Source organism: Ochotona curzoniae, unplaced genomic scaffold (assembly GCF_017591425.1).
Source record: "Ochotona curzoniae isolate NIBS_2020 unplaced genomic scaffold, NIBS_Ocur_1.0 contig_3037, whole genome shotgun sequence".
Taxonomy (NCBI): Eukaryota; Metazoa; Chordata; class Mammalia; order Lagomorpha; family Ochotonidae; genus Ochotona; species Ochotona curzoniae.
This window is the reverse complement of record NW_024465699.1, coordinates 4,932,863-5,074,110: the sequence shown is the minus strand read 5'-3', so window position 1 is coordinate 5,074,110 and position 141,248 is coordinate 4,932,863. Positions and strand designations below refer to the sequence as shown.

The 141,248-nt window shown below is 53.5% G+C and overlaps 4 protein-coding genes and 1 non-coding gene across 8 annotated transcripts; 2 read left to right on the top strand and 3 right to left on the bottom strand.

Moving 5' to 3' along the window:
- Nucleotides 1–35,599: 35,599 nt before the first annotated feature.
- Nucleotides 35,600–39,517, bottom strand: INHBB (inhibin subunit beta B). The gene is made up of 2 exons (XM_040979177.1): nucleotides 39,040–39,517; nucleotides 35,600–36,375 (listed from the first exon to the last, which is right to left on the bottom strand). Exons 1-2 carry the CDS (start codon nucleotides 39,515–39,517, stop codon nucleotides 35,600–35,602), a joined length of 1,254 nt encoding a protein of 417 aa, XP_040835111.1.
- Nucleotides 39,518–40,233: 716 nt separating this feature from the next.
- On the bottom strand, nucleotides 40,234–80,430 carry LOC121155699 (POU domain, class 5, transcription factor 1-like). Its single transcript, XM_040979159.1, is given in 3 exon segments — nucleotides 40,234–40,541; nucleotides 79,158–80,003; nucleotides 80,006–80,430. Coding segments are annotated over 3 exon segments (1,422 nt in total). The 5' UTR covers nucleotides 80,274–80,430.
- A 7,880-nt stretch (nucleotides 80,431–88,310) lies between these two features.
- RALB (RAS like proto-oncogene B) lies at nucleotides 88,311–120,248 on the bottom strand. Of its 2 annotated transcripts, XM_040979133.1 has the most exons (6): nucleotides 120,107–120,248; nucleotides 119,497–119,598; nucleotides 99,993–100,123; nucleotides 95,144–95,352; nucleotides 92,180–92,357; nucleotides 88,311–89,838 (listed from the first exon to the last, which is right to left on the bottom strand). In XM_040979133.1, the coding sequence occupies exons 3-6, from the start codon at nucleotides 100,104–100,106 to the stop codon at nucleotides 89,719–89,721; spliced, it is 621 nt and encodes a 206-aa protein (XP_040835067.1). In that variant the 5' UTR covers nucleotides 100,107–100,123; nucleotides 119,497–119,598; nucleotides 120,107–120,248; the 3' UTR covers nucleotides 88,311–89,718. The 2 variants fall into 2 exon arrangements, with proteins under 2 accessions (XP_040835067.1, XP_040835068.1); XM_040979134.1 differs by lacking the exon at nucleotides 120,107–120,248 and having other exon boundaries at nucleotides 119,486–120,099.
- A 9,904-nt stretch (nucleotides 120,249–130,152) lies between these two features.
- On the top strand, nucleotides 130,153–130,259 carry LOC121155723. Its single transcript, XR_005883710.1, has one exon. It is a non-coding gene; the product is annotated as a U6 spliceosomal RNA (small nuclear RNA).
- Nucleotides 130,260–137,269: 7,010 nt separating this feature from the next.
- On the top strand, nucleotides 137,270–139,487 carry TMEM185B (transmembrane protein 185B). Of its 3 annotated transcripts, none has more exons than XM_040979131.1 (2): nucleotides 137,270–138,094; nucleotides 138,179–139,487. In XM_040979131.1, the coding sequence occupies exons 1-2, from the start codon at nucleotides 137,672–137,674 to the stop codon at nucleotides 138,722–138,724; spliced, it is 969 nt and encodes a 322-aa protein (XP_040835065.1). In that variant the 5' UTR covers nucleotides 137,270–137,671; the 3' UTR covers nucleotides 138,725–139,487. The 3 variants fall into 3 exon arrangements, with proteins under 3 accessions (XP_040835065.1, XP_040835064.1, XP_040835066.1); XM_040979132.1 differs by having other exon boundaries at nucleotides 137,657–137,706; nucleotides 137,884–139,487; XM_040979130.1 differs by having other exon boundaries at nucleotides 137,273–139,487.
- Nucleotides 139,488–141,248: the final 1,761 nt, after the last annotated feature.

The window sequence follows — 141,248 nt, the reverse complement described above, 5'->3', positions numbered from 1 at the left end:
TCATGTCCATGGTCCCACATCTGAGCCCTCACCCTCCTGCCCAAGGTTAGCAGCACTGAGGGGCTCAGTTAGATAGCATAGGTACAATTGAGGGGGCACAGTGGCGGGTGGCTCTCAGGTGGCAGGCTCTGAGTGCTGGGAAGAAAGACCAGCCAATCTCATCCAATGGCTAGATGTGTATGGGGCAAGCTTCAGCAATCGCAACACAATGGGGCTTTATTGGGGGGACTCTATGCTGAGGAAGGAGGTGGCAGTGGGGCACTGCACTCAGAAAGAGACGTAGACACCAAACAAAGGCAGCCTGAGGCCAGGAGACAGAATACAGGGGATGAGCCGGGGAATGGTGGGTGCCACAACAGCCACTTTGGCCCAGGAGGCCCACCCAGCCCACTTGCCTATTCCATTACTCGCCATGAATGTGTGCCTCTGTCCTCACAACCAAACCAAAGCAGCCCTGCCAGCGTACACCTGCCACAACCCTGACACCACTGATGCATTCTGCATTTAAGGAGTCCCTGCCCCCCTCCACAACATACACACACACCTGTCCCTTGGACCAGACGGCAAGGTCATGCATCCAACTTGCATCACTCGCAGTGCTTTTGCAGAGGCAGCCCTGAGGTGAGCGAATCTCGATGCTGGGGTCTGAATGCTGCCAGGGATGGGAGTCTCATTTGCAGGGATATCCAGAAGGCTCAGCTCTTACAGGAATAAACAAACGAATGAATGAATGCTGCAGAGAGCGATATTCACTAACTACCCCAGAGACTGCTTCACCTGTTTGAACTGTATTAACTCAGCTAACTCACAGCAACCTCCTTGGTAGGCACTGCTATGAGGCCAGGTAACAAATGAGAAGCTGGGACCCCCAACAGGCTAAATGGTGGGGCTGCCACCGTAGCACAGCAGTAACTGGCATCCCATTCGGCCACAATGGCCAAAGCTGAGCCAATCTGGAGCCAGGAGCCAGGAGCCTCTTCTAGGTTTCCCACGCGGGTGCAGGGTCCCAAGGCTTTGGGCCGTCCTCAACGTTTCTATCAGGCCACAAGCAGGGAGCTGGATGGGAAATGGGGTTGCCGGGACACAACCCGGCAAACCCATTTGGGATCCTGGTGTGCGAAAGGCAGGACTTGAGCTTCTAGGTTACCGCCCCGGGCCCTCCAGCTCCCTTTTCATGGTCTGGGAAAGCAATAGAAGATGGAGCAAGTGTTTTGGGTGCCTGTAACCATGTGGGAGACTCAGAAGAAACTCCTGGCTCTGATTTGGCCCAGCCCCAGCCATTGCAGCCATTTGGGGAGCAAATCAACAGATGGAAGATCTCTTTGTCTCTCTCCTCTCTCTCTCCCTGTGTAATTCTTCCTTTCGAATAAATAAATCTGTAGCTGTTATCAGAGCTGTCTCCACACAGCTCAGGCGGGGCTGGGAACACCCCCAGCCCCAAGCTGGGTGTTTGGACCTGGAGGGTGGGGGAGCCCTGGGAGCTGCCTGCCCCGGCCTGCTGGTGCTGCCTGCATGCTAAGCCCCAGATGGACTAAGAAGTGGAACTTCCTCCCCGCCCCCCCGCGTCCAGAATGGCTCTCCTGCGTGGTCTGGGGTGTCCCCCCTGCAGCACCCTTCAACGGACGCTCAGGTGTGCTGTCCCTAGCGGGTGGCTGTCCAGGTGCCAGCTTTAGCTCAGTCTCCTGCAGAGGAACAAGCCTCCCACCCGAGCGTGAGCACCCCTGGAGATGCAGGCTGCCAAGGAGAGGCAGTGCTGGCCCCCTGGCCAGAGAGGATGCTGAAGCGGCCTTGAGGACGACTGAGCCAATGGTTGATGACTCTGCCGGGAAACTGGATCGCCATCACACGCCCCTCCAGTGCGGGGGGCGGGCTCTTGGCGAGGACACGCCCTTCCGCCGGCAGCTCAGCCCCCACCCCTACCCCTGGCTCTCCATCAGAGCCCCACCTCCTCCTGACATGCGGAGGGACCCACTAGATGGGACCTGGGGGCAGGCTGCCTCTGACTGCCTCCCCTGAGGCCACCTGCATTGCGTGGACAGCTTCCGGCCTGCCCAATCGCTGTGTGGCTGTGGGACCAGCGTTCTCAGAGCCAGGGCCTCCCTCGGGATCACAGCCAGCTCCCCTGGCCGAGGCAGCCACTTCCCACGGTCCTGTTCTAAGGACTGTATGTGAGGCCAGCACCTGAACTGTCGTTCCCACTGGGGAAACTGAGGCAGGCGTTCCCACCACCAAGGCTGGTTTTGAAGCCAAGGGAAGCATTAGGAATTCCTGGACAAGGACAGAGGCTGGCTAGGCAGCAGGGCCCTGAGGTCTTTGGGGGCCCCATAGTGGGCGGAGCCCCTCCAAGGTTGCCATTAAGAAGTCCTGGACCCCTAGAGACAGGTTTGGTTACCAAGCAGCAGGATGAGCTTATATTAGCTGGCTAAGATTTCAGTGCACAGGTGTAAGCACAAATACACACACACACACGTATGTACATAGGGATCCCTGGGTGCCCTGTGCAAGGAAGCCTGCGAGGGGGGGCACCGTGCAGCCTACAGCTCACTGGCCCCCTGCCTTGGCTCGGTGTCAGCCCAAGCCTTATGCACAGACAGCTGCTGCTGAGGAAGGCTCCCAAAGCAACCCACACACCCCCACCACAACGCCCCCGCCTGCCCCCTGAATGCTGCTTGCCAGGCCTCCCTGAGATCCAATCTGGCACCGAGGACAGAGGTGCAGGAGCAGACAAGGAATGAGAGGTTGTGCTGAGGGGTCCCCCTACCCCAACACTGAGGATACTGCAAGGCAAGTGGGGATTCCCTCCTGGGTCCCAGGCTCTGGGTGCAAGACAAGGAAGCCCAGGCCAGGTGCAGTCAGGCCCCACAAGCAGATGCAGAGCCAGTGTCCATTCTCAAGTAGCCTGAGCCTTCTCACCTCCTCGGGCCCAGAGGAGAGCCCGGGAGGCCAGAGTGGAGCCGCAGGAGTTGGGGGGCGGATGACGGAGGGTGCACCCAAAGGAAGCTTCCAGACTGTGCCTTTGGCTGGGGTGTGCATGGTGAGGTTTTAACGCAGTGGGGCCCACATGCAGAGAGAGCAGTGCTGTCCCCAGGTGTGCACACACATTCATACACACATACACACGCTCACATTCACGCACACACATGCGGATATGCCCACCACAAGCGTGACCCTGAGAGAAAGGAAAGGCCTAAAAGCCAGGGCTATGGGGAGGCACATCTCAACTGGGGCAGGAGCACAGGTGACGCCTGGGAGGACAGAGTGGACCCTGAGCCCATGCCCCAGGCATGTCCCACTTCGCAGCCTCCACTACAGACTCCTCAACCAGCCAGCCAGCCCTCCAGGGGTCTCATCTGCAGCCAAACCCTGGGCCCACGACTTGAGGGCTTGCAGGTGGAATTGGGGCAGGAGGCAGGGTGGAGAAGCCCTGGAAGCACTAGTGAAGCAAGCCCATGGCCCAGGAAGGCACAGAACAAGCGCCCCAGCTCCTGCCCAGGGAGGTGTGATAGCTCCCAGCTGTAATCCTTCGTCTTACAGCACCAGCACCCCATGTGGGCACCAGTTCGTGTCCTGGCTGCTTCACTCCCATTCAGCTCTGTTTGTGGCCTGAGAAAGCAGTGCAAGATGACGCAAAGCCTTAGGACCCTGCACTTGTGTGGGAGACCCAGAGAAGGTTCCTGGCTCCTGGCTTCAGACTGGAGGATCTTTGTCTCTCCTTCTCTCTGTAAATCTGCCTTTCCAATAAAAAATAAACAAATGATTTTTTAAAAATATAAAAAATAGGGCCCGGCGCGGTGGCGCAAGTGGTTAAGGTCCTCACCTTGCACGCCCGGGATCCCATATGGACGCCGGTTCTATCCCAGCAGCCCCGCTTCCCTTCCATCTCCCTGCCTGTGGCCCGGGAAAGCAGTCGAGGACGGCCCAAAGCTTTGGGACCCTGCACCCGCGTGGGAGACCCAGAAGAGGCTCCTGGCTTCGGATCAGCATAGCATCGGCCGGTGTGCTCACTTGGGGAGTGAATCATCGGACGGAAGATCTTCCTCTCTGTCTCTCCTCTCTGTATATCCGCCTTTCCAATTAAAAAAAAATAAATAAATCTTTAAAAAAAAAAGATAAAAAATAAAAGAATGTCCTTGCCAAAGCAGCTCCCAGAGAAAAGAGCTCAGGTGGACAGACCCATGCAAGGGCTGGTGCTCCTTGGGTGGGGAGCCAGGGTCTGGGGCATGCTGAAGTCTGCAGAAGCTGGGGCTGGGACTTGACATGAGTTCAGAGGGCACACAGCAGTCCTCGAAAGGCTGGATTGAACCCTCACATCTGTTTGCTCTGGGCCAATACAAATACGACCTAAGCATATTTTAAAACATCAAATGAGTTAAATGATCTTTGGTAACTAAAAGAATTTAAAAAAAAAAAAAACATCAAATGAGTCGCCTGTGCGCGTATGCCAGAACGCAGCCAAAGATGCAGCATTTTTTTTTTTTTAATTGGAAAGGTGGATATACAGAGAGAAGAGACAGAGAGGAAGATCTTCCGTCCGATGATTCACTCCTCAAGTGAGCACAACAGCCAATGCTATGCCAATCTGAAGCCAGAAGCCTCTTCCGGGTCTCCCACGCGGGTGCAGGGTCCCAAAGCTTTGGGCCATCCTCAACTGCTTTCCCAGGCCACAGGTAGGGAGCTGGATGGGAAGCGGGGTTGTCAGGATTAGAACCGGCGTCCATATGGGATCCCAGGGCACGCAAGGTTATCGCGCCGGGCCCAAGATGCATTTATACAAGATGTCAGTCCCCACTGGACCAGCACCAACTGCAATCCCCTGACCCCTCCACTGCCTGATCCTGGCTCCTGGGCATGTCTCATTTCCTGCCACCTCCTGAGACGCATTGAGCAGGCCAGTTTCAGCAGCAACCCCTCCACTGCCCAAGCCTCACCAACCCCACATGGGCCTGCCAGGACCCCAAAGCAAGGCTGATGCCAGAACGCAGCACAGTAAAACCTGGAACACAGGCAAAACTGCTCAGGTACCACTCCAGCTCCTGCAGATGAATTCATCCAAAGAAAGAGCTTTCAGGCAAGACCCCATACTGGCAAAAGCATACAAGAGTCAGATCTGGGATCCCCTTTGGGGCTCCTCCCCCGCTACTGAACCACTAGGCTCAGAACTCCAACCATGGGAGGAAGGACAGGATCTATGGACTGACCACAGAGTGCGTGTGTCAGGGAGGACATGGCAGCCCTCTGGGACCTGCACAGAACATCTGGTGAAGTAGCAGAGGAAGAAGGGCGAACAAATTGGACAACTACCCCAGCCAAGCAAATATCTGGGTGAATGGAGACTCTAAGGTGGACTATGTCAGGCAATGGGCCTTGGAACGGTTTCCTCATCCTTGGAATGGGGGAGATCAACAACATTTCAGAACCATCAGATTCACTTAAGCAGAACCCTTGGAGCATGCTCCACACTGGGGACCCTGGCATGACATCTATTGGCCGTTCCCCAACCCTAGGTGCCAGGGCGGTTAGGAGGCTGAGTACAACTCCTCCCGTTATCTTTCCCTCCTTTCCCCCAGATACAGGAAAAAGAAAAAGAAAATCTGGAAACAGCGGTCTTACCCACTTGTCCCTAACCCTTGATCCTTCCTACCTTGATCAACTATATAAACATCATCAAAAGTTTTTAAAAAGGAAGAAAGAGAAATAGGGGGGGAGATAGAGAGAAACAAAGAAAGAAGAGTAGGTTTCCCTGCTGTGCAGGCCTGAATGAATGAGTGGTGGGCAGCCCTGTGCTGGGTTAAAGTTACTCCCTAAGTGGCTCCCACCAAGAGACTGTGCCCGCATGAGCAGGCACCAGTGAAGACAGGGCCAGCCATCCTCCTTTCCATCACCGCTGGAGGGGAAAGACAGGTGCATTAAGAGCTAGGAGGGCATCAAGGTCAGACCCTGCACCCACGCTGCACCTGTCACCTAGGATGCTCTCAGCCTCTTTCCCACCACAACCCAGATTTCTATACCCGTCTCCTACCCCTCTGTCCCCTCCCGATGTGCGCTGACCTAGCCCCAGACCCAGGGTGGATCCAGCCGAAGTCCTCACAGAGAATTTAGCCCACGGCTCTCTTCCAAAAATCAGAACCCTGTTGCTCCTCCTCCTCAGGCCATCATCCTGCTGAAATAAAAGGCGGAGCTGGTGGGCCCAACGCGATAGTTTAGTGGCTAAAGCCTTGCCTTGCATGCACTGGGATCCCATATGGGCACTGGGTCATGTCCCAGCTGTTCCATATGCACTGCCTGTGGTCTGGGAGGGCAGTGGGGGGTTGGCCCAAGGCCTTGGGACCCTGAAGCAAGGGAGACCCTGAAAAAGCTCCTGGCTCCTGTTCAGATTGACTTAGCTCCAGCCGTTGTGGCCACCTGGAGAATGAACCAGTGGAAAGAAGATCTCTCTGTATCTCCTTCTCTGTAAATCTGTCTTTCCAGTGTAAATAAATAAATCAATAAATTTCAAAAGCTAGAGCTGGGGCTAGCATGATGGCACTCTGGCTAACACTCCACCCTTCAGCACTGGCATCCCTTCTGGGTACCGGTTCATGTCTGGCTGCTCCACTCCCCATCCAGCTCCCTGCTTGTGGCCTGGGAAAGCAGTGGAGAACAGTCCAAAGCCTTGGGACCCTGCACCCATATAAGAGACCCAGAAGAAGCTTCTGGCTGCAGATCAGCTCAGTTCTGGTCATTGTGGCCATTTGGGGAGTGAACCTGCAGCTGGAGGATCTTTCTCTGTCTCTCCTTTTCTCTGTGTAAAATATGCATATCAAATGAAAATAAATTTAGACAATTTTTAAACTTGGAGGTGCTATGCGGTTTCCCCACACACACCTAGAGGGGGTACAGACTGCCAGGTCAGTGTGGCAGAGTCAGGGACTAGGGGCAGTCCATGCCAAATCACCCCAAAGTCCCCCAGCTCTGGGAGACCAGAGTACCCACTGCTTTCCCATGGCACTGGGACTTCCTGCTCTTGAAGATGAACCATGCAGCCTGTGGCTAGGGGCTGGGTAGAAGGACAGTGGGCTGCCTGGAGGAGGAGGCCTGGGACAGTCTCAAGAAGCCAGTGTGAGATCTGCAGAAACTTGAGGTGGTGATCGTTGGTGCGTGTGGTCGCACCGGGGATGGCCAGTCCATGGCAGGCTCTTTGGGAGGACGAAGCTCATTAGGTTGCCAGGGCAGCCTATAAGGACAGGCACATAGGGTAATTAACTCAGTCCCCGCAGGGAGACAGGGGTACAGGGCAGGGAGGTAGCTTCCCCAGGGGCACACAGTGGGTGTGCAACTACAACCACATCCACCACATCCGGGCTCCCTGTCCAGCCTGTGGCCCCAGGATGACAGCCGCATGTCACCCGGGCGAGGTGCTTCACCCTCCAGGCTTGTGTTCTATGGATGCCTAATGATAGACCTGAGCAACAGGTGTTGACATATTTGGTTTGTCACTAATTGGGGCCTCCTGTCCTTTCGCCCTGAGGGACGCTGTCCCAGAGGAGGAGGAGGGACAGAAATATGCAAGTGCACGGGCCTGAGTGTTTTCCTAAGTGGCTTTGGGAGGGTGCTTTCATCAGAGGAAACCTCAGTTGACTCATCTGTGAAATGGAACCCATGCCACCTGGCCAGCGCTCTATTGACCAAGCATGGGACTCAGAGGCGGTGATGGGGTATGTATCAGGAGGTGACTGCAGAAGCTGTGGGAGGATGGAGCCTGGGTTTCCGAACAGCCTACACAGCCTCAGCTTGGGACCACCACACGGAGCCAAGGAAGCCCAGCCGGGGTGGAAAGCTAATGGCGCCAAGGAGCCAGCACCAGCCAAGGAGACAGGCCGGCAAGGTCAGCTTGTCATATGCCACAGAGAGGGCAGTGGCGATAAGAGCCCCCCAAGTGCCAATCGAATCCGGCCCCTAGGAGGTCATCGCTGACCTTGGCAGTGGCCGTCAGAGCGGTGGGAGGGCAGGAGGCGAGGATTGGGCCAAGAGGCTGTGGAAGCTAGCGAGGCGGCCCCGGGAGGAGCCCTCCCACGGGAGCAGATAATTCAGTAACACCAAACAGCGGCGATAAGGCAGCCTGCGGGTTCTCAGGCAGCCCTCCCATGGTGGATAAGGGCAGCAGGAGCCTGGGGGTGGGGAGGAAGAGGAGCCACAGCAGCTGAGTCCAAGGACACGGGGCTTACCGCCTTTCCAGTGCATGGGACTCTCTCTGGGGCTGGCTCCAGCTCCCACGGCTGGGGACACTTGGGGAGTGGACTAAGCACAAGTTGCAAAGGCGTGGGTGCACGGAACAAGTTCTGGCAATGAGTGTAATGTGAGAGGGGTGTGTGTGTGTGTATTTGCAGGCTCCACTGGGTTGGTGGCCACTGGGAGAAGACAATGGATTTGCCTCTGCTCAGCATCCCCTTGCCCTAGGTGGCTCCTGGAGAGAAGAAAGCGCTTGGCACTTCTTCAGCCAATCCGTGGAAGGGAGGAAGGACACCGGGCCACCTGGTCAGCGAAACGAGGCACAGGATGCACACTGCGCATGCTCAGGGACGGGGTGCCTGTAACTCCTATCCCTGCCCTCAGCTCTCAGGTTCAGCCTAGCCTCCCACGAACCACGTGCTCAGGTCCAGGTAGGGCCATGGGCCTCCCAGCCCGCAGAGTGAACCCAAACCACCCACAGGCTCCCCAGAACAAGCAGTGACTCTGAGCCCTCAGTCAGAGAGGGCTGGGGTGGCGTGAGATGGGTGTGCAGAACCTGCAGAGGGTAAGGAGAAAGCTCTGGAAGGAGCTGACACGTTTTCAGAAGACATTGGTGTAGAGGGGGCATGCCCCTGTGCCCTGCCTTCACCACCCGATTGGCTTTGCTTTGGTCACTCAGTGAGTGCCTGCTGGGGTAAAGCACTTTACTGGAGCTTAGAAAAAGGTCCCTGCACCTGCCTGTGCACAGGCAGAACACTTAACTGTTATGAGAAGGTGTTCTCAGTTTGAGAATGCCTGGATGTGGAATGAGAAAAGCAAGTGCATCCACAATGCACCTTACACCCCACCCCCAGCTTCCCACCTTGACTGCAGCTTCCTTCTGAGCCCTCATCACCACCTGGCCTTTGGTCTACAGCTCATCTCCCACACCAGAGAGAAGTCCCCAAAAGGCAGAATCTTGTCTGTTTTGTTCACCTTAGCAGTGCCTGGCACATCGTAGGCATTCAATTTCAGGCCAGGGTGGACAGGTGGGTAGATGGATGAATTTACTGATACAATGGACAGGTGAGTGTTCAGTGGGTGGATGGACAGATAGATATGTGAGTGGATAAGTGGATGGAGGGATGGATGGAGGGATGGATGAGTGGACAAATGAATGGACTGCCTAGCAGATGAACAGGTGACTGGATGGATTTGGAAACAGTAGAGTGACCACTCAGATTCTCACAATATTTTCATGCAAACCAGCAACCCTCAAGCACAGTACACTGGCCTATGCACACCTAAGCTCCTCCATCACAGTTCTCTAACTCAGTCATTGGTATCTTATCTACAAAAGCCAAGACTGCCTTCCCAATGGAGTCTGGGAACAAGATTGCTCGCCACGCTCCCCTGTCCCCTTTGCACATCCTCCTGCCAGGACCTTTACGTGAGAGCAGTGGAGTTAGCCTCTCCTAGCACATGGCCTGCACAGCATTGCTCCAGATTGGAGTGGAGAATGGGTATAAGCGAACACATGCACCTGTAGGCCAGGCGGGGCTGCGGCCACCCTCTGCGGTGCAGTGGACACAGTACACAGGATGCAGTAGCTGCTCAGCTAATCCTGACTCCTGGTTTTCTTCTTGGTTTAACTCAACACTCATTTCCAGGAGTACTGAATGTTAAATTCTTAGTTCGGGTCCCAAAGGGTCTGGAGGAGGGCCTCAAGTAGCCTCCGCTTCTGGGCCCTGTTCTTTCAGTCTGTGAAATGGGAATAGTAATAACCCTGGGATTCAAAGATGCTGTGAGGACAACATGGAAAAGAGCCACTGGGGGAGCGTATTTAGCCTAGAGCTTGAGACATTATCTCCCATATCAAAATGCCAGGGTCGCACTCCAGTTCCAGCTCCTGGCTCCAGCATCCTGGGTGACAGTGGTGATGGCACACGTAGCTGGGGGCCCATCTAGTTCTGCCTTCAGAGTGAACAATTCCCTAAAGAATACATATAGCCATAAAGAATGACTGATGCCAGTCTACAACAATCATCCTTCCAGGTTCAAGTTGTGCAAATTAATTGGTCCTCATAGTCATGATGGAAACGGGCTGACATGCCCATCTCAGTTATGTCCAAAGGAAAGGGGCTGATCAGAAAGGGTGACAGACCAACCTGAGGTCACACAGCAAAGAAGCAACATCAGGAAGAAGCCTCCAACTCCCATCCAGGCACCTGCTCAGGGCCCCTCCCAGTACCAATAGAAGACCCCCTTTTCCTGCTCCACCGGCCCCCTCCCCTTTCCAGCCAGGGCCAGGCCCTGCTCATCTTTGTCCTGCCATCCCCTCCCCCCTTCCCCAGGCAAACATGATTTCATTCAGCCCCAAATGTGTGAGAAGCCCGGGCTGATGCATAATTCATGATGCCAATTTGCATTCCCTCCGCCAGGCCTGCAGCCTCCTCCCCCACCGCCCCCAGCTTGGCCCAGTCGCTCCTCCCAGATCCGAGCATCTGCGTTCCCAGCGACATTTTTTTTTTCCCTAGCAGCAGTGGCGCTGGAAGCCCGGCCCAGGAACGGCATCTCACCGAACTGGAAAGATTTGGGAAGCAAAGGGCGCTCCCTGCCTTCCCGTTCACAGCCTCCTTGGCGCCCATTCTGCAGGAGCTGTGTGCAGAAGGTGGCCAATGAGCCAAGGGCACTGGGTGTGCAAGGCTCCTGAACTTCTCCCTCTTCCCCAGATCCCTTGCAAGGTGCACCTAACTTCCCATTCTGGCCTGTGCCCCCAAAGGTGCCCAAGGTCAGGTCTGTTGACTTCTAACTCTTCAGATAAGAACTTGGCTCAGGGCGACAGCCTCCTTCCCTCCCTCATTCCTTGCCATGTCCCAGGGACTCCCAAGCTTCTACAGAAGATGTCACAGAAGCCAGAAGGGTAGGGGATTTGGGGAGGACATGGCTTTGACCCTGCCAGGTCATCTGTTGGCCTGCCTCCTGGCCCCAGCCTTTGCCCCAGGGATGGTGGAGCTTACATCTCCTCTCTCCACAGCACCTGTCCCTTTGGGAGACCCCAGAATGTCCCAATGAAGGCAGTGTTGTCAGAGGGTTTTTGCCAGGGAGGGTCTTGTCACCCAAGCCTCAACACTCCTGTTACAACATAAAGCAGGTGCCCAAGCCTTACTCTGTGCACTGTCAACTGCATGCCTGGCAGAGGACCTTAGACCCAGCTTCAATGGAATAGACAGAGGCCAGATTGGAAGCAGGGTTGGAGGCTGGGGGTTGGAGAAGAAAGAGGGGGGTGGCCTCAGGGTAGTAGAAGAGAGACCTGCCCCCCGTGCCCCATCCCAAGGCTGCTCACAGGGGCATGGGGCAAGGGAAGGAGATATCCCACTGTCAGCTTCAGCTGGCTCTTATCGGCCACGGCCACGGTGAGGTCAGCAGGGGGCCGTGTGCCCCTCACCCCAGCCCTAGCCTGCCCGGAACTTATGTTGTGTCTCCCAGAAGCATAGACTCAACTCGGCCTCTGCCCATCTCACGGTCACAGGGCTGCTGGAGGCCCTCACTGTGGCGTCATTGTCCCCCCTGCCTCCATCACCCACCAACTCACGCCTCTGGGTTGCCCAGCCACCCTCAAGACCCCCAAAGCACCAAGGAAGTGCAGGTTGGTCTACACTGTGATGCAATCAATGAACCCCTTTTTCAGATGGAGAGCCTGAGGCCGAGATCCTGGCCTGGCAGTTCTGTCTGCAAAGGCTCAAGTGTCAAAGGGAAGGACAAGCAGCACAGACAGAGCCTGAAGACTGCACCTGCCAGCTTGCACCCAAGAGGTTTAGCTCAGCCCTGCTGGAAGACCTGGGCTCAGCCCCTTTATACGGATGAGGAAACAGGGACCAGAGAGGCTTAGCAACCTGCCCAAAACCACACAGAGAAAACAGCACCTACCCTATTGCTTGGCTCGGCCATAGTGCCTGCGTGCGCCATGGCCCCACCTCTGCCCGCGTCACAGTGATTCCCTATCCCAGGCGTCATGTGGAGTGCAGGCAACTGCTGACTTATGGGCCTAGAACCCTGGGGTGGCTCTTAGCCAGGTCTCTTCTTCATCGTCCCCAGGGCATCACCATGTTCCCAGACAGTGGATCCAAGATGGTGGCTCCCCTCAGGAAGTACCTGCTCTTCCCTCTGCCCCTGTCACCACCCTGACCCTCGCCTGTTTCTGCCACAGCCCTGAGTACCGGGTCCCTCAGATTTGACACCAAGTTCTCAGAGCTGGGACCAATGACTGGCATGTGGTAGGTGCTCTCTAAGGACTGGCTGTGGGAATGAATAGATGGAGCCACAGGGGCTCCCAGCCCAGGCTCCTGTTGTTTCTTCAGCATCTTTTCAGGTGGGCTCTGGCATACCCTGAAACCTTCCTGCCTAGGCAAGGCCCGAGATGCATGCACATCTGGCCACACCTTCAGGATCTAGCAGGCATGCAGGTAGACCAGCTGCCCAAGCTGGCTCAGGACAGGAAGCTGGCCTAGAGTGTAGAATTTCTGCTGAAATGATTCCCAACAAAATGAAATGACGAGCTACCCTGCAAGAATGGAACATGGGCATTGTAACTCCTTACCCTGAAGGACAGAGCACTCCTAACTCTGTCTAGCCAATTCTAGAGGTAAAATCAACCAGGGTTTCCTGCCTGCAGGGTCTGTCCACCTGGCTGCACACCTGCCTGAGACAAGGCTGGGAGGCCTCCTCTATACCTCACTCACTGCCTCACCTGCCCTTCGGCCTCAAGCATTTTCCTCCTTCAGGCACGATCAAGTTCAAAACAAATATCACAACCCAATCCAGAGGGCAGGTCCTGGGTGCAGCCAGCGTGCCACAGGAAGTAGAAGACAAAAGCGGGCACCCCTGGCCCCGAGGCAAGAGGGACGCACACCCAGCCTGTGGACACTGCAGGGCGTTGTCACCCAGTAGCCAAGCAGCCGGCCTCGTCAAAGGGACGGCTCCCCAGCACAGGAAGAGGCAACTGACCAGAAGCTGAAGTTTTCTGGGGCTCTACTCCCTGTCAGTGAGTGTCCCAGCATCTGCAAACCTCCATGTCCATACCAGCCCATCCTCCCCCGGACAGCCCTCGCTGTGTCCAGCACCGTACACAGGCAATTCACTTCACCCTCACTGTGACCACATTAAGGAGGCCACCAGGGCCATTGATCAATGCTGAGAAACAGACAACTGTGGCCAGCCCGTGAGCAGTAACACACCAAGGATCTTATTTGTTCTCATCTTATTCGAAAAGCAGAGAGGCTGAGAGAGGGATCTTCTATCTGACAGTTCACTCCCCTCACCACTCCTCATAAGGCCCACATCAGCCAGCCAGGACCTGGCCCGGTCAAAGCCAGGAGCCAAGAACTCAATCCAGGCCTCCTGCATGGGATGGGACTCAAGCACTTGAGTCAGGCAGGTACTAGCAGGAAGCTGGGAGCACAAGTGGAGCTGGGACTTAGACGCACGCCCTCCCACGCGGGACTCCACACTGAAACCCCAGTGCTGAGGCAAACACAGGCATCTCTGAAGCTCTCTGTGCATTTTTTAGCTGTGCATATTTATGTATTTGTGCATTTTTATCTCCTGGAAGCAATTGCAGCAAATAGGAACACACTGCTTGAGGTGGGGTTGGCACAATGGCTCAACTGGCTAATCCTCCACCGGCAAGTGCTGGATCCCATGGCCACCAGTTTGTGTCCTGGCTGCCCCTGCTTCTCATCCAGGTCCTTACTTATGGCCTGAGAAAGCAGTGTAGGGTGGTCTCCATCCTTGGAATTCTGCACCCACGTGGGAGACCCAGAAGAAGCTCCTGGCTTCAGATCAGCTCAGCTCTGGTCACTGAGGCCATTTAGAGAGTGAACCAGAGGGAAAAAAATAAAAGATCTTTCTCTCTCTGTCTCCCCTTCTTTCTGTAAATCTGCCTTTCCAATAAAATAAAATAACTCTTCAGGAGAGAGAGAGAGGCTTGGCCCTGCAGGGCTCAGTGGGGCCTGCATGTCCCCTTGTCAGTATCTAGATGTCTAGAAGCATCAAGGGTCTTCCAGCGTGGGGAGCCTCCAGCACAGGGTCAGGCCTACCACATGCTAGAGGTAGCTCCACGGTGGGGGTTGGCCACCTGTCCTAGCCCCTCTGCTGATCAGGCCCCCGGAATGACAAGGGAGGAGGTGGCAGTCCAGGCCCCTGCCTTTGCTCTGAATTGCCAGCTCCCTGCCGGCATGCATGCTACCCCACCCCATTCTTGCCAGCCACTTGCTTTCTGAGATCTGTGCTGTGGACCAGTTAGCAGAGCAACCACCAGTGTGGCCTCCCTCTTTTATGTACAGCAACCACTGGGTGGAGTTCAGTAAGCCCCTGGCCTTCCAAGGTAGAGACCACCACTGAAGGGCAGGCTTGGTGGGAAGGGCGGGGCAGGGAGCAGAGGGGAGAGGCGGTGGTAAGCTTGGTGTGTGTGTTGGGAAGGGGTGTCTTTGGGGCTTCTGTCAGGTGCACACACAAACACACACTCTCCGGGTGCAGCCTGCAACAGAAGCCATTGTCATACCTCCAGGTCAGGCCCGCCTCAGCAGGCGGCTTGAAAGCAGAACCAAGAACCCTGGCTACATCCCAGCATCAGCCCAGACCCCCACACCCCCACCCCGGCTCTCCTTTCTCAGGCAGAGAGGAGAACATCCAAGTGCCAGCCGCAGTGTCGGGCTGGGGGCATACAAAAGCCGGTCCATCCTCTCCCATACTTGCCCCTCTCCTCTGCCCTGCGCTGGTACCCAAGCCCCCCACTTCCCGAAGGGAGCCTTCCTGTCCCAGGCTCCGGGAGCGTTCTGCATATTCTGTCCCAAGCTGGCAGCCTGTCCTTGCCAGTTCTCTGTCACTTTCTGGATGTCACCTGGAGCCCAGAAGTTGAGCTGTTGATCTTGGGCCAGTCACTTGCCTTGGCTTCCTCTCCTGGAAGTGGAATGAAAGCCGCCACGGGGCTGCTGCTCCCTTCCTCTCCCTCCTGTCCTGCCCTGCCCGGTGGTTGATGCCTAGAGGCCAGCACCATCCAGGCCAGCCTCACCTTCCACTTCTCCCCACCGTGCGACCTGGACTCCTATCCAGTTTACCTCCTGACTCCTCCTTGCCACATCCTAAACCCTGCCAGGCTCGGGCCTTGGGAACATCTCTCCCCCTTCTGCTTCCTGCCCTCCATCCTGCCCAGAACTGCGGCTCTCCCCAACACCGCTGCTGACCAAACCCCAGCCTCAATCTCCAGTGGGGGTGGGGCAGGGCGGAGCAGGGCACCCCCAGCTGACCAAGGGCTCCCGTAATCACATGGAGGATGGTTCCCGCTTGCCTGTGGCTGTGAGTCAGGCATTTGACAAATGCTGACTCATTAAGTCACTCCACCCTATCCCCTGCATTGTGGGCAGGAACATAATGACCCATTTTACAGACAAGGAAACTGAGGCTTGGAGAGCTCAGGTAATGGATCGGGAGTGCCCAGGGTCAGCCATGACCCCAGGCCTGTCCTTGCCCTTAGAGTCTCTCACAGCTGGCCCTGGCCCGAGAGCTGCACGTAGACAACCTTGGGGTACCCGTCAGAGAGCTCAATGGGGAGTGGGAGGTAAGACTGTTATCAGGCTTGAGGCTCCACTCGATGCTGACCACTGGGGGCTCCCAGAAGCCTGGTGAATAGAACCCCACCTGCTGGACTGGTGTGAGGGGTGGGGGACTGCAGAAGGACTGGTGGGATGTGGCTGCATCCTGCTGAGAAAGGCAGCCATGTGTGGCCCAGGGAGAAGAGAGGCGAGAAGCGATGGATAGAGTAGGCAGTGAGGAGGCCACAGTGAGTGAGAGGGGAGATTAGACCCCACGAAGGATGGAATGCCAAAACCACCCAGGTGGCCCCAGATATCTGCTGGGAGAATATCAGTCCTGGATAAAGTGTCCCTTCCATGGCTTGGCCAATGCCCTGACACCACAGTGAGGTGCCTGGGTACAACTCTGATCATTTGGTTCCACCCATGGCCGCCACATCCCTGTTGCCAGAGGCCAGACCTCACCCCAACCCCCAAGCAGCCCACTGTCAGCCAAAGCATAGGCGCAGGAGACACGGGGACGATGCTTATTTCTCAGAAGGCAAGGTGGGACCGGGCTGGGGCTGGAGCATCCCACCTCACCTGCTGGTCATACAGCCAGACTGGCCCTGCCTGTCCCTGGGAGCTGCTGGCAGGATCCGCAGTCCCCAAGCCCTGGTGAGCAAGCCAGGAGGATGCCCAGAGCCACACCCCAGCACTGGAATGGGCAAACCTGAGGGAGAGATGGGAGGCCCTGGTAAAAGGCAAGGCCTGTGGCTTCCTCCATTGGCACCCTCAAAGATGCCCCCTCATTCACACATCCCATGCCGTGTTACCAGGAGGCAGTGGCTGGGTTACCCCAGTCTCAGGCTGTGGGCACTTAGGTCCATGCTTCACATCCTAGATGTGGGGAGTGGGTGCTAAGGCTCACCTGGGGATCCTGGCCTGCCTTGGTAGCCCCCAGCAGCAACTGGAGATCACAAAGCCCCTGGCAGTCGGCCGATGGAGAGACACAACAGCGATAAGGGGCTATCGGCCGGCTTTGGGTTGAGATCCGGCAGGCAGCCAGGCTCTGGGCTGAGGGCGGGTCGGTCTCCTCGAGAAGGCTGACCATGAGAGGCCTATCTAAAGGTCATCCCCACAAGAAGTAGATGCCCCCCAAAGTTGTGGGGGGAGGCAGAAATGACCAGGACACTGTCTGTCCTTGTCTCAATTCTGGGCTCCTGGGTAGCTGGAGGAGCACGGAAAGGGGAGGGGGGGCTCCGGGTGGGAGGGGGGTGCCTCAAGCCATGGCCTCAGCCTCAGAGGCGCCCCCAGATGGGACGGAGGAGATGTGCTGTTACAGCCAGAAAGCATCCAGCTCTCCCGCCCCATGTCAGGGACTTGGAGGACCCAGGGGGACAAGGGAGCTCTTGGGGGCTGGAGTTCCTTGCCAGCCCAGCAGGACAATAGAGACACCAGGCTGTGGTCCCCATTCCACTGCTGGGCGAGTAGACCCCATGGGTCTCATCCAGTGACTGCCCTCACAGTGCCCCCAGTCTGGTTACCTCCTGAACTCCCCTCTACCCGCTCCAACCCTCAGGCCTCCCCCCCTGGCCTCATCCCTGCTCCCTTTCCCCACTAGCTGCTTTCTACTGGAAACAGACTGGTGTCGGGACTTGGGGTTTCCGGGGACCCTCCTTCCAGACTCCATGGTTGTGCCTCTGCGCCCTTCTCCCCACTGTAACCCCACTTGGGACTCCTGGTAACTACTGAGGCTATAGCTCTCCCCCTGCCTCTCATCCAGGACCCCCCGGCACTCCTACAGGAAGCATGGAGATCAAGAGTTAAACGGCAGGGCGGAGAGGGGAGGAAGGAGATGCCTGCTGTGTGACTTCAGACAAGTCACTGAGTCACTCTGGGCTCCATTCACCTCCTCTGCCAATTCAGGACTAGACAGGCCCTACCTATCCCACCAAGGGTCGATAAAGAAGTTGGTGAACCATGCATGAGACAAAATACCTTCCGTTTGGATCTTAAGACATAATACCATAAGCTCACCTTCGGATGGCATTGTCTCCGCCCTCTTGGGGAAGGCCCTAGGCATTGCCAGGAAGCCAGGAGACGTGCTGGGAGTAGTATATGCACCTGCTAGCTTTTTTTTTTTTTTTTTTTCTTCAGTAACCTCTGCTAACTCTCTGCCTTGCAAAGTCCTTCCCTCCTTTGAATCCCAACATCCACCCCCAGTCCCCACGACTCTTTTGAAGCTGTCACTAACTCCCCCACAGAACTGTCCCCTCAAACGCAGCTGTCACTTCCCCTCCCCTCCACCTGGGCAGCTGAGGGTCGCTGTCAGTTTCTGTGCAGACCTTCCTGCGGCCATGGCAGTGCAGAGGGCAGGACTCGTCCTCCTGAGCACACGCTTGTCACACACTAATTCCACTGCCAGGCTCCGGTGGCACGCTCTGAACCTCCCTGGGGTAGGATCGTGCCTCCTGTGGCCACATCATGAACACCCTTCCTTTTCAAGAAAACCTATTTGTCTCTCATTGTTCATGTCATCTTACAGGAAACTTCCTGACCACCTGGTTCTTCGGGAAAGAAACGAAGCACTCACAGGAGGAATCTCTTCCTGGACATCAAACCCAGCAGGGCACCTGCTTTACTCCCTGCAGACACACTGGAGGCAGCACAGAGGTGGCCCTCCCTGTCACTTCCCATCTTTGCCTCCAAGCACATCACAGGAAGCATGCACCTTCCCCATGAGCGCCGGCTCTCACACGCACGCACGTGCACACAGATAGCCTCACGTGCCCCCAGGCTTCCAATCTATGGGCTCCCTGCTCTCTCCCCGGCCCTTACAGGTCCCACACGCCCCTGTGGCTTCTCCCAGGCAGAGCCCAGCGCTGCTACAGGGTGAGCAGCTGCGGGCCTTGGAGAAGCTCCAGAAGAAACAGTCTCCTTTAGGGCCACTCTTCTCCACCTCCCCTGGCCCTGGGCTCCACCAAAAGCCAATGAGATCTGTGGTGGCTTTAGCGGCCCCCAGACAAGGTGTGCAGGGTAGGCTCTAAGGCACTACAGTTCTTTCCACACCTGTTGGGGCACTGTAGCCTCTGATTTGCATGAGAAGCACTAAATTTAAATCAACTCCCTGTTCCCCTCACCATGACAGTTTCTCCCAGCCAGCTGAACCCCTGGGCTGCTGGTTCCCAGAGCCACTTCCGACCTGGCACCATTTATGCTTCCTCTCCTGGGTCACCTCACTCTCTCCTGCCTTTTGCCAAAACATCCCACAGCCGCTGAGGATTGGCATTGGTCAAGCGCTACCAGGCATCTCTTCCCCAACACCAGGACCCCCTGGAGTCCACATGTGCCTGTGACTGCCTTGACCCTGCCACCCTCTGCCCCTCCCATGCCCTCTTTGTGACCTGCTTGCTCCCTGCCAACATGACCTTCACGATGACCACAACAGCACCCAAGGCCCCCAGGACACCAGAGGAGGAAACGCTTGTGCTACAGGGCACAGCCAGAAGGAAGGGTACAGGAAGTGGGATGACTCAAGATGAGGGGGGATTTCTGGAAGCCCGAGGAAGCAGAGTGAGGGACAGAGGACAGTGTGTAGGCCAATGAGGAAAAGTGAGAAGATGGGGTAAAGGAAGGTGGCAATGAAGATCAGAGAATGTGGGTGTGGAGAGACCTACCCTGGGCAGGTGTACCAGCCTGTGAGCAAGGCATTCCAGAACTCTGCGGACACATGGAATGTGAAGTCTCTACAAAAAAAGGAGAGGTCTAGCTAGGATGCTTAGACCAGAGAATGAAATAAAGACGTCTAGATGGAAAAGGAAGAAAGAAAACTGTTTGCAAATTTTAAAGGGATCATAGAAAATCCTCAGGACACCACTAGAAAACAAACTTTGTAAACTCGATGATCAAGATGACAGAATGTGAAATCAGCACACAAAAATCAATTCTATTCTGTGGATTCATTCAGAATCTGAAGTTAATACAACACTTCTGACTACAATAGAATATAAGCAAGTGTGTATACATTAAACCCCAAACCCAAAACGTTACACTCTAAAAACTATAAAAGTTGGTTGAAAGAACTAGAGGAAGATTTAAAGATGTCCCATGTTCATGGAATCAAACGACTTAACATTGTTACAATACATTACTCCCCAGATTGTATGACAGAAGTCAATATAATTTCCATCAAAATTTCTCCTGGTATCTTGGCTGAAAAATGACAGATTAATTCTGAAATGCACGTGGATATCCATGAGAACAACCAAAGCCAAGCTAGAAGACTCATGTTTCCCAATAACAAAGCTTACTATGAAGCTACCATAAAACAACTTGCTCATGGCACAGGACTACAGACACACAGAGCAGTGGAATGGAGTCAACTGTCCAGAAATAAACTCTCACATTTCTGGTCAACTGGCTTTGGATGTTTGCCAAGGCAATTCACCAGGAGAAGAATAGCTTTGCTAACAAATGGCACTGGAGCAACCCGGTATCCACACAAGACAAAAACAAAGTAGGATCCCAACCTCACACCCTAGAGGAAAACCAACCTCAAACCGAATTCTTGTAAGAAAACATACTTGCAAATATTTGTAACCTGGAAGTAAACAATGGATCCTTAGGTGTGACAAAAGAAAATGCAGACAGATTGGACTTTATCTAAGAATATCATCCAAAAATTGGAAAAACGGACGTCGAAATTCCTGTGTCCCAACATGGCTGTACCTGGCAAGTGAGACATTTATCTGTCTCTACCTACCTGTTTCTATCTCTTGGTCATTCTCTCTCTGGGCTCTCAAACAAACACAATTAGAAAAATATACATATAAGTTGGCCAAGAGCCAAACAGACATTTTTCAGAAGCCAATATCCAATACCAACTAAGGCACAAGAGACTGGACAGCACTCAAATCAAAGTCACGGTGAGAGACCCCTCCGGGATAACGATCATCAAGAAGAGACCAGAAGGGACGAGAAGGTGGAGGAACTGGAGTCAGGGTGCTTTGCTGGCCTCTTGGGAAAACAGCTTCATAGTTTTCCAAAAAGTGAAGCCTGTGAGTGTGCTTCCAAAACTTCAGGGGAGAAAAAAATAAAATAAAAATAAAAAGGCAACTTCATTTTGATGCAAAAAAAAAAAAAAACCCATGGTTTTGTTTTGTTTTGTTTTGTTTTCTTCATCATATAAATGTTGCAGAAACTTGAGGAAGATTCCCCTACACAGAGTTACAATATGACTCAGCAGTTCTACTCCTGGGTGTAGAGCCAAGAGAACTCAAAACACGTGTCCACACGGAAGTTTGTCTATGAATACTCACAGCAAACATTCTTTAACGCAGCCCAACATGGAAACAGCCCACGCATCCGGCAACAGATGAGTGTATAGATAAGGCATGGAATATCCATGCAATGGAACACTATTCAGCCATTAAAAAAACAAATGAGTACAGGCCCGTTACCTGCTACAGCACGTAGGACCCTTACAAATGGGATGGTGCATGAATAAAGCCAAGGACACAGTGTTCCAGTCCGTCCCTCTAGGCGGAACTCTGCCCTGACCTATGTCCATCCTCTGATGACAACGATGGTGACAGTGATGACAGTGGTGCATGCCAATCCATCCTGGGCGTCTATTACGCACCACTCACTTTATATGCGTTATCTCGTTGTGTGCTTCCCATCACCTGGTGAGGCTAACATTATTATTATTATTATTAGCCCCATTTCTAAGACGAGGAAACTGAGACAAGGCCATGGGGAACAGTGGTGGATCTGGGGCTCAAGCTCCGCCTCATCAGTGCAGCCCTCGCGGGCCCTCACTCTGGCCCCTTTGGAGCTTGATAGCCTGCAAGCTTCGAGGTGTGCAGATGCGCAGGAGCTGGCCCCATCAGGCCCTAGGGTGCTTCCTGGCTTCCTGGACTAGGCGGGTCCCAGATGGCAAAAGTGACTCAGGTCCACCTCTGAGGCTCCGCTCTGCTCCAGGAAGAGGACAGGAGCAACAGAATCTTCGGGATGAGGTGACTCAGGGGCTGGATGAGTAACACCGATGGACAGACAGGCAGACCAGCAGCTGGCATGTACAGTCCGCAGCCTGCAAAGCTGCCTCTGGTTCTCCCTGGGACCTGCCTGAACTTACTTTCCCAGGAGTTAGGCACCTGCAGTCCGGGATGTCAGGAAGCCACCCGCCCCATGCCTGTTACTGCTGCTGCAGAAATTCACTCTTTTCTGTGCCAGCCCCAGCCCTCCCCCAGGGCTTGGTGATCTAGTTCTGCTTTTCCACCTCGGAACTAGCTCATCACCACAGCCTACCCCGCAGCCCCTGCGACAGCCCAGGGGGCCCCTGGCCCCCACGAGGACACTGTCATGAGCTAGGAATTTCTGAGGGCACAGCAGGCCTTGGGTGATATTCAAACACATTTTTCTCGAGTGACAAAAGAAAGGCAGGAGAGGGGAGAGAGAGGGAGGGACGAGAGAGATTCCAACAGCCCCCCAGGCCATGGCGTGGCCTTGAGGCTGTTGGCCGAGATTATCCAGGCTCCTGGCACAGGGGCTGTGTGACCTTGGTGAGGTCAGCCAGTGACTCTGAGCCTCCCCAGGGAAGAGGTTCAGTTGGGTCCTTACGTGCCTCCAGGGACCCAAGCGCAGGGTCTTTGCAAGACCTTCTACACAAGCGTTCAGGGTGCACCCCCAGGAGCCATCTCCCTCACCCCACCTCTACCCACTCCTGCAGTGGCCAGTCGTCTGCTTGGGCAGCATTTTTGGGAGGACCCCTGCCCTTTGCACAATCAGAGTAACAGGGTTGGAACCTGCCCCGATACATACACGGCATCCAAAATTCCCATTTCCATGCACACACACATGATGCATGTGTGCACACATACATCCAGCCTGCCGTCCAGGGTCTCCTGTGCATCTTTACAGGGCCAGCCCAGCCTAGCTTCAGCCACCTCCAGTCTGGGTCCTGCACACACCCCTGGCTTTGCTGGATTCAGGTCCCCTTCTTGCTGTGCCAAGATAACTGTCAGCCAAATGGCAGGCACAGGTGAATCCCAGGAGCTGGAAGGCTGGCCCAGGTCAGATGCTGTCAGCTTGCCACACTCCACAGCAGCTCAGAGTTAGGAACCACTTGGTAATGCCAATAGGGAGGGCAGGGCGGGGGGCAGGGCAGAGGATACTAGCAGCAAATTGCCAGGGCACCCCCCCGCCCAACTCCACAGGAAAGCCCAAAGAGTGGAGGAAGGCCTGATCAGCTGAAGCTTGTCCAGTCTGACGAGGGGACTTGGTGGGGATGGGGCACTTTTCAAACGAGCTGTGGTTCTCCTCTCTGTGTCAGCCCCACCTGGGAGCTGAGTGGAAGTGCAGGCTCCCCAGTACCTCACCCACGCATGATGCCTTCATCTCTAGCCCTGGGGGTTCTGTGTCACACGTGTGTTTGCAAAGCTCTGTTCACAGGCACTCCCAGGGCCTGCCCAGTGGGGTGTCTCCCTTCACCATTACTGCAGCATTCTTGATGCTGAGCAAACACACCTGGTCAATAACGCCATCACAGGAGATGTTCATCACAGCATTGTTTATGTAGGCTACAACTGCCTTAAAATACCCCAAAGTAGAAAAAGGGTCCTCAATGAAGAGACAGCTCTTTTTTAAAAAGTTATTTATTTATTTGGGAGGTAGAGTTATAGAGAGGGACAGAAATTTTCCATCTGCTAATGCACTCCCCAGGGCTGAAGTAACCCAAAGCCAAGATCCTAGAACTGCATCTGGGTCTCCCACATGGGTTCATGGGCCCAAGCATCTGACCCGCCCTCCTCTGCTGCTTTCCCCACAATTTAGCAGCGAGCTGGATCAGCAGTAGAGCAGCCAGGACTTGGACCAGCACCCCTATGGGATGCCCATGCTGCAGCTGGCAGCTTAACTTGCAATGCTACAGTGCCAGCCCCTAAAATGCTCCTTTCAAAGAATCCCAGGTGGGTGGCTTGGTGGGGGAGATGCCTACCTGTGTTGTCACATGAACAGGTAAGCTCAGCTCTGCATGAACCATCATGTATGATAGCACTGCAAAGACTCATAGGAAATGAAGTGAAAAGACAAGGAAGTATGCTTCCTGCAACCTTTTCAAGGGTCCTCCTTTCATACAGTTATTCTGTGTGCAAGTCCATCAACAGGTGAACTCAGCATCCTTGGGTTCCTGCAATTACAGGTGAGTTTTTGTTTACTGTTCTTTTTTCTATGTGTCCCTGATTCTCATCGTGTAAACACCTTAGATCAATGATAATAAAACCACCTGCAAAGAATTTATTTTCTCAATATGAGAGATAGAGTGCCCCCACCCACCAACTCACTCCCCAAATCCTCACCATGACTGGGGCTGGCCAAAGCCCAGAGCTGGGAACTCAGTTCATGTTTCCCACATGGGTGACAGTGGGCCCAACTACTTGAACCATCACCTGCTGCCTCCCAGGGTCCCCATGAGCAGGGAGCTGGGATTGGGTATGGAACTGACACATGAACCCAGGAACTCATACACTGCTTGCAGGGGCCCTTACTGCCAGGCCACACATTTGATTAAGTCAGTGTGGGTGTCCATGTGAAGCACACTCTGACATCAGCATTCTGCAAGAGAGCTAGATGAGGCAGCATGGGGCCAGTCCTCCAGACCTTGAAGAGGGAATGTGGGACCCAAGCATGGAACCCAAGCATGGACACGAAGGAGTGTCGGGGGCCTCTTCCTGAGCAGGCTGGCCTTCTGGGACATCTGGGGAGCAAAAGGGGGCACTAGAGATCCAAGTCACCTGCTAGGGGACTTTGCTGAATCCCCATCCTAAAACATTGTTCCCTAGTGCCCTTTCCTGGCTGACTCTCCCATCTGTCCTATAAGTTTGAGCTCAGGGACAACCTCCTACAGAAGGCCTCCCTGATAGCCCCCTCTCGGGCCTGTGGCTTCCCACAACAGCCTCTTGAGTGCCAGATAATGAAGTGTGAGAGTGCGATGAGTGCCATGGCCAGGAGTGGCACACCAGTGAGCAGGCACCCGGAGTTCCCTCCTCTTCGTGGCTAATATTCCTTCCTGTGGACATTCATGTGTCTGGCAGTGAACACTCAGGTTGCTTTTGGCTGCTATTGAACATGGGTGTGCAAATATGTGTGCAGACACTGCTTTCAATCCCCCTGGGAATGTCTACCCACAAGCAGAATTTGCTGGATCAGATAGTGACTCTATTTCCCGTCTTTTCATTCCCTCTAATGGTGCCCAGGGAACCCCATCTCTCCCACATTCCAGCCAACAGTGGCTCTTTTCCAGGTTTGCTAATCTGCTTCCCATGATTGAGTCCATCCTGCCCCAAGCTGGGGTGTCAGGAGGACCCCAGGGGCCATGCCCACCTCTGCAGACACCAGGTGGCTGGGACAGACTGGCTCACAGCACCTCTCAATACTCAGGTGACTGCTGTGGTCTTGGTCAGGTTCCGCTGTGGCAGGCTCATGGAAGTCAGGGGTGGTCTCCCAGACGCAGGCTAGAGGGAGGGAGCTACAAGCGGTCTGCTAAGACTCCCGGCCAGCCAAGAAAGGCTCAGTCAGCAAATATCCTAGACTTCGTAGACCACACCAGTCTCTGTCCCAATTAATATGTGCATGAGGGTCTGGTGTTGTGATGGAGCAGATTAAGCCACCACTTGCTATGCCCATGTCCCATATGGGAAAGATGATTCAAGCCTCAGCTGTCCTGCTTCCTGCCAAAGTGCCCTGGAAAGCAGTGCAAGACAGCCAGAGTGCTTGGTCCCCTGTCACCCATGCTAGAGACTCCAGTGGAGCTCCTGGCTCCTGATTTCAGCCTGACCCAGTCCAGGTTGTTGTGGCCATTTAGGGAAGTAAACTAGCAGATAGAAGATTCTCTCTCACTCCGTTTCTCTTTGCCACTCTGCCTTTCAAGTCAATCAACCAATCAATGCATTTTTTTAAGTACCTAGAAGAACATGGTAACTGGATTCTAATAAAAGCTGACTTACAGACAATGAATGAAGGCCAGGTATAACTTTGGTGTCATGTGCTAGAACTCCTCTGTCAAGATGTGCAATGAAAAGCAGCACAGCTCATGGGTCAGGCCTGCTGGCTCTGATTCATTCAGCCCTGTTCTAGACCGGACAATGGTGGCACCATGAGGCCACAGGGTATGCTTCCAGGACTCTGTTTAGCCTGGTCACCTCAATGGAACTGGGCATCCCTGGAGGAGGAGACCTTAGCTACAAGAGAACATGAATGCCTTTGACCATGAAGCCAAGAGGGCATTGGACCTGGGTACCGAGGAGCTTAGTTCACCACTCTATCAGTAAGTACCTGTTCAAAGAGAAGACTTGCAGGACATGGTAGAGCATGCCAAATTTGGAGCACCCTGGATCTACTTCCCAGAACAAGTCCAGAGCCAGGTCTCTGCTTTGCCCTGAAGGATGGCCATGGTCACCCCGGAGGCCCTGGTAGGACCAGCAGGAGTCTGCAACCCTGAGACAGAAAGTGCTAGCTCTCACCCTAGAGGACTGGGAGAATGCATGCGTAAAAATCACAATGCAGGTGAGGATGACACCTTGGGGACCCAACCTCTCTGCACCTGGGTGACCTGCTCTCCACTTTCTCCCGCAAGCAAGGATCCAGGCCACTAGGTGAGTTTGCACTAGCCTTAAGGCCTCAGTGGTCCCATTTGTTAGATGGGCTTCTTTCTCTATGGCTCTTAGATCTTAACCGTGCGCAGCCGTGGCCATCCCCATCCACACTGCCACATCCACGGCATTCCCAGGGGCTTGCTTCTGACTGCTCCTGGAGCCCTAGGAAAACCCCACCCACAAATGCAGAGACACTCTGCAATCCACTCACTTTTCTTTTTATTCATAGAGACATAGACCAACAGTTCCCACCCACTGACTCACTGCCCAGGCCTGATAGGGGAGCCAGGAACTCAAGTCTCAGTCACCTAAGTGGATGGCAGGGACTCAACTCCTGGGGCCACCACCTGCTGCCTCCCAGGCTGGACAGCAACTCAGAAGCGGGGCTGGCATTCAAACTCTGGCCCTGTACTATGGGCACAGATGGCACCCAAGTCCACTCACTTTTAAGTGAGAAATCTGTAAGTAACAGAAGGTGGAGAGCTTGCCTGAGGTCATGTGGCAGCTGATTGGCAAGGCCGGGATGAGATTGTTGCTCAATAAGTATTGGGCACCTCCTGCATGCCAGGCAGCGTTGCCGATAAGAGCAGCATCCAAGATGACATAGCACTACCCTATTTCGGCTCGTGGTTTCCCTCTTACTGGAATGCACTCTGACCCCCAGTTCCAGGCAGCCTGGGAGCCCCACGGGAATAAATGAACCCCCTGCCCCAGGCGTCCCTCCTCACACCCTAGGGGACCAGCCGGAAACAGCTTCAGGTGACTGGTGAGCTTGGGGACCTTCCACCCCTCTGTCCCCTGCTAGAGATGAATTATTCATGCAGAAATAATTGGCACTCATTAATGTGCCAGTCATCCACCAGGCACCAGGGCCCCATATGAGCCAATCCGCCTCTCAGTGACTAGTTCATTAAAGCGGAGCTTTCCCGAGACACCCTCAGGTGACAAGCCACACACGCTCCCAGTGGGGGGAGAGGGGGTGGAACACAGGGTAGCCTGGGCGGAGCCATGCCCTGGAGTGCTACCCATGTGGCTGACTTGGCATGGCCCATGCCCACAGCAGCAGGGTGTATGAGGCTCTCATTGTCCTTTCCATGAATCACAGTAGCGCATGGGGGCTCTCCCAAGTGAGAAAAGTCAGTCACAGAGCTTTTCCCCATGGATTCAACAGGTGTATACGGACCGGCAACCATGCAGGCAAGAGCAGGGGAAGCATAATCCATGCCTCAAGACTCACAGTTCTTTCCCAGAGCCCCGAAGGGTGACTCACAGTTGACTAGACGGGTAGAAAAGAGGATGCTTGGAAGGCACAGAAGCGAGAGCAGTGGGACTGCTGCTGTGGCATTGCTAATTAAGCCTCCACCTGTGGTGCTGGCAGCCCATAGGGTACTTGTTCAAGTCCTGGTTACTCCATTTTCAATCCCGTTCCCCATTCATGTACCTGGAAAGGCAACAGAAGATGACCTAAACAGAAAATGTTTAGGCTCCTGCACCCACATGGGAGACCCAGTTGGACCTCCTGGCTCTTGGTCCCTGGCTTTGGGATAACTCAACACTGACAGAGCTGGGCCACCTTGGATATGGGGCCTAGATTCCCTACTCCCCATCCCCTCACTGAGAGAATAGAAGAGTCCCTAGAGCTCTAGGAGCCAGGTTGGGGCCCATGGAGGCCCCAGTGCTGCTTCCAGCAGTCCTGAACTCCCTGCAAGTGGACAGGGGAGGCATGATGTCCCACGGATTCATACACGGGTATTTCCCACAGTGCATGCCTCTCTGACCTCAGCCTCCTGGGGCCCCTGAAGCCTCACTTGTTCTCCCAACTCACAGGCCCCACATTTACATGGGATTGAAGTGTATGGAGGGGGCAACTCCAAGCATAATAAACCTAGCTCCCACAAAGAGCCCTCCCTCCACACCAGGCCTGGAATTGGCCCCACGTGGTCTCTGGAGCTGACCAGAGCAGGCAAAGTTTGGGTAGGAAGGCAGAGGGTAGAACAGGAGCTCTGGGAAGGGAGATGTGGCAGTCTGGCACAGCCCAAGGGAGAGAACTATGAGCTGGCCAAGGATCCCTTCCTACTAACATCCCCACCAGCTTCTGTCTCTCTACTTCTGCATCCTTTCCACTAGAGGAGAGAAAGAACGTGGTCGGGCCCGGCGCGGTGGCGCAAGTGGTTAAGTCCTCGCCTTGCACGCCCGGGATCCCATATGGGCGCCGGTTCTAGTCCCGGCAGCCCCGCTTCCCTTCCAGCTCCCTGCCTGTGGCCTGGGAAAGCAGTCGAGGACGGCCCAAAAAGCTTTGGGAACCTGCACCCGCGTGGGAGACCCGGAAGAGGCTCCTGGCTTCGGATCGGCATAGTATCGGCCCGTTGCGCTCACTTGGGGAGTGAATCATCGGATGGAAGATCTTCCTCTCTGTCTCTCCTCTCTGTATATCCGCCTTTCCAATGAAAAAATAATAAAAAATAAATCTTTAAAAAAAAAAGAACGTGGTCAAGGCTTGCTCCGGAAACCTCTCCCCCTCTGTTCCTCTCTGTCTCCTCTCTGCCTCTACATACTCCCAGGCCATGATTAAGCCCAAGGAGTTTAAATCCCACCCTCTCATGAAACCCCACTGGGTGCACACCACCAACCCCGGCCCTGTTCTGCCTCCAGGTGTAACAACTCCCAAAGTGGACCTGTAACCTGCTTCTGGAATTGACATCCCCAACCCCAGGAACCAAATGGGTCAGGGGAGAAGTGGCTTGACTGAGAGGCTCCCCAGCACATGGCCAGCGGCTCTCACTCCTACCTGCTCCTCTCATTCCCCTAGCCCTCTAGGGCTCAAGGCTACCCCCTCCTCCAGGCTCCTTTGGGAGCACTGAAGGGCAAGATAGGGAGGAGGAGGAGACCCTGAGCCCGGTCCCTCCTTTTGAATGGCCATGACACCTGCTGTGAGACACTCAGCTTCCTTCCCGGTTCAGTGGTCACAGGTCACCTGCCCAGCAGGTGGAGATTAGCCAGCTGTTGGGAAGCACGGTATCTGAGGCAGTTACCACCATCACTGTGGCCTCTGTGAATACTCCTTGCATGAATAACTGAGAATGCAAGACGCATGCTCTGGAAGAGAGCTCCCAGGGGAAGGGTGGGGCACCCAGTGCCTTTCCTGACACAGAGAACATACTGGAAAACAGCTACAGCAAACCCACCCTGGGGCCCGGCCCTGTTGCTCACAGCTCTCATGAACTTTTACAACACCCCTGCAGGCAAGCACTGTCATAGTCTGTTTTATAAATAGGAATACTAAGAAGTTGTCCAGGCTGGACTGATGTGGTGAGGCAACCTGCGGTTTTCCTGATCGAACGCAGTTCAGATCATCCCCTGCTTCTCCATGGGTGCCCAGGGGCCCAGCCGTAGCTTTCTGTCTCCTGTCTACTTACTTTCAGCAAACACCTGTCTTTCTGCTCTTGCACCATGGACCCAGAAGCCAGTGAATGACTGCGAGGGCATTGTCTTGCCCAGCAGAAAACCCCAGGTCTGCAACTTAGGAGCCATGCAAGTTTCTCAGGATATGTGGCTCCCTCACTCTTGGCCTCAGTTTTCTCATCCATGCAATGGGATCATGAAACCTGCTCCCATCTCCCATTGCCTGGTGGTTGGGAGAACTAAACTGATCCTTGGAACCTCAAGCATGTAACAGCAAACACCCAGGAAATGTTTGTTGAGTGACTGAAGGATTGACCAGATGGGAGAAGAAGAGAAAGAGCTATCTTCCACCTGTTGGTTTATTCTCCAAATGCCCACAATAACCAGAGCTGGACCAGGCTGAAGCCAGATGTTTAGAGCTCAGGTTTGGCCTCCCTCGTGGATAGCAAGGACCCAACTGGTTAGGCTATGACCTGTATAGACTGTGCAAGAGCAGGAGACTGGATCAGAAGCAGAGCTGGGGCTCCATCTCCAGGTCCTCAAATCTGGCTCATGCTGGAGTCCCCAGCAACAATGTATCCACTCCACTCTCCCCACCTCCACCCCATGCTAAATGCCCAATAGTCCTTTCCACTTTCAGAGCACTCTGGCCTTGAGGTTGCAGGGTGCCATGGTGAGTTCCTGGCATGGAGTGGTCAGTGCAGGACAGCAGGGGCTAGGAAAACCACACGAAGCGTACCTGCACCTGTACCCACCAGCCCAAGCTGCCTCGTAGCTGCTGGGGTGAGGGTGATCACAGACTCTGAGCGTACCAGGCCTGTCAGCACTGGTCCATGTTAAACACCAAGAGGGCACTTCAAAAAGCTCTAGGAAAACAATGGAATAAAAGGCTGATGTTTTTGTGGCACAGCTGGTTAAGCTGCCACTGCCAGCGTCTTGAATGAGTACTAGTTCAGGTCCTGGCTGCTCCACTTTCAGTCTAATTCCCTGCTAACATGCCTGGCAAAACAGCAGAAGATAGCCCAAATGCTTGAGTTTCCGCACCCAGATGGGAAATTGGGTTGGAGCTCCAGGATCCTACCTTTGGTCTTGACCCAGCCCAGCCATTGTATCCATTTTAGGAATGAACCAGCAGGTAGAAAATCTCTTTTTCTCCCTCTGTCTTTCCCTCTCTCTCTTTGTGACTCAGCCTTTCAAATACATAAAAAAGATTTTAAAATAAATAAAATAAAAGATAAGCTCGGAGCCAGCTTCTGGCCTAGAGGGAAGATGCCAGTTGAGACACCCACATCTCAGAGCGCTGGGTTCAAGTCCCCAGCTGTGCACCTGATCCCAACAGGCAGTGGGGATAAGCCAGGTACCTGGGTCCTTGCCACCCGTGTTGGACACCCAGGTGGAGCTCCCAGTGCCTGGCTTCAATCTGGCCCAGCTCTGGCTGGTGCAGGCAATAGGAGCTCTCTGCCTGTGTCTCTCTCTTTCAAATAAAAGAAAATGTGTGTTTCAAAAACTTATTTTATTTGAAAGCACAGAGACAGAGAGAAGGCAGGACTCGGTGGCAGGCACTCTGTTATGGAATGGAGGCAACCCAGGCACAAGTTCAACTCACTGGGACACATAGCTGTCCCCTAAAAAAAGTTTTCTAAAGTGATACAATTATCTTAGTGCACAAAATATGTTTTTGAAACCCAAGCACAGTGTTTTCATAATTTGCAGTTTCCACAAACTTTCTGAACATACCACAAGCCACTGCCCTGGTCACTAAGGGTAGGACCTCCAGGAGCAGCACCCCTGCTTGAGGACAGGAACGCCTGTGCCCTCTCACCCATACCATGCATGCCTGTACTGCCAGGACTGAGCCTTGCATGGCCCAGCACACACACACACACACACACACACACACACACACACACACACCCAGCAGACATTCACTCACACACACATACACCCCTACAGCCTGATGCCACACAGCCTAGCACACACACACATCTGCAGTGTGAGCCCCACACCCCACTCAGCCCAACGCATACATATACTGCAATCTGGTGCCACACAGCATGAAAACACACACACACACACACACCTGCAGTATCAGCCCCACATAGACCAGCACATACACAGAGCCCAGCAGACATTCACTCACACACACATACACCCCTGCAGCCTAGCACACACACACATCTGCAGTGTGAGCCCCACACCCCACTCAGCCCAATACATACATATACCTGCAACCTGGTGCCACACAACATCACACACACACTCACACACACACACACACACACACACACACACACACACACACACACACACACACACCTGCAGTGTAAGCCCCACATAGACCAGCACACACACAGAGCCCAGCATACTATTGTGCCTTACCCTGTCTACACTCCAAGCAGCTAGACTATGTTGTCCACCACCCTACCGTTAGGCCCCACCCTACTCAGCAGCCCCTGCAGAACCCGACAGATGCACTGGGACCTTGCTGAGGGCCCTTCACTGGCACAACACTGGGCCAGCCTGAGATGCAAGTGGATCAGGGGTTTGGCCCTACCTCTTTAAACAGCGTTCCCAGCCTATGGCTAGTACCGAGGCATCCCTTGCATGGCTAAATGGACATGGACCAGGACCTCTGATACCAGCTACTTCGTCTGCTGACTAGCAAATGGAAGAGAAGGAGAAGGGGAGGCAGGAGCAGGAGCTGCCTTCCCCCTTCCCCAGTGACTCCATCTAGGTCTCCAGTCCCATTGCTGGGTACTAGGCAGGTTTGTAGCTCATACAAGGATGACCCCTGCCTAGGGGGGCTTCAGGCATAGTAATGGGAGGATGAGGGTGGACTCAGGACTAGGTAGTGCTGAGAATGGAGTAACAGGGAGTGGCCTGGGTCCCGCGTCCCGTGCGTGCCCTCAGAGCGAGGTGGGATCCTCTCTCCTGGGCCCACTGGGGAGAGAGCAGTAGCAGAAGACAGAGCACAACTGCAGGTGACTTGGGAGGCTGCACCCTCCCCTCAGCAGGTGCCCCAAGGCAGCCAGACTCCAGCACGGGGCAGCTCGGCACCACTCAGGGACCACACCGACCCTGCCTTGCAGACCACAGCACTGCATGATATCCAGGCCCTCCCAGAGTCTGCACCCAGAGCAGACTGGATCCACTGGGGTACTGGGAGATCCACCCCACTCTCTTCTTGGCCTGTGCATTTTGATGCTGTTTTCATGACTTTGCAGACAAAAGCCCTGATTCAGACCAAAGCCCAGTGGTGTGCATTCAGAGTAGCTCTGGCACCTGCCTTGGAGGCCTCCCTCTGCAAGGCCAGAGCTGGGAAACCCTCTGGGGACACAGGTGGCCCCTGCATGCAAATACACTGGAACCTCGGGCAGGCCCTGGATTCACAGAGCACCTGATTCCCAGCTCTGGGCAAACAAGACTAGAAGAATTTGCAGCTGTTTTTACAACACCCCCCTGCCACCGCCAGCTTGATCTACCCCTGAGTAACCCCTATCTCCCCCTTATCTCCCCCCACCCCCCAGGAAGAAAGGACAAGTCTTGATCCCAAGAGATCCAAGTCCGTTTGGGGTGATGGTCGTCTCCCACCCACCCGCTAGAGGGAAGCCTGGAGGGAAGGGGGCCTCTAGCCTTCCACATCATTCATACACCCCCCAAGGGCTTAAAGGGAACTTTCCCAAGGTAACAGAGGCAACCTGGGTACAACATCATCATTGTCGGGACTGGAACAACGAATCCATGAATCTGCTCATCGTCCTGTGGTTCGTTCTCCTGCCCAGCTCACCAGACATTTCCAAGTGCCTCTCTCCCGGCTAGCCGGCCAGGAGCTGGGGACACCTGGCCATGCCCTCTACCCTCCACCTCACCCCACCCCACCTTTGAGTCATGCCCCCCACACAGCCCCAGACACCATCACACAAGGGAGAAAGCCCATGGCACTCTGTCTTTTATTTTCTTGAACTGTACACAGACATGAAATACTTTATCAGCCAAGTCTACGGGCACATCGTTTGGTTTTAAATTATTATGAAACAGAACCTACAGGGAGAAGCTTTATTAAATAAACATAAAGATGGGAACTAAGGATACACACCTGCCTTCTACCATCGCCCTTGTTCTTCTACCTTCTGGGTGTGTAAGAATGGAAAAGACACATCAAACTGAATAAACAAAATCTGCTTATACCCTGAAAACACAGGCAGGCCACTTAAGGGTTGTTTGTGACATCCACCTCACAGAAGATGGCCTTACCACCTAGTAAAAATTACAACTGATCTGTTGGCCTCTTTGGTTCCAAAATTATGTATAATACACTTAACTTGTATTCATTTGTGGGTTTTTTTTTTGCTGCTATAAAAATAATTTTTTTTTCAAATGGCAGTTTCTGACTAATCATGCAACTAAATCAGTGCAAACATTCAAAGCAATCATTCGCTTAAAAAAGAAGCAAAGGATTTCATTTCAAGTATAAAAAATATAAAAAAAAAAAAAAGTCATACGAGTCCAGTTTCGCCTAGTGTGTGGCTCAACCCTTGGAATTGCATAGTTCACGTGGCACTTGGAGGGCACGCGACCAAGCGTGCTGCCCTGCCAGCGGCCGCTCCTGAGCACACGTAAGTCAGCAAGGGCTCCACCACGGGCGACCAGGCAGGGCTGCACGCGGATGGACGGGCAAGTGGGCAGGTGGACAGGGACTACATCCACAATCAGTCCTTGGTGGTTGGGGCCCAAGCACGAACACCCCCACCTTTAAGTGGTGGCCCCTCCCCAGCCACACACCCCCTCCTAACACTGCCTTCCCCTGGGCTCACCCTCTGAGCCTGGGTAGCCATTCCCACCCTTTCCCCCCAAACAGCCCTAGAGGAATGTCCCCTGGTGAAGGGCATAGATTGCAACTTTTGTTTCTTCTCATATAGAATAATCAGATTATTTTTTTAACTTAAAAAGTCAATTAGCCAGTAGCAAAGTCCCCTTTGTGACTACACAGCTAGCATGGATGACCTGGTCAACCGGTTGGAGTTAAAGCATCAAATTAAGACCTTGCTTTCTCTCCCTCCCCACCCTTCTCACACACACACACACACACACACACACACACACACACACACCCCTCTCTAAGTCACAGCAGGGACCCAAGTGACAAATGTCAAATGGTCTCTAACAGGTTGCTGTGTCCTCCCTGGGCCCCTGGTGCAGCAGCCCTAAGGGTGCCAGGTGGAGTGCAAGCCTACACTAGGAGCCACCTCTGGCTGTAATAAAACAGGCCTCTCCTGGCACACTCCCAGGGAACCAGGCAGCCCCTTGCCTGCCTGTTAGCAGGCTCCCACGGTGCATATGCTTCTGCACTTTCTCCTCTCCCTCCGGGTCTCCATCTTTGTGCTTTCATGTGTGCTCTGAGGGGGCAGTTCCAGGCAGCCAGGTCAGCAGGTGGGGCTGGTGGTTGCCCACTACCATCCCCTCCATTCCTTCCAACCAAGAACCAGGGGTAGCTAGGCTGCCGTTTGTCACCGCATCTCCGTCCGGCTGGGCTGCAGGAGGCTGCGGCCGGCTGTGCGTGTCTGCATGTGCGTTGGCAAGTGTCTTGCAAGTCAGTTGAGGGCTGTTGGCTCCGCTTCCGGCTGCTTGCTCTTCAAAGCTGCGGGCTGGGGGTGGGGAGTGTTGGGGGAAGCTTTCAGGCCTCAGCACCCCCACCCTGCCAGTGGCTGGAAGCAGCAGCAGCAGCAGTGTACCCCACCCCAGGGGATCCCCATCCTCCATGCCCTCCCTGGGCCGGCAGCGGCATCAGGCACAGCCGCACTCTTCCACAATCATGTTGGGCACGTCACGCTTCACAATGTTGTACTCATCATCGAAATACAGCATGGACATGGAGCTCAGCTTGGTGGGGATACAACAAGAGTTCACAGGGCCAGGGTTCAAGCCCCGCATGCGGTACTGGTTCACCACAGCTGTGTGGAAGGAGGAGGCAGAGCCCGGCACCCCAGCCAGGTACGCTGGACAACTGCCCTCACAATAGTTCCCGTAGTAGCCGGTGGGCGCAATGATCCAGTCATGCCAGCCGATGAGCCGGAAGTCAATGAAGAACTGTTGCCTGCAACAGAGGTTGGTCCGCCCGTCGCACTCCAGGCCTCGCTTGCGGATACGGTGCCTGCTGTCACCCAGCCGCGCCTGCACCACCACGAAGGGCCGGTGCGACTCCTCACCGGGGTCCACGAACACAGGTACCACAGCCAGCTCTGGGCAGCCATCACACTGCACGTCCAGGTTGAGTCGTCGCTCACCGTGCTCAAACAGGGCCTGGATGGCGTCCGTGAGCGGAAAGGTGTGCCAGCCGCTGCGTTTCAGGTCCACCCGCTTCTCTACCACGCTCCAGCGGGCACCCCGGCCCTGCTCCTGAAAGTGCACCTTGAGGCGCACCTTGCGCCGGCTGCCCTTGTCCAGCACGCCCGGCAGCAGTTTCAGGTAGAGCCATAGGCTGGCCTGCACCACAAACAGGTTCTGGTTGCCTTCATTAGAGATGAAGAAGGACAGGCGGACCCGGGAGGAGGCCAGGCCATCTGTGGAGACAAGAGCAGAGCAGGCCTGGTTCGTCCTGGGTGCAGGGCGGGTAAAGGGCACACCAGGCCACAGGATTGGGAACCAGCAGGAGGAAGAAGGGGAAATGAACTCTCTCAGCTGCCTGACGCTACCCTGCGTATTTGCCACACAGCTGGGCAATGCTACTGACCGGTACAATTCCAGCTCCTGGCACCTGGGGAGGGCAGAGAAAACTGTTGCCCACTGAAAAACCTGGCCCAGGCTGCAGCTGCGGGGACTGGGCCTGTTTCAAAAATTAAAAAAAAAAAAAATCAAAACCCTGCCTCACCTCTCCTAGGCCAGGGCTCCCTGGAGACTGGCCCACCAAGCCTCAAAGCTCAACAGAGGAACTTGTCAGGAGGCCAAGGTCTTAACAAGTTGTTATGGGTATCTGTGAAATCTGGAAAACAAAAAAACCAGGATGGCAGGGAGGAGGGGGCGGGTGCTTTGCTAGGTGTCTCTCCTTCTGCTTAACTCGAGGCATTGCAAAACCGAGCTGAGCCACCTACTGCCTCTCTTCTGTGTTTACCTAAGCAGGATCTGCTTCTAACCCCTCCGCTGGAACTACCACTGCCAGCCAGCCAGCCAGCCGGCCGGTCCCCTTGCCACGCAGGCTGGGAACTTCACAGTCCTTGCTCTGAGCAGCTTGGGGAGGCGGTAGAAGTATGGGACATGCAAGCCTGGGCGTTCAGTTTGCTCTCACAAGACCCTGGCTGTCCCTGAACAGAGCTCGGTTGGCATCCTCCAGGCGAGGCAGGGACCTGGGCTATTAGCGTTCCTCAGTCACACGGCTCACTAGGAACTTGGGATGCACCAGCTGAGAACCGACTCCTGCAATTGAGAACCCTCCCATTCCACTCCCCCCACCCCCCCAAAAAAAACCCTCCACTTTCCTTTCTTCCCCTTCTGCAGGAGGAATCAACAAGGCCACTTGCTGGCCACCACTGGCTTCATCAAACCTGACACCAACACACTCCCACACCCATCCACCTGCCAGGTCCCAGTCCCCTCCTCAGGCCCGGCCTGACCCCTCCTAATAACACTACCATCTGACTTTGAAACCAGGGGGAAAAGCTTTAGTCTTTAGAAGCCGGTCTTGGGCGAGCTGCCTGTGACCTGAATCTGTTATTTTTATAAAGTCAAAGAGGCTGGCTCCGCCAATGGGACCCGAAATATAACAGCCCTGCTGGCATTCTGTGCCACAGACACCAAAAGGCCTCCTCGACCTTCCGGCGTCGCATTTGCAACCCCAGGGGCCAGGGGAGCACCTTTGAATCCAAACCTCCTCACTGTTCCACGGAGCTTCCCCCTGGGGCTGGGGGGTAGGGAGGGCGGAGGGGGAGACTGGGCGAAATGGCAATGCTGGTCTTTCTAAGCACAGCCTCGTCTCCAATTGTCTTTCTCTGCTTTTCTCCACATCCGGCCATGCAAAACTTTTCATCCTTTTTCATCAGCAAGTGGCATCAGTGCGGGTCTGACGCTGCCTGGAGGGGCACATTTGCAGCCAGGGGTACAGCCGCTCTCTTCCCCACCCCCACCTCCAACCCCCAGCTGCACGGGGCTTCCCCCTCTGCGACCTTCCTCTGCAGTTCCCTCGGCATAAATGGGGCCAAGCTCCAGGCACAAAAGCCAGCCTGGCTCATTCAAGTCCTGAAAAGGACAGCGAAGTCGAAGGCACTTGCAGCATTTCCACACAGACACATTTTCCTCTCTCTCTCTCTCTCTAAGTTCTAAAAGATGTCTTCTCCCTCCTGGCTTTCTATCTGGTAAAAATTTGCAGTCTAGGGCCGGGAGTGTGCATATGTATATGTGTTGAGGGAGGGTGGGCTCCAAGACTCAGTCCTGCCCTTTGTTAACTAGGGACTCTGTGGTTCTCTTTCGGACCCAGGGACTGTGCCCGCTGCCAGGCGAGGCCAGAGGCACGGGGCTGTCCCCGGAGCAGCGTCTTTTCTCCGTGTAAATGATGGACCTGTTGAGAAGCCTGCCTTCCGCCCGATTCTAATGCCCACACAATCGGAAGAGGTTGCCTAGCTCTCCCCAGCGAGGCTTCAGCAATCCTGGCAAAGCCCACGCTGCCGAGCACCCGCCCCGCTCAGCCGGTGGAAGCACCCCCGGGGGCCTCTCGGGTAGGCGCGCGCACACACCACACACACACACACACACACACACACACACACGCACACACGCTCCTCCGGCCCACGTATATCAACAAGCACACACATCTCCATCCACTCGCCTAAGCCTACACTCCGATCGTGGGAAACAAAAACATTAGGCAATCGCCAAGCGAGCGCCCGCAGAGCCAGGGCCGCGCGCATCTGCCGGGAGGGGGCCGCGCGTCCAGAGGCGCTGGGGCGACCTGGGGCGGAGGGCCCGCGCTCAGCGGTGGCTGTGGCCAGGCACCAGGAGCAGGAAAGGGGTCTGCAGCCTGGGAAAGGAGGAGGGAGGGTGGCGAGCCGGTGGAGCACGCGGAGCTACGGTGGAACCGGCCGGGCTGGGAGCCCAGGGCGCTCGTGGTGCGCTCGGGCTGCGGTTTCGGCGGCCAGAGCCCGCAAGCAGAAGAACGGGAGTGGGAAGGAGGAGGAGAAGGGGTGGCGGGTGGGGGGGGACAGGCAGTACCCGACCTCCCGGAGGGCAGGACCCACCTGTTTCGGCGAAGCTGATAATTTCCGAGACGCGCTCCTGGCCGTCGGCGCCCGGACTGGCGTGGCCGTCGAGGTGCGGGATCTCCACGCGACCGTCCTCGCGCACCTTGCCCGCGTGCAGCTTCCGTAGGGCCGTGACCATGGCGGCCTTGGGCACGGCGTGCGTGATGTTGGGTCGGCCCCGCAACTGCAGGCGGTTCAAGATGTGCCGCTTCACCGCCTCCAGGAAGTCGCCGTCCATCCGGCCCAGCTCCTCGGGCCGCCGGAAGCCACCGCCGCCACCGCCACCTCCGCCGCACGACGTACAGGTGTCCTGCGGCGCGCCGGGGGCTCCGGGCGGCGGGGGAGGCGGCGGGGGCGGCGCGGCGGGCGACGGTGGGGGCGTGGGGGAGCCCCAGGCCTCGGGCCCCAGCCAGCCGGCCGCCAGCAGCAGAAGGCAGGCGGCCCCCAACGCCCGACCGCCGGGCAGCCCGTCCATGGTGTGCCGCTGGGGGGACGAGGGCGCCCGCCGGCGAGGCGAGCCGAGCCGAGCCGAGCGCAGGGCCGGGCTCCGGGCTCCGGGCGCACCGCCCCGCCCCGCCCCCGCCCGGGCCTCCGCCCGCTCGCCGGGAGGGCTGCCGCCGGCTGGCAGGGGGAGGGGGCCGGCCGGGCCGCGGGGGTTCCCGCGCGGCGGAGAAGGGGCGCCGAGGCCGGCGGGACGCGCGGGGAGGACCCGGAGGGGCGCGCCCGCGAGCGAGGCGGAGCCGCGGCGGGTCACTGGCGCGCGGGCGTCTCGGGGCGCCTCGGCGTCTGCAGCCTGCCGCCCATCCTCGGCGCGTCCGAGCCCCGCGGTTTCCCTCCCCTCCCCGCTCTGGTGGAAGCGAAAGCAGCGGCTCGACCCCGCCGGCCGGCCCGGGCCGGGGAAGGTGGCGAGAGAGGCTTGGGCGACGACGCAACTTGGGCCGAGACCGCGAAGCGAAGGCGCCGGCCGCTCGGAGCCCCCACGGAGCGGAGCCGGGCGCGGCGCTGCGGAGGGGCTCCCCCCGCGCTCGCTCGCACCTGAGCGCCGGGGAAGGGCGGCTGGCTGCGGGCGGCCACGGGCGGGTCGTCCCCCCTCCGCGGGCGGGCCGGCGGGCGGCGGTGCGGAGCGAGCGCGGGCCCGCTTAGCAGCGGCGCCGAGCCCTCGGCCGCGGGCCCTGCAGTCCTCTCGGAGCGTCACGCGGCAAAGTTGTTCTCCAGGTTCCCGGAGCGCCGCATCCACGGGCGGGCCGACCGCTGCGCGCCTCCTCGGGGGGCCCTCTGCTCCGCCTGCCTCCTTCTCTTCTTGCCTGCGCGGGGCGCCGCGCGCGCGCCGAGGGCGAGGCGGAGGCAGGGCCCTTCTCGCCGGGGCTCCTCTGCCGACCGCGGCGATCGGAGCTCGAGCGCCCAAAAGTCTTGCAGCGGGCTCCGGGCTGGCGCTCGCACTGGCACAAACCTCAGGCAGGGAAGAGAGCGCGCGGGCGGCGGTGGCTGCGTCCCCGCGCCTGGCCGCGGCACGGAGTGCGGAGCGCGCTGAGGACGACTTCTTCACGGCGCCCTCGCTCCTCTTACTCTCCGCGGTTTTTCTCCCAAGGGATAAAAAAGCCGCACAGGCTCCGTCTGTGCGCGCGCGTGGAGATAGACGTTGGCAGAGGAAGGGGGAGGGAGCGGCGTCCTGGCCGTGCGGGAGGAGACGGTCCGTGCGCCTCCCCGCTCGCTTCTCGGGGGAGGGGGCGGAATCTGTTTGGGTCGGTGCTGCCCGCCCACCACCGCTCCCTACGGCCCCTTTCCCTTTCTGCCTGGGCAAAGAGGAGGAGGAGGGGCGAGCCTGCCCTCTCCCCTCCCCGTGTCCTCCCCGCCCCCCCCCCCAAGCAATGCCCAGACACTTCGGCTGACTCCAAACTTTATTACCACCACGTGGGTGCCCCGCATCCTCGCCCAGCTGGGCTGCGGGCGGCAAGGCTAGCTCCTGGCGTTCGCCTCGCTCCCCTCCCCTCCCTCGAGTGTGCCAGCCCCTGTCCCGTTCAGGAGAAGCGACTCCCGCACCGCCCCGGCCGGCCATCTCCAGCCAACCTAGGGCTCTCTCTCCCCGGAATGCCAGAAAAAGCGAGATGGGGAGCTGGTGGGGGGAGGAGGGGTGCTGTCTGGGTTTGCCACTCTGACGCGAGGTAGTCTTCGCAGGTGGATGTGGCTCCCGGCTACAGGACCTTCCCTCTCATCTCCCGGGCTTCCTGGCTCCCGGGCTGGAAGGTAGCAGAGGCAGCGGCCGCTGGAGGCTCGCCCAGCCTCAGATGGAGGAGGCTCCGAGGGACGCCCGGATCGCGCGGGGCAGAAGAGAGAAGTACTCGGCCTCAAGGCTCCAGCGCCTCCGGGCTCGCCAGCCCCAGCGGGGTCTCCAACATGTTGTTCCAGTCCAATCCTGACCCCAGCTGGGACTCACTTCTGCATGGGGTCACCTTAGACCGAGCCCTCCTCCTCGGTGGTCTCCACCGCCTCGCTCTGTGTGAAAGGGGCACAGCGAGCGACACCTGTGCCACCTGCATGGCAGAGGGAAGCCAGCAGTCGCTGATTCCAGGGCACTTTTCTTTCTAATCGCCATCCATGGGAACCTGACCTCTGTCCCCATCCAGACCCCAAATACCATTCGTGTCTTTGTTCCCTCCACAGCTCCCGACCTAACCCTGTTGAGTGGGGAGTAGGTGTGTTGTACAGGTGACTTCCAAGTCCCCTCCACTGGCCGGCCTGGCCCTGCAGCAGGCGGATTTATAATCGCAGAAGCAAAACAGGAACCGCAAGATCCTTCTGGGTTTCTTGCAATGTAGCGGGCACTCCCAGATAGAACGTGGCCTCCCGGCTGGAAGTCCTCCTTGCCTCCTTGTGGTAACGTCTCCCGGGACTAAGCACCGCAGTTAGGGAGCTCGGCAAGAGCTGAGCGGGCCGCTGAGACCCGCCAGCCTGGAGGCCGAGCGCCCCCTCCCTCCCAAGCAGAGGAAACGACCTGAAGTCTGCAGGGCAAAACTTGGGCGGGGTTTTGGAGTTGACCCATCCTCAAGGAGGAAGCTGGCCACCCCCTCCCGCGGGAGAGGCGATCTCGAGTTGGGCACCCTTCTGCCTCCTGCCCAGCTCCTGCGGCTCAGGGTGCGCCCCGAGCCTTGCAATCCTTTCCACACGGAGGGGGCAGTTCTGCTGTCTCTCCCAGCCTGGTCCCTCGCTTTGCTATGCCGTGATTCACAACGTGGGCTTGGCACCTGTCTACCTCCTGATGTAGGGACCAGGCTGCACATTATGCCAGACCCTCATCGATGACCACAGAGAGCTCGCAGAAGCTCTGGTTGCTGTCTGCAGGAACCAAAGCTACGCCTAAGCAGGCCCCGCCCCCCACTCCCCACCCCAAACCTCCTTCCCGGCACCCCCCTTGTAGTAATATTCCTGGCCAGCCATCCCCGCCCCTGCCAGGCAATGCTGGGCAAAAGGAGGGAGAGGGATGGCTCCCCACCTTCCAGAAGGCACGCCATCCTGCCTGCTGACCTGACACCAGGGAACAGCGAAAGCCAGCGTGTCCTTGCGTGAAGGAGGAGGGACAAGGAGGCTGGGAGGAGGGTCCGCGCTTTGCTCCCCTGGTGGCTAAACTGGTGGCCCTGCTGCCAGTCATCTGCTGGGAGGGAACTGGGTCAAGCGGTAGCCAGAAACCATCTGCTCGAGAAGCTGGGATTAGCCCGCCCTCCACTGATCCCCCAGCCCACAGGGGCCCGAGGGTGTAAATTGAGTTCTTCCCAGATCACCTCGGACTTTGGGGGCAGGGAAGGAGAAGGGGGAGAGGCTCTGCATCCCCCTCCTGAAGGGGCAGGGACCCCTTTCCCTTTTGCTTTTGGCCTCCTGCTCCACGTGACTTCAGGCTTTCTGGCTTGACCAGAAGTGTGACTGTCAGGTTTTGCATACAATAATGCACATGGAGGGTGGTTGCTAACAGTTTGGTGTTAAAGCTTGTTGAGGAAATAGGGCTGGTGGCCTATGACTGTAGCTGCATGTAGGGAACAGGAACACACACACACACACACACACACACACACACACACACACGGTGGTTAGCCAGGTGTACTGCGTAGCATTCACCAAAGCAGGTGTTGTCCCCAGTGCAGAGTGGAATATCTCCATTCTGGGGCACATCCTTGCTATGCCCACAGCAGATGGAAGGATGCAGGCAGCCACTGGACTCCTGCAGGTGTGGCCAGCGGTTCTGCCGTGTCACATGGGGCCATCTTATTCACAGCCCTTCCCTAAGGGAAGGTAACATTGTAACACAGGAGAGTCCGGTAACATTGTAACACGGGAGGCCCATAGGTGACATTATAAATTAGAAGGAGGCCCATGAGTGCTCCCTGGGGTCTCCAGGCATCTGAGCTTTTGCTAGAAAGGTGTCCTTGGAGATGGTCCCAACTGACTCCTTTCACCCCTGTCTGTCTCCTATATTTTGGGCTGCTGGTTGCATTGGGCAGGACACGGGGTCTGGCCCCACATCCGTGCAGCTCTCTTCTTGTTGCTGTCCTGGGCAGTGCCATGCCCATACCCAGTGGCAGGAATGCGGCCATGGCAGCACTTCTCCTTCTGGGCCAGAGAAGCCAGTTCCCTGAGCCCAACTGCCAAGTGACCTGTGCAAGGAGGGCTGTCTGCTCTATACCCCTGGTGTGGCCAAGAATTGCATCTGCACCTCACCTCGAAGGTCTACCTTGTGGGTGCTGGATTCTTCCCATGGCTCACAAAGGGACACTCAGGTAACTTGGGAGGACTGGCGAGAGAGCAAGTGCTCTGAGCTCCCTGAATGGGCATAGGGCGCGAGCCTCCTCCACCTTCGATGTGCCCATATCCATGGTGTCGTCACAGTACCTTCCTTTCTTCCTGTGTCCATCACCCGGCTGTTGGCAGGGAGCCAACTGTGTGTGTGTGTGTGTGTGTGTGTGTGTGTGTGTGTGTGTGTGTGTGTGTGTGTGTTGGGAGGCAGCTTGGTCTTACAGCCTGCATGGAGGGGTGGCTAATGATGCCAAACCCTTTGGGAAAGCTACTCACCCACTCTGTCACCCCCAAACTGGCTTCTCCCACATCTGACACACTCCAGTCTTACGACTTTTTGGCACAGAGTCACCGGAGGATCATGTGCTGCGTCCCGGTCTTGGTTAAAGACCATGAGGCCAGGAAGGAGCTAGCTTGAAAGGACCCTTCTTGCTTCCTCTAGTCAGGGCTGGAGGGTAGGGCTGCTGGCGGCTGTGGCAGAGGAAGATTTCGCACATTTGAACACTCAGGAAATATTTCAACAGCAGGCTCCATCAGGATGGCTGTCCAAGTCAGTATATTTTCTAGAAAAAAAAAATCCTAGAGGCGCTAAATACAGCAGTTGGTGAGTGGCCCACTTCAAATTGCTAATCACAGACTACTCCAAGCATAAGGATTCCTTCCCATTCATTCAATGAACACAGTTGAATTAGCTGCTGGAGTATACAGTTCACGCCGGACATAATCCCCCGCTCTTGTTCTCCACCCCGGGTCTACCAGGAAGACCAAGACATGAATGTACCTTGCTCAGGGAGATCACTGGGGTGAAGCAGGGGACCAGGCAACCCCAAGCCTGCCAGGAGGAGCTTCAGGGGAGAGGCAGGGTTGGCCCAGAGCCATAACACAGGTGAAGTCGTTTTCCAGGTAGACTTTGCTAGGAAAGCTGTGAGAAAGGATAAGTGATCAAGGATCAGCCAGGGTCCCCATGGTGAACCCTCTGAGATGAGATCCTTCGTGAGAATCTAGGGTGGCCAGGCTGGGGGAGGGGAGGGGCAGGCTGTAGATGGATGATAGGGACTAGAAGGCACAGGACCCTGGTAGGGTTAGCAGGGCCGAGTCCCCAGGAGAGGAGCTAACCAGAGGGGCATAGGTGGCAGTGAGAGCTAAAGGGAGGATGGTGTGGGCTGGATTTCCTGTGCCAGGACTACTAGTCTGGGCAGCTAGTGGGAAGTGGGAGGGATGGATGTGAAGCAGAGAGCATCAAGAGTGGCCCCTCACCATGCATGCTGCAGTGGAAGTTTCTAGAAGGCTCCCAGGTGCCTGTGGGTGCACCATCACAGCCCCATGACCCTGGTTGCTGGCCACTCAGGGGGAAAGAGGCACTTCTCGCCTGGACTTTCCAAACTTGACTGTGTCCAATTGGAGAGCTCGGTGGGAGTGGCTTCACAATGTGGGAGTGGCTTTCCTCTGTCCTCAGCTGGGGAACTCCACAGCTCACCGTGGCGACCATCCCACTGGAGGGAAGAGAGAAGTGGCCTGCAGGTCTGACAAATCAGAAAGTGCACCACCAGTCTAAGGGGACATTTCTAAAGTCCTCCCTAGTGGTCAGGATGAGGAAAGCACGTGTGCTTGCGGAGAAGACATCTTTTTCACTTTTTTTTTTTTTTATGCAGAGCTCATAAACCCTTCAGTCTAATTACATACATGAAAGCCAAGGTTCTGGGCCCAATGCAGTAGCCCAGTGCCCAAAGTTCTCGCATTGCATATGCCAGAATCCCATACGGGCACCAGTTCATATCCCAGCAGCCCTACTTCCCATCCAGCTCCCTGCTTTCACAAGCAGTCCAGGACAGCCCAAAGCCTTGGGACCCTGCACCAGCATGGAAAACCCAGAAGAAGCTCCAGGCTTCTGGCTTTGGATCAGCGCAGCTCCGGCCATTGCAGCCACTTGAAGAGTGAATCATTGCATGAAAGATCTTCCTCTCTGTCTCTCCTCCACTGTATATGAATTCCTAATAAAAATTTTAAAAAATAAATCTTTAAAAAAAAAAAAAAAGGAAAGGCAAGGTCCTCTAGTCCCAACACCCAGTACCCCCAGCTGCATACGCATACGCTGTCGTCACGTGACACAGCACCTGGGTACCGCCCACAGTAAAGAAGCTCAAACAGAGTTTAGCACAGGTAACCACAGGATAGCGGGGACCTCCCAGTGCTCACTGGTTACAAAAATGTTTGCACCAGAATCAACTTTTATTTATTTATTTATTTATTTATTTTGATTCATCCTATCTGAAAGGCTCAGCTACAGCAGGATCACTCCCACAAAGGACCGTAACAGCCAAAGCTGAGCCAGGCAGAGGCCAGGAGCTCCTTCTAGATCCCTCACATGGGACCAAGCACCTGCATCATCTCCCACTACTTTCCCAGGTGCATTGGCAGGGAGCTGGATCGGAAGTGGAACAGCCAGTGGGTTCAAGCCAGAACTTGAACCCACACTCCTGTGGTGCTGCAGGTGCGGTTTCAGGCATCATGCTGCAGCAACAACCTCCTCTCTGATGGTTTTGAAGTGCCCTCCTCTGGCTGACCCGGGTTTCACACAGCCTCTCCCCCTTCATCACCCAAGACCCTCGTTGAATTCTCCAAGTCTTTGAAATAGTCTCAGTCTGGCCACTGAAGGGGACCCCCTAAGCCATTCCCGCTTCCATCTCCCCAACCCCAGGCCCATGGGTTGCCTCTGAAAGCCATGCTTTAGTTTTAAATAGTCTCAAGTTCAGTCCTCATCCTAAGGCACCGCCCCCTGTGGGCTGCCTGGGCTTGGGCTGGGAGTTGGATGATCAGCCAAGAAAGGAACCATTTCTCACACACCTCCTTGGGCCTGAGTGCGTTCAATTCTTCCAGCACCTGCTGTTTCCCATACATTAGATTATGGGTTTAAAAAGCCATGGTGGGGGAGGGGAAAGTAGACGAAGGAGAAAGGATTCGATTTTTGCTTGCTGGCTAAATGGGCTTCAGTCTCATGAGGAGACCCCGCTGGGAAGACTGAGCTGTGTTTTGGGGGATGGCCTGTAAGAGCGAGCACCTGTCATGCACTTGTTGTCTGTGCTGGATCCCCAGAGACAATGCTATCTGTGCTGGAGCCCTAGGTCCCAGGCAGTGTCTTTTAACAGCTCCACCTGCCGCAGAACCAGTCCACCCTGCAAATTCATTCTAAGCCATGGAGTTTAGGATATGCCATGTTACACCTTGCAAAAGGTAAAGGGGAGACGGAGAAATGGTGGCTGGTAAGCAAATGACTATATAGAAGTTAGAGAGATGATTTGATACAAGATGGGTGATTAGATAAAAGATGATAAGGGAAGGCCTGGTTTAGCAGCTGAATCCTCGCCTTGCACATGCTGGGATCCCATGTGGGTGCTGGTTCATGCCCCAGCTGCTCCACTTCCCATCCAGCTCCCTGCTTACGGCCTGGGACAGCAGTGGAGGACGGCCCAAAGCCTTGGGACCCTGCACCCATATGAGAGACCCCCAAGAAACTGCTGGCTACAGATTAACTCAGCTCTGGCCTTTGTGGCACGTGAGGAGTGAGGCAGCAGACGGAAGATCTTTCTCTCTGTATCTCCTTCTCTATGCATATAGATAGATGATATGGATACACAGATGATTAAATATATAGCTAGATTACATAGACAGGTGATTAAATACACAGGTAGATGATTTACTATAGATAGATAACCATAGATGGGTGATTAGATATATAGATAGGTGATATTACAGGTGATTAGAGAGATGATTCTAAGAAGATAGGCGCAGATAGGCATTTAGCATGAAGAAATACAGAACATGAAACTTTCATTTCACTTTTGTCAACTACTATTCCTCATCCCGCTGCAGCTTCCTGCTGATTCTGAAATACTAGCACAGAGCACATAACCTAATCAAAAAGAAAGGTGACAGGGTGGGCCTTCGGCACAGGATGCCATCTGGGATGCCCACACTCCACCGCAGGGCCTCAGGTGAGTCCTGACTGCTCCCAGTGCCAGCTCCCTGCTCGTGCACACCTGCAGAGGCAGCGGGTATGGCCCAAGTACATGGGGCCCTGCCAGCCACATGAGAGTCCATGATGAAAATAACTGAACATGGACAGTCCCTTAAGGGATGTTGCTGATTCCTGTGTGTAACATAGGAATCTCTCTGGGTCCAGCAAACCCCAAGTCCCTGGGATTAAGCCTATGCCACCTATGCCATCTCCAACATGCACTCACAGATCTGCAAGATTTTGTGGGGAAGAGAGCAAATCTTAGTGTTCCAGATTCTGGACCTCCCTGACGCCTGCACCTGCCATGCATGACATGTTCCTTTGTTGTGTGCAAGGACCCTGGTAGAAGCAGAAACTGCCCCACCCCCAACAAGGCCACAGCCCTGCTCTGCCTGGAAGGAGCAGAGGGGGGAGTAGCCCTGAGCTGCCAGCCCGTGGGCAGGGGGAGGGCCTGTCACTGTGGACTTTGCAGAGCATGGCACGGGGAAGAGAGCAGAGGAGACAGAACTCCCCAGGGGCAGGCACTGAGGGTGGCAGCAACCCTGGAGGAGGCAGGGCAAGCAGGCCATGGCCATTTTGGAATGTCTAGACAGGATCTCCCAGACAGCTGGCTCCTGAGCACCCAGAGTGGGGTCATGATGACTTTGCAGGGCAGCCACACCAGCCCGGGCTGTTTCCGCTGCCTTGCCCTGCCACGGGAGACAGAAACCTTGCCAAACATGCTCTTATCTGAGGGTTTCCACCATCATAGTCAAACTTCATGTTAGCTGACTCAAGGAGCCATGGGGCTGGGCAGTGGGAACAGGGGATGCTGCCCGGTTAGGGAGCAGGAGCACAAGGAAAGCAGGACCCAGCAGTTGGCCAGCAGGGGCTGGAAGGAAAGGCAGGATGGGGTGCTGTCATGCACCTGGGGAGGCGGACCCCTGGCTGGGCAGCCTGCACAAAGACCACAGACTCTGAGTTAAACTGTCCAGGCAAGGGGATGCATGGGGTACCCAGGGCAGGGGTGGGGGCTTTGCTGCTGGGAAGCCCCCCAAAAGGAGGAGTTAAGTGGATGATGGCTGCTACTCGAGGCAGAAGCACCCAGGTGCCCCTTTTTCTGCAGGCTGCCCCAAGGCCAAGTACAGGGACAAGACCCGGTGCCTAGGGCCAGCATCTCTGAGAGTACCTTAGAGGAAAGCTGGGGGATAAGCAGGAACTGGGTGGTGTGTATGCATGCAATGGGTCCTGCTTATGAATCTATGGGGAAATTGGATGTGTGTACTGGGCGTGTGTGTCAGAATTATTGGCATGTGCATGGGGGTCTATGCGGGTATTAGAATGTGTGTCCTGATGTGTGTACTAGCGTGTATATAAGGGTTGGTCTGCATGTGGGTCTGTGTGATTTGGGGATATGTGTGCTGGGTGTATGTACTAGCATGTGTTGGGGTATGTGTGCTGTACATGTGATAAGGTGTGTGTGGACGCTAAGGAGCAGCATGTGGCTGTGTGCGTGTGTCTATTACAGAGGGTGTGTTTAATACAGAGGCGGGCCCTCAGCACCCCACGCCCTGAGCTTGTGGCAGTGCACCTGCGGCTCCCCCAGTGCAGCCATAGCAGAGGCAGAGGTTTGCTCTTCTGCGCTTGTCTCCTTGGACATGGAGATGCAATGCACCTGCAGCCACTCTGCAGAGGGCGTGTGGCCCTGTAGTTCCTGTGCCCCGGTCCCACGCCGGAGGGCCTGGGTTTCATTCTGGATTGTGGCTCCAGACTCCTGCTTGCTGCTCATGCAGCCCCTTGGGAAGTAGCCAGTGATAGCCCAAGTGATTGAGTCCTCGCACCCACATAGGAGAGCGGGATTGAGTTCTCGACTCCTGGGTTCAGCGCCCTCTTGTGGGCAGTAGTGGAGTGAGCCAATGAATGGATGAAAGCTTGCTTGCTTGTTCGCTGTCTCTCAAATACACACCCCACATATACACTACACACACTGGCTCCCTCTCTCTCTGGCTCTCGAATATAATAGCTTTTCTTTAAAAGATTTATTTTTTATTAGTTTTTCATTGGAAAGGTGGATATACAGAGAGGAGAGACAGAGAGGAAGATCTTCCGTCCGATGATTCACTCCCCAAGTGAGTGCAACGGGCGATACTATGCCGATCAGAAGCCAGGAGCCTCTTCCGGGTCTCCCGCACGGGTGCAGGTTCCCAAAGCTTTGGGCCGTCCTCGACTGCTTTCCCAGGCCACGGGCAGGGAGCTGGAAGGGAAGCGGGGCTGCCGGGATTAGAACCGGCACCCATATGGGATCCCGGGTGTGCAAGGCGAGGACCTTTAACCACTTGCGCCACCGCGTCGGGCCCTAGCTTTTTTTTCAAATTGTGAGGAATCAGCTGATTGCACTCACTCCTGTAATAAATACTAAATATCTAGTATATGCCAGTCCCAAGAGATAACAGCAGTGAACGAGACAGCCTACAATCAAACAGGAAAAAGAGGGACCGGCACTGTGGCACAGTGAGTTAAGCTGCCATTTGCAATGCCAGCATCCTGTACCTGAACATCCATTGCAGTCCCAGCTGCTCCACTTCCAATCCAACTTCCTGCTTTAATGCCCCTGGGAAAACAGCAGATGACCCAAGTGCTAGGGCCCCTGCACCCACATGGGAGACCCAGATGGAGTTTCAGGGCCCAGGTTTCTGTCTTGGACCAGTCCTGGCCATTGTAAGATGGGACCAAGTTTAGACTATGCAGGGGACAGGAAGAAAGCCAGTGTGGTCATAGTAATAGAGCAGGTTTAGAACTACTGAAGCAAATGATGGAGGAGGTGGAGTGGATAGCAGTCACATCACCTGGAGCTCTGCAAATTCTACTCCTTATAACCAGTTCTGGTCTCCTTCGGCGACTAACGCATGATACTTCTCACATAGGAAAAAGCCCAGAATTATATCACGGTCTCTATAGCCATTCCTATATGTCTTAATTTTATATCTTCAAGGGTTCTTCCTAATGACAACATGGCTGGTGGAGCACTGTCCATCACATCTCCATGTCAAAGGAGACAAACTTTGGAAGAGCAAACCTCTGCCTCCTGCCAACTGAGCCAGTTCCCCTAAAAGCCTGGAAGCCCACAACTCTGCTTTCATCACGGAAAGTGGGAAGACATGGAACAGGGTCACAAACGTTGTGCAAAGACTGCTGGCCACTGTCCTGAGTTCAGTGAGAGGACTTTGGGGAGTTTTGTGATTTCATAGATTTGGGGAGGGCTGAACATGCCTGCAGGTGGAGGAGGAGGGACGGCCAGGGAGGAGTCCACGCAGGCAGGAGAGCTAGATGCTGCAGCAAAGAGGCAGGGTTACGGGTGAGACACAGAGACAGAGGGGTGGGCTGGCACGGTGGAGTGGAGGTGGAGGAGGAGGAGGGATGGCCGGGGAGCTAGCAGTGCCCAGGTGGTGTAGAAAAGTCAGGGCCAAGATGGGAAGTTGGACATGGGGGAGGGTGTCGATGGAGGCAAGGAAGAGACCCAAGGATGGCCCCAGGGCATGGCATGCTGGTGAAGGGAAGAGCCAGGCCAGGGGTGGGGGAGAAAGCAAGGGCCAAGAGACGGTGGGAGAAGGGGAGCATGGAGGATCTTCCTGGGATCCAGCGACCCCAGAGGCTGGTTGAGGCCCTGAGGAAAGCACCCATTCTGGCAGAGAGGTGGGGAGGAAGGTCCCCAGGGAACAGTGGGGGTGGGCATGTGCACCAGTGGGCAGAGCTGGGGATCTGGGCCATGGCAGGCCCCGCTCCCCTGCCCCAATCAAGCCCCAGGCATCCAGGCAGACCACAGGTCCCCATGGACAGATCAGAGTCGGTCAGTCATAGGCACAGCGCGACCACACCCTCTTGGAGAATGTCCTATGCTCTTCCTGGGCTGCTGGACTTGGCTGGGAGCCAGGCAACAGTGGCCCAAGTCACAGCCGAGCCAGACATACTCAGCCACATCGGCTCATTGTCGGATTGCACATCCCTTCTAGCCCATGGATGGTCTCTGGCTTAGAGTCTGTGCAGGTACAGGCAGGTCGGTTCCAGCTGCATCTCCCCAAAGGCGTCTGCCTCCACTGTCCCCCAGTCCTTGGGCACCCAAGGGACAGAGGGCCTGGGCCAGGGTGACAGATCAGGGACAGGCTTTTTTTTTTTTTCAAGATTTATTTATTTGTATTGCAAAGTCAGGTATACAGAAATGAGGAGGGACAGAGAGGAAGATCTTCCATCCATTAATTCACTCCCCAAGCGGCTACAATGGCCAGAGCTGTGCTGATCTGAAGCCAGGAGCCTGGAGCTTATTCCACACCTCCCACACAGGTGCGGGAACCCAAGACTTTGGACCATCCTCGACTGCTTTCCCAGGCCACAAGCAGGGAGCTGGAGCAGAAGTGGGGCTGCCAGGATTAGAACCAGCGCCCATATGGGATCCAAGCACTTGCAAGGCAAGGACTTTAGCCACTAGACTGTTGCACTAGGCCCAGGGCCAGGCTTTTACCAGGTCTCAACTTGCTTGGAGAAATCTCCCAGCGCCTGAGGCTGGTATTGTGGCACAGCAAGCCAAGCCACTGCCTGCCAGGCCAGTTAATGCATCTGGGAAAGCTGCAGATCATGCCAATACTGAGGCCGCTGCACCTGCACAGGAGACAATAGAAGGAGTGCCTGGCTCCTGGCTTGAACCTGGCTGTCACAGCCATTTGAGGAGTGAACTGCAGATAGAAGAGCCCTCTCTCTCTTTTTCTCTCTCCCTTCCTGTCTCTCCTTCTTTATTTGCAATTCTACCTTACAAATAAAATAAATAAATCTTTTTAAAAAGAAAAACAGAATTCCATGGCAAAATGGAATTCAAGCTATACGCTTCTTTGGGTGCCAAAACAAGTTTGAAATTCATGCGTCTTTTTTACATCATAATGATCTTCCATATAATGAAAAAAAAAAATCTGTACCAAAAGTTTTGTCACCAAAATAAGCTCATATTCTTTTGGGGTTTTTTTGTAAGATTTATTTATTTTACATGAAAGAGTTTCAGAGAGAGAGAGAGAAAGCTCTTTCATCAGCTGGTTCACTCCCCAAGCAGCCAAAATGGCCAGAGCTGAGCTGATCTGCAGCCAAGAGGCAGGAGCTTCTTCTGGATCTCCCACGTAGGTACAGGGGCTCAAGGATCTGAGCCATCCTCCACTGCTTTCCCAGGGCCATCAGCAGGGAGCTGGATTGAAGCTGAAACATTCTGGGCTCGAACCAGTACCCCATATGGGATAGTGGCACCACTTGCAGAGGATTAGCCTGTTATGCCACAGTACCAGGTTCCCTGCTCAAATTTTTAATTACATTTGCCACAAGCGTTTACATGCATATGTATGTTTTCTCAGCAGTAATGCCCAATGCATTGGTACCGTGAGCTTGAAGTCTGAAGCCAACCAAAACCAGAAGCTCCAGAATGCCTCCCTCCTGTCCCCTCCAGCCCCCAGAGGGACGTCCTGGGCACAGCAGTTGAAGTTGGTCTCCCCCATCAGGGCAGTGGCTGCACCCCGGTGGTGACCCAGTGTCCCAGGCAAGCAAAGCATCCAAGACGCAGCTCCCTATGTCTACGTTGTTTTGCATCGCACAGTGTTTTTGAACACAACCTATCTTTTCCACGTCCCAGGAAAGGCACCACTTCTGCCTTGGAAAGTATGGCAGCCGGACAAAGCACAGAGCTGGCAGGTGCGTGGCTCGGTGGCCAATAATCCCTCCAGGCACAGGATAGCTACCCCAAGGGAAGGAGGTGGCTTGAGGGTCCCAGAACTGCTGCATCCCTATGACACCGCACCTCCTGGCATCCCTACGACACCGCACCTCCTGGCATCCCTACGACACCGCACCTCCTGGCATCCCTAGGACACCACACCTGTTCCGAAAGGGCTTCGTCCGGCAGCCTGCAGGTAACCTGGGTTCCTCACAACCCTATTCCTTCATCGTACTTTTGCCCCTCTCTTTGCCTTCTGCTTCTCTCTCCCTTAAGGTCAGAGGAGAAAGGGGCTATCCAAAGGCAGGTGGCAGCTAGGATTTTCCTCAACAACCACTTGCTGTTGGAAACTTTCAGATGCACCCAAGAATAAACAGGAAATGAGCCCCAGGCTCCCAGCGGTACCCGCTGTCAGTCTCCAGCATAACACAGAGGACAGCTCCACCGCGGTGCCGCAGCGCATGCCCTGTGTGCATCCTCCCAGGATTGGGCTCAGAGCCTCCAGGCCACCAGGAGCTCCCACTTGCACACTCAGGTACTGGAAAGAACCCCCTCCCATGGGCCAGCCTGGCAGCAATCCATCCAGCTATACTTTCGTCTACACCAACTTCCTTAAGCACAGGTAGCTAGGCCTGACTTATTCATTCTGCAGCTTGGCCAGTTCCACATTAGCCAGCAGCCTTAGAAAGAAAGCAATGGGGGGGGGGGCAGTATTGTGGCACAGTGGGGTAAGCCTCTACCTGTGAGTTTGGCATTCCCTATGGGCAGTAGTTCAAATCCCAGCTGCTCCACCTCCCATCCAGCTCCCTACTGTTGTGCCTAGGAATTCAGCCCAAGGTGGCCCAAATACTTGGGCTCTTACACCTATGTGGGAACCTCAGATAAAGCTCCTGGCTCCTGCATTTAGCCTGGTCCAGCCCAGGCCAGTGTGGCCATTTGGCAGACTGAACCAATGGATGGAAGAATGTGTGTGTGTGTGTGTGTGTGTGTGTGTGTGTGTGTGTGTGTGTGTGTGTGTGTATGTGTGTGTTTCCACTTTCTCTGTAACTATGCCTTACAGATACATAACTAAAAAAGAAGGGCCCGGTGCCGTGGCCTAGCGGCTAAAGCCCTCACCTTGAATGCACCAGGGATCCCATATGGGCACTGGTTCTAATCCTGACAGCCCCACTTCCCCTCCAGTTCCCTGCTTGTGGCCTGGGAAAGCAGTTGGGGACAGCCTAAAGCCTTGGGTTCCTACACCTGTGTGGGAGACCCGGAAGAAGCTCTTGGCTCCTGGCTTGGGATCAGCTCAGCTCCAGCCGTTGTAGTCACGTGGGGAGTAAATCTTCAGACAGAAGATCTTCCTCTCTACCTTTCCTCTTCTCTGTGTATGTGACTTTGCAATAAAAATAAATAAATCATTTATTTTAAAAAAGTGGGCAACTTGCTAAATCTATCCATACTGAGGTCACCCCTCCCCCCATCCCCTTGCTGTGTAATGAGGAGCCAGGCCAAGTGTGTGTGTGTGGGGAGAGGGGATTAATGGCAAGTGTTCTTCTCACACCTTGGTGGCTTTGTCTGGACTTTGCTCCATCCCTGGCTAATGGCTATACTCCCTGAACTTGAAACCAAAATAAATACATCCCTGAAGTTAAGCAATGTTATGACATCAAGGTTGGTGTCATGGTTCCAAACCATGAGAAAACCATATTCTGGGATAATGGGGCTTTCTGTGAGCCAGAGGAAAGACCAGCCCATTGGCTTGTTGTCAGCTAGAATTTGGCATTTTGCACCATTGTTCAGCTGGGTGTATGTGTGTCTGTGCGCGCACGCGTGCGTGCATGTAATCTAATTAGAGGTGTTTTAGCAATTGCGGTGTGAATGCATACAGACAGATATTAAAATATAATTGAGGGGTTGTGAGTAGGTCTCTGGACCAGCCCAAGGCATAGTTCCAGAAGGATCAGCCCCTCTCAGATTATTTCTCACGGGGTGACGTTTGGGATTTCCGTCACCCTCTGGGAGGTCGAGGGTCCTCAGGCAAGGACAGTCAGGTGGCTCTCAGGTGAGCCTGCAGCCACGCTGAGCTGAGTGGCACCCTGGCTGCCCAAACTCCCTGCCCCAGTGGCTCAGGCAGGCATGCAGCCCCCTGCTGGCCATGGCCTTGAGGGCCGCGCTCCACCCTTCAGCAACACACTTGAAACCACAGACAGAACCCAGAGCCAGCTTCTCCACCCAGCCCACAGGCTGCTTCACCTGCTGCCACGGCTGACGCTTGCATGGGGACAAATGTTCCTTGTGTTGTCCTCCCATCAGATTCTCACTGTAAAAAAAAAAAAAAAAATTACCCCTCACTCCTCCTACTGTACAGATGAGCAAATGAAAGTTCCAAGAGGCCATGGGCAGTGCCAGCCATGTCCAAGGAAAGGACAACCATTCCACTTCCCCACAGGTTCATTGCCCCATGCTCCTGAAGTCTGGTGTCCAGGTCCAAGGGCAGGCTCCTTGGCCTCGCTGCCAGGAGCTTGTCTTTCTCCCCATGTCTGTGGACATCCATGTGCGTCTGTGTCCTAATCCCTTCTCTTTGCACAGACACAGGCAGATTGGATTAGGGTCCTCCCTGATAACCTCAGGTCCCCTTGTTTATCTCTCTAAAGGCCAAATGCAGTCTCTTGTTGGTGTTCTCAGGTTAGGGTTTGAACACACAGGTTTTGAAGGGGCAGAAGTGCTTGGCAGGGTTAGGGGAGAACTGTTAAGGTGACGTGCCTGAGTGGTGTGGGGGTTCATCTGTGGCTGTGGGGAGGGGCAGGAGTGTGCAACACCAGGACTGCAACACCATCCACAGGGGGCTAGCACTGTGGTGCAGCATGTTAAGCTGCCACCTGCGATGCTAGCCTCCCACATTGGAGTCCTGGCTGCTCTGCTTCCAAACCAGCTCCTACCGACGGACCTGGGAGGGCAACAGAGCATGGCCCAGCAGCAGTGCTGGGTATATGCTACCCCCAAAACACATCACCAGGTTTCCAAAGAGATGAGTACCCCAAATCTCTCTGGGGAAGAGCAGAAGTAATATCAGAAGCAAGGAAGTGCCAGATGCTTCCCAAGGGAGGGCTAGCAGATTGTGGGAACATGTCCTGCTCCCCAGGATGTACAAACCAGCAAGCCTGCTCCCCAGCTGTCCGGCTGAGACTAGGTGTGGTCTTGCCTCCTGGGGGCACCTTCTCACCCTGGCATCTCAAGCAAACATTGGCATCCGAGGAGTGACAGCAGCTGAGCCATCCCAGTGGCCCCAAGCCAGCAGTCACAGGGTGGGCCATCCACCTGGAGCTCACCAACCGGTGGAGCCTGCCAACAACAGCAGGGCTGGCAGCTGCCAGGCTTACCTGGTTTGACAAAGCAAGCAGCAGTTGGATGCAGCGGCTTGGCAGCAGAGAACAGCAGCTGGGGTGCTGGTTGCCTGGCGTGGGTGTGTGTTCATGCAAGTGTAAGATACACACACACACACACACACACACACACACACACACGGGAGGCATTCATGATAAGGTGGCAACCAGGCCTGCCTGGGAGGTCTCTGCTCACTTGGCTACCTGTAGGGGGGCCTGATAAGGATCATAGTCTCCAACCAAGGCCTAAACCCTCTCCCACACTCACTGTTCTTTCTGCATCTCCCCAGGAGCTAAGGTGAGAAGGCTCTGCCCAGGTTCACAGACGCAGGAGTAAGAGATGGATACAACCTAGCGATTGTACCATCACATCCACTGTTCTCGATGCATCTCCCCAGGAGCTAAGGCAAGCAGGCTCTACTCAATTTCATGGATACAACCTGGCTCTTCTTTCTCATTCCCTTTTTGTCCCAGCCACCTCTGACATCAGATTGGCTTTGTTGATTTATTGATTTTGATTTCTGGTATAGAATGACACCTTATCCATCACCCAGTAACTTTACACATCCATCAACCAACTCCCGTCTGCGCTTGAGGAGGTCTGCAGGTGAGTGAAGGACCCAGAATCTATGGAAGAAACACCTCACTTTGAACACACAAGAAATTCCAGGGGGAGGGGTGACACACTCCCACCAGGGGTGGCCTGCCTGGCAGAAGAGGCCCAGGGAACCATGAGCAAGCTAGAATCCCCCCGACACACACACACACACACACACACACACACACACACACCGTGGTCATCAGAGTATAGGCACGGGACAGATAAGTGAGTGAGACCACATGTGGTGGTGATTTGAAAAGAGAGAAGGCTTGGTCACATAGGAAGTCATCCACTGAGCTCTTTGCAAATCATGGTAATGCATCCAATATAAAGAAAAGCGAGGGTGGCCAGGGATATGGCACAACAGCACCAGAATCCCCTATGGATGCCTGTTCAAGTCCAAGTGCTCAGGCCCCTGCACCCACATGGGAAACCCAAATGAAGCTCCTGGCTGATAGCTTCAGCCTGGCCCAGCCCTGGCCGTTCTCACCATTTCAGGAGTGAAGCTGAGACCAGAAGATTTCTCTCTCTCTGTCTTTCTCATCTTGTGCCTCTCCCTCTCTGTAACTATGGTTTTCAAGTAAATAAATGAATTTTTTATAGATTTATATTTCTTTAATTTGAAAGGCAGATTTTAGAAAGGGAGAAGGAGAGACAGAAAAGGACTTCCATCCACTGGCTTGCTCCCCAACTGGCTGCAATGACTAGAGCTTACTGACATGAAGCCAGGAACCAAGAGCTTCTGGGCCTCCCATGCAGATTCGGGAGCCCAAAGCTTTGGACCATCCTCCACTGGTTTCCCAGGCCATAAGCAGAGAGCTGAATCAGAAGTAGAACAGCCAAGACACCAGCTGAGACCCATATGGAATGCCAGAACCACAGGATAGAAAATTAGCTTGCTGTGCCACTGCACTGACCCAATAAATAGAATTTTAAAAATTATTTTATTCATATGAAGTGAAAATTTTTCACATATTTCATACAACAGAAATGCACTGCCTGCATTCCCACCCACCCGCCTTTTTCTTCAGTTTTGGCCATGGGATAGTTTATGTTTACTCCTCAATCATAAACATTTGACATTTGGTTAGGTGAGGAATTCAACAGCTAAAAGGCAGGAAGCAATAGTTCTGGAAATGTCACTCTCATTAGATTACTTTGGACTCTGTGTATTAGTTACCACCAATCAAACAAATGCTTTTGTCTTTGGGAGGTTGGCTCAATTCACTAAGCATAATGGTTACCAGTTGTATCCATCTTGTTGCAAAAGACAGAATTTCGCTCTTTATTACGGCTGAGTAGTATTCCCTAGAATATGTATACCATATTTTCTCTATTCAAGCCTTAGCTGATAGATTTGATTCTATACCTTGGTTATTGTGAACTGAGCTGCTCTAAATAGCTGGGAATACAAGTAACTCTCTCATATGTTGATTTTATTTCCTTGGGATAAATTTCCAGCAGTATAAGATGGCTGGGTCATACAGTAGATCTATTTTCAGTTCTCTGGGGAATTTCCAAACTATCTTGCATAATGGTTGTGCTAGCTTGCATTCCCAACAATATATTTTCCCCACAACATCCTCACCAGCATTTATTGTTTGCTTTTTTTTTTTTTTAAGATTTGTTTATTTTTATTACAAAGTCAGGTATACAGAGAGGAGGACAGACAGAGAGGAAGATCCTCCATCTGATGATTCACTCCCCAAGTGAGTGCAATGGCCGGTGCTGCGCCGATCCAAAGCCAGGAGCCAGAAACTTCCTCCAGGTCTCCCACGCTGGTACAGGGTCCCAAGGCTTTGGGCCGTCCTTGACTGCTTTCCCAGGCCACAAGCAGGGAGCTGGAGGGGAAGTGGAGCTGCCGGGATTAGAACCGGCGCCCATATGGGATCCTGGCACATTCAAGGTGAGGACTTTAGCCACTATGCCACAGGGCTGGGCCCCATTTATTGTTTTCTAAATTCTTTAATTAAGATTTATTTTATTTTATTTTTATAGGAAAGGCAGATTTACAGAAAGAAAGATCTTCTATCCACTGGTTCACTTCCCAAATGGCCACAATGGCTGGAGCTGAACCTATCCAAAGCCAGGAACCAGGAGCTTCTTCTGGGTCTCCCATGTGCATACAGGGATCCAAGGCTTTGGGCCATCTTCTGCTGCTTTCCCAGATCACAAGCAGGGAATCAGATGAACTAGTGCCCATATGGTATTCCAGTGATTGTAAGGGGAGGACTTAGCCAATGGAGCCATTGTGCCAGGTCAATGTTTTCTAAATTCTGTATGGATAGCCATTCTATGTGGGGTGAACTAATCTCATTGTGGTTTTCATTTGCATTTCCCTGATGTCTGATAAGCATAAGCATGTTTTCAGTTGTCTACTGGTCATTGCTGTTTCATTCTTTGAAAGGTGCCTGTTCATATCCTTTGCCCATTTCTTAACTGGATGGTTTGTTTTGTTGTTGAATTCCTTGAGCTCTTTGTAGATCCTGGGAATTAATCCTCTACCAGCTGCATGGTTTTCAAGTATTTTCTCCCGTTCTGTTGGCTGCCTCTTTGCTTTGTTGAGTGATTCCTTTGCGGTGAGGAAGCTTCTCAGCTTGATGCAATCCCACTTGTTTATTTTTACTTTATCTGCCTGCCTGTGCTTCTGGGGTCTTTTCCAAGAATCCTTTGCCAATGCCTGCATCTTGCGGAGGTTAGCCTGTTTTCCTTCAGTAATTTGATGGTATCAGGTCATAGGTTTAGACCCTTGATCCATTTTGAGTTTATTTTCATATAAGGTATAAGGAAGGGGGTCTTGTTTTACATTTATACATATGTAGATCCAATTTTCTCAGTACTGTTTGTTGAAGACATTCCTTTCCTCCCTGCATTGATTTCCGTTCCCTTGTCAATAATCATTTAGCTGTTAGTGTAGGTTCATTTCTGGGATTTATATTCCATTGATCTGTATATCTGGTTTATATTCCATTGATCTGTATATCTGGTTTGTGCCAGTACCAGGCTGTTTTGGTTGCCCCTTCCCTGCAGTGTGTCTTGAAATCTGGTATTGTGATGCCTCCAGCTTTGTTTTTGTTATTTAAGATTGCTTTAGCTGTTGGGGATATCTCTTGTTTCCATATGTATTTTAATATCATTTTTTTTCTATATCAAAGAAGAATGCCATATGTATTTTGATTGGGATTATATAGAATCTGTAAATTGCTTTTGGTAGTACATGCATTTTGATTATATTAACTCTACTAATCCAAGAATTTGAATGATTCTTTTATTTTTCTTATGTCTTCTATTTCTTTCATGTCTTATAATTCTCACATCCTTGGTTAAATTTATTCTGTGATATTTAGATTTTTTTGCAGCTACTGTGAATGGAACTGATCCTACAAGTTCCATCGCAGCCATGGAATTGTTTGTGCATACAGACACTATTGATTTTTGTGCATTGATTATATATATCCTAAAAATTTACCAAACTCGTTTCTGAATTCCATTAGTCTTTTGGTGGAGTCTTTCAGTTCCCCTAAATGGAGCACCATGTTATGTAGAAGCAGGCATAATTTGAATTCCTCCTTTCCAATTTGTAATCCTTTGATTTTTTTTTTCTTGCCTAATGGCTCTGGCTAAGATTCCAGGACTATATTAAATAGCAGTGCTGATAGTGGACATTCTATCCTGTTCTAGATCTTAGGGGAAATGCCTCTAGCTTTTACCTGTTCAATATAATGCTGACTTATGGGTTTTTCAGGCATTGCCTTGATTGTGTTATGGAATGATCCTTTTATATTCTGGTTTCTTAAGTTTTTGTCATGAAAGGATGTTGTATTTCATCAGAAGCTTTCCCTGCATGTATAGAGTCAATCATACGGATTTTATCCTTCAGCTTGTTAACGAGATGTATCACATCTATTGATTTGCATATGTTGACTCATTCCCGCACACCAGAGATAAATCCCACTTGGTCTGAGTGAATGATGTGAGCTGATGTGTTGTTGGAATTGATTAACTAGTCTTGTTGGGGAGGGGGTTGCCTCTATGTTCATCAGGAATATTCACCTGTTGTTCTCTTTGTTGCATCTTTTCTTTTTTTTTTTTTTTGGAATTAAGGTAGGTGGTGTTGGTCTCATAGGAGGATTTAGGGGGGGGGATTCCCTCTCTTTCAATTGTTTTTTAATCATTTGAGAAGTATTAAAATAGTTCTTTTTAAATTTTTGGCAGAATTTAACAGTGACATCATAGAGTTTCGGATTCTGGACTTTTCTTTGTTGGAAAGTTCTTCATTACTGATTCAATCTTTATTTTAGTTATTGGCCACTGTGCCGATCCCCAGTCTGTATCTTTAGAGAATTTAGGCCATTTCAATCTGGATTATTACTGAATAGTAACAAGCTGGTCCTACCATTTCCCCATAACTCTCTCTCTCTCTCTCTCTCTCTCTCTCTCTCTCTCTCTCTCTGCTTTGGATTTCGTTTGTACCTTTACTAGGAGATTTTCTACTATCGCATTCTTTCTTTATGCTGACTGCCATTCTCTGCTTCTGTGTGAATCACATCCTTAAACATCAATTTGTAGGGCTGTTCAGATGATGGCAAATTCTTTCCATTGGTGTTTGTTCTGGAAGGTCTTTATTTTGCCCTCCTTTATAAAGGATCGCTTTGCAGTGTGTAGTTTGTTTCTTTTAGGATCTGGACTTTTCTCTCCATTTTCTCCTAGCCTATGAGGTTTCGGAAGAGAAACCAGCAGCTGATAGTACACAGCGATCCTCTGAAGGTACGCTGGCATTTGAGAATCTTCTCTTTATGTTTCACTGCTAAAAGTTTGACTATATGGTGTCAGGCTGAAGATCTTTTCTGGTCATGCCTATTAGAGCCTCTTTGTGCTTCTTGTACTTGGATGATTTTTTTCTGCTATTATTTCACTGAATACGCCTTTTAGTCCACTCTCGCTTTCTTCGCCTTCAGGAATTCCTGAGAGATTCATGTTTGGCTGCTTGATGGTGTCCCACCAATCTCGAACGCTGTTTTGGGTTTCCAATTTTTCATCTTCTGTTTTTCCTACTAAGATGATTCCCAAGTTCTGTCTTCTATCATGGATATTCTTTGTTCTGCTTCTCCAGGCCTGCTGTTGAGGCTTGCTACTGTATTTTGTATTGGGCATATTGAATTTTTTTTTTCATTTCTAATACTTCTGTTTGATTTCTCTTCAAAAGTATAACTCCCTTGGCAAAATTTTGCATCCATATCATGTATGGCTCACTTTATCATTTGCTTCCATGTACTTTTGAGTAACCCTATGATTATTTTTTTTTCCCATTTATTTCAGACATGTCGTTACTTTTTTCATCTTCACTTTCTAATGTTGAAGAATTATGGCTACTCTTGGGGAGTCACAATGGCCTCTGTTTGTTTTTTTAAGATTTATTTTTATTATTTTTTTATTGGAAAGGCAGATATACAGAGAGGAGAGACAGAGAGAAAGATCTTCCGTCCGATGATTCACTCCCCAAGTGAGTGCAATGGCCGATGCTATGCCGATCCAAAGCCAGGAGCCTCTTCTGGGTCTCCCACGCGGGTGCAGGGTCCCAAAGCTTTGGGCTGTCCTCGACTGCTTTCCCAGGCCACAGGCAGGGAGCTGGATGGGAAGCGGGGCTGCCAGGATAGAACCGGCGCCCATATGGGATCCCGGGCGTGCAAGGCGAGGACCTTAACCACTGTGCCACCACGCCGGGCCCTGTCCTCTGTTTTTATTTCTTGCATTTCTGGGGGCACTTGCTGGACTTTGTCTTGGATGCTTCTGCGGCGTGGTGGAGTGCCTACTCCTTCTGCGGCTTGGAGTATGGACCGTGTACTCTGGTCTGTCTCAGATGTGGGATGAAAGTCCAGGGTGACACCTGAGCTGGCTGTGGCTTATCTCCTCTTTTGTCAGCACAGAGGAGGTGACAGTCACGGCTGTGAGTGTAATCGCACCTTCACCTCCTCTCTTCCAAGGCGGTCCTCACCCAGGCTTAGCCCGTGGTGGCTGCAACTCCCACCCACACCAGCATATGTACCACACACATTATCTGTGCAGTTTGCTGTGTGCCCAGAGACCCAACTACATGCCACACAGTCGCAGCTTTTAGACTCCCCACACTCACAGGGTGCAGGAGCTCTGCTCAGCCCCAAAGTCTGCCGTGATCACGGAGAACAGAGGGGGTGCTTCCAACACCTGCCACCTCTGAGTGCTCCGCCATGGCGACTTGCACCCCAGGCCTACAAGGAAATGGGGCGGGTGTACACCTCAGAATCCCAGGTGTGTACGCCATCAGCCTAGACTCACAGTGGGAAGCATGGAGTCGCCCTCCTGATGGAACCACTGAATCACAGATTCCCATTCCAGCTGCTGTGGGCTGTGCTGATCATAAGGGGGAGGTCTCTGCAGGCTGATCCACCCTCCCCACCAAGATGACACCTTTACCCAGATGGTCCAGGTGCCGCCTAGGGAAGTGGGGAAAAGACATCGTCTAGGGAGCCACAAAATGTGGCTCTGCAACGTTTTGTTTTCAAACAATGTCACCAGTGACTCTGGTTGCTGTGGTCTGCTCCCGGCTGTGCCTTCCAGTCACACTGTATAAGCATTATACATTAAGCCTAAACTTTTTCAAGCAGTAATTATGGTACAAAGAAAGACCCTGTGTGTCATATCCTGGCAGGTAGCTTCCACGTGTTGAACTACCTATCACGACAGCAGTAGTGGTCTCTTTTTATTTAATTGAACTACCTATGACGCATCTTAGGGGGTTCTTTCCTATGGAAAAGCTTCAAAGGCTTCAAATAGACCAACACTAGGAATCCTGACCCTCAGCTTATGAGCCTGCTGTGAATTTCCTTTTTTTTTTTTTTTAAGGAGGATCTTCCATCTGATGCTTCACTCCCCAAGTGGCTGCAACGGCCAGAGCAGAGTCAATCCCGAGCCAGGAGCCAGGAGCCTGAGTCGATCCAAAGCCATGAGCCAGGGTCTCCCACGTGAGTGCAGGGTCCCAAAGCTTTGGGCCGTCCTCGACTGCTTTCCCAGGCCACAAGCAGGGAGCTGGATGGGAAGCGGGGCTACCGGGATTAGAACCGGCGCCCATATGGGATCCCGGCACATTCAAGTTGAGGACTTAGTCACCGGGCCATGCCGCCAGGCCCCCTGCTATGAAATTCTTAACATGTCCTCCCCAGAGAGGTCTGTGTATCCACTACTAATTTTCCAAATCAGGAAGTCCTTTCACAGCCTCTTTTCACTATGTGTGAGAGGGTGTGGAATAAAAAAACAAAAAAAATGACGGCTGGGACTGACACAGTGGTGGATCAAGTTAAGCCTCTGCGTTCCACACCAGCATCCCATGTGGGCACTGGTGTGAGTCCTGGCTGCTCACTGTGACCCAGCTCCCTGCTTTGAGCCTGGGAAAGCAGCAGAGGATGGATCAAGGTTTGGGGGTCATGTGGGAGGCTTGGAAGAAGTTCCAGGCTCCTGACTTCAAATTGACCCACCTCTGCGTGTTGTGGCCCTTTAGGGAATGAACCAGTGGATGGAAGATCTTTCCCTCTCTGTCCCTCTTTCTCTCTGGCCCATTTTGGGTGACTCCTGCAGGTCCTAACTCTGCTCAGAACCTTCCATGGCTCCTATCAAATTGCAGAATCTTTGCCTGAACCAACCTCTATGCTGGTGTTTCCACCAGAACCAACCATCCCCTCCCCATTAGGGCTCCTGGTCTTTCAGTCCTGTGCTTCCATTCTGTTGGGGCATACACAGAATTACCCAGCAAGTGGAGACTTGCCAGCTGCCATCATCCAGTAAGGGAGCAGAAGAGAAAGAGCCCACGAGAACAGCTGAGGGTCTCAAGGAAGGTGCTTGCTGTTAGAGCTGGGGCTCAGAGAGAGGGATGGGAGAGGCTGCAGATGTAGGGACAGAAGCCAGCCCAGAAGCTCTCCTTGGAGCAAAGAGAGTGCTGTGCAGGAGAACACACAAAAGATGGCCCCAGGAGTAGGGGGAGGGGCAAGCTGGGCTGGGATCGCCAAATGATAGCATCCAGGATGGTTGATCATGGTTGATGGAATCTCCCAAACTGCCTCCCTGTCCTCTCTTATTCTGCTTTTTAAATATACATATATATATATATTTTTTTTAATTGGAAAAGCAGTTTTTACAGAGAGAGACAATCTATCCATTTGCTGGTTCACTCCAGAAAAGACCAGAAGGGCCAGGGCTGTGCTGATCTGAAACCAGGACTCAGGAGTTTCTTCTGGGTCTCCCACGCGGGTACAGGGTCCCAAGGCTACTGCTTTCCCAGGCCACAAGCAGAGAGCTGGATGGGAAGTGGAGCAGCCAGGACATGAACCAGCATGCACATGGGATGGCAAAGCCACAGGAGGGAAGATTAGCCTATTGAGCCATGGTATTGGCCCCTCCTTTATTCTGTTTTAAATCAAAACCTGTCCTAATTTCCACGCCTTCCCTGCCCTCTTCCATCTGCCTTGGCCCATGTCCTCACCATTATCCACCCAAACAAGGCTGCAGATCCTGACCGCCCCGTCTCCCAGCCAAGAGGGGCCTTTTGGGGGCCCACACACATCTGATCATGGCTTAGGGTTTCTGCACCGACCACCACCACAGCCCTGTTCCCGTCCAGGAGGGAAGACACTGTTCTGGACTTTGCCCACATTGCTAAAGAGCCACCTATTCGGGCCCGGCGGCGTGGCCTACTGGCTAAAGTCCTCGCCTTGAATGCGCCAGGATGCCATATGGGCGCCGGTTCTAATCCTGGCAACTCTACTTCCCCTCCAGCTCCCTGCTTGTGGCCTGGGAAAGCAGTCAAGGACGGCCCAAAGCTTTGGGATCCTGCACCGGCATGGGAGACCTGGAGGAAGTCCCTGGCTCCTGGGTTCTTATCGGCGCAGCGCCAGCCATTGCACTCACTTGGGGAGTGAATCATCGGACGGAAGATCTTCCTCTCTGTTTGTCCTCCTCTCTGTATAGCTGACTTTGTAATGAAAATAAATAAGTCTTATAAAAAAAAAAAAAGATGCACTTATTCCTGGACTTCTAGTTCACCTGTTACACATCTCAGTCTGCTGTATCCCCACAGCCTTGACGGCAGGGCCGAATCCTCTCATGGCCTCTGCCTACTGGCCAGCCTCACCCACTACCAGCGTCACCTCGCAGTCCTGCTTCTGTGGGTCCCTGTCCCAGGCGGTCCTTCCCTGACTTGGCATTTGATGCATTTCCATTCCTCTGTTCCTTCCATTGCCACTGCCACTTCCGCACCGACTGCCTTCTTGCTCTTGCCCCAAGCAGACAAAGCTCTGTGGCAACTGGGTCCCCAGCTGCAGAGCCCGTGGCACAGAGGTTGATCCTTGTTGGGATTGGGGGGCGGCAGGGAGGGGAACCCCTGGGATCTCCTGACATCCCCACCAGGACTGTGTCAGCTCTGACCAACATGCAGGCAATGGTGCAGGATCTCCCGCCTCCCCTTTGCCCTCTCAGGAAGATGAGCAGTAGGACCAAAGCCACACCTGTGTTCAGACTTGTCCCTGATGTCACATGGCCACACCCCTTCACGACCTGTTTCTAACACATTGTTCAGCAAAGCTCTTGTGAAACACACATACACACAATAAAGCATGTACGGTGTTGATTCTCCTCCATACTGCTGCTACCGAATGTTCCAGAACCCCCAGAACTCCCACAAGGCAGGAGCTGCTCGCACAAGAGCCCATGGGTTCCTGGCAGGGTCACTCCCCAGCCTCAGCAAGGAAGGGCGGCTGCTGAGAAAGGGGTGGCCCAAGTCTGGCCAGACGCAGTCATTTCTGTTGTTCCGAGTCCCTGTCATTAAACTAGGTGTGGACGAACGTGGGTCATGCTGAGGGAGGTTGTGTGCCTGCCTCTGTTCTCAGAAAGCCCCTGCCCTCTTCCCAGCATTCCTTGGAGGTCCAGAAGTTTGGGTATCTGCCCCAAGGCCTGGTTCTGCGTGCTTCATATTGGCACCCGTGTCCAGGACATCAACAGAGAAGGTGAATGGAAGCTGAAACGCCTGGGAACATCTGATGGCGGCCTCCGTGGTCCCACAGCGAGACAGTGCAAGCTACTTACCAACTGGGATCACTCCCCCTCTTCCTGTGGGGCCACTGATGCCCTCATGGGGTCACCCCACCCCCCATGCCCACAGCTGACCCTAAATTACCTCCCAAGGGCCTCCTCAGCAAACACCACAGATTTAAGCTCCGAGTACAGGGTGACTCGGCACAGTGCAGTTGCTCACAGTCCTGGAATCTTGAGGAAATTGGTTTGTAGATATAAAAAAATAAAATAAAATAAAAGATGGGGCTGGCATGGTGGCTCAATAGGCTAATCTTCTGCCTTACAGTGTTGGCATCACTAATGGCCACTGGTTCTAGTTCCAGCTGCTCCACTTCCAATCCCGCTCCTTGCTAACATTCCTGGGAAAACAACAGAGAATGGCTCAAGTTCTTGGGTCCCTGCACCCACCTGCATGGGAGACCCAGAAGAAGTCCCTGGCTCCTGGCTTCAGATCAGTTCAGCACTTTAGGGATTGAACCAGTGGATGGAAAATCTGTCTCTCTAAACCACTTAACAAATAAAATAAATAAGTAAATAAATCTTTATGTGTATATACATTTTTAAATAAACAAATAAAGGACCCTGTGTAAGTGGAGGATGGAAACCCCGTGAAGCAATGCCTGCTGTACCACCCAGCTTTCCAGTGGTGAACTTTTTTTTGCTGTCTTCCCAAGACTTGTGTAAACATACAAAGCCCGTAGGAACAGGAGGCATCAAGACCACATCCTCCTAGCCTGGCAAGGAACACGCTGTCATCGAGCCTCAGCCACCTGCGGGAGGATGGAGGAGGGGCCGGGCTTCCAAGGCATCCCGGCACGTTGCTTCATCCTGCTGCCCCAGTTGCTGGTAGGGCTGGCACTGGCCTGCAGGAGCTCCCCCGAGGCTGTCGTCCCCCCAGTGCCAATCTCAGGTAAGCTGTGTGGCATCTCCCCTTCTCTCCACCCAACCCCTCCCTCTCACCTCCCCCATTGCACCTGCAATGTACACAAATGAGCTTTCTTGCTGCCTAATTCTCTCCCAGGGACCAAGACTTTTTATGGTTTGATAAAAAGAGCTCTCATCCGAGAAATTAGAGCTTAAAATGAGGGGTGCGATAAAATCTTTTTTAAAAAACAGAGTGTCAGCACAATAGCCCAGCAGCTACAGTCCTTACCTTTCATGCCCAGGATCCCTTATGGTTGCTGGTTCTAATCCTGACAGCCCTACTTCCCCTCCAGCTCCCTGCCTGTGGTCTGGGAAATCAGTCAAGGACGGCCCAAAGCCTTGAGACCCTGCACCCGCGTGGGAGACCTGGAAAAGTCTCCTGGGTTTGAATCGGTTCAGCTCTGGTTGTTGCGGCCACTTGGGGAGTGACTCATCGGAAAAAAGTTCTTCCTCTCCGTCTCTCCTCCTCGCTGTATATCTGACTTTCCAGTAAATAAAACAAATAAATAATTTTTTTTTTAATTTTAAAAAATGAGGGCGGCAGGATGCTTTAGGCCTCAGGATTCCTGGTGCGATCAGCAGGCTTGGGAGCAGGACGTCACAGCCAACCAGAAGGACTGGTCAAGCTGTGGCCACCTCCTGAACTGCCCTGGACACAGGTCCTGGTCTTGGTGTAGGTTCACACAGCAGCTGTCCTCCCCCTCCCACTCTCACACCACCCCCAGTAGGAGAAGGGAGGGAGACGGCCAAGGACAGTGGACACCTGCTGCGTGCCCTAGGGGCTGCACCCTCCCTCGTTTAATTTTCACAGCCCTGTTAAAGTAGGTGTTACCACATTTTGCATGTAAAACCCGAGGCTCAGAAAGATTAAGTTACCGCCAAAGTCAACAGCTCCTGGGTGGCAGCGTCAGGTCTGCCCAAGCCCACACGGCCTACGCTCTTTTTCCCAGCTGGGTGCTACATCCAGGCACACGGCGTGCCTGCTCCCAGCTCCCCGCCCCAACCACCACGGTCAGCTGGCTGCCACAGCCAGGTGGCAGGAACCAGGGATGGGTGGGGGACAAGGAAGGCAGCCAGAGGGCGACGGGGCTGGGTGGCATGGAGGGACAAGGGACAGACGCAGAGGGTACAGAAGGGGCAGGCGTGATCTTGCATGAAAGGGGCAGGCTGAAGCAGAAAGAGCAAAATACAGAATCCAAAAGGAGAGACCTTGGAAGAGGAGGGGAAGGAAGAGGAAGGAGAGGAAGAGGAAGCGGAGGCTAGACCAAATCCCTGGGGAACCCTCTCCTGCCTCCCCAGACAAGGAGCCAGCCAGTGTTGGAAAGGGAGGAGCAACCCAAGAACAGGAAAGGCACAGGGACGAGGGGCAGCCCCGCTCCAGAGGGAGGGCCTGGCGAGAGATGCCGGGTGCCAGCCAGAAGCTGAGGCGTGGGAACCCCAGCCATGCCGGGCTGGGGGTGGCCTGGGATGACCCATGGGGCCTCCAGGCTGGTCACCCGGTGAAGACCCAACTCAAGGGGAGACCGAGGTCACTGTCACAGCTCAGCAAGTAGGTGGGAGCAAGCAACAAGCAGAGACTGCATGTCAAGGAACCTCACACTGAAGAGAGAGAAGCAGGAATAAGAGGGCAGAGCGGAGAGGGGACACCGTACATTTTGTTTGTCTGAAGATGGGGGCTGTTTGAGGATGTTCAAAGACAAAGGAAAGTCGGGGGGCCAGAGAAAGGTCAAGGTGGAGGTCGCTGGAGAGAAACAGCATGCACAGGACAGAAGGGTGGGGGTCCGCATCAGGGGCACGAGCGGGCAGGTTTGGATTTGCAAGGAAACGAGAGGACAACACAAAAGAGAAAGGGAGCAGCGCTCACATCCGAGGGACTGAGGGGTACAGGGGACAGCACTGAGCAAGGCAGACACAAAGGCACCTGCAGAGAGAGGCAAGCGCCTGCGCAGATGTAAACCCAAGTCTTGGGGCTCTATAGCCTGACGCCAGCCCCATGCCTCCTGCCCAGGCATCTGGGGATCCTGCCTTCACTGCCCCATCCCTAGGAGAGGAGCTGGCTCACAGTGGGGAGCTCTGAGCCACACCCAACAGACGGCTGGAGAAAGAGCACGTGGGGGGCGCAGCTTGTGATGGGGACACAGCCGCTGAGTGAAGCTTGGGAGTCAGCACTGGGTTTATGTACCAACAGCTGCAATGAACTGTGCTGGTGAGGGGACCTCCGTGTTTGGGTCTTTTCAGCAGCAAGTGTTCAGCAAACACTTGCTGAACACTGTGGAGTGGGAGGTTCTCGCTGCCCACCAGTCTAGGCACCATGGGTACACATCTCTTGCCCTGGCATCCTCCCCAGGACCCAAGAGGGACAGAGCTAGTTGGCCAAGTGTCTTTCCCTGACTGCAGCTATCTCATGCTGCCTCCCAGGCAATCCCAGCCAGCCACCACCCTGCTGGCCAGGCATCACCCCGCTGTGCCCAGAAGGCGTCCCCAAGCACAGCCTATCTCAAAGATGCAAAGATCACAACCCATTTCCCTCTGCTTCCGGTTCTCGGAATTGACATTTTTCTTGGGAACCCTGAGCTCCCCCCACACCTTCCTTTTACTGTAAGCAAGGAAGCCGTCCTCCCTTGCAAAAAGGAAGAAGTTTCTCAGGCTTGTTGTAGGGAAGGCTGAGCACCCCCCTCACACACACACCCCTTACTGTCCTATCCCATAGGATAGAAACCCCTCAGAGAGCCTGTGGGGTCCCCGAGGAAGACCCAGTTGCATCTGCATCAGCAGCTGCTGCAAACCCTCAGTGAAAGAGAGAGAGAGCACGTGAGCGAGCCCAGACCTTACTGAGCTGAGAGCTCCGAAGGACTCTGGGCGAGCTCCTACACCTGTGTTGTGTGGATCTTGCAAAATCTGTAACTATGGGGAGGGCGGGGTGGGGAGGGAGGAAGAAAACAATTGAGCCCCAGAGGCAACTGGAAATGAATGCCGGGCTGTGTTTGCGCCGTTGCTCAACGGTGACCTGTGTGCGTTCCCAGGGGTCGTGCCAGGCTCCCGTCTTGCTGATGGTTCGCATCATCCCTGCCGCAAGGAACACGGCCAGCTGCCTCAAAGTTGCAGGGCCCTTAGGGCGGCAAGGACCTAGCGACACCAGGGTATTAGAAGGACATCTCTTCCCCCCACCCCACCCACCCACACCACCTCCATCACGATCAAGGCAAGCAGGCAAGCGTCTACCTGCACCAGGTGTGTTTACAGGAGCAAAGTGAGGTACCTACTTGCCTCCCAACACATGTGGTCAGGCGAGAGAACAGAAGTTCATTCATTCCCTATGCGCCCCAAAGCACAACCTTTTTCTGTGAATTACCTGGATGGAGCTAGAACAGCCTGCCAAGGCCAAGGCCAAGGCCTGGTGGGCTCTGGCTACAGATCCCTTTTAGAGGAGGGTCTGTTGGCCTGGAACGGAAGAGAAGGAAGGACCCTGAAGATGCCTCCCCCAGCTCTCCTTCCCCTGCCACATGGCAGCCAGCCCTGACACAAGCTCTGCAAAGTTCAACCGGAAACGCCCACCGCCCACCCTCCCGTGGCCCACGCAAAGGCTTGCCCAGGGAGAACTGAGAGGGCTGGCAGAGAGCTGCTGGGGCAGGCAGCCTATGTCTTGGCAGGCCCAAGGGACCTAATGAGGCTCTAAACGGCAGCGGCCTGGAGGTGTGCAGGAAACGGCTTTGAACTCTGCAGACTGGCTGGGAAGCAGTGGCCCTGCTCTGTGACTCTTCACAATGCACACTGCACACCCGTGGAGGCTGCAGGGACCGTGCCTGCAGACACGGCAGCACTGAGGGGGCACCCCGCCAACGAGGTGTGTCCAACTGGGCCTGGTGGCTGCCCACTCCATGCAGGGACAGACCCCTGCTTCTCCACTCCTCTCCTCCGGGACACTGGGGGACTTAACTTTCCTTTTTATTTTTCTTCAGAAGTTGTATTTACTTTCTATCTGAAGGCAGAGACAGGGGTCCACTGGTTCACTCCCCCAAATTGCCCACAATAACCAGGGCTGGCTGGGCGATGCCACAAGTCCAGGATTCCACCCAGGTCTCCCTACATGGGTGGCAAGGACTCAAGTGCTTGATCTATCGCCTGCTGCCTCCCAGGATGCACAGTAGGAGGAAGCTGCATCCAAAGTGGAGCTGGGACTCCAACTCAGGCCCTCCACTGTGGGGTATGCACGTCCCAAGCGACGTATTACCCTCCTTCTGCCAAAGTCCGTTCCAGGGAGATAGAAATTTTTTTTTAAAGATTTATTTTTATTGTTTTTTTTATTGGAAAGGCAGATATACAGAGAGGAGAGACAGAGAGGAAGATCTTCCGTCCGATGATTCACTCCCCAAGTGAGCGCAACGGCTGATGCTATGCCAATCCAAAGCCAGGAGACTCTTCCGGGTCTCCCATGCAGGTGCAGGGTCCCAAAGCTTTGGGCCGTCCTCGACTGCCGTCCTCGACTGCCTTCCCGGGCCACAGGCGGGGAGCTGGAAAGGAAGTGGGGCTGCCGGGGATAGAACCGGCGCCCATATGAGATCCCGGGCATGCAAGGCGAGGACCTTAACCACTTGCGCCACCGCGCCGGGCCCTAGAAATTTATTTTTAAGAGTAAGACCAATCACCCAGCACAATGGCTCCATTGGCGAATCTACTTCCAAGTGCTAGCATCCCATATGGGTGCCAGTTTGTGTCCTGGCTACTCCATTTCCCATCCAGCTCCCTATTTGTGGCAGGATGACCCAAAGCCTTAGGACCCTGCAACCGCACGGAAGACCCAGAAGAAGCTCTTGACTCCTGGCTCTGGACCAGCTCACCTCTGGCCATTGCAGCTACTAGAGGAATGAACTAGCAGAAGGAAGATCTTCCTTTCCGTCTTTCCTTCTCTCCATATATCTGCCTTGCTAATAAAAATTGGAAAAAAAAAAAAAGATTAAGACTGATTAGCTGTGAATATTTTCTTTTTTAAAGATTTTTATTTACTTGAAAAGAAGAAAGAAGACATTTTATTGGTTTACTCCTCAAATGACCACAATGGTCAGGCCAAAGCCAGGAGCCAGGAGCTCCATCCAGGCCTCCCAGGGGGGTGCAGGGCCCAAGCATTTGATCCATCCTCTGCTGCTTTCCCAGGTGCAGCACCAGGGAGCTGGATCACAAGTGGACCAGCGGAATACAAACCAATGCCCAGATGGGATGCTGGCAAGTCAAGCAGTGGCTCAAGCCGCCGCACCTCACTGCCAGCCATGTGGCTGAACTACTTAATGGCTCTTTTTCTTTGTAAATTGAAGACAGGTCATAGGACCCCAGCAGGTGGAGCTGTGGGGACAGAATGTGTGGTAACTGCATGGTGGACCACGGCTGAGCGGCAGCGCACTGACCCACAGCGTGCTGGCCCCCAGGAGCTGGGGATGACCAAGCCACTTCTCCAACACTGGCTGATCCTCCTTCTCAGTGACCCCGTAACCCTCAACCCACGCACTCAGCCCTTGGGTGGTCTCCAGCACCAAGCTCCCAACCCTACTATGTCCCTGGCCTCAGAGCTCCCAAAAGCGAATACATCCAAGCCCTTGGCCGCAAGCAAACAGGCGAGTGAGTGGCAGACGCTACTCCGGGGCGAGATGGAGGGATGGGGTGAGAGAGCCCCCTGAATCCCTCTCCTGCATTGCCATGGTGGGGGAGGGGCAACATCTTCTGCAGGATGTCGGACCACCCCGCCAGCCCCCGCCCCACAGCCTACAGGCTGCCCCCAGTTCTGCCCTCGAGGGGTAGAGGTTCATACAACCCTGTAAGGGGGTGCTCCTGGTACATCTTCCAGTGACCAACAGGCAAGGAGACATGAGCAAGGCATTTGGGGGTGCAGGCGAGATCCTGGGCAGCTCCACACCCAGCTACTAAGGATAAATCTGACCAAGTCTGCCCCAGCTTTGCCCACAGCCTTCCTACCCTGTCAGGGCTGGCTTCCCGAGACAGCACTGACAGCCCGCACGGTGCGTCCAGCAAAGCCAACAGCAGCTCTCAGCAGCAGCCCCTCTCCTGTCGGGCACCTCGGCCATGACCTTGACATCACCAGCCCCTCCCAGCAGCGGAGGCAGAGGGGAGGCCACCCCACAGCTGCCTGGACCCCCGGTCCCTCGGGGCTGAAAATGCCGGGAGGATGAGCCCAGGCAGATTTCCACATTGGTCATTGCTCAGACACCCAGCAAAAGCAAGGCCTATTTAGAAAAAATATGCCAGAATTAACATGGAGGTGCCCCATGCGGTGGCTCAATTGGCTAAATCCTCACCTTGCAAGTGCTGGGATCCCATATGGGCACTGGTTCATGTCCCAACTATTCCACTTCCCATCCAGCTTTCTGTTTGTGGCCTGGGAAAGCAGCAGAGGATGGCCCAAAGCCTTAGGCCCCTGCATCCACGTGGAAAAAAAAAAAAAAAAAAAAAAAACCAGAAAAAGCTCCTGGCTCCTGGCTTCAGATCGGCTCAGCTCCAGCCGTTGCGGCCACTTAGGGAGTGAAACAGTGAATGGAAAGTCTTTCTCTGTCTCTTCTTCTCTCTGTAAATCTGCCTTTCCAACAAAAATAAATAATCTCTTTAAAAAAAAATGAACACAAAGACCAACTTCCTTCCTTCCAGTTTCTGCCCTGGGCATGTTGGGGGTAACCACAGAGGGGAACGAGGGGGGGCCTAGCCAGGAGGGGTACAGCGTAAGCCACACGTGCAGCAGGTGTAACCACAGAAGGCCCAGCTCCGGCTGGCAAGCAACTGGACCCTTCGGAGATTCCCCATCTGCTCAGCACATCAGAGGGCAACCGGGAAGGGGACAACATGGAGGTGCCACCCCAGCCCAGCACCTGCTCCAGTAGCTGCTGGCCCCACACCCTGAGTGCTGGCAAGTGCTGGGAGTGGCCTGTACTGCACAGAACTGCCCACTCTCCGGTCACTGGGCATGCATGGAGGGCCAATGACCAGAGCCCAGTGGCAGCACAGCCCACCAGGACAGGGAACACAACTCGGGTGGTGGTGAAGCAGTGGGAGGGGTCCTGGGGCTCTGTGCCTCAGCAGCAGCAGGAGACAGCACCAGCATGTCCATCTCAGAGACCACCCAACCCTGATCCGTGGCGAGTGAGAAACGCGTCAGGAAGGAGAGGATTAGGGGGCGAAAAGGATGACATCATGACGGAGACCCACAGTGCCCCAGCGTACAGCTTGGGGACAGGAAGCTGGGGCCCACCACGAGGAGGACATGGAAGAGGAAAGCAGGGCGCTGGAGAGCCAGGAGAGCCTCAGGCTCTGGTCAGTTGTATAAGGACGGACGCTGTTAGGAGACCGCCGCCCGAGGTGCTGTGCCTCCCACACGAGCCAGGTATTTCTGCAAGGTGAGCCAGAGCTGGCAGAGTTGGCAGGACGGCCTGAGATCCCTCAACGGGGGCTTAGCCACACATCTCTCTCAGCAAGGTGCCGCCTCCGGAGAGCGCGCGCTCCATCTGGCCAGGGCTGTGAAAAAAAAAAAAAAAAAAAGTGCTTGGCTTTTCTTCTTAAAAATAAAACGCTCATCAAGGGAGGAAAGAAAAGTCCTTTGGAGCCCGTCCAGGGAACCACTGTGTAAGAGGTGAGGGAAGAGGAGAGCTGAGAGGATGGCTGGGAGAGAGGCTGGCGCTAGGGCAGGTTGCTCAGCTGCACGTGGCACCTGCATACATCATTCGCAAAGGCCCAAAGAGGCCTTGAGATGCCCAAGCCCAGGGGATGGGGCTGGGTGACCGAGAAAGTGTGTAAGGAAGGCGCCAGGACGAGGTGTGAAAAGTACCCCCCCCCCCGCCCCGCCCTCCCACAAGCAGCACGCAGCTACTTTTAGCCAGGTACCAAGGAGCTGCTATTAAAAGGCAGCGGCATATGGTCACCGCTTTGCTCTGTGCAAGTGGCGTTGCTCTGCCACCTCCCTTCCAAGGTGAAGGTTGAATTGCAGGAACCAGAGGGTGGGTCCCAGCTGCAAACCCTGCCCGGGTGCCCCCAGCCTTGTGTCAGGCAGTGGCAGGGCAACGGGGGTAGTGTTTCACAGGTTTGTGGAAAAACAGAATGAAAAAGGATTTTAAATTAAGTAAGTGCATGCCTACTTTTTTTTTTTTGCATAATACACTTTCCACGAACTTTCAGAAGATCCTTTGTACATTCTTCTCCTGCCCTCAAAGAAACATCTTTTCATTCCGTCTTCCAAGTACTTTGCAAAGTCCCCTTCGCAGCCAAGACGCATCCTACCTGAGGTGAGATGGTTTTTCGTGATTGGTCACCCAGCCTGGCGCACGCACGCACGCACGCGCGCGCACACACACGCCAAGTGGCACATCTGAGGCCACTTGTATGGGCTAAGACAAAGCAAAGGCCATCGCCTGTGATTGGGGTCCTAAGGCTGCTGATACACCAGCAGGTTTCTTCTCAAGGTCAAGGCCTGGAGGGCCGCGCTGCGGCTCCTGGCACTTCCTCTCCACTCTCCAGATCCTTTCTCAGTAAACAAAACTGGAGTGTGGGAACGGTGTTTCCTCTCAATTACAATGCAAATTGATTAATGCCGTAAAAATGTGAGGGAAAACCGCGGGCCCTGCACAACACTGGGGCTTATGTTGTCTGCCCGGCTCCGCACGGGGGACGTTTCCTTAAGAGAGCTTGCATTGTTCCCCCTTTTTCTTGGCGCTCCCACAGCACCCAAAGCCTATAATAACGCACATCATTAAACCCAACAACTGCACTTGGACCCTTTTCAAGCCAGTGATTCAGGAGAGCGCTCTCTGCACGGAACCGGTTTGCAAGGTGCGATGGGGTGCTGTCCTCACCACCAAAGGGGGAGACCGGCCCCCTGGTACGTCTTTTGGGTGGGCGGGGGTGGGAATGTGGGAAAGGAAGCGCCAAAAGCCGGTTTTCTCATGGCCGCTAGGCGGAGCTGTGTGTTTAGCAGAAAACACCACTGCCTTGGGGTGTAGCTCCTGGGTGCTAAAATGTGTCAGGGACTCAAGCCCTCGCTGACTGCATCGGCAAGCAGCTGGTGTTGGCAGTGGAGCTGGGACTTGAACCCCAGGCACTTGGGAACAGGCTGTGAGCATCCGCAAGCGGCGTCTTAGCAGCGACTGGCCAGACACCGACTTTGATTTTGGACTATCAGCTTCAAACTGCTAGGGGAATGCGGGCGATCCCGTTCCAAATCAACCGCAAGGTCGTTAGAAGAGAGAGGTTTACAGGACAGCAGCATTGGTGTTTCTAAACGGAAACCTGTGAAGGGCTCAACCCCGGGCTGAGGCAGCAGGACATTGCCAAGGGTCGCCTGCGCACACGTCTGACCAATAGGGTGCTAATAAACGTCTTGCTTTAAATTTAATCTTCACTTTTAAGAAAAAAAAAATGAGGCCGGCATTGTAACTTGGTAGCCTAAGCCTCTGCCTGCAGTGCCAACATTCCATGAGGGCAATGGTTTCTGTCCCTGCTTGTGGCCTGGGAAAGCAGTCGAGGATCGTCCAAAGCCTTGGGATCCTGCACCCGTGTAAGAGACCCAGAAGAAGCCCTTGGCTCCTGGTTTCGGATCAGCTCAGCTCTGGCTTTTGTGGCCATCAAGGGGCTGACACCTCTCTACTTTTTCCAAAGCCTGAGCAAAATCCTCCTTTGAAAGAGACTGAGTCCTGGCCCCTATTGTCATGGCACAATAGGCTAAGCTTTGACCGGAGGCACCAGCATCCCATATGGACGCCAGTTCTAGTCCTGGTGGCTCTACCGCTGATCCAGCTCCCTGGGAATGGCCTGAGAAAGCAATAGAGAATGGCTCAGGTCACCCACGTGGGAGACCTGGAAGAAGCTCCTGGCTTCAGATGGGCTCAGCTCCAACCACTGCACCTATTGAGGGAGTGAACCAACAGGTGAAAGATCTCTTTCTCCTCTGTCTCTCTCTCGCTTCCTCTCTACCCACAACCTTTCCTCATGCCTTTCGAATAAAATAAAAGCAAATGATGGGGGGAGGGGAACGAGCAAAGCTCATTACTGCTTTATCTTTGCAGCCCTCACATTAGCGCCCACCCAGCCAGAGCAGGAATTGCTACAAGTAACCAAGTTGTATGGCTGACTTCACTTCCCTCCCTCTGCAGCTGCCCTGACTCCTGGTCCCTCTTCCAGGGAGAGGGAGGCCACAAATGTCGCCGAGGACCTGTGTACCTCCCCCGCCTGCACCTGTTGCTGTGGATCCCTCCGGAGCCCCACCAGGCTCAGGCCAGAGTGCCCTGAACGCTTGGGGCCGCCCTGACGGAGGCGAAGAGCGACCTCTAGTGGGCATGCAGCTGAACGGGCTGGGCAGGAGCGGGCAGCTGACGGAGTTAGCCTGACGGACCTCTGTATTATGGGGAACGGATGCACTTATTGAATCAAGGACCAGAATAAACTGTTTTTCAGTCTAGGAATATTTCTTTTTCTTTTTTTTAGTGTCTCAAGTTTCTTTAAAATCAAAGTGATGTGGGGATTAAAATCCAGAGCATCATTGAACTTCACCTTCCTTCCAAATAGTTTCCCCCTGAACACTCCTTACCCCACCCTCCATGTTTCCAATCCCTGCCTTACTGAGTGAAGGACTTGGGATCCCCAAAGTCCCAGCTGCAGACTCCAGGTGCTCCTTCCCTAGCATCTCCCCTGACCTCTGCCCCACCCCATTCCTGGGAGAGAAGGGCAGGCGGCTCAGTGAACGCATGGGAGAGCCCAGAGCAGCGACAGGCACTGCAGGGAAGGCTTCCCCTTCAGGAAAAGGGACCGAGGAGTACAACATGGTGAAGTGAGGGCTGCCATAGCCTGGGGTACCAAAGTGGGGCCCCGGAGCCAGAGGAAAAGAGACAGGTGCCCCTGGGGAGGGAGATCTGGCAGCCTCAAACTCCTCTCGTTGGGAACAGTCACTGCTTGATCGCTCGCCCTTCTGGCGTCGGTTCCAGAACCACACGGGGACCACGTCCTTCTCAAGCCCCAGCTGCTGGGCGATGTGGCTCATCTGCTGCGGCGAGGGTTTCACACTGCAGGAACATGCTCTCCAAGTTGCCTCTCGGTTTTCAATACTCCTTTGCTTTCTCTTCCCAGCCTGCACCAGGGTCTCAACTTTGCGAATCTCCTCAATCTTCTCGCTGTTGTCCGCTTCCTCCACCCACTTCTGCAGCAAGGGCCGCAGCTTACACATGTTCTTGAAGCTGGGCTGCAGGGCCTCAAATCGGCAGATGGTCATTCGGCTGAACACCTTTCCAAAGAGAACTCCCAGGGTGAGCCCTCGTCGGCCTGAGTGTACCCCCAGGATGATGCTTTTCTGCTTCCGAAGCTCGGTAAACTGCTCCAGTTCTTTCTGGAGAGCTTTGATGCCCTGGGGCTCCTCAGGGATTTGCTCCAGATTCTCATTTTCGATCTTCACGGCACCATGTGGGGCAGCGCCGGCTCCTGGGAGGTCCCCTCGGAGATGCTCCCCACGCGGGGCCCGGCCTCACCCTCAGGATGAGAGCTGTGGTGTGCAGTGCGCCATGGCTCTGCAGAATTCCTACAGCGGGAGACACCGGGGAAGCCCCCACAGTCCGAGCCCGGCCCAACTCGCGACCTGATGGCGGGCCCACCGGGAGGGCCTTGGAAGCTCAGCCAGGCTCCGTGGTCCACCCAGCCTGACTCCGGCCCTCCCAGGCCATGGCGTGAAGTCAGGTGTCCCGCCATGGGGAAGCTGGGCGCCCCATGCCGGGGGCCAGGTGAAATGAGGGCTTTCCACAGGACAGCTCAACCTGTCTAGGAATATTTCTTATCAGAAAAATGCTTTAAGAAGTTACCCCGAACATTCCAAACAATTCGAGGAGTACAGACAGTAGATACAGCATGCATTTCTTTTCTTTTTTTTTTAAAGATTTATTTATTTATTGGAAAGTCAGATATACAGAGAGGAGGAGAGACAGAGAGGAAGATCTTCCATCCGATGATTCACTCCCCAAGTGAGCGCAACGGTCAATGCTATGCCGATCTGAAGCCAGGAGCCAGGAACTTCTTCCGGGTATTTCACACGCAGGTGCAGGGTCCCAAAGCTTTGGGCTGTCCTCTCCTGCTTTCCCGGGCCACAAGCAGGGAGCTGGATGGGAAGTGGGGCTGCTGGGATTAGAACCGGTGCCCATTGGGATCCTGGGGCGTTCAAGGCAAGGACTTTAGCCACTAGGCCACGCCGCCGGGCCCAGCATGCAATTCTTAAAAAGTATATTTGTATTTTAAATTTGCATTTATCTAAAAGTCAGAGACAGAAGGAAAGAGAGAGAGAAAAAAAAAAATTCATCCATTGGTTTACTCCCCTAAATAGCTGCAAAGGCCGAGGCTGGGCCAAGCTGAAGCCAGGAGTCTGGAGCTCCAGCCGGGGCTCTCACATGGCTCATGGGCCTTTCTTTGCTTCCTTTTTAGGTGCGTTAGCAGGGAGCTAGATTGAAAGTGGAGCAGCTGGGACTCAAACAGGCAGCCCTATGCAATGCTGGCACTGCACATAGTGGCCTAATCCACCCTGCTGGCCTCTGAAATGGCATTTGAAGTTGCTAGATCAAATGCCCGCCCCAGTCTTCCCTTGTGGCTGCATGTATACAGTTACCATGCATTTTACGAAAACACTGCCGAGAAATCTCACCTCATAGAGTGGGTTTCCAATCACAGCTGAGTGATCTTGGCTCTCTTCAAAATGGAGAATCCAGAGGCTGCCACAATGGCTCAATGGCTAATTCCCCATCTACACAGGTAGCATCCTATATGGGTGCTCCACTTCCCACCCACTCCTTGCTTGTGACCTGGGAAAGCAGTAGAGGATGGCCCAAACCTTGGGACCCTGAATCCATGTGGGAGACCTGAAGGAGGCTTCAGGCTCCTGGCTTCTGATCAACTCAGCTCTGGCCATTGCAGCCACCTGGGGAGTGAACTAGCAGATGGAAGATCTTTCTGTAAATCTGCCTTTCCAGTGGGGCCTGGCATGATACTCTAGTGGCTAAATCCTTGTGTTGCACACCCAGCATCCCATATAGATGCCAGTTGATATCTCAGCTGCTCTACTTCCCATCCAGCTCCCTGCTTGTGGTCTGGGAAAGCAGTAGAGGATGGCCCAAGCTCTTGGGACCCTGCACCCACGTGGGAGACCTGGAAGAAGCTCTTGGTTCCTGGATTCTGATCAGTTCAGCTCTGGCCTTTGTAACCACTTAGGGAGTAAGCCAGCAGATGGAAGATCTTTCTCTCGAAATCTCCCTCTCTCTGTGTATCTGCCTTTCTAATAAAAAAAAAATCTTTAAAAAAACCTGCCTTTCCAATAAAAATAAATAAATCTTAAAAGAGAGAGAGATTCCAGGTGGCCCAGAAAATAGAAAGAGTTCTCTCTTTGTGGTCCAGCCTTTTTCCTGCAAGAGCAGCTGTGACCATGGCGCCCCCTTTCAAAGGCAGGTGTTCCCACAGGCCCATCTGCTGAAGGTGCTGCACAGGGGTCACTGGGATTCCGGGGAAGACCAGACCCTGGCCATGGCTGAGTAGAAACAAACTGCAGGAGATAGAGAAGGCTGCTGAGGACAGGCACAGTGTAGATTCTTCAGAGTTGTACTGACTCACTTTGAATGGCAGTGACAGAGAGACGGAGAGAGAAACAGACAGATCATCCTTCCCAAGTGGTGCCAACAGTCAAGGCCAGGTGCCAGGAACCCCACCTGGGGTCTCCCACATGGGTCACAGGGGCTGAAGCACTTGAGCCATCCCTCTGCTGCTTTCCTAGGCACATGAGCGAGGAGCTGGATGGGAAGTGGAGCAGACAGGACTTGAGTCAGCACTCCCAGTGAAATGTCAGCACCATGAGTAATAGCTTACTCCACTGAGCCACAATGCCGGCCCCACAGCACGGATTCTAAGAGGAGGGGATGGTAACCAGGGCAAGGACACGCTGACATTGGAGCTAGTGAGCACCAGGGATGGGTGGGAGGGCTGCCGCCTGTCGTGCATGGTCAGAGGGGATGGGCATATTTGTAGGATGGTGGCCTTACAGGACAAGTGTAGCTTCGATGAGCACAGATATGAAGCAGAAGCCTGGCGGAAAGAATGCCAGGAACACAGTGGAGGGTGCCGAGAGGTAAGGCAAGAGCCCGGCAGGGCACCCAGCTCACCCCTCCCCACCCGAGTCCTGTGCCCAGCCATCAACGTTCACAGAGACAAGGCCAAATGTCCACAGAGGCCTGTGTGATCCCAAGGGGAGGGTGTGCTGCTCGTTTCACATCATGCAGGCATCAACTATGACCCCAAGTACACAGCAGGCGTCCACTCTGACCCCAACCACACACTGACTTGGTGTCTGCTGTATACACAAGGCAGAGTGGACAGCCGGGTCTCAGTTTGGGTTGGGAGTAACAGAATGCTGCCAGACTGCTGAGGGATGTGGGAGAACTTGACTTTCCCAGACAGCAGGGTTTTTTGTGAAGCTGGGCCCTGTCCCGTGACACTGAACCTGGCTCCTCTGCAGCCAGGGAAGGGTTCACCGCTCCCACCCTCTTGGAACTGACACTCCAGAACCTCAACTTGTACACACTGCTCCCCACCACCGGCAAGGCACCCTAACTTCTCACTGAAACAATCCTGATGTGGTTTAGCACATGTTTAGCATCCTACAGTAAGTCCAAGAACGTATCAGGCCTTGAACACAAAGAACAGGGTACCTGGTGGAGAGGGTGGTGAGGATGCCATACCCTGTACCTGTTTTATTCATTATTGTAGATTTTGCTGCTGTGAATATAGGATTACAGATCCCCTTCTCATATGCAATTTTCATTTTCTTTGGGTATATTCCTAGGAGCAGGATAACTGGGTTATATGGCAGGTTCATTTGCAATTCTCTAAGCACCCTCCGTACTGATTTCCACAGTGGTTGTACTAGCCTACACTCCCCCAGCAGTGAGTTGGTTTTGCCTACTTGGTGACTACAGTGAAGCGCCTGAGAGAAGCTTCCTATGAAGGCAGGAGGTCCACTTCAGTTCACAGTTGTTGGAAGTGGGGAGGCCCCACTCAGGCAGCCTGCCAATCCAGCCACTACCATGGGCTCCCGCTGCCATCTGCTATGGCTGAGTCACAAGGTGAGGTGCAGGGAATCACGTGTGGCCAGAGCAAGCACCAGTGGCAGACCCAGGAGTCTGGGTGTTTACCTGGCAAGCAGGCCTGGGGGATGTGCATGCAGTTCACGGCTATCGATCTGTTGCTAAGGCAACCACAAGTGGGACTCATGGTTCAGTAAGTCTACAACGGGCCAGTGTTGAAGCTGATCATTCTGCGTGGTCCCCTGAGTGAGTGATATCCAAACAGCCCTATGCGGTGACAGGGTCCCACACAAACAATCCATCCCACTCCATCACCTCCCAAGTGATGAGGAGCCAGCACAATGGTCCGTCTCCAAGTGCCAGAATCTAACCTGTGTGCTGGTTCATGTCCCAAATGTTTTGCTTCCCATCCATCTCTCTGCTTGTGGCCTGGGAAAGCAGTGGAGGACGGCCCAAAGCCTTGGGACCCTGCACTTGCGTGGGAGATCCAGAAAAAAGCTCCTGGCTTCTGGCTTCAGATCAGTTCAGCTCCTGCCATTGCGGCCATTTGGTGAGCGAACCAGCAGGTGGAAGATCTTTCTCTCTGTAAATCTGTCTCAACAATAAAAATAAATAAATCTTCAAATTTAAAAAAAAATGAGGCTCTGGATGGAGCCCTTGTAACACACGGGCCTCTCTCGCAGGACACTCCAAGCCACTATCAGAGGCAAAGCAAGGGAACTTAGAGCCAAGATCCAGCTTTACAGAGCTATTCTGTTATCTCCCTATCAGACCTCTCACTCAACCTGAAATTAAAAGGAAAAGAAAAAAGAAGCAGGCAGAAAGTGAAAGCCAGAGACTCCAGGTGGCTGGACAAGCCGGAGTCATGAGACTGCAAGGTGCAGCTTAGCAAAAAATGAACAAAGAAATCTAGGAAAAATTCAACAAAGGCAACTCCGCATGCACAGCTTTGCACAAGACCACACATCCTTACAAACGCCACATATCAGGCCCGGCGGCGTAGCCTAGCAGCTAAAGTCCTCGCCTTCAATGCCCCGGGATCCCATATGGGTGCCGGTTCTAATCCCGGCAGTTCCACTTCCCATCCAGCTCTCTGCTTGTGGCCTGGGAAAGCAGTCTAGGATGGCCTAAAGCTTTGGGACCCTGCACCCCTGTGGGAGACCCGGAAGAAGTTCCTGGATCCCAACTTCAGATCGGGGCAAGCAACAGCCGTTGCATTCACTTGGGGAGTGAATCATCGGACGGAAGATCTTCCTCTCTGTCTCTCCTCCTCTCTGTATATCTGACTTTGTAATAAAATAAATAAATCTTTAAAAAAAAAAAAAGGCCACATATCAGACCCCAGGGGGTCAAGCGCAAGTACTGTGAGGAAGGAACAACGGGAGGGGAAGAAAGCTTGTCTTCCCAGCCAACAGTGGGTGGAAATATCACACTGATTGCCCAGAGCAAGTTTCTGGAGAGCAGAGGATTTGGTCTGGCACTTGCTGGACTTCACAAACTTCCTCCATGCCTGGCAGGTCACCAGCAGCAAGACAGGCTGGGAGGGAAGGAGGGAGGCGGCAGTATGACGACATGGACAATGAGGAGGCAGACAAGAACCTGGCAGGGCCCACAGCCGGTAACGGTTGTTGTAAGAACAGGACACAGGAGGAAATTGCAATACTGCATTTGCTAAGATGGAAGGGACTGAGTCTCCACTTGCTGTTAGTGAGAACCTGATGGTCAGGAGGGGACCAGGGTGACAGGCGGCAGTGCAGGCTCGAGCAAAGCCTTCCCAATGCAGAGGGAAAATGATCTTGAATTCAAATTTGTATTCCAAAGCCAAACTTAGCAAGTCGGTTAGAGAGTAGCAATACCCACACGCCAAGGAATTCCCAAAGTCAGTCCCTTTTGTGAGAACACACCATGAAAGGAAGACATGAGCTTCAACAAAGGTGGGGAGAGACTTGGGCCAGGCTGGGGTGCAGCGGGTTAAAGTGTTGCCTTGGATGCCAGCATCCCCTGTATACAGGAGAACCAGCTCGAGTCATCCCACCTGCTCTGGCTTCTGATCAACCTTCCAGCTACGCACCAGAGAAGCAGCAAAGGACGGGCCCCTGCACCCATGTGGGAGACCAGGATGGAGTTCCAGGCTCCTGGTTTTGTCCTGACCCAGCCCTGGCTATCGTGGCTACTTGGGGAGTGAACCAGCAGATGGAAGATTTGTCTCTCTTTGTCTGTATCACCCTGGCTTTCCAATAGATATTTTTTCTTTTTTTAAGGGAAAACAGTGCAATGGCAGGAAAACGGGAGGGTACTGTATAAGAGACAGTGACAAGGCATGATGGGGTAACCCAGTGCCCTTGACCGGAGTTGAGGAACACCGTGGGGGCGAGCCTGGAGTCGGGTGAAGCAGATGCAGCTGCTGCCTGGTGCCAGGCTTCATGCCCAATCTTACTCCAGGAGTCAGAATAATTACATCATCGGCAGGTGTTCCACTGCGAACCGTCACTGAGGGAGAAAACATCAGCCTGAATCTCAATCAGAGTGGGACATGCTTGCTTTACCACCCTGAGTCAAGACAGTACGGGTGCAACACAGAAAGAAGAGCCCACCAATGCCAGAAAGGACAGTCGCACGCATCTTCACCCAACCAGGCGGGACACTGCTGAGCTGGACCAGACAGGAACTGAAGGTACAGCAGGGGCCAGCCTCACGTCACAGGGGAAGTCGCGATGTGGGACACCCATGTCCCACAACAGCATGACAGCCCGAGTCCCAGTTGCTCTAGTTCTGATCCAGCTGCTTGCTGATGTGCCTGGGAAGGCAGCAGAGGACGGCCCAGGTGTTGGACCTATGACACCCATGTGCGGGATCCAGATGGAGCACTTCGCTCCTGACTTTGGGCTATTGAAGCCAGATAGGGAGTGAACCAGGGGATAGAAAAGTCTGAATTTCTAGTGTCTTCCTTTCACATATATAATCTCAAAACAAACAAAAAAGATTTGGGGGCCAGTGCAGTAGCATATCACATATCGGGTTAATCTTCCATCTGCAAGCACCAGTATCCCATAAAGGCACTTGTTCATGTCCTGGCTGCTCCACTTCCGATCCAGCTCTCGGCTTGGGAAAACAGCAGAGGATGGCCCAAGTCCTTAGGTTCCTACTCACATAGGAGACCCAGAAGATGCTCCTGGCTCCAGCTTCAGGCCAGCCTGGGTCTGGCTGTTGCACGCATTTGGGGAGTGAACCAGCAGATGGAAGATCTCTCTGTCTGTCTCTCCTTCTATAACTCTGCCTTGCAAATAAAAATAAATAAATAAATAAATAAACCTCTAAAAAAAAGTCAGCATACCAATTAGGCTTACTACTTTAATGTTTAACATACTATATAAAATTAGTATTTTATAAAAAGATTTATTTTACCTATTTGAAAGTCTTAGTTACAGAGACAGAGAGATCTTCTATTTGCTGGTTTACTCTCCAAGTGGTTGCAACAGCCAGGGCTGAGTCCAGGCCAAAGTCAGGAGCCAGGACGTCCATTCACATCTCCCACGTGGGTGCAGGGGCCCACGCTCTTGGGCCATCCTCCACTGCTTTCCCAGGTGTGTTAGCAGGGAGCTGGATCAGAAGTGGAACAGCCAGGACATGAACCGGCACCCATGGGGATTGCTGGCATCGCACACAGCAGCTTAGGCCACTACATCATAATGCTAGCACCAACATGTATGTTTTGCTTTGGGTTTTGGTTAGGTTTTTGTTTACTTTTTTACCCTCCATTGTCACCAACTTCTACACATTTAAAACTTTTTCCACTTATGTCTACATATTTCCCCCCAGAGTTACTTTAAGAAGTCTCAGGCTATTGGGTCTTTTCCTAACACTCTTCCCCTCGCCTCGCCTCATTATGACTCCAGCTACGTGCTGGTGGCCTTTGGGGACACCCCGCTTACCTAGCCAGCTCTTTCAGGTCTTGCAAACTAACCTGACACATCACCTCTGAGAGCAGCCGCTGACCACCCTGTCCAAGCCAGCTCTACTCCGGACAGACGGCTCCTGCTTTACCAGCCAGTTGTATTCACATGAGAGCCCGCACTTGGATATTTTCATCTGTTGGTCTCTTCCCTCACTGCACTTTACGCTGCTCTGTTTCTAGAACAAACCCTCCAGGGAAAGCATGCTAAGCCAGGGCCCTGACAGTGCATCACTCAGCAACAGTTCATACCCAGCACTGCTTCCTGGTTTTCCCACGCAGGTGCCTCCAAGGCACAGCACATTCTTTGGTTTCAAAGGTTTTGTTTCTGTGACGCAGCTGGGCACATACAGCAAGTGTAACAGCATACAGCAAGAATAACTTTGGTGACACTCCAGTCTAGATCACCACTAGTCCACGGGGACATGCCCACATCCCATACCCACCTGCTTTGGAGCAGAGCAGGGATGAAATGGTGGCAAACAAGGACAAAAGCCCAAGGTCTCAGCCAAGAGCAATTACCCGCAGGTAGCTCCCTCAAAGGAAAAACAAAGTGAGCATCACAGCTAACTCTTCCCCATTGCTCCATCCCAAGGATGAGCAAACATAAAATCTGTCTGATATTGTTGAACTCGACAAGAACCGGGTAATCCACTGCCTTCTCCTCTCACTCTTCCGTTCCCTGTTCACGGCCAAAGAAAAAGGCTGGAACCCCTGACAGTACGTTGGTTTGCTTTTTATTCAACAACAACAAAAACCAAAAAGGTCCATGATTCTTTGGGAGATGACAAGATTGCTCTGCAGGAGGATCAGAATGCCGACAGTCTTAGTGATAACTGTAAGACGTGGAAGGGTCCTGTCCTCCCCACCCCCATTCCCTTTTGGCACCTTGCATAAAGCGTCACTTTTGAAAAAACAGGGGAGAGAGGGAGAAGACCTGTGCACAGCAGGCTTTTCCTCGATACTCCATCCCACGAGATGGAAGACCGAAATCTCTTGGCCATAGAATATCTGCCCACCCACTTCCCTATGTATGGCCAACCCTCCGAGTCAGGAGACCCCCAGGTTTCTCCTGTCTGTCCCTGCTGCTCCTGGCTCCACGTTTGCAATTACCCGGCAATCACCCTGGGAGGTAGCACAGTGCCTGGCCCAGGCTCTGGCTCCGTGGTGTGGGAACAGAGCTTTAGCGGGTTGCACCGTTGGGCAGGATCCCTGGGGTGCCGAAGGAGATGGAAGCAGCGGCTCCCTCAGCCACTGCCAGGAGCAGCTGGAGGGAAGAAGGTTTCCGGGTCCTAGGGAAGGAGGCAAGGCAGGACCACGTGATTGCAAGGAGGTGAGGATTTAGCCAAAATGGGAACAAAAACCTGAATAGAAAACGGGGTCGTTTGTGAAATGTACAATGCATGAGTCCTCACTCCAGCAGACCCACAGGGCAGGTGTTGCTGGAGCAAAACAACCCACGTTGATTCTAACCGTTTGGTACTGAAGGCCACAACGGGCCATTTTCACCTCTCACAGACACACGCAGGATTGATGAGCTCGGCACTGACCTGCACAGTCCCACGCGAGCCCATTTCCCAGCTGCGTGTCAATGCACCGAGCAACGCTAGGGAACGGATCCAAAACGTCCCTGGTTTTCCCAGCACCGATAGAGCTCAGTGGATTTCCTTTCTTCCTTGTAGATAAGGGGTGCAGGAGTCTTACCTCGGGCCCCCCGCTTTCAAAAACCTATTAAGGCATCTTTATTTCAAAACAAAAGATGAGAATCTTTAAATTTTTTTTTTTTTTTACAAAACCTAAAGAAAAGATGCTATGACTGTATTCTTCCATTAATTGCGTCACTCACTCCCGCCTACAACGCTACGGGTTAGGAAAGGGGGTGGAGGTGTAGGGAGCAGGGAGGGGACTCCACACACACGACCTGCTGGCCTGGCAGCCACTGCAGAGCAGAGACCTGGGGCGTTTCTCCGGCCAGCCATTGCCTCACGCCCATCCGCCGGTTACAGGAGCGTGCGTGAGTGGGCCAAGCAGAGAGGAAGCGTGACACAGGACGTCAGCCGCCACGCCTGTGTTGGTGGACCCAGTCCCAAGTCCTGAGTGGCGACTGCCTGCGGCCACCAGCACACACTCACAGCAAGCAACACCTTTCCTTGAAACTTTTCTTGCTCTTGCTGCTTTTCTTGCCGTTCTTGTCTTTGTTTTCTGACATCTTCTTGGCTCTGACCTCTCTCATGAGGTCAAAGAAAACCTGTGAACGGCAGGGAGGGGCCAAGAACAAGAGAGTCACTGAGCGGTCCAGTGGAGGGGGGTCCGGCTTTTAAGGATGTGGGGCGCAGCAAACCACGTGCCCTGTGAATACGGAGCCACGTGGAAAACCAGTGGCTCCGTGACACCCAGGGGCTCCAGAAGCTCATGGAAAAGGTGTACTACAAGAACTATGCACGGATTTCAAAATTATCTTATAATGTATCAATATTATTACATATTAGTAATATATATATACTGTATGATATACTACATATAATACCTAAATATATTCTATATGTTGAATATATAAAGAAAAAGAAATAGCTAATATATTTGTATATTGTGTATTATATATTCTAGAATTTATACATTTTATAAATTTATATAAATCATATATTTTAATTCATAATAAAATAATTTATATCTACTATCTATATGTCTAAGTAAATTTATAGATTTATTTACAAATTTGTATCTATAAAAAAGTATTTGTAAATAAAAATGATATACATTGTATGTTACAATATATGATATTATTACACATTATGATATAAAGTAATATAAATATATTATACAATTACTTTAGTATTAGAGGAATAATAGTAGAGCCCAACGCAGTAGCCTAGTGGCTAAATCCTCATCTTGCATGCGTTGGGATCCCATAGGGGCACCAGTTCTCATCCCAGTGGCCCCACTTCCATCCAGCTCCCTGCTTGTGGCTTGGGAAAGCAATCAAAGATGGCCCAAATCCTTGGGACCCTGTACCCGCGTGTGAAACCCGGAAGAGGCTTCTGGCTCCTGGCTTCAGATTGGCCCTGCTCCAGCCATTGCGGCCACTTGGATAATGAACCAGCGAATGGAAGATCTTTCTCTGTCTCCCCTTCTCTCTGTAGAATGACTTCCCAATTTAAAAAAAAATCTTAAAAAAAGAACAATAACAATGCATGCAATAAAACTGGCCTTTTCATTCCATTTCCAGGAATTTTCTGAACTCCACACAGACCCCAGTGTCCGTCACTTGCTCCTTCCAGGGCCCAGAGAGGCTGGACTTTGGCCATGCAGGACAGCGTCCAGCACAACTCCACGGCTGCAGCCCCAGGGAACAGGGCATCTCTGCACAGCTGCGGGAGCCACCAGTTCCCTTCTTGGTGAAAAGCAAGATTGTTTTTCTGGAAAGTTTGGACTCCACCTGCCTTCACCTTTGCCCCTTGGCGCAGAAAAGGGACCCGCGTCCCAAGGCTGGCTCAGGCTTGCTGCCTCCCAGGCTCCCAGGGACGCATGCTCAGCCCAAGAGGCCAGTAGCATCACGAGATCTTCTCGTCCTGACAGCAAAAGGCCGGGGCAGTGGAATGGCATGCACCCAAAGCAAAAGAGAGACAAGCCACTCACTGCTCAGCTCTTCACTCATCCTCGCTCCCCAGAGGGAACTGTCTACAGACCAATACATTGTTGCCAGTCCTAAACTTCAGCAGGCTCTCCGGCAGGCAGGTGACAGCTGTGCTCCGCCCCTCCTCCATCCCACCCACCTCCTCAAGAAACACACAATCAGTAGGAAGAGACCCAGCGTCCCCTGCGTGCTTTCTGGCGTAACGGAATGTACAATTCCTGGGAGTGCAAACATCAGCGCAAAGGACTGGACGAGAGCGTGGGCCACCAACTGTGGGAACTCTAATAGCCCAGTGGGAGCAAAATCCAGAAACGTTACACTTCATGCAAGGCCACCTGTGGGAGTCAAGAGCGCCCACTAAGAGCAACAAGGTCCCTCCTGCCAACCTGGGCCAATGGCCACATCCTGCCATGCTCCTAGGCACACTGCCAGCACTAAGCACACCTCCCCTCCCCCACGCAGAGACAGAACCCTATGGGTGCTCAAGGGCAAGTCAGCCCTGCCAATGCCGCTCACTCATCAGGGCTTAGACACCTGCTCTTTCCTGACAAAAGGAGGCCTCCGGGGAGCGGTGAATGTCCGCAGCTTTGTAAATACGTCCCGGTTATTCGTTGCATGTCTCTTAGGATAACATATATTATTGAGGAAGCTGAGACACAGGTCTTCAGCTTAACGGATAGACTTGAGGGTAATGACTATTTGTTCCTCTTAGGGTTATGTCTGGTTGGATTACAATTGATTGGATTGCCATGTGGACTTATGATTTGCTATTTCTAGTATGCTCTGTTACCACCAAGCTTGGTTAATAAAGACTCCTCAGTAAACCTTAAAAAAAAAAAAAAAAAGGAGGCCTCATCCTGTCCCCAGAAATGGTCCCTTTGAAAGCCCATGGACATGCACCTGCCGCTGCGTGCAGAATCTGTGGCCAACACACACACCCAGGGCGCCAACCCACCTTGTCCACGTTGGCCCGTGTCTTAGCCGAGGTCTCCACGTACTGCACGCCCCACTCCTCCGCCTTACTCCTGGCCTCCTCCACCGGCACCTGCCTCCGCTCCTCCAAATCGGACTTGTTTCCCACCACCAGCAGTGGGATCTTGTCTTCCTCAGACTTCACGCGGAGGATCTGTTCCCTACAGTGTGGAGAGATGGTATGGAAAGCCGCTGGGGTCAAGCCGCCCTGAAGTAGGTTAGGGTAGATCGCCTGCTCCGCCACACAGTGGGACACAAGGACACACTTCTCAGAGGGTCCCCGGCTTGCACTAACACAACAACAATTTTAAAAGTGGGAAAGAAAAAAACATTGGGCCTTCCTGGAATACAAACACTCTGAAACATTTCCATATATATTTCTTAACTCCCCCAGGGAAATGGCCTTGAGTCTCCTGCAACAGAGGACAAAAGCTACCTGATTCCATGCTGTGCAGAAGGTAGGCCGCAGCCCAAGGGTGGGTCAGAAAGTTACTGAGTGGGGAGGAGGTCACACTGTGCAGGTGACTCCCCCTGAGGGAAGGAGGCTGCAGTAGAACAGACAGGACCGGAGACTCAGAGGAGGAAAGGGACAATGCGCTTTATGAAGCTTCTGTTTTGATTAGAGTTGTGTCTGCCTGCATCTCCCCAACACACACACACACACACACACACACACACACACACACACACACATCCACTTGCTGAGAAAGAGATCCATTTACTTCCCATCCCCAAATGCCCACATCAGCCAGGACTGGACCAAGTCAAACAACTCCATTAGGGTGTCCCATATGGTAGCAGGGACCCAAGCACTTGGGCCATCATTGGGTCAACATATGCTGCCTTTCCAAGTGCTTTAGCAGGAAGCTGGATCGGAAGCAGAGCAGGTGGGACTCCTGTCAGCACTCTGATACAGGATGCTGGCATCCTAAACGTAACTTAGTCTGTGCCACAACACCCAGCCCCTCCCTGCCTTTTAACACTGTTTATTCACAGGGCCATGGGGTAGTAATCTAAGCCTCAACCTGCAGCACCAGCATCCCAATATGGGTGCCAGTTCAAGTCCCAGCTGCTCTGCTTCCGATCCAGTTCCCTGCTAATGTGCTTGGGGAAGCACGGGAGGATGGCTCAAGTCCTTGGGCTCCTGCGCCTATGTGAGAGAGCCGGAAGAAGCTTCCACTTCCTAATTTCAGACAGAAACAGCTCGTCACTGTGGTTATTTGGGAAGTGAACCAGCAGATGGAAGATTCTCTCTCTCTCTTTTCTTTGTAAAACTCTGCCTTTCAAATAAAAAATATCTTTTTATTTTTCTGAAAAGCAGAGTGACACAAAGAATTGCAGGGGAAGAGAACAGAGAGAGAGGGAGGAAGGGAGAGAGAGAGAGAGATCTTGCATCCACTGGCTCATTCCACAAATACCCACCACATACAACCACCAGGGCTGGGCCGGGCTAAAGCAGGAACTTCACACGTGTCTCCCATGAGCGAGGATTTGGGTCCTTGAGACACCATCACCTGCTGCCTCCCAGACAGAGTGGCAGGAAGCTGAATGGGAAGCAGAGGCAGGACTCAAATGCCGACACTCATACATGGCAGGCAGAAATCCCAAAAACAGAAGCGTAACCTACTGTGCCACAAGATCCACTCCACACCCCCTACGTTTGAACAGGGTCAAAAGAGCCTGGTACATGCTGAAGCCACTTGATGCATATGAGCTATGAACAATACAAAACCTGGCAGCTTTCTGATTCCCTCATCTTGCAGAGACACATGAAGCCACACTGTGAACAAACACAATGGAGAGAGGAATTTGGCCCAGCAGTTAAGATGCCATGTGGGGAGGAGGCAGCAATGTGGCATGGCAGGTTAAGCCTCTATCTACAATGCTGGCACTCAGCTGGGCACCAGTTCAAGTTCCAGTTGTTCCACTTCCAATCCAGCTCTCTTCTAATGCAGCAGGGAGAACAGCAGAGGACGGCCCAGTTGCTTGGGCCGCAGGCTTCTGTCTGGACACTGCAGCGATTTGGGGATGTACACGGTGGATGAAAGCTCTGTCTCTCTCTCCGTAACTCTTCCAATTATATCAGCTGCCACTTGGGAAGCCAGCATCCCCTGCCAGTGTGCAGGTTTAAGTCCCGGCTCCACTCCCAATTCCAGCTTCCGGCTAGTGCACACCCTAGGAGGAGGATGGTTCAAACTACCGCATCCCTGCCAGCTGGGGCCAAGATGAAACAAGAAAGAGACAGCGTCTGGGGAAACCTAGCCTGAGCTTCTGGCCCACCCTATGCTGCCCTGGACCCTGAAGCTGTAACCAGCAGACAGAAAGTCTCTCTCTTCCTCTAACAGTCTCCCTCTCTCTCTCTCTCTCCCTCCCTCATTCTATCCCTCTGTCTTTTGGATGGATAGACAAATGAAAGAATGAATAAAAACAAATCTTTGAAAAGCTTCACGGATGAAAAATCATATTAAAAAACTTCAAGGGCCCAGCGTGGTAGCCTAGCGGCTAAAGTCCTTGCCTTGCAGTGCTGGGATCCCATATGGGCTCTGGTTCTAATCCTGGTGGCCTCGCTTCCCATCCAGCTGTCTGCTGTGGGGGACCCGGGATGGAGTTCTTTCAGTAAGATTATAAACAAACAAACAAAAAAAAAATAGTTCACTCTTTTCAAACTTCACCTCACAGGATTCTATGAGCAAAACACTAGTTGAGGGCTAACCTCATCTCCTGAGAGACAGTAAGATGCTTAACATCACTGACCCTAGAAATACAAAAACAGCTGCTGAGCAGCTCGTGATAACAGTAGATGGTAACATGCTGAAGTCCAGAAAGTTCCAGAAACTTCTTTAGAAAGAATTCTCCCCAATGCCAGATTCAGCCCTCACAGCCTGAGACAACGGAGAGCAGGGGTGCCGAGCCTCCCCGAAGCCAGCCCACTGCCTCTCACACACACCTGAACTCCACCGTGGCCGTGAAGGACTCCTGTTCGGTGATGGAGAACACCAGCAGGAAGCCCTCCCCGCTCCGGAAGTAGTTGTCACGAATGGCGGCGTAGTCTTCTTGGCCGGCCGTGTCCAGGATGTCGATCTGGACTTCCTCCCCATCCAGAACCACTTTCTTCCTATAACTGTCGGCTTTGGTGGGCTCATAGTCTTCTACAAACTGAGGAAACGAACGGGGGTCATGAATCGGCGTGACTGTGACAGAAACAGAACCCCACGTGCTAAAGAAAAATCAACGCGTGGGCACTTGGCTTCCCGCCCACTCCGGGATGGATCGTCATGCTGTGCACGGGACAGGACAAAGCGACGCTGGAGCATCATGCTCACTTCTTCCCAGCTCCGTCCTGCCGCGTGTCAGCTTGTTAAACCAGAGACAGATGTGAGATTCGCCCAGGAGGCAGATGGGAAGAGCGAGCACACGACGGCACACGTGGTGATGACGATGGTCAGCACGGGCACAGAACACCAGCGGGGGGGAGGGGAGGACACCGGGTCCGCATTCGCAATTAGAAGGGGGACTGAAACCACCTGGGAAGTCAGCAAGCGGTACCAGCAAGTGTCAGGGACCACAGGACAATGTCAACTCCAAATGTGGCCAGGATGAAACATGAAAGAGGAAACCACCTGAGGACCAGAAGGGAAAAAATAAAAAGTGGTGAGAGCCTTTCATTACCTTGAAGCAGGGAAGGCCTTTTTAACTAGACTCAAAATCCAGAAGCCATGGGAAGAAAGAAATTGATAAATCAGACTTACAATAGACATGTTATAAAACTGCAGGATGGTGCAACACCTTATCATAAATAGAGGCAAATGCCAAACAGAGGAAAGACATTCACGCTCCTTTCACACCTGCACTGTGCCCTGCGGATGCCGCAGTGTTAGACATGGGCAACGCATGTTAACAATCCCACAGGGAAGTGGGCAGGGCTCACAGCACAGAGTGGACACACACACACACACACACACACACACACACATACACACACATGCCATAGCAGGTGCATCGCTGAGTCTGACTTTCCTGCTGACGCAGCTCCCTGGCGGCTGTGGCAACAGCTCAAGTGACTGGGTCCGTGCCATCACTGGGGAAATGGGAGTCCTCATCTTCTGCCTGCACCGGGCCCCAGTCCCCGATCACTGTAGGTACCTGGGGAGTAAACTAGCGAATTGAAGCTCTACATCTGCTTCTCATATAAATGACTTTTTCTTTGAAAAAAAAAAAATCATAAAATGCCCAAAGGATTTAAACAGACAATTCTCCAAATAAGACAGAAGCAAATGGCCAGTGTGGGGAATATAACTCAAATACCACATTTCCAACCACACAGGATGGCTATCATGGAAGATGGATAAATAACATGTGTTAGCAAGGATGAGGAGACACTAGAGCCCCCAGAGCAACTGGGTTCCCATCAGCCACGTGGGAGACGTGAATTGAGTTTCAGCTCCCTGGCTGTGGCTCCCTTCCAGCCTCAGCTGGTGTGTACATGGAGGGCTGACCCAGAAGATGGAAACTCCATCAGAGTTCATCCCTGCCTCTCAGTTAAAAAAAAAAAGAAGAAGAACTGGAACCCTGAACCCGCACTATTTGCAAAATGGTGTACTTGCTACAGGAGACACATCTTTCAATGCCTCTCACAGTTTTAGAATCACGCAACGCAGCAATTTCACGCTGCGGTATCCAGCTGACACCAAGACCTCTAGGAAAATCCTGGCAACAGCTTTATTTACAATAACCTAAACGCAGAAACATTCCAGGTGTCCATCAGCTGAGGAGTAGAAAAACAAAACGTGATGCATCCAAAGAGCTGGGATATTCTTCAGTCACACAAAGCAATGAAACAGTTTTCCCCTCAAAATCCCTGAGCATCACCATCAAGCCTCCCAGGGTCTATTTCTGAAACTTCAAGGGCAAGATCAGCCAGAGCCCATGGCTCCCCGTGACACTACAAAACTGAACGTCCTGCTAGGCCCATTGCTCCTGTGCTCCAAGTGTGCTTTTTATCGGAACATCCCAAACATCCCGGGCTGGTGCCTTGGCTCAACTAGCCAATCGTCCATCTCCGAGTGCAGCTTTTCATATGGGCGCCAGTTCATGTCCTGGCTGTTCCACTTCCCTTCCAGCTCCCTGCTTGTGGCCTGGGAACGCAGTAGAGGATGGCCCAAGTGTTTGGGATCCTGCACTCATGTGGGAGACCCAGAAGAAATTCAGCTCCAGCTGTTGGCAGCTACTTGGGGACCAAACTTACAGATGGAAGATCTTCCTCTTTGTCTATCCTTCTCTCTGGAGATCTGTCTCTCCAATGAAAATAAATCCATCCTAAAAAAAGAAACAATTCCAGCCCAGATTGTCTACTTTTTTTGGGGTAGCCTCTGTACCTATTGACACAAGTTCTGGGACCCATGTGAGGTGCAGTCTCAGAAGACCGAGATGCATGACACTGAGACACACTCTGGCCCAAGTCTGGCTGACTTATTGGGGACAGAAGATGGGAACTCTTGCTACCTTAGCAACTCACTTTCCCAAAGGAGGCCAACAGCTGAGCTTGCAAGAGTGGCGGGCCAAGAGGTGAAAAGGCTTAAAATCACTACAGGGGTGGTAATCCCCCCACCAAATTCTTTCCAAGGTCAGAACTGGGGTGCTAATACAGTCTTTCCACGGTACTGCTTCCAGCTTCAATCCAACGTTCATGAAAATTGCCCCATAGAAGCCATGTTCGCGTCTAGCCGCAGCCGGGAGCAGGGTTTGGACAGCCCGCGAGCTGCCTGTAGTGTCCCAGGAGCAGGACTCAGCTCCCCTTTCTGAGTGGTCAGCCCAGGCTTGAGCAGAGGATCCTTCAGACAGACCCTCCTACGCCTGCATGCATCCGAAGCACCAGGAAGACATCGTAAAGTAGTCCTAGCCCTTGACACAGAAAAGTTACCTGGAAAGTTCCCAAGCAGGGAGCCTATAGCCTTCCAATTATGGGCACAGCTCTAGGGTCTCTTCAGGCCCTAAAGTAATGGTTCTAGAACTTCCCTGTCCACCAGAGTAACTGCTAACCATATTCCTGATACACGGCAGAAAGCATCCTGGGTAGGAAACTCAGCACTCTTACCTGTAGAACATCCTATCAGACAGTGCTGCTTCAGAAAATCAGTGACAGATGGACACACGGCGCTTCCTCTCTGTTCCTCTCCCACCCCGATTTCATGCTGTGCTCTCAGCTTTGGCTTTGGAGGTCTCGCCATCACCTCTCCTGTCTCCCGGTCTGCCATGGGGGTGGCGGGGAGGTGTCCCACCTGTCCCTACCAGGACTCAAGTGGACTGCCACCGTCCGTGCCCAGTGCTGGGACCTCAGCAAGGGACCTACAAGGGTGGGTTACTGTTCTGCCTTTTGTGCATGGCTGCTTAGTTAGAACCATTCCACTGCGCGCTGAAGAACACGGCTGCTATCAACAGAACACAGCAAACGTGAGCATCCTCCCCATCCCATTTCCTTCAGTGTCAACTACTCCCCATAGCCACACACTCCTCCGCATCTGTGGACTCACCCAACCCACTGGATTGAAGATGTAGTCAGACCCATGATGGATGCATCTGTCCCAATATGTACCATGTTTTTCCATTACTCCAAACCGACACAGTGTAACAACTATTTACATGGCAGTGCTCTGTGTTCAGTACCAGAAGTAATCTGGAGGTGATGTAAACGCTCTGGAATGTGCACAGGTTACATGCAACTGCTACCGCATTTTCTAGAAGGGACTTGAGCACCATGGCTGCAGGGGGTCCTGGAGCCAACTCCCCCCCAACCATGGATGAGGCGCGGGGGGTGCGGGGGGGGGGAACTACTATACTATCAAGCTTTGCTGTGAGAGCTGGAAGAACTTTCTGGAACAATTTCTAGCTCCCTTGGCTTTGGCCATGGTTTATTCTCCATTGTGGCAACACCTGCAGTGCCAGATGCCACAGAGCATGTCCACCCTGGGGTCCACCTAGCCCCACACCTCACATCATGGTGCCACTGAGTCAGCACAGCGGGTAGTCATTTTGCTACTTGCTAAAGTGACTCCAAATCACACACACACCTCCACTATCACCCCCCAACCACCCAGATCCTAAACCCTACTCTCCCCGGCTAGATGCTAGAAACAGCCATGGCCATGGCCATGACTACGACCACAAGCCCTCCAACAGCACCCGGTGCAAGAGGAAGCGCGATGGGGGAACGCCTGCTGGATGGAAACGCATATCTTTGGTCCCCACAGCAGCTGCGCTTTCTCTGGCAGTGGTTCCAAGATGCACATCCACATTATGGGAGGCGTCAGCCTGGACAGCCAGCAGGAAGCGGTGCTGCTCTCACTGGCCCCGGGGCTAGCCACCTCGCCCACACTGAGTGACAGGAATTTGGTGGCAGGAGTTCGGGTGGGGGGCGGCACACACTGCTCCTTGCAGCGTGAGAGTGATGTGACATCACCCTTCAGGGAAAGACGAAGCTCCCCCATCACCGCCTCCCCAAATCGACAGGCACAGAGCTGGACAGCTCACGTGTTCCTTTCACACACCTACACAAGGGCCTCTCCCTCCTCCCCTGTCCGTGGCAGCAAGCAAGCTCCCAGCACACACTCCTGGCACCCCCACAGGGCCGAAATTACCACCTGAAATCAGTAATGCCCTGTGCCCTCCCCAGCAAGAAGGCTGGCCAGAAACGCCATGACACACAAGTGCTGGGGAGCCCCGGGCAGGCAGGAAAGCGGCTGCAGAGGGACAGCGCACAAGCGAAGGTGCAGCCTTGCTGGCTGGCGTGTCTTACCTACCTCATCATACATGAACTGAAGCGTCAGCGCCGACTTGCCGACCCCTCCGCTGCCAACCATGATCACTTTGTGCAGGGCCAAGGAGCTCTGGCCTTTGCTCTTGTTCGCAGCCATCAGGAGCAGGTGGAGAGCTGCTGAGGACAGGAACCAAACGCTTAATGGCCATCTGCTTGCGACCCGGCTCCAAGCACACGGCACTCCTACCACCCGACCAGAAGTGCCTCTGCTAGGTCCCTCCCAGCAGAGAGGGAAAAAGCCCGCTGAAGCAGAGGCTGCAGAAATGGAATGGGAGCCCCTAGCTATGAGACGGGCCAAAGGGACACCCTGGCACCAACATGTCCCCTACCCCCTGTGTAGGATCTTACAAGGCACAGGGCCCAACCAGATCCCAGGTCCAGCTCCTAAGCTCCATCCAAGCCTCCTGGCGCCGTGGACAACAGTCCCAGGACCTCAATCGCCAACTGTCTCCTCCCATCCAGTTGATCCCCCACACCTCCCAGCCTGTCCTGCCCTTGGGCCTTGTGCCCCAACATGCATGCAGACCCAGGGGGTCCCTCGTGTCTGTGGTAAGCATCCCTTTATGAGACTCAATGCAGTAGATAATAAAGTGCATCTGAACTGGGGCTCTCATGGGAGAACTACAGAGGCCGGGGACAGGCCTGTCTGAAACACTCTGTTTAGAAACAGGAAGCTATTTTTGGCCTCGTTTCGGGTCCACAAGTGTTGTCCCCAGAGCTGAGGGGAGAGTGGATGACCCACCCCAGATCCAGGACTGTTAATGTTTCTCCCAGGCAGCCTATTTCTCTGGGGTGTTCAGAGCTATAGGGAATGGGTCAGCAGTTTCCAGGCTGCAGATAAGAAATGCCTGACCGAGGGGCCAGCACCACGGCTCAAGAGGCTAGGCATCCCATATGAACACCGGTTCATGTCCTGGCTGCTCCACTTTCGATCCAGCTCCCTGCTTGTGGCCTGAGAAGGCAGTAGAGGACGGCCCTAAGCCTTAGACCCCTGCACCCGCGTGGGAGACCTGGAAATGGCTCCTGGCTTCAGACTGGTTCAGCTCCAGCTGTTACTGCTACTTGGGGAGTGACCCAGCAGATGGAAGATCTTTCTCTCTTTCTCCTCTCTGTAAATCTGACTTTCCAATAAAATAAGAAATCATTTGTAAAAATGTTGCCATAAATATTCGTGTATTAAAAACAAAGAAAGAAAGAAAGAAACTCAGCATGGTGGTTTGTGAAAATCCCACAGTCCCAAGAGGCTGGGAAGATGGGGCCGAAGGCCATCTCCTGGATGGAGACCCCTCCTGGATGGAGACCCCTCCTGAACTATGGTGTGAAGTTCACCAATGAAGAAAGGAGGGAAAGCATCAGGAAGAGAAGCAATCGGGGACCCAGCGTATGACCCGGTGTTTAAGGAAGTGGGTTCTGACAACAACACAGGCCTCTTCCTCCTCAGCACATATTTATGAAGATTTTCCAACTTTCAGAAAAGTGCAATGAGTCCCCCACTGAACATACACAAACACACTTGAATTCCACAATCTGCATTTGCACCACCACTCACCCCACCCGCCTCTCTCCCTACTCACTGACACGCCTGAGTTGTTGCATTTCTGTTCACACGCAGACCTTAGGATGTGTCGCTCCTCACTTGAGCAGAAACAGCTATTTTTTTCCCACAGCCATTACATTTCTCCCACTGACTTCACTAACACTTTCAGCTTCTGATCTGAAGGGCCTGGAACCTGCAAGTCTTCTAATCTAGTCAGTGAACCACCGGGGGTCACGGCCAGTCATGATAACCACAACACAGACTTTCCAGCCACAGGGATTTCTGACAGAATTTACATAAAAACGAAAAACCAGGGCCCGGCATGATGGCTCAATGGCCAAATCTTCACCTTGCAGGTACCAGGATCCCATCCAGCTCCCTGCTTGTGGCCTGGGAAAGCAGTAGAGGACGGCCCAAAGCCTTGGGACCCTGCACCTACGTGAGAGACCCAGAAGAAGCTCCTGGTTCCTGGCTTCGGATCAGCTCAGCTCAGCTCTGGCCATTGTAGCCATTTGAGAAGTGAAACAGCAGATAAAGGATCTTTGTCTCTGTCTCTCTCTCAGTAAATATGAACTACCTTTCCAAAATAAATAAGTAAATAAATAAATCTTTTAAGGAATGGAAAACCCTTTGAAGCACAAGAGAGAATAAGATGGAAAAATAGATTAATAGAAAATACTTGCAATGCATGATAAAATATCCCTAATCTATCAAACAGCCTTGCAAGAAAAAGGAAGCAACCTAGTTTTTTAAGGGGGCCCCCACACGATGCAGTCATTCAGAGAAGAGTTAGTGAACACAAATTACTATATAAACCTATGAAAGCATCCCTCATTTCTCCAGCAGAACAGGAAATTCAAATAAAATATCAGCTTGGCCAGAATGCAATGTGCCATCAAGACTTTGGGGAACTGATGGCACCACGTAATAATATTAAATACAACAATCTTTTGGGAAAAATTATAAACATTGACCCAAAAATTAAAAACAAAAAAATGTAAAATTCTTTTAGGAATCAATGCTAAAAAAGTATAAGGATGTACTGGCAAAAATGATTTTTCATGATTACAGAGAATGCTATAATTACAGGAAAAAACACCTCAACATGAATACTTGCGTAAATTACGATAGGATGTATTACATAACTTTCGACTTGCAAAAAAAAAAATGGCCAAGATGCGTTACCAAGCGGAAAAGAAAGACAAGTTGCAGAACACATTTGATACTACTTGCAAAAAAAAAAATCTATTATATATGAATAAAAAAGAAATTAGGACATGTGTAGTTAATACTGGCCACAATGAAGTCACATTGCAAACGGGCCTACTGATCTTTTGTCTAGCTCCATTTAATTTACATTTTTGTATTACTCTGAGTTTTAAGGAAAATCATACAAAAGTAACAGCATGTTAAAATTGGACTTAAAAAGTTAAAGAGCTGAACGTTCTATGGAGTGACCAGAACCTTTCTTCCCACAAAGTACGAGGTAAGTTATCATGACGACGTTTCTATTCAGGACTTGCCTTGCACGTTTTAAATCCCTCCCTGTGATCGTAGCTGGGCCCAGCAACCAGTGCCGCTGTGAGGCAACCTAGAAGCTGCCAGAAAGGCAGACTCGAGACCTCTCCTCCAACCTAGGAACGCAGAACTAGAATCCAACAAAGTCCCAGCACAATGTTTTATGGAACCAAATGCCATGGCACAAATCCCAATTTTTATGTCACTTCCTGTTGACAATCCAGATGAAAAATACCTCAGTGTAAACCTGGTTCATAAAAGATTCTCTTCCCCCCCCCCAAAAAAAATCCCTCCCTCTCAAACAGGAAGCACAACAACAGACAGGCTCCAGGGTTTGTAACTACCGCGCAGTTTCACAGTCACTGCCATTAGCGCAGCACTGAAAATCAACATGCGGCATTCGTCCTCAACATCTAAAACTGAATTAAGAGAGAGAGAGACAGAGGAGTATGCAACAACATGCCCTTCCTTCACTGACTCTCCACCTTCCTTGACTGAATCCCTATGACCAACACCACAGCGCCAGCCATGCACATTCCTGGACATGTCTCATCTTGTGTCTCCAGGAACTCCAACACTGACCCAGAAAAGTCAACAGTTTAGTTAAGAGTTCTAAGAATGGAAAACAAGAGTCTGACATGAGATCCTGGTGGCTAAAGTCCTTGCCTTGAACGTGCCAGCATCCCATAGGGGTGCCAGTTCGTGTCCCAGTGACCCCTTTCCATCCCACTCCCTGCTTGTGGCCTGGGAAAGCAGTCGAGGACGGCCCAAAGCCTTGGGACCCTGCACCTGCGTGGGAGACACATAAAAAGCTCTTTGCTTTGGATCGGCTCAGCTCTGGCCTTTGCGCTCACTTGGGGAGTGAATCATCGGACGGAAGATCTTCCTCTCTGTCTCTCCTCTCTCTGTAAATCTTCCATTCCAGTAAAAACAAATCATTGGATGATGTTAAAGAATGATTTGCAAACAGGAACACCTCAATTAACCTCAGTACAACCAAGTCACGTGCTATAATGGATTTGTTCCATGATCAAGGAGGCAGCACTGGGTAGGGACAAAGATGAAATAAAACCGACTGGTGATGGAGACCAGGGAGCCCCAAAAAGTTCATGTTAAATGGAATTAATGAAAACTGTGCAAGCATTTTTTGAAACCCATGCCAAACTTCCTCAGAATATACATTTTTATGTTGTCTCCTGCAGACCCTTGCGCTCAGGTGTACATTTTATATTTTCCGCTCCAAGGAAACAAGCTCAGGTGACAGAGTCAGTGGCATGACACTCCGATGAGCCCCGACACAATGGAGGATTGGAACACTAAGCCACGGACTAGTGGCCGGGACTCCAGGCAGGTGTAGCCAGATCCTGAAGACTGCCAAGGCCACACCTCTTGCGTCTCTCTCCACATGCTGGCTCTTTCTTGCAATACTGAACTCGGAGATGCCAATTTGTAGAAGGTGGTGACCTACAGACATGTTTTGTTTGCTCATACCATGGTTTTAAAACTTAACATTAAGGGTCCCGGCACAGTGGCCTAGCAGCTAAAGTCCTCATCTTGAATGCACCAGGATCCCATATGGGCACCGGTTCTAATGCTGGCAGCCCCGCTTCCCATCCAGCTCCCTGCTTATGGCCTGGGAAAGCAGTCAAGAATGACCCAAAGCCTTGGGACCCTGCACCCCTGTGGAAGACCTAGAAGTTGTTCCTGGCTCCTGGCTTCGGATCGGCGCAGCACCGGCCATTGCACTCACTTGGGGAGTGAATCATCGGACGGAAGATCTTCCTCTCTGTCTCTCCTCCTCTCTGACTTTGCAATACAAATAAAATTAAAATATATATATATATATATCCAAAGTCTGAAAGTCACAAATCCTGGCCATGGGAGCGTACTGGGAGTGAGAGGGGAGGGCCAATCATTCACCTGCCAGGTTGTGGTGGGCCTGCCCCTCCTCTCCTCCCACCTGCCTCGCTCCTGCATAAAACCTGGCTGGCGCCCTGGCCCGTGATGCCCCCAGCCCCTCCTAGTCTCACGCCTGATCCTGAGCTTGGCTCCAGTGCCCTGCTTGGTCCAGCCCTCCTCTCCTGTGTAGCTGCTGTGTCGGAGCACTGAGGACTGGAGTGTGCTCATCTATCCTTTGCGTAGGATCCAGTTTCCAGGTCTATGAAAACAAGGGGGCTAAATTCAGCCACCTAAATTCCTTTGTGATTTGAGGCTAGTTTTCTGGAAATTAGGTCTGCAAAATAACTCAAATGAGTGCTCCTCTATGTCTATGGAAGCTTGTTTTAGGCATTTCTGCTTTATCTGCCCACCTTCCCCACCAAAAAAAAAAAAAAAAAAAAAACAACTACATTAACAAGAACCAAATTAGCTAAAACAGCACATAGAAGGCTGTGACACCCCCTTATCAGAAGCACCTTGCCTGTGGTGTGTGCCTCTCTGCACCTGCTCTACCTCTGCACCCCAGCCTGGGGAAGGGACCCTATGCCCTCCCACGCCAACACACCACTTCCTGCATCCCTACCCCCAACCTCCAGCTGTCCCTAGGCCCACCACACTACCCATAGCGGCCCCTCCCCTTGGGATGCCTAGGAATGAATGCTCAGACTCAGAGGGACAAAAGGCCCGGGGCTGGAGTTCATGTGGTCCCAGGACACCTTCGCTCATTCACCTGATGATCGTCCTGAGCCGTGGCAACTAGGAAATGCCAAGAGTCCCTTGCAAGCTCTAAGCCCCCACCTAGGGACTCTGAGGTTGACAGAGCCACAACTGAAATTATTCACTCTCAAATTCCCTCTATTGCAAAGGCAGCAACAGCCTGGGGCCATCTGTACCACCTGCTTTCTCAACAGGTGGAGGCCAAGTCGGGAACTAGCATCCAGACTTGCATAACTTGTCCGAGGTCATCTAACTAATGGAGGCAGAGCTGGGATTAGAACTCCCAGCAGTTGCCTTGAAGCCAACATTCTGAGTCACTTGTGCCTGCGGCTCATTAGCAGATTGGGGCCAGGGGAGAGAGAAGGGACAGATGTCAAATCAAGTGTAAAAAGGCAGGAGGCTGGCCCAAATCATCAGAGCATCTGGTTTCAATTCCCAGCTCCAGCTTCTAGCGTCCTGCAGACCCTGGGAGGCAGTTGGGATGTCATTCACGGGAGACCTGGGCTGGGCTCCCATCTCCTAGCTTTGGCCTAGACTGAACCCAACCACTGTGTACTGTGACTGGGAGCTCTTCCTTCTCTCTCAAATGAAATTAGTTATATACACAATGTGAAACACTGAAATTTATCTCAAGAACATAGACCGATGAATCAGAAAATTCAACAAAGAGGCAGTCATACAGGCACAACCGAAAACACGTTCTGAACTCAGAGCTGGCAGGAAAGTAGTGGCAGTAGTATATACCCAGAAGAACAGGAAGAAGGGATTTGAGCAGGTACCTGTGTGTCCATGTCCACACCAGCACGGACACAGCCAAAAGGTAGGAAAAAACTCAAAAGTCCACTGACAGATGAAGAAAACGTGGCACATACATGTGACGGAATACTATTCAGCCCTAAACAGGAAATTCTGATACACCCACCAGTTCCAATTATCACCTGAGACAGGAAGAAGCCACTCAACTTGAAAGTGCACCATTAGGAAGCCAGAGGCTTCATCTGGTCGTGTTATTGGACATTTCCTTGCCTCGGTCTACTCTATAAAATATACAAGGACAACCCTGTCCTCAGGGCCGCTGGGAAGCGCGCATGAGGGAGCAGTCACCACGCTCTGCACGAGCACTTGCCTTTCTGAGCTTCACTCTGAAGTTCCAGGAAGTCTTCAAAGAAACCACTCACCAGCTATAGGACAAGGCAAGTCACGCCACCCCATGGGCAGGCAGTCACCGCCTGAAGAATGGTGACAGTATCTGCCCTGCCTGTCTGTCTCGCAGGCCAAGTGGGGAGGGGCAGCTGGGAAGACAGGGGCCAAAGGCATTTCAACCCCAAATCACAAAATTGCAATGCATGGCGGGACAGCCCTGTCCTCAGTCTGCCCAAAGCTCCTGAACTTGCTCAGAACAGAGAGTATTTCTCATCCAGCGCCCTGCGCCTCCTCTGGCCAGGAGGAACAAGATAAGCAGTCCTTCCTCCCTCCACTGTCCCTGGGGACCTCCCTCAGCCCTTCCCTCTCACTAAAGCCCCCTTATCTTTGAGGCTTGGGTTCTCCAGCTGTAACACTCTGTACTCCCAACCTCCTGGCCACTCCCCTCAGAGACTAAGGACATCTGCTCCTGGTTCCAGGTCCTTCTGGGTGACCAGCCACGAGCCCTCTTCCTTCACTCTACCCAACATGGCACAGTCACCCCCTGAATGCCACCATTACCAGAAACAGTGGCCTCCTCTCACCTTCCAGTCCCTACTTCCATCCTTCTGGCTCCAATACCTCCTACACACACACACACACACACACACACACACACACACCCCGATTCTCTGCTTTGCCACAGCCTCCTGCGTGCCCTGTAGGCCCCACATCACCTGCTGAGATGCCACAGCCCAGCACTGGAGAAGCCCTGCTGCAGGTGCCTCATCTCCCACGCCCCTCTCCCCTGCATCCCTGTCCTCCCCGGCAAGCGAACAGGGCTGCTGCTGGAAAGCAGTCACACCCCCGGCCCTATGGGACACACGTAGGGTGTGTTTATGACCACAAGCTAGGGCGGGACTCCAACTCCACACTTCACAGAAATCTGTGACTCTCTTCATATGCTCACTCATTCCTTCTTTTATTATTTTTTTTAAGATGTACTTATTTTTATTGGAAAGACAGATTTGCAGAGAGGAGGAGAAACAGAATATTCTATCTGCTGGTTCACTTCCTAAATGGCCACAACGGCCAGAGCTGAGCTAATCTGAAGCCAGGAGCCAGGAGCTTCTTCTGGGTCTTCCACACAGGTGCAAGGTCACAAACACTTGGGCCATCCTCTACTGCTTTCCCAGGCCACGAGCAAGGAGCAGGATGGGAAGTGGAGCAGTCAGAACATAAACTGGTGCACATGTGGGGTGAGGATTAGCCTATTGAGCCAGCGTGCTGACTCCTCCTTCTTTGATCTATTTCTATTTATTTGAAAGGCTGATAGAGAGAGAAAAATCCTACCTGCTGGTTCACTCCCCACGCGCCTGCAACAGCTGGGACCAGGAGGGCTGGGCCAAAGCTAGACACTCAGAAGTCAATCTAAGTCTCCCAGCTGGGGGAGAGGAACCCGAGCACGTAAGCCATCACCTGCTGCTTCCCAGGGTCTCACTACAAGGAAGCTAGACTTGGAAGAGGAAGCAGAGTCCAAGCTCAGGCATCCCTACAGGTGTCCCGGCCGCTGCCTTGCTAGCATCTCTCCTAACAGGTGACCTTAGTTCATTTAGGCCCCCAAGAACACAGAAGTCAGCATACTCCAAACTCCCTCGAGGGTCCTCCATCAAATCCACAAACCCACCAGATCCACACCCTCTTCCTGTCTCTGACCACACAGGCAGCACACTCCCTCCACACCCACACTGCACCACCACGCACCCCTCAGCATCCGGGAACTCCATTCCTCCCACAGTCCTCTATCTCCACCGCTCTGCTGGGTCACCCCACGGCCAGCAGAAACCTTCACCTCATCTTCTTCCTACGCACATCACACCCCACCACTCATCCCCCACGTGTCCCTCAATTCCTCCTTAGGAACAACCAGGCTATGCACACCAATACTTCCCACACTGCAATGCAGACACATGTAATCTGGGACCCTGGGAAAAGGCATGTCTCTGGAGACCCAGGGTTCTGTGCCATTCATGTCACATCGAGGACGTTCCTGTCCCTCGGACCCCCTGTGAGCAGCCAAGGCCCATGGTATCTTCCCTCATTGCATGACTTAATAAAGAAAGGTGTCCGCCCCCCATAACTGCACAGAAACTTGTCTTGCTGAAATTACAAACTATATAGCCAGCTCCAATAAAATCTGTCTGTCTCCACTCCTTGTTTCCTTCCCCTTTTTAAAATGAACACAGAGCAGGGGGAGGTGTGGTGGCATCAGCTGGCTAATCCTCTGTCCTGTGGCGTCAGTATTTCATACGGACACTGGTTTGTGTCATGGCCGCTTCATTTCCCATCCAGCTCCTGCTTATGGCAAAACAGGAAAGCAGTGGAGGATGGCCCAAAGCCCTGGGACCCTGTACCCACGTAGGAGACCTGGTCCTAGCTCCTGACTTTGGATCAGCTTAGCTCTGGCTATTGCAGCCATTTTGGGGAGTGAACCAGCAGGTAGAAGACCTTCTCTATCTCTCCTCTCTCTGTAAGATCTACATTTCAAATAAAAATAAATGCTAAGATAATAATAAAATGAACACAAAGCAACAGGTGTTTAACCTAGAGTTCACATGTCCACATTCTGTGTCAGGGTGCCTAGGTTTCTGATTAACAAGAAGCTATTCCCAAGCCCAACTTCCTGTTAGTGCAGACTGTGCGAGGTAGCAGGTGTTAGCGCTACCTACCATAGGTTTGAACCCAGCTACCCCGGGGAAGCAGGGATCACACACCTGACTCCCAGCTCCGGCCCCAGTGAGTAAGCCAGCCAATGATGGACTCTCGCTCCCCTCTTCCCTAGCCCTTCAAGCTCCCCCACTCCGCCTCCCAAATAAACAAGAATTATCTCTTCAAAAAAAAAATCATGACATGAACTGAGCAACTGAGATAAAACTTAGCCTTGGAGGAACACAGCTCCCTACAGGCCAATAAGAGCCGACTCCACCCTGCCCTTCTGCGGCTCCCAGGGCCTTCAGGCTGCTCAGTGCTCTTGGGTTCCACTCCCCCGTCAGCTGCGAGACCCCCCTCCTCAGCTCTGGTTTGCCCAGAGCGCAGCCTCACAGTCCCCATCTCTCCACTCCTCCCACCAGCTGATCGCAGCCCACCAGTGGCTTTACACAGGATGCGGACTTCAGAAAGTGTATGGGAAATGGAATGAAGAGAGGCATTTATTTTGGAACCGAATGCATCCGAACCACCATGCACCTTCACGCAGCTTCCAATTGCGAAGACCCAGGCCAGGCTCAGCTCCCGCACCACTGGTGCCATCTTGGCAGTCTCACAAGGGTCTCAAACCTAACAAACCCAAAACAGAATCCCTGAAGTGTCCCCCATAAGATCAGCTCCTTCTTCGCTACTCCCCATCCAGTGGCTAGGAGTGTGACCAGCAGCAACCAAGTCATTACTAACAACAGGAACCCAGAAGTCATTCTTTAAAAAAAAAAAGATTCGTTTATTTTTATTGGAAAGACAAATTACAGAGAGAAGGAGAGACAGAGAAAAAGAGCTTCCATCTGCTGGTTCACTCCCCAAATGGCTGCAATGGCCAGAGTTGAACTGTACAACTCTTCTGGATCTTCTGGGTCTCCTGTGCGGGTCCAGGAGCCCCAGACTTTGATTCATCCTCGACTGCTTTTTCCCAGGTCGCAAGCAGGAAGCTGGATGGGAAGTGGAGCAGCTGGGACACGAACCAGCACCCATATGGGATGCTGGCATTTGAGGGTGGAGGATTAGCCAATTGAACCACTGTACCGAGCCCTGGAAGTCATTCTTGAGTGCCCTCACCTCTCCTCTAACTCAGTACCTGACCCAGCCTACTGATTCCATCTCCCATTGCAAAGTCACTCCCATCTCCCCTCTTCTCTGCCTTGCCCTAGTCCCAGCCATGGCCCCTCTTAGTCCACCCCCCCACACACAAATGCAAAATGTGCTTGGTGCTTTTTCAGATTTGCCTAGACTGCAACCTGATGGTTACCATGGTGACCAGAGAAGGACGGCGCCTGCTTCCAGCCCAATACATCACTCTGACCTCAGACTACAACCGGGAAGAAACAGCAGAATTCCGGCATGTCCCTCAGGTTACAGGGGCCACCGCTGCACCAGTGATGGACACTAGCCAATATTCCCCACCAAATAAGAGCCAAAGCAACTCATGCTTTAACTTCCGTGTCAAGAGGGATTTAAAACTCCCTTGCATGTCTCTTCCTGGCTTTTTTCTTTCCTCTGTAGCTCCCTGCTTCACATTTGTCTTTCTGCTGCAAAGAGAGAAAGGCCTGTGAACTAGGGTTTCTTTGAATAAAGATCATCTATATTTTTTGTTACGTGATTGATATGTTCCTTTCGGGTGGTCGGCAAATCTAACACAACTTCAGCTCTCCAATGCCCATGGCCTCCAAGACCTGAGCCCGGCCAGCTCCACCTGCTTCCCACCTGCCACGTGTCATGAGAGAACGGAAGCACAAAGCTGCAGTGTGTGGTCAAGATGGATCCTTGTGGCTGGCTGGAGCACAGAGAAAGAGGCAGAGCTTGCCATGACAGGAGACAGGAAAGCCAGGGCTGGATCCTTCAAGAAACCAAGCTTAGGGACTGTGGCCGAGAGCAAAGCAAAGCCTCTGAAGTCTTTTAAGCCACTGGGTATGCTCACCACACTTGCACACTAATGAGACCAACCTGGCTTGATTGCCGAGGGCAGCCGTGGGAACCGCAGCAGCCCAGGGCAGAGCCAAGGGCAACCTGGACAAAGTGGGCAATGGTGGACATAATGGAAGCAGCTGGATTTAAGGACCAAGGAGGGCATCAGGAGACAGCAGCGTTGGAGTGGACACCTGGCCTGGCAGTTAAGATGGCCACGTCCCACACCAGAGTTTCTGGGTTCAGTTCCCTAGCCTGACTCCAGCTTTCTGCTAATGCAGAGCCTGGGAGGGCAGTGATGTTGACTCAAGTAACAGAGTTCCTGCTATCCGCACGGGCCACTCGGATGGAGTTCCTGACCCCAGCTTTGACCTCAGACTGGCCCCAGCAGGCACTGGTCAAGTAAAGCAGCAAATGGGATCTGCCGCTCCTCTCATCTGTACCTCTCAAACAAATGAAAATTTAAAAGGAACAAAACGGCAGCATTTACTGGAATGACATCATTGCAGGTTCTTTTTATCTTTCATACGCTTAAAAGGCAGGGTGACACAGAGAAAAAAAAAAAAAAAAAACTGGTTTACTCCCCAGATGCTGGCAACAGCAGGTCCAGGCCAGGCCAAAACCAGGAGGCAAGAACTCCATCCTGATCTGCCATACAGGTGGCAGGAGTTCTAAGCACTTTGAGTTTTTTTTTTTTTTTTTTGATCCACTGCCTACAAGGAGGCATTAGCAGGCAGCTGGATCTGAAGTAGAGCAGCCAGGACTTAAACCAGCACTCTGCTAACAGGATACAGGTGCGATAAGTGGTGACTTAACCCCTGACACGATAATCTGAGATTTTAAAAAGGCTCAAAATGGGTTCAGTCGCTGCATGCAATGGCAGATCCCTTAGCAGAGCACAGGTTCAAGTTCCAGCTGCTCCACTTCCAATCCAGCTCTCTGCTAATGCATCTGAGAAAGCAACTTGCACCTTTGGCACTCACACAGGTGGCCCAGGTTAAGCTCCTGGTTCTTCCCTGGCCTAAACCGGGACAACGTGGCCATTAGGGGAGTGAACCAGTGAATGAAAGATCTCTCTCTCCCTGTCTCTGTCACTCTCTTTTAAACAAATAACAAGAAACCTTTAAAAGAAAAAAAGTCCAAAATGCAAAAGAGGTACCTCACTGGCTAAAATTCATTCCTGGCAATAAATAATTAGCCCTGAATCCTTTCCTGTGGCAGGAAAAAATAAGAAAAAAAAAGACACTATCCTAGCTCATAACCGAGGGCAGAGGATGGGAAAAGAGCCAAACAGAGAAGGCAGAAAAAATGCCCATGGTGCAGCCTTTTCAGCCAGCCTGCCGGTGACTCCAAGGACCTTCAACCCAGCTGCGAAGAACAAAGGGCATTCTCAGCAGCCTTGGTCTCTGAAGTTGCAATCTGGCATGATTCATGCAAGTGTTCGTTATAAACACGCTTCCTTCAGAGGGTACATCTGTTACATGAAAATATTAGCACCTTGGGCCCGGCGCGATGGCGCAGTGGTTAAGGATCCCACCTTGCACGCCCTGGGATCCCATATAGGTGCCAGTTCTAATCCCAGCAACCCCGCTTCCCATCCAGCTCCCTGCCTGTGGCCTGGGAAAGCAGTCGAGGACGGCCCAAAGCTTTGGGACCCTGCACCCGCGTGGGAGACCCGGAAGAGGTTCCTGGCTTCGGATCGGCATAGTATCGGCCCGTTGCACTCACTTGGGGAGTGAATCATCGGACGGAAGATCTTCCTCTCTGTCTCTCCTCTCTGTATATCCGCCTTTCCAATTAAAAAATATATATATTAGCATCAAACTTTTTTTCTTTGCTTTGGAGGTCATTCAGCCAAGCTCCGGACCCCTGATTCCTGGGCTCCTGTTTGCACCTGGACACGCCTCAGGACAGGTGTAACTGAATAACAGCCTACTACCCAAGGGGAAGAATGAAAATGTCTACAAGTTTCTAAGAAGAGCTGAAGAACGGCTAGGCCACAGCATCATCCAGTGACATAAAGTAACGGGCAGAGGGGTTAGCTTCTCAAGATTGTTTCAGCTATTCTGCCAATGCAGTTCATTTTTAATGAACGCACAGATCATTAGTAATTAATTTTAAGCTATTCATCCAGGAAACCATTTTGGTGATAATTTTTTTTTTAACCAATTTGTCTTAGGATTAAAAAACAAAAAACTTCAGCTGTTCCACTTGGTCTCTAAGGACCGGCAAGATTTAAATGTCTAATTTCCAAAGCTACTGCATATTTGGCTAATTAATTCTTGCATCTGACAAGGAAGATCCAGAAGAAAGAACACAGAGTTTCATGCATAATATTAAGAGTTTCTTGAATAGTAAAAGCCTCAGCTCTGTTTTAATCCCTACTGTACTACATACACACTTCAGAAGGTGTTTGAAGCAAAGGTTTCTGTTAGTAAAGTCTGATACAAAGGCTTTTATAAAAAACATTTATTTATTTTTGTTGGAAAGACAGATATACAGAGAGGAGAAGAGACAGGAAGATCTTCTTCCATCCGATTCTTCACTCCCCAAGTGACCACAACGGCTGGAGCTGAGCCAATATGAAGCTTGGAGCCAGAAGCTCTTTCAGGTCTCCCATGCGGGTGCAGGGTCCCAAGGCTTTGGGCCATCCTCGACTGCTTTCCTAGGCCACAAGCAGGAAGCTGGATGGAAAGCGGGGCTGCCAGGATTAGAACTGGCAACCATATGGGATCCCGGTGCATGCAAGGCGAAGACTTTAACCACTACGCTATTGCGCCAGGCCCTGATATATAGGCTTTTAAGTACTGTGGTCTTAAGTCTCCAAGAACGGTAACAACTGCCAATCTCTCCTCATGTGGTCCTTTCCCACCAAGTCCCAGTTTAGTCCATCTGTGTACTGGTAGAAGGGATGAGACATAGGACCGATGCTGTGGCGTAGCAGGTAAAGCTTCCATCCTGCATGGGCACCAACTTCGTGTCCTGGCTGCTCCACTGATCATGTCTGATCCAGCTCCCTGCTTAGGGCCTAACAAAGCAGTAGAGGATGGCCCCAAGCCTAAGAATCCTGCACCCGCGTGGGAGACTGGAAAAAACTCCTAGCTCCAGGATTCGGATCACTGTGGTCATTTGGGGAGTGAACCAGTAGTTGGAACGTGTGTGTGTGTGTGTGTGTGTGTGTGTGTGTGCAGTGTGTGCAGTGTGTGTGTGTGCAGTGTGTGTGTGCGTGCGTGTGTGTGTGTGGGTGTGTGTGCGTGTGTGTATGTGTGTGCAGTGTGTGCGCGTGGGTGTGCAGTGTGTGTGTGTGCAGTGTGTGTGCAGTGTGTGTGCAGTGTGTGTGTGCGTGGGTATGTGTGTACAGTGTGTGTGTGTGTGTGTGGATATGTGTGTGCGTGGGTGTGTGTGTGTGTGCGTGTGTGCGTGTGTGTGTGTGTGTGTGTGTGTGTATGTGTGTGAGCCCTTGAATCTTTTCAAATAAAAAAAATATATCTTCCAAAGGAGAAGGAAGAGGAGGATGAATGTGATGTACTGCTAAGACTGGACAGCGAGACACACTGTGGCTTGATCCATGTGCTATTCGGCTTCTCTCGGGTCTCTTGCCCTAAGGAGGATCAGCTGCCACGTGGGGAGACCCTAGGGAGAAGCCCAATAACAGTACAACTGAGGCCCCAGTAGCCACGTAAGGAGCCCCCTTGGCAGGAAGAGTCCATCCTCCCTCCAGCCCCCTCCCCCTGCACCCAGCCATGCCAGTCCCACATTCCTGAACTTTGGAAACATCGAGGTAACAACCATCTCTTATTTCAGCTTTTCAGTTTTGGGCAAATGTATCACTCAGCAATAAAAATTTCATTCCAAAGGCAAACAAACTTTAGAAACAGCCAGCTACATACCAACTAAACTGCTAAATTTCCTTCAACTCATGCCCAGAATCTTTTCATTTCTATCAGCCCTAATTCGACATTTACTACGTCAATTCCCAACCTACTGGGTCTAAAATATGCTATATGGAAGTTGCCCACAATGTGCTGAAAAACAACAAAGACAACATGCTTATTAAATTTCAACTTAAAAAAGAAAAAAAAAAAAAAAACTCCCAAAAGAACAACTTGGAAAATTGCGACACAAACATGAAATTGAGACCTGGTTAGCCTTTGCAGTTGCCATGGTAACCACATATACCTCATCTTCTCAACACTCAGCTTTCACATTCAACAATGAAAAAGATTTTATTTATTTGAACAGCAGAGTTACAGATATAGACCTTCCTTCCATTGATTCATTTCCCAAATCTCTCAGCCCAGGTCAAAGCCAGGAACTCCATCCAGACCTCCTTTGTGGGTAGTAGGGGCCTAAGCAGCCGGGCCATCCTCTGCTGCTTTCCTAAGCATATTAGCAGGGTGCTGGATTGGAAATGAAGCAGCCAGGACCTGAACAGTGTCCACAGGGGAATGTGAGCAGTCCAGACAACATCTTAACCCACTATGCCACAGCACTAGTTACCATATTCTCTCTTTCCACTCTCTTCTCCCTAAAACTCCTACCCTCTTGCCTTTGAGCCCTTCCACTTGAGCTACCTCAAAATGTGTATGCGCACGTATTCAACCCCCACATGTATATGCTGAGGTACCCAGAGGACTGAGAAGCTAAAGGAGACAGCTTTATCCTCATGGTCACATATTCACTCAGTTGTGCAAGAACAGAGACACTGCGCCAAGCAGACGGCTGATGCTCCGTGCTGTGTCCCTCCATCCTCCAGGCCGCACCCCATCATGTGGTAAGGGAAGTGGTGTGGTTAAAAAAAAAAGATCCATTTATTTTTATCAGAAAGGCACATCTACAAAGAAAAGGAGACAGACAGATCCTCAATCCACTGGTTCACTCCCCAGATGGCCACATCAGCTGGAGCTGAGCCAATCCGAAGCCAGGAGCTTCTTCCGGGTCTCCCACACAGGTGCAGGTCCCAAAACTTTGAGCCATCCTCTACTGCTTTCCCAGACCACAAGCAGGGAACTGATGGGAAGTGGAGCAGCCAGACACGAACTGGCACCTCATGGGATGCTGGCACTTGGAGGTGGAGGATTAGCCAGTTGAGCCAAAGCACTGGCCTCAGAGTTGCATTTTCTGTAGTACTCTGTTTTCCTGGATTTAGCATTCAAACTTCTCAACAATACACACTAATTTAAAAAAAAAAAAGTGTTTGCACAGCTAACAGCCCAGGCTATGTAAAAGTAACTTGGGCCACTGAAAAGCAGGACTCCTATATTTCCTTCTCAAAACCAGTTATGCTGGAAACTCCGAGAGTTCATCAAATTCTTCCTAACCCTACATTTCTCAATGGTTACATTATCCCAGACTTCAATTCCAGAAACGGTCTCCAGTCCTATTTTCAAATTCCATGAAAGAGAGGAGTAAAGATCTAGGAACAGCACAGCCAGTGTTTGCTTAAGCCTTGTGGTTAAGACACCTGTTCCCAGCTCAAGCTCCTGACTCCAGCTTCCCCACCAAGACAGAGTCTGGGATGCAGCGATATCCTGAAGTGATTGGATGTCTGCCACTCCCGTGTGGGACCTGGATCACGTTCCTGGCTCCTAGCTTGCACCCCAGGCATAGTTCCAGCCTTTACAACCATTTGGGGGTGAAGCCATGAATGAGGTCCTCTCTCGTCTCTCTTCCTCTCACATGAATTAAAAATATATATATCTGACTGTAAAGAGATATAGTGAGACACGATGAGTGGTACAAATCATTACCTGAACTCTGAGGTTGACCAGTTGTTGTGAGAGCAGGTGTATAGTGTAGTTATTGGGGTGTTTACATTCATGCCCCAGATCCACTTTCCAGTCCAGCTTCCTACTAATGTACATTCTGGGAGGCAGCAGATAGAGTTCAAGCGCTTGGGTTTGCTCCCCTCCCACAAGATATGCCCAGGCCAACCACAGATAGTCCACCTGGCCCAGTCCTGACTGCTGTGGGCATTTGGGGAGCGAACCAATAGATGAAAAATGTGTCTGTCTGTCTCTGCCTTTCAAATAAATAAAAACTTGTTGTTGTTAATTTATTTTAAAACATATTTATTTTCATTGGAAAGCAAGTAAAGATTTATGAAGAGAAAGAGAGACAGAAAGATCTTCCATCCGCGGCTCACTCCCCAGATGGCCACATCAGCCGAAGCTGAGCCTATACAAAGCCAAAAGCCAGGAGCCTCCTATGGGTCTCTCACACGGGTGCAGGGTTCCCAGGCTTTGGGCAGTCCTCTACTGCTTTCCCAGGCCACAAGCAGGGAGCTGGATGGGAAGTGGAGCAGCTGGGACACGAACTCGTGCCCATATGGGATGCCAGCACTTGAAGGGGGAGTGTTAGCCAATTAATCTATTGCCACCAGGCCAAAAACTTTTTCTTTAAAAGAATTTGTATAAGTTAGATTTACACATAAAAGGTTTTTTTGTTTGTTTGTTTCATGAAGTCTCAAGTTATTAGTTCTTAGTTCTTGGAGAACTAAGACAAGAATTTAGAACTTTTCCACTTTTTCCACCTTCCACAAGACCTTTTCAAATCCCACTTAGGGCTCTAATTTTTATTTCTGTCTATTCCTGTATTCCATATTCCCCAAAGATATCTAGCATCACACACCCACACTTTTTTTCCCACGCAAAATCCTGGGAAAGGGTCAGACTCCAAGGGCAGTTTCGCAGAGATTTCTGATAAGAGCAGCCACTGTTTCCAAGGGGAAATCACGTGATTAGCAAAGGAAGGAAAAGACGCAGAGGTGGTCAGAAGAAAGCAGAGTAGCTAACCCAACTAAAACCCAGCACAGGGTCAGGCAGCGCTGGCCACTTCCTGTCCCCACCGGCACTCACGCATGCCTGATTCCTCTTAATCCTAGCAAGGTCCGTGATGGCCTTTGCATAGTTGACTCTGAAGCTCAAAGGTTAAAAAAAAAAAAACAAAAACTTAAGACCACACTACAGAGGCCAGCTCTGTGGCTGGGCCAGCAAAGCTGTTACATGTGGTACCAGCATACCTTAGAGAGCACCAGTTCGAGTCCCGGCTGCTCTACTTTCCATCCAGCTCCCTGCACCTAGGAAAGCAGCTGAGTTTGGCTCAAGTGCTTGGACAGAGGAAGATGGGAAGAAGCTCCTGGCTTTGGAACAGCCTAGCTCTGACCCATTCAGCCATTTTGGGGAGTGAACCAGCAAATGGAAGATCTATCTCTCCCTCTCTAACTCTGTCTTTCAAATAAATGGATAAATGTTTAAAGATTACACTACAGGGGCTGCATGGTGGCTCAGTAGGCGAATCCTAAGCCTTGTGCACTGGCATCCCATATGGGTGCTGGTCCTAGTTCCAGATACACCACTTCCCACCCAGCTTCCTATTTGCAGACTGGGAAAGCAGTGGAGAATGACTCAAGTCCTTGGGATCCTGCACCCACATAGGAGAACTGGAGGAAGCTCCTGGCTCCTGGCTTCAGAATGGCCCAGCTCCAGCCATTGCAGACATCTGGGTAGTGAACCAGCAAATGGAAGATCTCTCTCTCTCTCTCTCTCTCTCTCTCTCTCTCTCTCTCTCTCTCCTGTCTACAAATCTGCTTTTACAATAAGCAATAGATCTGTTTTTAGAACTACACCATAAGTTTCTGAATCTGTGGCAAATCCAGGACTCAAACGCAATCCTGATCTTCCCAGTACTGAACATAACGTTACTCTACTCGTGTGTGAAAACTTCACTATGGAGACTGTCCCAAGCTTCCGGGGGAGCACAGCCCAGCTTTAACATCCAAGCATGCCTCGGTGCATCAGCGAGCTACCCATCTTGAAAGACGAGCCAGGCCCTGTGCTAGCATCCCAACCTCACAATCCATCCCCAAACCAACAAGAAGAAAGGAGGTTAGGACGGGGGTCCGACTTGCTGCAGGAGCTTGGACAAACTGAATGAGCCTCCCTCAGCCGCCTGCCAATTCGAAGCCAGCTCACCTAGGACTCACCTGATCGCACGATCAAAGTCCCGGCGTTCCTAGCATTCACCCAGAAAGCTGCCCAGGTAGGACGCTGCTCCACGAGCCGGGGCGCTGCGGTCCCTAGCAGACCTGCGAGGGAACAAGGGCGCGGAGGCAGGTGTGTGGACAGCCCCGTCCCGGGTGCTGGCCCGCCAGAGGCCACCGGCCGTGCTGACCCCTAACAGGGGAAAGGGGCTGTGGGCGAGGGCGGAGAGGCGCTCCGTCCACCAGCCGAGACCCCGAAAAGTTGCACAAGGCGGGCCCAGGCTCCTCGCCAAGCCCGGCTTCCCACAGCAATCAGGAATTCTCGGCGGACGCTCCCCGGCTCCGTCCCGTGCCCGCCGCGGCCGCTGGGGGACTGAGGAAGTGTCCCGGCTCGGGGGGGGGAGGCCCGAGAGGCCAGGAAGTGGAAGCCGAGGCCAGGGGTGGGGAAAAGGGAAGGGCCGGCCGGGGCAGGGCGCCTCCCCCGCACCCCCATTTCCTCAGTCCCACGCCCCGTCAGCCGGCCAGGGCCACAGGCTTCCCCCAGCCGGACCCGGGGCGAGACGTGGAGCCCACCCAGCCCCGGGGACCCCGAGGGGACGCCCCACTCTCCTACCTGGGCCCCGTCCCGCTGCGCCTCGGCCTAAGCGCGCCCCGCCTCCTCCCGGGGCCGGACCCCAGTCGCCCGCAGCCGATTTGTCATTGAGCAGCCCCGGGCTGCGTTCGCTTCCTCGACCCCGGAGACGCGCGCGCCCGCCGTCGTCTAGGCAACCCCTCCTCTCGAGAACGCGCCCCCCCGGAGACCACGCCCGTCGAGGCCCGACTAGCCAATCCGAAGGCGAGGGGGCGGCCCCGGCGCGCCGGCCCCGCCCAGGTCCAGTTCCTGCTTTTTTTCCTCCCGGGCCAGGACGGGCTGCAGTGACTTGCCCTGGGGGAGCTGCGAGCCGGGGCTGGGGTGCAGGGCGGTGCGACGCTGGGTCGGGGGAGTCCCAAGACGGGAAAAGTGAAAGGCAGGACGAGGGCTGGCCGAGTGGAATGGGGAGGTGATGGAAAGTGCGCGGGGGCGGGAGCGCATCCTGCCTGCCTGGGGCTCCCTCAGGGATGCACGGTTGTAACTTGACCCTGGTCACCCGCAGGGACGGGAACGCGAGTCCCGGCCGCGGCCGGGAGCCAGCCGACGCCCAGGAGCTTGTCACTTTCCGTCGCAGTGTGGCTTTGCTTTGCTTCTCTTAAGTCACCATTCCCACCGGGCACCCCACTCACAGATCAACCTCAGCGTCCCTGCCCCTGTGTGGGGATTAATAGTTGACGCGCCTGCTTTTGCTCAATGTGACACCCACAGCAGCCAGCACGGGGTAATTAATTCTTCGGGGTAAGTAGACATCACGTGACGAGTGTATACCAAGTAAGGGGTGATTTTGTGGCTGGCTTGGGTTTGTTGCCGCTAATCTATGCCAACCCTCCTCCAACTTGGGCATTAAACACACTTGTTCTTGACTTGGTCTTGCAAGCATCCTGGTTTCTATTCTTGCACGCGGGAGACTCTTCGCAGAGCCCTGATTGGAACTCTGCTGTTGGCAGAGATAAGGAGTGGGAGGTCCCTTGTAGAAGAAGCTGTTGGCTAGGTACACCCTGGAAAGGAAATCACCCCGCCCCTCCCCGCACTCCCCCCCAGCCTCTTCCTGAGCCACGGGGATTAAGGTCAAGTTACCTGGGAAATTGATGCACCCCTGTGGACCTCAGTTTCCCCAGCTGTCCACTAGGAACGTCCCTCTCCCCTGTAGGTGTAAGAAGCTACAGATGGAGCCCTCATTCGTTGCTAGGAACCTGGAGAGCCTATGTGTTGAATGTCACCAATGGCATGCCCCAAGGTGATCCGTGAGCCTGCAAGCCAGGCAGGGAGTGAGGGCCAGTTTCCTGGAATGTCAGCCAGCCTGGGAGGCTGGCAGGATTCTATGAACAGACAGTATTATTAGAAAGCATCCAGACGAGCGCCATCATCCAAATGAGCATGGCGACTTGGGGAGTACCTTGATTGGAAAAAAAAAAAAAAAGAAGAAGAAGAAGGCAGCCAGGCCACAGCTTCCCACAGTCTAATCCTGTTCTCAGGAGTGGCTCTCGCGAGCAGCAGCCATCAACTGATGGCAACCCAAGGCATGCCCATTCCTTCCTGGGCACGTGTGCCATCCCACTGCCCAGTGCCTGAAGGAAAGATGCAGAGAATTCCCTGAGGTTTTTTTTTTTCTGCTTGTTTAATTTATTTAACACACATATTTTCGCACCTGCTGGTTCACTGTCCCCAGTGCTTGCAACAAGCTGAGACTGGACCAGTCTAAAGCCAGGACCTTGGAATTCCCTCCGGGTCTCCCACTTGGCTGATGGGGACTGATGAGCCATCAACTTCTGCTACCTCCCATTAGCCAGAGGGGAGTCGGGACTCAAACCCAGAGAGTCCTAAATGTGAGTATTCCAAACTACCGCTCAACTGCTCGGCCAAAGACCCACGCCACACCTGAGCTCTTCCATGCACACTGCGGGGGCAGAGTGATTTACTCTTGTCTGGAAAAAGGTTCCAAATACTGAGCCCTCACCCAGCATCCCACGTAAGGACACTTTGTCACGGACGCTTCCCCAGCCTGGACAATAGCCCTGTGGTGGCCTGTGCCCACAGCCCTTTGCCAAGATGAGCTCCTGACATTCTCTCATTCCCAAACATTGAAAATTTGGACTTTGGAAGGAGGTGTTGGGGCACAGCGGGTTAAACTGGTGCTCTTAACACTAGTATCTCACATTAAAGTGCCAGTTCTAGCTCTAGCTGCTCCACTTCCGATCCTGCTCCCCGCTGATACACCTGGGAAGGGAGAAGGCAAAGGCTCAGAAACATGGGCCCCTGCCCCCCATGTAGGATACAGAGATGGAATTCCTGGCTCCTGCCTTCACCCTGGCCCAGACCTGGCTGGCATTTGAGATGTGAGCCAGCAGGTGAAAGACTTTCTCTCGCGCGCGCTCTCTCTCTCTCTCTCTCCCCCTCCCCCTCTTCCAAACTCCTCTCCTCCCCCCCACCCCGCCTGGGAATCACACCCCTGAAAGAAAAAAAGGAATTTTCTAGAAGGTGAACTGTCATCTTCCAGCAGAAATGCAATGATTTGGCTAATACTTCAAAAAGAAACAGTCATGCGTTTCTGCTTTGAGACATTGAATGAGCTGCACTCTCCATTCCACCATCCTGGTCTGCGCATTTCTAGTGTGTCTCCCAGGACTGAGTCTGCCTTGTGATTGGCTGATAAGCTGTTCTGATTCCCCGCCCCCTTCCCCCGCCCCCTCCAGCTGCCTGCTCCCACGTTCCCTGCCCATCTTCAGGGAGATCTGCACTCAGTGCTCCCTAAAACTCATACTTGTGAGCACATGCCAGACACCTGCCACGCCCCAAGTGTCCAGGAAGGAACTGCTACAGATGGAGGGGGGTTAAGTCTGTATCCTAGGCATGGCTCTCTTTAAAGTGCCTAGAACCCACAGCTGGAGGCTGATCCTGGTCTGCTGAACAGGGTGGGGCTACCTCCTTCCCCATACCCCCTGCCCACCCACCCCACCCCCTGCATGGGATGCTCCCATCCCCAGTTCCCCAGCTCAGCTCCCTCCCTACCCCAGCCTTTCCCCAATGCCAGCAGTCGCTGTCACTTTGTCCCTCCCACCCACAAGTTCCTGATCTTTCCCTGGAAAAAACTGCATTAGCATTTTCTATAAATGTGGCTTTCTTGCTTTCCTTTTTTTTTTTTTAAGACTTATTTATTTTTGGGCCCTGCGCTGTGGCCTAGTGGCTAAAGCCCTTGCCTTGAATGTGCCAGGATCCCATTGGGAACCGGTTCTAATCCCAGCAGCTCCACTTCCCATCCAGCTCCCTGCTTGTGGCCTGGGGAAACAGTCGAGGACGGCCCAAAGCCTTGGGACCCTGCACTCACACGGGAATCCTGGAGGAAGTTCCTGGCTCCTTCAGATTGGCGCAACACCGGTCATTGCAGTCACTTGAGGAGTGAATCATCAGACGGAAGATCTTCCTGTCTGTCCTCCTTTCTGTATCTCTGACTTTGCAATAAATGAAAATAAAATTATTTATTTTTTATTGGAAAGTTGGATCAGATTTATGGAGAGAGGAGAAGCAGAAAGATCTTCCATCCACTGGTTCATTCCCCAGATGTCTGCAACAGCCAGAGCTGAACCCAAGTGAAGCCAGGAGCCTCTTCCAGATCTCCCAAGCAGGATCAGGATCCCAAGGCTTTGGGCCATCCTCTACCATTTTACCAGATCATAAACAGGGAGCTGGCTGTGATGTGGAGTAGCTGGGACACAAACTGGTGTCCATATGGGATCTCGGCACTTGCAAGGTGAGGATTGAGCCATTGAGCCATCGGGTTGGGCCTGCTTTCTTTTTGACTCCCAGCCAGCTTCTCTTCATTCCAGTATCCCATAAGGCAGAGTCAGGCCAAAGGAAGATAGAGTGGCCCTCAGGCGTGAGGGAGGCCCTAAACACAGTTCACAACTGCCATTGTGCAAGCACACGCTAAGATGCACATACCTGGGTCAGGAGAAGGGGCAAAGAACCAACGCTCTTGCTCAAATGCATTCTGCCATAGAAGAAACTCCCAGGCAGGAATAGAACTAAGGCAGCAGCTACCAGGGTGGGGGGGTCACTGAGGCTCCTGCTCCAGGCACCTCAGAGGCCCAGCCAGGGTGCTGGGTGTATACCCCTCCTGGGACATGAGATGCATACAAGGGCTCTGGGCACGGCTGTGTAAGGAGTGAACCCAGCACAGATGCTCGGGGCCAGGAGTCACAGGAAATGCTCCAAGCCTGTGTGGATGCTGAGCCAAGGCCTCCCCAGCCCTGCAGGATGAAGGGAGGACCGAACTGCCGAGCCAGATTCCTGCTGTCTGCACCTGGCACGGGTGGGGGAGTTGGGAGTGTTGGCATCCCCAGACAGGTGGGAGGAGAGGCTTCCAACGAAAAGAGCCCAAGAGACATGCTTGGAGCAGGTAAGGAGGTAGGAACCTGGGCTACCAGGGCCACTTGTCCCTTCTCTCCAGCATCTCAGACGCCCCCTATTCCCCAGCCAGAACAGGTTCTATGCTCATACTTAACAGTCTAAGAGGAAGGCATGAGTGCCTGTTTCTGGTGGGGTAGAAGGAAGTGATGTAGCATTCTAAAACCATCTAGCCTCCAAGCACGCATGCCTCATGAACAAACCCCGGGTACTCCACGGGCTGTGGGACCTGGAACAGCTCACTCAGACCGTGGTTCGTTTGTCCTTTCTTTCTTTTTTTTCTAAGATTTATTTTTATTGGAAAGGCAGATATACAGAGAGGAGGAGAGACAGAGAGGAAGATCTTCTGTCTGATGGTTCACTCCCCAAGCAGCCACAACGTCTAGAGCTAAGCCAATCCGAAGCCTGGAACCAAAAGCTTCTTCTGGGTCTCCCACATAGGTGCAGGGTCCCAAGGCTTTAGGCCGTCCTCGACTGCTTTCCCAGACCATAAGCAGGGAGCTGGATGGGAAGCATGGCCGCCGGGATTAGAACCTGCTACCATGTGGGATTCTGCCTCGGGCAAGGCAAGGACTTTAACCGCTACGCTATCATGCCGGGCCCAGTTCTTTCATTTTTGAAATGGTGATCAGCTAGTCTATCCTGAGCACCTGAGTCAGGGGCTGCCTGGACTGAGGACCTCAAAGGTCCTTTGGTTGTGACTGCCTGCCTCTTGGCAGGTCCTGGGCACCAGGCTCCAGGACAAGATGGAGGAGAGACACCGCTGTGGCAGAGCCACTCAGCACCCTGGGGAGCACCTGTCAGGACTCCTGGCCCTCAATGCCCCTGTGCCCATCCCATCCACTCTCTAGGACAAGTGGCCCTGTCTGTGTGTTGGAGCAAGGGAACCCCTCCTTGCGTCACCTGGACCCTCCCCAAGGGAGTCCGTTCCTTGACTTGCCCCGGCAGCTGGGATGTCACCCACCAAATGCCCATCCCGAAGACCACAGCTGCAGCATGGGCAACCTTAGAGACCTGTGTGTATACCAAACTTTCAGATGAAATTGGATATCTTGTATTGTCATTTGCAAAAATTAGACAGCCCCCACCTTAGGCCCACCCACTGTTATTGCAAAGCCCCTAGCTGCAGGCAGCACCTAGAACGGAAGGCAGATCTGGCTCCCAGAAAGGAAATGTCCCACCCCCACCCCACCCCACCCCCCGCCGGCCCTGGGCACTGGGGGCTCTGATGAAAAGGCCTGTAGCAGGGGTGGGGGTGGAGTGAGGTGCTGTGCGGGTCCTGCCCCATTCCCCTGCCTGAGGTTCCCTGTAGCATTGAGAGTCCCTTCTCAATGACTTAGTCCTGCAAAATCCCATCAGCCTGTGCCCACTCAGCACCTGTCCTCCAGCCCGACCCCATCTCCCCTCCTGCTCCAGGAAGCCTCCCCGTCCCACCCATTCAATGTCACAACTCTGCTTATCCTTCCTGTTGTGTGTCAGAAGATGCCAGCTGATATCACCCCAACAATGTAAATGCCAGATGCTGTCACTCACTCTTACCCAGGACACAAGGACCACAAAGCTGCTGACCCTGCCACCTGCTAGCCATGGGGTTTTGAGCCAGTGCCACCTCGATCCTCCCCCTCGAGTTAAGTCAGGAATGGTTCTTTCCAGAAGTGAAGTGGAGGAGGTGGGGCCAGCCTCCTGATCTACCACAGGCATCCCCAGCTCAGGCAGGCTCAAGGCAAGAGCAAGCCCTGTGGCTGTGTGCACTGGAGTCCCAGAACCATGGCTTCCCCTCCAGCTTCCTGGCCACTGCCAGTTCCTCTTCTTAAAGCTTTGCTCTCTCAGCCCCACCCAGAGGTGCAGGAAGTGGCAGCCCCCTGCCCCACCCACCCACTCACACATGGTGCCCGGATGCTGCCCCCAACCAAATGACTCAGCAGTGCACATGGGGGTGGCACATCAGGAGGTCGGAGACATAGTGAACACTGCCAGAGGAAGGTCTGGCATGATCTAGAATGAAGCTGACCTGCTCTTCCTTCCAGTGGGGGGAGGGGGAGAGGGGCGAAGGGAGGAGCCTGTAAAGGCAGCTCAGTCAACACAAGTTGGGGAACCCCAGGCACCTCTCTGAGATTCCTCTGTCTCAGGAGGATAATACCTGAGCCACAGAGAGTCCCCAGGTGACATCTGAGAGCAGTCTGGGTGTCCCTCTCTGCTGCACTTGCTGGGAGCCCCTCCCCTCACCACCATGGCCATTGTCATTCAGTGCAGGATCCTCCTCCTTGCCCTGCAGGGAAGGCACGTGCATGCAGACCCCCAGCTGGAGGAAGAAGGCATGAGATTAGAGGGCAAACCCTTCCTGTCCTCCCGTAACCCTGGTCCACCTTCTTTCTTTGTGTGCTGGCTGCTGGAAAAACAAGAGGTCCCACCATGGCTTCCTTCCCCCGGTCCCCTCCCTTTCCCAGCCGCCAAGCTGAGTGATAAGGAAAGGGAACAAGTTTCAGGAAGAGGACGCCTCCTCTCCAGGATGGCCAATGGTGGCACGGCCTGCCCAGCCCCACTTGTGCATGCAGAGTGCAAGGCTCCCCCTGCCTCCACAGCACCAGGTGGCCTGTCCCTGAGCCACAGGCAGACCTTGGTCAGACACACCCAAAGGCTGAGATGGGACCTCCCACTCCAAGCTGCTTCAGCCCATGCGCACTCTCCTGGGCCTTAAGACCAAGGTCCCAGGGGTGCGGTCACTGAGTGGGAGCCAGGCTGGCTCAGCAGCAGGCATGTGCCATGCCCTCACCCTACTGGCAGGCAGTAGTGACACCTGCATGGCTGTTTTTGAAATATTTACTTTTCTTTGAAAAGGTAGAGTCACAGAGACAAGAGAGAGGGAGAGATCTTCCATTCACTGATTCACTCTCGAAATGGCCGCAGTGGCCAGAGCTGAGGCACTCTAAAGCTGGGAGCCAGGAGCTTTTAATGGGGCTCCCACATGAGTGCAGGACCCAAGCACTTGGGCCATCCTCTGCTGCTGTCCCAGGCACTTCATCAGGGAACTGGATGAGAAGTGGAGTAGCTGGGACAAGAACTATCATATGGGGTGCCAATGCCACAAGCAGAGGTTTAGCTCCCTACTCACAACACAGGCCCCAACTTAATGACTCTTTAATGCACTGACATCAGGACCCAACAGTGAGGACAGCAGTCCCTCGTGGGGTGCAGGACAGAGGCACTGAGGAGGGTGTGGCTGTCCTCCCCTTCACCCTCTCCCCGAAAGCACAGTGCCTGGATGGAGGGCCCGCGAAAACAGCTGGAAGCTTGGAGTCAGTGTGATGGCTCAATTAGCTAATCCTCTGCCAGTATTCCATATGGGAGCCAGTTCACGTCCCAGCTGCTCTGCCTCCCATCCTGCTCCCTGCTTGTGGCCTGGGAAAGCAGTAGAGGATGGCCCCAAAATAAGAACCTGGATGGAGTTCCAGGCTCTTGCCTTCAGCCTGACCTAGCCTCATCTGTTACAGCAGACAAAAGAGCTCTGGCCATCTCCCTGCTTTTAGGGGACCTTGTACCTGCGTGGTAAACCGGAAAGAATCTCCTAACTTCTGGCTTTGGATCGGCTCAGCACCGGCCATTGCAGTCATTTGGGGAGTGATTCAGCAGACAGAGATCTTTCTGTCTCTCCTCTCTGTACATCTGCCTCTCCAATGTAAATAATTAATCTTTAAAGAGCTGGAAGGTGAGTCCCAGACCAGTGGGAGGCGCATCCTGACACAGGACAAACAAGCCGTGCAGCTGGGGTTTCCATTATGACCACGGAAGCGGGAAGGAAATGGAGCAGGGGACTGAAGCTGGGCAGTCCCAGGGAAGGCCCCTCGGTCCTCTTTCTCCAGGCTAAGTTCAATGTCCAAGCAAAGAGGAAGCCTGTGTTTTCCTCCTGCTACTCTAGGGGAGAGCAGCCGAAGGCTGCAGGGAGCCAGGCACCTGGAACCCGCAGGCAGCCCTCCCCACAGCTTGCACCTGCTCTTGCTGCTCCTGTTATAGCCCCTCCCAGGATCAAGACCACATCCAGCACCGCAGCTCTCTCGCTGATCTGATTATGCCACAGCATAATCGCCTGTGGGCTGCCCCATAGAGCCCAGCTCCATGCCTTCCCTCCCTCCTGGTCCACAGGTGGTGCCCTGCACCCCAGCCTTTGCCTCCACCGTCCCTGTTCCTTCTTCTCCAGTACCCACGACAGTCTGAACCTGTTGTCCAAATGCAACCAAGGACCAGTGGTCTGCAAAAAGTGTATGATTTAGAATTATGGGGGCTGGTGTGGTCGCTCAACTGGGTAATCCTCTGCCTTGCAAGTGCCAGCATCCCATATTGTGGCTGGTTCATGTCCTGGCTGCTCCATTTCCCATCTGGATCCCTGCTTGTGGTCTGGGAAAGCAATAGAGGATGGCCTTTGGATCCTGCCTCTATGTGGGAGATCCAGGGCAATCCTTGGAGGGTTCCCTATACAACCAGATGGTACCCAGGAGAGGTGGAGTATGAATGGGGCTTCAAAAAGAAAAAAAGTGAGGAATCCTGATCCTGAGCAGCAAAGAGGAGGTCAGGGGTAGATATTTGGCACAGCATTTAAGCTGCCACTTAGCTTAAGCATCCCACATTAGAGCACTTGGTTCGAATCCCAGCTCCTCCCTTTCTAATCCAGCTTCCACTGATGAGCACCCTGGGAGGCAGCAAGTGATGGCTCGAGTCCTTGCCCCACCCCCACCTACCCAGGTGGGAGACCTGGATGCAGTTCCAGGCTCTTGCTGTAACAGATGCAAGAGCTCTGGCCGTCTCCCTGCTTTTCAAACAAAATAGTAATAATGATAAAATAAGAACATTTTCTTTACTAACACAGAAATACGGAATTGACTAAATACAGAGCCAAAAAAAAAAAAAAAAAAAAGAGGATCATGACAATGGACAGCCCTCAAGGCTGCGGGGACCAACTTAAGCCAAAGTATGGAGGATGGGGTAGTCCAGGAAGTGACGGGACAGGCCAAGCAGGTGTTAGGGCTGACTCACAGGGAACCTGAGGCTGATGCAGGAAAATCCACCAGAGAACTTGGAGAGTTAGCAAGAGCCCCTGACCTGCGCGGGGCAGGGCAGGGAGAGGGTTGCGAGGGAGATTGGGGATGGGGAGGGAAGCCCCCCGTGAACATCTGTGGAGGAGCCCCTCCCAGCAGGCTAGGGTCTGCAACTCTGCATGGCAAACAGACCTGTGCCACAGGCAAGGCACTCACTCCTCCCTTCCAAGGCCAGGAGCTCCTTCACTCCACCTCTCTTACCCTGCAACAGCATACCCCCCACGTGTGCGCATGCGTTCATGCCACCTGCCAGGGCACAACAAAGACGAGGCTGGCCTGTTTGTCTCGGAGCCCCTCCTACCATGGACACACAGCTGGGGGGGGGGGGGACCCCTGACTGGCCACGTTTGAATGCACTTGCCGCTCCACGGCCACCACAGGGCACAGTACATGCACCCTCCCCCCACTTCTTGGATTCAGAGAACAAACTGTGTGACTGAGGACCTCACAGAGGGAGGCCCTCAAAGGTTATAGTTTGGGGCACACCCCAAATCAGAGTTCACTGTGGTGTAGGCACATCAGAAAGGAGATCTTGTGCTCGCTTCGGCGGCACATATACTAAAATTGGAACGATACAGAGGAGATTAGCACAGCCCCTGCGCAAGAAAGGAGATCTGCACCATGATATGGCCGCCTTGGTTGCCAGATCCGCCCTGGAGGGCTCCCATGCTCCCCAGTGCCTCTCCCACCAAGACCCTGTGGGTGCCCAGTTCTCACCCTTAGAATCAAGGGGAGGCTCAGTGGAGTTGTGTGATAGTCAAAGAGACAGGCCTGGGGGACTTCTGGAGGAGGTGGGGCTGCCCACTGGGCTCCTTGACTCTGGGCTTGGAAGAGAAAACAGCCCAGGTGACACAGGCCCAGAAGGTGGCACCTTGTACCTGGGCACCCCATAAACCACAGCACACAACCAGATGTTTCATCCAACGGCAAATTGAAGATTTAGCATCACATCCCGCCCAACCCCCATCCACCAAGCCCTATGTTAATTGGATTTTGGAATTTATACCCCAACCTGCCTCAGTTTAAGCTCCCTGGTGTCCCACAAGGGTTGGGACATGGAGATTCTGACCTTGAAGTGAAACCTGTCAGACACCTGGCTGGCACCTGCCTGTGCCATGGAGCCTGGGAAGGCAGTTCTGGGCGCCGTGCCCGCAGGGCTGGCTGGCAAGGCTCTGAGCTCATGGCGGAGGCTGGCAAGATGGGCACTCTGCCAGTCGCCAGGGAGGCCACTAATGAGCGGATGTGTTCCAGGTTGTGAGCCCCAGGGGTGACTGCACCTGGCCCAGGAGCACCCTCCACCAGTGCAAGCAGGCTGTGTAGACGGCTGGACAGCGTAAGAACCCCAACACCACCCCATGCCAGCTATGCTAGCCTCAGGGTCCTTGGGCGCAAACACATGAGTGCCAGCAGAACCCACTTTGTGGTCCGCCATGGTGCCTGCTGCACAATGCATACCATGTCAGAACTCGATATTATTACTTTATAATCAACATAATACAGGTTTATTCATTTATTTATTGGGAAGGCAGAGTGAGAGGGAGAAATATCTTGCATCCACTGGTTTGCATCCCCACAACAAACCAGGAACTTCTTTCAGGTCTCCCAGTGGGTGCAGGGCCCCAAGGTTTTGGGCCGCCCTCAACTGCTTTCCCCAGGCCACAAGCAGGGAGCCTGCACCCACACTGGGAGACCTAGAGGGAGTTTCTGGCTTCAGGTTTCAGCCTGGTCCAGCCCTGGCTGTTGCAGGAAATGTACCAGCAGACGAGAGCTCTCTTTTGCTCTCTTCTTTTCAAATAAAATTATTATTTTTTTTAATCCCAGGCATTCCTCCCTTATGGGAAAGGGGCCTCTTTTTTTTTTTTTTTTTAATTTTATTGCAAAGTCAGATATACAGAGAGGAGGAGAGACGAAGAAGAAGATCTTCTGTCCATTGATTCACTCCCCAAGTGACCACAATGGTGGTCGATCCAAAGCCAGGAGCTCTTCTGGATCTCCCACGTGGGTGCAGGGTCCCAGGGCTTTGGGCCAATCTCAACTACTTTCCCAGGCCACACACAGGGAGCTGGATGGGAAGTATGGCTGCCATGATTAGAACTGGCACCCATATGGGATCCCGTTCAAGGCGAGGACTTTTAGCTGCTAGGCGACAGTACCAGGCCCCTAAAAGTGTTAAAACGAAAACAAAAACAAACAAACAAACAAAAAAGAACAACCTTCTTGCTGTGTGAGAGAGCTGAAGAAATGAGGAGGGGATGCTCCTGCTAAGCTGGCTAGGCTGGCTAGGAATCCGGCAGCCCGGAGCCTCTGTACACAGAGCTGGGACATTCACAGCTGTCGGGCTGTTCAGAAAGAACCATGGTGACAGTGGATCATTTCCACATGCTTGTGAATCAGGGCAAGTAGCAGGAACTCTCCCAGACAAGGAACGAGTTACTTGTCGAGTGCCAGAACCTCACAATCTCTTTGGTACCAAAGCAGAAGGCGAGTGGTCCCACATAGCACGGTGCCCATATGGGGGCAGGCACAGCCACTGCCAAGGTGAGGCTGGGTGCTGAAACCTTCCTCGGAGCTTAAAACACACTTAGGTTCTGGGCCTCACCCCCAAGGATCTATCTGCTCACATCAGCCTGCACCTGCACTTGGGGAGCTCTAGGGCCAGCCTTCCCTAGGCCCAAAACTGTAGCACAGTGAGCTCAGCTGCCCACCACAGTGCTGCTGTCCCATATGGGCACCAGTTCAAGTCCTGGCTGCTCTGATTCTGATCTGGCTCTCAGCTAATGCACTGGGAGAGCACTGGAAGGTGGCCCAGGTGCTTGGTCCCCTGCCACCCACGTAGAAGATCCAGAATGAATTCTAGGATCTCTCCAGACTATTGTTACCATTAGTCATCCTGCCGTTCAAATAAATAAATATTTTTAAGATTCATTTATTTTTACTTGAAAGACAAAAGTATAGAGAGGAGACACTAAGAGAAAAATCTCCCATCTGCTAGTTCACTCCCCAAGAGGCTGCAACAGCCAGACCTGCATCAATCCACAGTCAGGAGTCTCTCCAAGGTCACCCATGCAGGTGCAGGGTCCCAAGACCTTGGGCCGTCCTCGACTGCTTTCCCAGGCCACAGGCAGGGAGGTGGACGGGAAGCAGAACAGCCAGAACACAAACCGGTCCATATGGGATACTTGCGCTTGAAGGTGGAAAATGAGCCTATTAAGCAACAGTGTTGGCCCTCAAATAAATAAATCTTTTTTAAAAAGACAAAAAAGGAAAAGAAAAAATCTGCAAAGCAGAACCAGAGCCAGGTACCTGGTTTCTCTTCAGGTTACTGAAGTGCTCTACCTGCCACCTGACTCTAACACAGAGAGCCCCTCTTCCGTGAGAGGAGGGGGTGCACATGTGGACTATCTCCTGATGGTGTCAGGTCTGCCGCATCACCTCACCTCCACCGTGCCACACAGACAGCAGCCTCATTTTACAGGTGGCAAAACCTATGCTCAGACAGGCTGAGTTGTTTGGCGTCGGACACACAGCTGGTTCAATGGTAATTGTGAGGCTTGAGTCCAGGTGGTACCCACTTGAATGCCCCTGGGACTGGGGACAGGGGAAGGGAGTTACAGGGACAGAACACCTTCCCCCCTTCCCTGTGATGGCTCAGTAGCTAAATCTTCATCTTGCACATGCCGGGATCCCATATGGGTGCCAGTTCGTGTCCCAGCTGTTTCATTTCCCATCCAGCTCCCTGTTTGTGGCCTGGGAAAGAAGTAGAGGTCTTGGGACCCTGTGCCCATGTGGGAGACGCAAAAGAAGGTCCTGACTTAGGATCGGCTCATCTCTGGCCATTATGGCCACTTGGGAATGAGCCAGAGGATGGAAGATCTTTCTGTCTCTTCTTCCCTCGAAGTAGCTCTGCCTTTCAAATACATAAGGGAAGGAAAGGAAGAAGGGAAAGAGGGAGGGAGAGAGGAAGGACGTTTGCTGCCTCAGCCATGACCTTGGAATCAAGGAGGGAACACCGTGGCCCCCAAGTCACAGCTCACACAGCTCTGCCTTCGCACTGAGACGTGGTCCCACAACCCCCGTAGCAAAGACTGCAGTGTGACCAAAGGTTGCCTTGAGCTGCCTCAGCGATCTCAGAGCAATCACCGCCCCAGCCCCCACCGTGCAGGGCAAGGTTGGTACTGGCTGAAGCGGGCAAGCAGGCAGGGAGGAGGCAAGCAGTTTTAAGCTACAAGAGCAGAGTCCAGTGGCTCAGGGGGTGATGCCCGCTCTTGGCACTGTGGCCCAACCAGAATGACGATCATGGCACTTCTGTGTAAGCAGTGAGCACACAGCTTTCCTTTCTGTCAATAACATGTTATTTTGCTCAAGTTGTTCAGTGACTCCACGGGAAGTTGAATGAAGCAGGGGTGTGTGAGGAGGGAGGTGGTGACTGGGGAGGGCCTCTTGCATGAGGTAGATGGCCGAGCTGAGATGGGGCCAGCAGAGCAGCAGCGTGGTCACAGCTCCTTGCTGCATCTGTGTCCCGAGGGAGGGACAGCTAATCTGCTACCCAGGAAGGTGTATGTGTGTGGGGGAGGTGGAGGCACAGGTGGGAACAAGAGGGTCTGAGGGACCAAATCTTGGAGCATGTTCTAGATTATTCCTACATTGTTTCATTTGGCCTGTACACTTTTTATCACCATTCACAAGTGAGAACAGGAGGCTCAGTCAGCTCCTTGCCAAGGTCACTGAGCTCTGCGGTCTGCAGACACGTACACACACACATCTGCACGTGAGGCCATGCACAGGCCTCTGCAGGTGTGTGTGCCATGGCTGTGAAGAGATGGGGAGCAGGGAGATGCAGGGTGATGGTGCGGAAGTGAGCTACTGCTGGGAGAGATGAGAATGTGCTGGGGGCCAAGGGGTGAGGGCGGGGCCAGGAAGCTGCGGCTCCTGAAAACAGATCCCAAAAGGGGAATTTCAGGACCTTCCCATACAGTTATCTACCCCAAACCAGTCCCATGGAGGACATTCAGCAAGGGCCCCGGGTGTCCTGTGGTGGGGGGCCAGTGGAAGCCTCCTGCCCAGCTCCAGGCCAGCACCAGAACTCTGCTTGGAAGCCTGACCTCAGTCCCAGGAGACTCAAGCAAAGCGGTGGCCAGCAGTGTCTTAGGCCTGCTAACCTAGGGTCAGCCCCTTGGGGCAGTGGCACCTTTCAAAGTTGGTCAGTCCCCTCCATGGCCTAGGGAGCGGGGCAGTCACAGTGTCGCTGATGCATACTAGGTAGTTAGCTTCCATCCGCTGGTTTACTCTCCAGGTGGCTGCTAAGGCTGGAGCTGGGCAGGTCCCAATCTGGGAACCAAGAGCCTCTTCTGGGTCCCCCATGTGGGTACAGGGGCCCAAGCTTTGGACTACCCACAGATCCCCATACCCTGTGGATCCCAAGGACTGTAGCTGGGAAAGGATGAGCCACCTGCCAGCGAGGTGCAGAGAGCACCCTCCAGGTGGGGAGTGGATGGCACAGAATGAGGGTGCTGCTGGCCTCATACTGCCCGTAGGAGCGAGGGAGGAACAGACCCCAGGTCTGGGACAGCCACTCTAGCAACATGTCAAACATCTTTGATGACCTAAGTGTTAGCTGAGGTCCAGATCCCACGGAGGGATGGATGACCACTCCACTGCAACCCAGAGAACTGAGTCTGTGACAGCCAACGGTCCCTGGGCGGTGGAGGCCAGAGCAGAGTGGCTGGGCCCTCAGGGTCTCGGGCTTCCCAGGCAATGCAGGGCAGGATGCAGCTTGTGACCCTCAGGGGGACGGCAAGGCCACTCCCTATAAGTGAACAAGCTAAGGCACTGGCTGTGTGCCAGGCTCAGGAGGCTGTGCCAGCCTGTGCCTGGTTACTCTTAAGGGTGTATGGAAAGAGCCATGGTGCAGGGCCAGGGAAAGCCAGGAAGGCAGTCCTGCTGGGGGAGGGCCCAAGCCTCCTGGGGGAGGGCCCAGGGCTGCTGGGGGAGAAACCAGGCTTGCTGGGGAAGGGCCAATGCCTCCTGGGGGAGGGCCCAGGGCTGCTGGGGGAGAAACCAGGCTTGCTGGGGAAGGGCCAATGCCTCCTGGGGGAGGGCCCAGGGCTGCTGGGGCAGATGGCAGGCTTGTTGGGGGAGGGGCATGCACCCTGGCAGCGAGGTCAGGCCCACTGAGGGTGAGAGCAGGAGGCAGCCTCTCGTTCTGCATGTGGAGCTGTGGAGGTGGGAAAAACGCTCCAGTTCATCCTAGCCCACAGGTTGGGGAGCAGAGGCCCCAACATCGCTTGGCTGCTACGGGGACTGAGGAGGGCTTCTGATGGCTCCCTGGGGGCTCCGTGACCAGCTGCCTGCCACCAGGTCCCTCTCCTCACTCACCTTACTCTACATTCATCCATTCCCCCAAATTGTGCTGCAAGCCTTCACCAGCCCATTTCACAGATGATCAGGACAATGGACTGAGCTACTGCTTTTCAAACAATTCTGTTTTAGCTAGCAAACTCTTGGAAGGCCACTCGGCTGCTCTGGCTGAGGTGGGGACCAGACAGCTTGTGGGAATGGCACTGAGGGGTGCCACTGTGCACCCCACATGGTGTTTCAGGACCCCGATCCCTATATCGGTGTCTGGAAGGAGCAGTTGCTGGTTTTCTCCAGCCAGGGATGGAGCAGGGCTGGGCAGGTGCGGTGGGCAGATGCTGCCCAGCATCACACATCCACTACAGAGGGCCAGGGGGAGGACCCTCGCCCAGGTCTGTCCAGCTAGGGAGGGGTAGAGAGGGGTTCTTCAAAACCACAGACACACAGATGGCTCAGACCAGCCCCTAGGCTTCAACCAGTAAGCTGGTTCCAAAGAGAACCTGGGCTTATCAGCAGGTGCACGGAGGAGGGCCTGAACTACACGGCCAGGCCCCCTGACCGCGCTGCTCCAGAACCCCCTTTTCGCTCATTGTCCTGCAAGAATCAGTTGGAACAAGCCAGAGCCAAATCGATCACAAAATGAGATCAGACTTAAAATGGAACCATCCTGGCTAGGTTTTTTTCCTTGCCCGTGCCTGGGGCGGGGGGTGGGTGGGTGGGGGGGAGACAAGGTAGGGAGGAGAAGGTTGTTGATGATGGTGGTGGATGTGGTAAGAAAGGGATGGGAACAGGGTGTCAAATCACTGGGGCAGCCACCACGCAAGCAGGCAGGCGGACCCGAGCACGGTCCGGGAGCCCGATGGGCGTGCAAAGTGCCTCTCTCTCACCCTGGTCCCCGCGCCGAGCAGCCGGTCCAATCTCACCCATCCTGCTTGCAACACCCGCGCTTGCCAGGCTTAGGTTCCCGGCACCGAGTCACCCGACTCCGCTCGTGCACACGCAGGCGTCCCCACTGGCGCCGTCCCCATTACCCACTTGGTCCCCGGGAGCCGGCCACCAGGGCCAGCAGTCCCGGGTGCACGATTGCTGCGGAGCCCCGCCCTTGACCCCGTCCCGGCCACGCCCATCGCCGAGCTGCCGGACGTGAGCCACGCCCACCGTCGAGCTGCCGGACTGAGCCACGCCCTTAGCCCCGCCCTCGCCCGTTGCCGAGCAGCTCCGGCCAGCCCCGCCCTCGCCCCTCGACCACGCCCCCCAGTCGCGCTGGGCCCGCCCCGGGTAGGCGGAAGGACGTGAGCTCACGCCCGCCTCCATGTTCCGGCCGCCACCAGGAAGCGTCGGCCCGAGGTCGCGGTCCGCTCGCTGCGAACGACGTGCCGGCCCGGGAGTCAAGGACGCCGAACGTTGCGAGCGCCTCCGTCCGTGGGCGCGGAATGAAGGCGGGCGCCGTGGTCCCTCAGTCGGCTGACTACGGCGGCGGTCAGAGACGCCAGCCGGCGGCTGCTTCCTGGTAGCCACCGCCGCCGCGTCGCCTCGGGGCCTGCGCGCTTCCGGCCGGGCCACGTGACGGCGCGCGCACGTGTTCCGGTCTGTGCGAGCCTCCTGCTGCCGAGCTCGCCGCCGCCGACGTGCAGCCCCCCGAAGCCAGGCCGGGCCGGGGCCGGGGGTCCGGGGGGGCTCCCCGCCGCGGCGGGCGGCCATGAACCCCAGGGGCCTGTTCCAGGACTTCAACCCGAGTAAGTTCCTCATCTACGCCTGCCTGCTCGCGTTCTCGGTGCTGCTGCCGCTGCGGCTGGACGGCGTGCTGCAGTGGAGCTACTGGGCGGTGTTCGCGCCCATCTGGCTGTGGAAGCTGCTGGTGATGGCGGGCGCGGCGGTGGGCGCGGGCGTGTGGGCGCGACACCCGCGCTACCGCACCGAGGGCGAGTCGTGCGTCGAGTTCAAAGCCATGCTCATCGCCGTGGGCCTGCACCTGCTGCTGCTGCTGTTCGAAGTGCTGGTGTGCGACCGGCTGGAGCGGGGCACGCACTTCTGGCTGCTGGTTTTCATGCCTCTCTTCTTCGTGTCGCCCGTGGCCGTGGCGGCGTGCGTCTGGGGCTTCCGACACGACCGCTCGCTGGAGCTGGAACTGCTGTGCTCCGTCAACATCCTGCAGTTCATCTTCATCGCGCTGCGCCTGGACCGCATCATCCACTGGCCCTGGCTCGTGGTGTGCGTGCCGCTGTGGATCCTCATGGCTTTTCTGTGCCTCGTGGTGCTCTACTACGTGGTCTGGTCCCTCCTCTTCCTGCGCTCGCTGGAGGTGGTGGCCGAGCAGCGACGGACGCACGTGACCATGGCCGTGAGCTGGATCGCCATCGTGGTGCCGCTGCTGACCTTCGAGGTGCTGCTGGTGCACAGGCTGGACGGCCACAACGCCTTCTCGCACGTGGCCATCTTCTTGCCGCTCTGGATCTCGCTGCTCACGCTCCTGGCCACCACGTTCAGGTTCAAGGGCGGCAACCACTGGTGGTTCGGCATCCGCAGGGACTTCTGCCAGTTCCTGCTGGAGATCTTCCCCTGCCTCCGGGAGTACGGTAACATCTCCTACGACCTGCAGCACGAGGACAGCGAGGAGGCCGACGACGCGGTCACCGCGGGACCGGAAGGCCCCAAGCTGGCGCCCGTGTTCGGCAAGGCCAGAGTGGTGACACAGAGCCCGGGGAAGTACGTGCCCCCGCCCCCCAAGCTGAACATCGACATGCCGGATTAGGCCTCCTGCTCCTCGGTGTGTGCACCGTCACCAGCTCGGGTCTGCCTTTGCGTGCATGTGCCCCCCGGGGGACCCTACCTGGTCACCTCCGGGTGCGCTCTGTACCAGCCAGCCCGAGGCCCGGCTGTGAACAGAGGAGGTTGGGTTCCTGTGTGTGTGTGTGAGAGTGTGACAGAAGGGGGTGTTGCTTGCCAGGTTGCTGCTGTCACAGCCAGCCCTCCAACTTTCCCCCAAGCAGGGACACAAGTTGAGGTACCCTCCCAGGGTTCCTCAAAAGGAATAACTACACAGCTGTTGGGGTAGTTTGGGGGTTTGTTTTTGTGAAGTGCTACTATGCCTGTCAAAAGTGTTGTTTAAAAAAACCCTATTTTTATACATGGCTCACCTCTGTTCTGAGGTTGTGCCCATCCTGACAGGTGGCCGTGCCGAGCGCCATCCTGCCCCCTGCACCTGCCGGGTCGTCCCCGGCATGCTCACTTTTGTCCCGGTAGCTTTCCTCACGGCTTCCCAAGCAGGTGGACTTTGTTCTCACGGCGTTGCGCCCATGCGCGTATTCATGTGAACGATCTGTCAGTTGTGACCTCTGGCGTTGAATTCGGGTTCTTTGCAGGACATTGTATGGTGTGTTTTTTTTTTGGGGGGGGGGTTTTGTTTGTTTTTTAAGTTTTTCTGTAAAGAAACTTGTCAACGGCAGGCGTCGGCCCTGGCTGTGTTCGTGCGTGTGTCATGCGGGGGCCAAGTGGCTGGCAAGGGTGGCACACTTCCCAGGACCCCTCAGTCCCTGCTGGGAACTGGAGGCGTCACCTTCCTGTGGGCACGAGGTGGGGGGACACGGGGACACGGGGACACGGTTACGGCGTGCCTTGAATTCTCCAGCCAGAATTAACAGTGCTGGAGAGGAACGGAGGGGGCAGGTCTGGTTCTTAGAATCTTGCAGTATGAATTGGCTGTCATCGTAAAGGCAGGACCTGCCGCTGGAGAGAGTGGCTTTAATCAGAAATGGCCAAGAGAAGCAGCAGCTCCTCCCGCTGACAGTGCAGCCCCGGGGTCCGTCCATGCTGGGCAGGCGGCAGCTGCCTGCGGGGAGTCAGAGAGGCGAAGGCCCACCCCTTGTTGTCAGGGCTTCCAGAAGGTGGTTTTTTTTTTTAAAAAAAATCAATTTATTTTTATTGCAAAGTCAGATATTCAGAGAGAAAGAAAGACAGGAAGATCTTCTGTCCAGTGATTCACTCCCCACGTGGCTGGAGCTGCGCCAGTCCTAAGCCAGGAGCCAGGAGCTTCTTCCACTGAGGTGCAGATCCCAAGACTTTGGGCCATCCTCGACTGCTTTCCCAGGCCACGAGCGGGGAGTTGAGCGGAAATCAGGGCTGCTGGGATATGAACCAGCACCCATATGGGATCCTGGCATATCCAAGGTGAGGACTTTGGCTGCTAGGCTACTGTGCCACGCCCCAGAAGGTGATTCTAACCCTGGGACCAGGGAAACACCCAGCAGAGGCCACTTGCATCCCTAGCAGGTGGTTTAAGTCCCCTGAGTGGATGCTGCATGCACTGGGTACTAAGTGCACCCTCACCCTGGCCATCACAAACTACACCTAAACTCACCGTCTGTGCCCTGTATGGAATATGGTCAGATGGCATGCTTGGGATAGATGCTGGCAACAGGTGGAAACAGCTGGCCAGGGCTGGGCCGGGGTGTCCATCCATAGGTCTGCCTCTTTCTCACACACACTGGCTGGCAGCTCATTCACTTAATAAGGATTCATTCATTCATGTTCCCACCAGTAATTCTGGTACTGGGGGGAGGCAGGGTGTGGGGCAGCGGGACATAGTAGCAAGAGCAGCAGCAGCCCCATGGTGTTTGCTGGCCGGCCGCACGCCCACAGCTGGTGGGGAGTCGAGGGGTGGGGGGCTGGCCTGATCCCTCCACTGCAGGGAGCATCTCGGAAACATGGACTTGCACACCTCCTTAGGCTGTGGGGGCTGCAGATGGTGGGGGCTCCAGCGGGATCCCTGGCCCTCTCCAAGCTGCTGTCTGGTACCTGGGTCTCCTTGGCACCAGTGCAACCATTCCTTCCTGAGACCCACCTGACCTGCGCCCTCCATCCTGTGCCCTTGGGCAGGGTTGTGGTCACCTGCTCCCTGAGCTGCACGTGGGAGCAGGGCGACCGTCGATTGCTGACGAAGTCTCGGTTGTGCTTGGAGTTGGCGGGATGGCCGGAAGTACAGGGACCACCCACAGTGACCCTTGCAGGCCCCTGTAGTTCCGATGCTGTGCTTCTCTTCTCAGCTCTGGTGGCATAACCACGCAGGAAGTCTCAGCAACTGAGAGCCACAGAGCCTCATTCTGGGTCCACAAGGCAGTGTCCACTTTCCACTCGGGATCAGTCTGTTCCTGGTTAAAGAGACCAAGCTGCGTCTGGTTCCAGTCCTTGCTGAGACGTCTGGGAAGATGGTGGCAGGTGGCCCTTGCTTCCTGTGGGAGATCCGGGTGGAGTTCCTGTTTCCTGGCTTCGGCCTGGCC

Coding starts and splice junctions, on each gene's coding strand:
- RALB (XM_040979133.1), bottom strand. CDS start 100,106: ATGGCTGCGAACAAGAGCAAAGGCCAGAGCTCCTTGGCCCTGCACAAA. Junction 95,353..99,992: donor TTCAGTTCATGTATGATGAG/GTAGGTAAGACA, acceptor TCGTTTCCTCAG/TTTGTAGAAGACTATGAGCC. Junction 89,839..92,179: donor CACGGGCCAACGTGGACAAG/GTGGGTTGGCGC, acceptor TGCCGTTCACAG/GTTTTCTTTGACCTCATGAG.
- INHBB (XM_040979177.1), bottom strand. CDS start 39,517: ATGGACGGGCTGCCCGGCGGTCGGGCGTTGGGGGCCGCCTGCCTTCTG. Junction 36,376..39,039: donor TATCAGCTTCGCCGAAACAG/GTGGGTCCTGCC, acceptor TTGTCTCCACAG/ATGGCCTGGCCTCCTCCCGG.
- TMEM185B (XM_040979130.1), top strand. CDS start 137,672: ATGAACCCCAGGGGCCTGTTCCAGGACTTCAACCCGAGTAAGTTCCTC.